The following is a 144,179-nucleotide window of genomic DNA, read 5'->3' on the forward strand; positions in this document are numbered from 1 at the left end:
TGGGAGAATGAATCACAGGATATCTTAGCCTCTGCTGCTTCGATTTGAACCATTCCTTTATAAATCTGTCTCTTGTGGCTTTATGGAAGTGCAATACTTCCATAAAGCCACAAGAGACAGATTTATAACTGCACCTTTATGACTGTTAATAAAAAAAGTTCCTACATTTGACCAAAGAGCAGTCTTTTTCTGGAAATGTCCCAGCATGTATGTGACAACACGGTCTAAACATCTTGTGCATCACATGTGATGTGAAAGGTGGCAAAGTCACTGGAGAGACAGAGGGAGGAAAAGAATGTCTGAGACAAAGGCTGAGAAATACAGAGAGTGAGAAATTGAAGCAGACAGCAGGAGAGGCAGAGCGGAGCGAGGAGCAAAAGAGCGTGTGAGACAAGAGTTTTCTTGGCGCTGCTCCCTGAAGTGCTGCACATTCCCGCAAGATTAATTGAAGCTGTTTCTGTTTTTTGTTTTTTCAGTCTGTGAATTACCTCCAGATTATAGAGAAACAGCTGTTCACCCACTTCCCCTGGACTCAGCCTGTGTGATTATGAATTGAGTGACAACCAAGACAAACAGGCAGGGCTCACTCAAGCTGCTCCGATGAAGCCTCCACGCCTTTTTGATGTTCTTTCCATTTCAGAAACTGTCACTCATTTGCATAGCAGTTAATACAAATCAGACACGATAATTACAACGACAAAGAAATATTTATTAAATCTTTTTTTGTTGTTTGTTTTAGTTAGTCATAGCTGCTCCAACACGTGTATTTACAAACAAATGGCCTTTTTGTAGAAAAATCTAGTGAGGGATTGAGCAGGAAAACAGACATTAGAATAGTTTAGATGAGTACAGGAGAGGATGGGGCTCATATAGGCACAAGGTACAGTTACTACAATGTTAAAAGAAATGTGCAGTTTTGTGGCACATCCATGTCTAGTTTGGGAAAAAAACACAGTTGTGGCTAAAGTAACAAAAACCTTCCCAATGCTAGATGCACTGACAAAAGCACACATCCTTTTTTTCTTTTTCTTTTTTTTTTTTAAGATACAAAGGATGGAGAACAGACACTGCAAACCAGGGACACAGTGGTGTTAGCTTCAGGCTACATGGTACCAAAATCAGGTGAAGAAGAAGAAGAAGACTCCTTAGAACCTGCCCTCCTCGTAGCAGTTTGTTCAAAAGACATGAGAACATCAGAATTCGACATGGAAAACAGACTTTTGTCCGCTGCAACAAACAAACACATCGAGCTTCAACACCGATAAAAGTCAATCGCGTCTCCTGAATCCTGCGACGCCGTCGTCACGGCGATCTTCACCGCAGCTCGGCACGGAAACAGCTGGAGGTGAAGATTAGCGAAGGACCGCTAACTGAAACAAACCGAATACAAGAACATCCTGCACCTTAAAGACACTTTGGATGCAACAATACAATGAGCAAGAGCGTTGTCTTTAAAAATCCATCTGTTCTTCCTTCAGGCCCTTTGATTCATGATTGTAACCCGACCACACTGCATGTTAGATATGTGCCACGTCTGCACAGATTTACAGATAGAGGGTGCAATGTTGATCCTGTTTTTTTCTGTTTCATATAAAAGACATATAAAATGAAATAAAGCATTTTTTTTATATCAAATGTTGACTTTTTTTTTCTTGCTAATCGCCCTTCAAAAGAGGTGTGAAAAAAAGAGAAAGTATCTAACACTGTATGTTACAACAGACTAATTGTTGGATACACAGTATCCACAAAACTAACTGATTGGTTTTTCTCATTGTGGCGTGGCTGGAGGTGATGATTTCAGTGACAGTGGACTGAACTCAAATGTACAGAGGCTGGTACTGTACAGTTGGTGTCAGGAGGAAAAGGTTTTTGATAAGTCCCTCCCTCAGAGTCGTAATTTGTTTGATTTCGCACTGAGATACATGAATGTTCTTAGGATTTTGTCTGTGAAACACAACATGGTGATAACCTGCTGTCCACAATAGAGAAGGGAGGGGAGCAAATGAAGTAATCTGAGATTATGTTATACAAATTTAGTGATTCAAAGGAATTCATTAATGCGACATAAGGAAAAATCCATAGAAGGAATACCGAGGGATTAATAATGCTACTAATTCATTCCCTTTGAATGACATAAGTATCAGTCAAGAATTCTGTCATTTGAAGAAATTATTTGTATATTAACAGCATGAATTACTATTTAAAGGGGCATTGCACAGATTTTACACATGAACTTGTGTTTATTCGCCACAGAGAGAACTACTCAGCCTGTGAGAACAGTTTTATAAAGTCTTCTGCGGCTCTGCAGGCAGCTTTCTAAAGTCTGATGATATTGTCAGAGTTACTGAAGACTACAACTTCATAACAAAAAGTCTGTGTAACAAACTGGAAGGGGGGAGTTTGAAAGATATGGGCATTTACCAGGCTGATACGGTCCTTTAAAAGACATTATTGAGTTGCATTATGGGAATTGTAGGATCCAGGGTTTTCGAAGGTTAAACCTGTACTTCATATAGTCAGGATATCTCAGCCTCTACTGCTTCAATAATGACCATTCTTTTTTTAAATCTGTCTCTTGTGACTCCCCCAACTTTATGAAAGTGCAATACTGAATCACTAGATTGATCCTTTAAGGGGGTCATGTATGAAAAATGGTCCTCTCTGACACGGGCAGTCTCTGTACTATGACGGAGTACTAGGGACAGAGTTAAAGGGAAAATATATATATATACAGAGTACAAGTCAAAGGTTGGACACACCTTCCATTCCCTTGAATGAAAGTGTGTCCATGATGTGTGTTTTGACTAGTATGTATATCTGAGAATTCAAGAGAAACGTTGTAATATTTTGAGAAAACTTTGATTTATAAAATTATTAAATTTTTTCTCATACTGTTAAATTAGAACTTTATTGTCATTATATTTTTGATTTTTTTCTTGTACACTAATATTATGACTTTCTCATTATTGTAACTTTTTTCCCATTACATACTGCCTCTTGTAAAATTATGATTTTACTCCCACAACATCCTGGCTTTTTCTTTTTTCAAAACATGTACAGTTACAGTTTTTTCCTACTATGACTCTTTTCAAAATGATGACTTTATTCTCATGGCATTTACTTTTTTCCTCAAAATAACAACTTGAATCTCAATCTCTGTTTTTTTTTTTTCTTCCCCCAAGTGTGGCCCTAATACTCTATTATACTGGACCAATGAGCAGGTACTACAGGTGTTCATTTTCAGCTGTGGTTTCATTTGGCAGTGAGTGAACGTGAAAGTATCTGTGCTGCTGAGAGTGATGGGTGGAAAGGATATGTTTACCACATGTTCCTGCTTTGCAACAAAAAAAAATGGAGAAGAACACGACTATTGATCTCAGCAGGAGCACTACAAATCCTCACATCTCACTCTCCTTCTCTTTTCCCTCTCAGGTCCACCAGTGGTAGAGTTTCAGTTTGCCCCAAGAGAACAAGACACCTCGTTCTGTTTATTCCATCTCTCCCGGTGGTCGATTTTTCATTCCAGAAATAACTGGTAGGAGGGTGCCCCCGGTGTATTTTCTGTACAGACGCCACTTTACACGGCATCAAAGAGGGCAACTGAATCACACACAAACCCCCGCTTGCCCTACATACACACACTACTACCACCTGCTCTGTAACTCGGTCACTGTCTCACTGAAACATCTTTAGCCACAGAAAACTTGTGCTGCTTTTTCAGGGGAGGAGTAACACCCCCTGATTAAAAAAGAGACTAAAATTAGGCATGGACACATCCCTGAACTTTTGTAGGAAATTTGCCTCTATATACAATAGTTGTGTTATGACAGTGATTCACAAAAGCAATAGTGTAATAGTAAAACTACATTTGTGACATTCGTTAATAACAAATTTGAAACACAAATATTCTATGATTTCTACACCCTGATAGCACATCAGACTTTTTTTTCTTCCTGGACTTTGTTAAAAACAATTAAAAACCATTCACTTAATTCAGCGACAGACAGATACATAAACTGTACTCAGTGTTTTCGTATGATTGTATCAAATGAACTGTGTGTAATATGAGCTAACTGGATGGGTAAGTGTGGGTGTTTTTTTATTGCCTTTCTACCGTACTTACAGACTAAACCAGAACAGAAAAAAACACGAGGACTTCACAATAAATAGGAAAATACATTTTGCCTGGCAAAATACCATATCCACTTCTACGCTCCGTTCAAATATTTTACTGTACACCCGTGTTGGCTGCTACAATTGAATTACGTGATTTATTAAAAAACAAAAACATTAATCGATCATTAAATCGTCCCTATCCCGATACTAAAAGATGAGTGCTTCTTTAAATTTACTTATTTTATTCTCAACGAGGGTCCTCCACAGTCTGAGACCATGCATCCTTTTTAACCTGAGAGAAAGGTTAAGTCATCAAAGTCTCGCCCCTTACCCTCATACCCTTGGCATCAGTCTCCTAGCAACAACATCCTGTTTTTTTTTATTTTTTATGTGTGATGTGTCACTCCCAGATCTTCTTTGAAACCTCTTCTACTTTGACGTGAGATTTAATCATGTTACATGTCGGGGATTACGTGATGTTCCTGAACACAAAAAAATGTTCAAAGTCTGTAAACTTTGAGGGATCCTGCTGTGCTTCTTTGCCTTTCAAGCTAAAGAGTGTGCTGATTGTGTTGTTTGTGTCTTGTGTTTGTATATGTTTAAAAGCATGTATGTGTGCTTGTCTTTAACGCAAATAAATGTTTAACATCTGCATACTGTGAACAGTAGCGAGGCAAACAGGTAAGAGACTCCGCCTCTTTCACCTCAGGGCGCCTCGACCATCAGCACCGGCCGCAAAGTCAAGAATCACACTAGTTTTCGAAAGTCACAAAAATCAACGAAGGCTTCAGTGTCAAAGTCCCTTCCTCTCTCTTTTCGCCAAGAGAAATTGTCAGTGTTTTTCTTTTTTTTTTTTAAAAAGTGCTCCTTGAGGGGAGGGGTTGCAGGGTAGGGCGGCCTGTGGTCCAATCAGGACAGTCCATTCCTGGGGGATTCTTCAGATTGGGCGCTATAAAGACAAGATGGCAGCCAGGAGTATGAGAGCGAAGCTGAGCAGGAGGACTGAAGTCTGGCGCCGACCAGCAGAGTTCACATCCCTTCGTGACGGCTCGGGCGACTCGTGACTGATGTCGTCTGAAGGGAAAGAAATGAAAATAATCAGTAATCACAGGCAAAACGGTGGAAATATATGAAATGAAGTGAAGGTTTTGTTTTCTTTGTGGGGAAATCAGACACTGAACAGTGTTTGTCACAGTCTGGTACTGGTGCATAATGGTGCAGGCAGTAATAAAAGAACACAGGTAAATACAAACATGTAGAACAAGGCTGGATTACCACCCAGGCAAAGCCCTTATTTCAGGAGCTCTAAAGGCCAAATATTAAGTGTTTATCAGGTGGTTTGTGATCATTAGATCAACTGCAAATATACACCCAGTATTAGCATTACACACCCCCTTCACAAACTTAAAAGATGCACCCAAACGTTGTGTCAACTGTAATATGAAGCTATATAGCCAGAAGACCGTTAGCTTAACATAAAGACTGGAAGCAGCAATAAGTTGTTGGGGGTTATGCGACGGAACTATTTCTTAGCAGGGTGCAGTGATGCCCTGGAGCTGTGTTGTCACAATGAGGATGTCAGACAAACACCAGAGACTCCAGGAAGCCACTGTGGTCTGTCAAGAAATAGTCCATCACATTATCCCCCATAAAACCACAAGTTCTCATTTTTACACTTTGGTTTATGTATGTATTAAACAATAAGATACAACATGTTAATTCATTTTTTTTGTGTTTAGATAGTACCAGGCTAGCTGTTTCCCTCTGTTTCCAGTATTTATACTAAGCTAAGCTAACCCATTGCTGGTAGTAGCTGCATACTTAATGAGAGTGGTATCCATTCTCTCATCTAACTCTTGGCAAAAAAAAGTACTTTCACCAAATTACCACTAAAGGGCATCAACAGGAGCCCACAGCTCATTTTCCCCTGGAGCTCCCTAGCATATTAAACTGGCCATGGTGTACATGTAAAATCCTAGACAAAAACACAAACTATGTACAGAAATACAAATCTTCACACACACTAGGGACAGAGGGATTATGGGTTTATCAATATGCTATTTATCAGCTGATAATGTCAAAGCCATTGACTTGTAGAGGTGACTAACCTGCGGAAAGCTACAATGTTAACCTTGACAGTCTGGGACATACAATTGATAAGCGTTTTTATATGTCTGTAAATTTATACCTAAATTACTTAGTGTGCTACTTTTGTTGATAGATAAATATTATATTTTTTGTCACAAAAAATCTTGTTTTGCCAGTATTTACACATTACTGTTCTGTAACAGTGAAAATTTCATGACTACATGATTATATACTCCAGTATGTGCTACATACTAAATGTCATGATATGCAGTTTTCTTGTATAATAATTTCTACAGTGTTCATCCTCAGCCAAATCAAAAATCAAGCTGATTTATCCAACATAATGACATCTAATGTAATCTATTTTTCACTGTGAACAAACTAAATACTTAAAATCTGGTTAGATTGAGTGTGTAGTATGGAATTAAGACAGGAACATTATTTGATTTTTCAACACTTTAACTCTCTGTAATGTACAAAATAAAAGAATTCTGAAGGAAATGAAAAGAAAGTCAATATTATGAGCAGATGAAGCGGTTATGGGAAAGTTAAATTCAGGATAATCTGTATTGAGCCTATCCCTCTGTCTGTAACACACACACACACACACACACACACACACACACACACACAATGTAATGTATATTCCCACCAACCTCTGGGTTCTAGGGAGTTGTGACTGTTCTCGTCAAACTCAACCCCTTCCTGTGAGCTCCCAGAGTTTTTCACACAATTGTCTTCAAAAAACAAAGAGGAGAGAAAGGGATGTGAAGATTAGTGAAGTCAAACGTCACTCGATCACAAGCTGGTGCACAGCAGAATGAAAAACTGGCAGAGTAGACACAACAATCTGCAACTCACTCTGAGGCCTGACGAAGACTTTGAGTCGAAGGCAGCTCCTTCTTCCTTTGTCATCAGTGATGGATGCTGTGAAGACATCACACAGAGTTAAGAACAAAACCTTTTAAACACGTTACTTATACTTCTCCATTTCAAAATACTTTCCTTGATTGGATCTCAGGTTGCATAATTATGGACTAACAAGTATATCACCATCATTACTACACTACTGATTTTTTTAATTGACACATCATATCAGGTTTATTCATTATTGAGACCAATATTGTCATAAAACTTTTTTTGTCTGTGCACTTATACTTTTGATTATGCAGCCATTCTGAGAAACTATAACTGATGGTTATTGAGAACTGTTCTTAAATTTGTACTAGTTTCTGCTGACTGCAGCTCCTGCAGCAGTCAGTGCTACTATCAGTATTTGAAAGTTGTGAAGTCATTCATTTATAACAGAAGAAAGTTTAATTTACACATTGTATAATAACCCTTTTCCCTGTGTGTCTAGCCCAGAGGTCTTCTTTTCCATCCAATTCATAACGGACCAGTAGAAAACCTATACAAACGTATTTTATTTAGGCAAAGTTCTGGTATGCCTGCTTATGTTTTACAGTGTTTAACATTTGAGAACTTTGGCTTCTTTGGTAAATAAAATAAAGGGTTCTGCAGAAAAAGGTATTAATATTCCTCAAGGTAAGGTATTTAAAAAAGCTATCAAGGTATCAAAAAAAATATTGTTTTGGTAATGATACTGACATTCAGATGCTGTATCAGCCTGAGTATCAAAAAATGACACCAGCCCTACTGAACCAAGATGTAGACAACACCATTACATATCCAAAATCTCCCAGTCAAAAAACACCTTTTCAAGTCATGTTTTTGTATCCAACAATAATCTTGAAGAACCCAAATCACAGGTATTGTTAAATCAGTATGTGATCAGATTGTCTATATCAGTATATACTGTGTATCAGTGATACTGGGTGCAACAAGTGGAAGACAAGTATCTGTAATGCCTCACAATGTCCTGACAAAGAGACTAACATGTCAGATTTAGTCTTTTCTCACCTAGTTTGACAGTGACTGTGTTTCCTGACACTTCCGCTTGTTCGCTCTGTGCTCTCATAGTCACCTATGTATGCCACAAGGGGTTAAAGACTTCAAGCTATCATCGGTTGTTGTAGTCTGCCATGTCTCTTGGCCAAGTCACAGCAAGAATTGATGACTCTATGATTGTGTAATCTGGAATACCGGTTAGTCTGATCCCAATGTAACAGTCAACTTTCTGCCCCTAGTTCTGCAAACCTACTTAACATCCTCCATTGCGTCACAGCTTCACGTGCAACCTCTTCATTCTGTAAAATCTACCATCATTCATAGACATCAGCTAAGCAGCAGAAATGAGCAATCTGACAAGGTCGATTGTTTCCTCAGCTGAGGGATTCCACACTTATCTCCTTTAAATAGATTCTGAAGAGCTTTATCTTGCCTTCTGAACTTCCCTCTCATCCTGATGTAATAAACGTTTCTGCTCCATATTTGATGATATGAAATAACTCAATGTCACCCTCATATTTCTAAGTCTAATTTGGCCATAGGCAGTCATTTCTGCAGATGTGTGACATGCTGTTATGCACACCTACAGAATCTAATTTCCTCTGTTTCCTGATTGTGAAAAGCAGAGATTAAAACATTTTTTTTTGGCTACTGTGATTGTTTAGTGGAGCTAACAAAACTAATTAGTTTTCAAGTAGTGCTGGGGACCGAGTTGCTACAAGAGCACTGAGCGTGTCTCCAGCTGTGACGAATGACTTCAACTTCTTCCTGCACTTGTGTCATGAATATTTTGATGTTTTGTCTGGTCTTATCTTCATCCCACAATAGATTTTCTCTTTTCTTTTTCCTCATAGGCCTCAATACGCTGACCTCTGTCATTTCCTGCTGCCTGCCAAACCTCTCAAACTGCTCTCGATCTGACCAACCACACACACACACACACAACCTCGAGTATGTCTAGATTTTCGTGACTGTGTGTTGGCTATATATGCATGCATGTACTGTATGTGGTTGTGGTTTTCCTAGTATGTGCATGTGTGCACAGAAGTGTCCATAGTTTGTCCACAGACACTTCTTTTTCCTTTTACCAAGATGCTCTGTGTGATGGATTCTGGGCCAGCGGTGAGTTCGTGATAAAAGTAAACCATGTCAGTGTTTCCACTGTCGCCCATGACTCAGGCTCTTATTTCAAAAGGCACTTTATCAGATGCTGTGCGGCTGTGAGAAGAGATAAAAATCATCTTTAAAAATTCACCATGAGAGGAATATTGGAAGTGAAGCGGCGGAGGGAGGAAATAAATGAAGAGAGAAGCGGTGTCAATCACGCTGCTTCTGTCTGTGTCAGCGGGTATCAAGTAACTTACCCCACACCCCGACGGTGGCTTGAACAGACAGGAGAACTCACTGTCTCAGTCTCTGTGTCTGAACTCAACTGACCAAAACTCTGTCTTTCTCTTCATCTGTGTCTCTCATGCTCTTCTGTCTGTGTTTCCTCAGTTATCTTGATCTCTCTAACTTTCTTCGACTCCCATAAAAAGTGTGCTTCTGCGCTCTCGCACGAATGTCTTGAGGGACAGATATATCAGGACAGATTGTCGGACAAAAATAAAACAAAAACAAGTGGCCAAAGCTGGACATTCTATTGATCTTTTATTCAGATTAGGGCTGTGACTCACAACAACTAAACAATCTCTTGATTATTTCTTAATTAACAAATTGATTGTTTAATCTATAAAATGCCAGAAAAAAGGAGACTCCAAGGTGACTTCCTCACACTGATTGTTTTGTGTGACCTACAGTCCAAAACCTAAAAAATATTAAAGTTACACTGATATAAAACGGAGGAAATCAGCAAATTCCCACATTTCATAATATGGAACTAGCAAATGTTTGGCAGTTTGGCTTAATAACCGACCTAAAACATCAAAATTATTAAAATTCTGTGGATTGATCGATTTATTGCTGCAGTATTAATCCAGAAATTATTTGTTTTTCACATTTCTTTATTTTCATATAGCTTAAATAATATATTGATATGATTTATTGATTTTTACTGATTTTTCTTTTCCTTTTTTTTTTTTTACCTCAATCCCTAAATCAGTGAACAAGATATGCAGTATTATACTGCATGCAACCATAGCAACAATGCATATGCTTCACACTACATTGCCAATTAACTCACTACTAAAATAGACACAGTTTAAACTGACTACATATGTTAGCTGGCAACATACTGAAATTGCAGGTTGCAAACAAGCTATTCTCATTATTTTTATGAATAATGTAGCACTCCTAACACACTTGAACAAGCAGTGTTTTAAAAAAAATGCAGATGATCTTTCAGTTGATACCAAATCAAATTCTGTAGGGCAAGTAGAGGTGAGAGTTATCTCTAGAATTTGGTAAAAGATCAGAGTTGTGATTTCTTTTTTCTTTTTTTGTCTCTGAAAATATCTGAAGTGTTGTTTCCAGACTTTCTAAGGATGTGCCCACCATATCTGTTGGCCAATCAGCAGTGGATATCCAAAAAAAAGAAAAAGAAGCAGCTGAGTCTGTGCTGCAAAAAGAGAATCATGGTAAAAATGGTTAAAAAAAAGCCAAATTTAAAGTATAAAACCAGTATGAAAATGTGAAAAACATCAGCCTCTGGACGGATAAAACACAGCCGCTCTTGTTTTTCATTGATAAGTGACCATGGTATATGCACAATAATGCACCTTGAGGTGTCATATATCAGGAGACTCTCAACCTCATCTACATTATCACATATATTATAGACAACCTGTTACTGCTTTGATATGGTATCCTTGGAAATGTTTATTTTGAAGACACACAGTAAATAGCCAATTATTTGTTTTGGTACATGGTCGTTATTTTCACTTCTGACACTACAATACAGTATGAGATGTGTTTTAGGAAGATCTTTCGAAATTCAAAATGTTGTCTTGTCTGTTCATAAAATGTTGTAGCTGTCAACAGTGCGCAGATTTTTTCTTTCACTAATTCTCACTCTCATTCTTAATCTTTCTCTGACATGGTGTCACACTGTCTTTCTCTAGTTTCCCTTCATCAGCCTCTTTCTCCCCCCACCATCCCTTCACAGATTCCAACACACACGCAATTACCCAACTGTCTCTCTTCCTTTCTCTCATGTCTGCCACCGAGGTCAGAGTCTGGGTTTTCTATCCTCGAGCAACGCAGCCGTGCTTCACCATGACTGTAACTCCAGCTCTGCCTGCAACTCTAGACCCAGCGTTAGTCAGGTCATCCGGCCGCCGCCTCACCATGACGACGGCAAACCCCCCGGTCACACGCTCACACACAGTTTACACGTTCAGTCATGTGCTGCCGGCCTTGTGACCGCTGCAGTCACATACAGCTCTGGCAACACATATCACAGATCACTAAACAGGCTCAGATGCCATGGAAGGCCAGGCTTTGGTGTGACTGTGAGGTGAATTAGACAGATCCTGATATAAATACTGTGGGATCAGATGTTTTTCTTGTGATGATCGGTTTATCTTGGGGAACAAAGCCCTTTGTCTTTGCTTCAGCCGTGAGAAGCTAAAGGGGAACTGTCGGGGTGCTGTGCTGGCGGGGTTCATGTCATTATCGATGTAGATCTGCACTGGCTGTACAGAGCGGGACCCGGGCGTTTGAAGCGCGAGGGCTTTACAGGGAGACAGTCATCTCTCTCACACAGGGAGAGCCAGACTCTCAACTGTCTCCTCTGAAAATTGGATTTCTATCCCCTGAGATTAGGATCAGGCTTCCCCCGCTCAACTGCAGCTCTATTAGAAAAACATGCCGCTCTCTGAGGCCACGAGAAACTTGCAGAACAGACCTCGTCGTCATCTCGGTGACCTTTGACCTTCTAGGACCAGCCGCAACACTGATCCTACACCAGGGCGGCTTTCCTCCGGGTGTGTGTCTGTCTGCCAAACAGGCAGGCCTGTAGCCAACTGCAGGTGTCATCTATTTGACGTGGCCCCACCCATTCTTCCCCCCTGCCTGGGGCAAATGACGATCACCCCGGACGAGGACAAAGGAGTGTCTGTCTTTACTGAGACAAGCAGACATGAACCCCCTTCAATATGTCATTTACATGACCACTTAACAGATTCCCAAACCATATTATATGTGCAACACTGGTATTATCTATCAGCTATTGTTTGTTAGAAGAAGACACAGCCAACATGCAATTTGACACTGATACCAGCAGCTGATAAAACATAACTTACTGTAACACAACCAGTATTTCTAGATGTGGATGTTTATGCTGGGGCAAAAGCTGCATTCATTGGAAAAAATATGTTTTTCATGTAGAAGGAGAAGATATCTTATTTACTCACTGCCATCAGTTAACAATCCTTTATTCTGTAAAATTAGCCTAAAACGCCTATCAAAGGCATACCTAAAGTAAAATAAGAGCTGATCTTGAACCATTAGGATTAAATGCATGGTTTTGGTCTCTTTTGAATATTTTTTTGCAAACAGATGCCTGCAGATGATCTATAGCTGGGACTTAGTACCTGGAATGGGATCACAGCATGTAGCCTTACCTTGTCCAAATTCAAATTTAATAACAATACCACAGGAAATGAATATTTTACACATTTTTCTAAGGGTGTCTCTTGGCATCTTCCGAAAAAAGACCATTTAGAGATACCAAAAGACCCCTACTTTGGAGTAACTGAAGCATAAACACATTGTACTGCTTTATTCTCCTGCTGAAACTAAACTTTGTGCATATAAAAGAGTCAAAACAAGTGCTATGGTGGATAAGCAGTTTATATAAAAAGCAACACACAGCAAACTATTTAAATTTACATAATTTCCATGTTGTGGCTTTATAGAAACCACTAAAGCTGCATATTGTCATTTTAGAAATTTCATTGGCTATTTGAAGCGCCAGTCATCAGCAGAATTCCTATTGGCTCAGTCTTTACACAAAAGAACAGCAGCAGGCACCTCCTTTCAGCGTGGACTCTCATTGATTGGCTATTGTAGGCTGTGGACAGGACATGGAAGCTCTTATTGAGTCAAGTGAGGCGTCAATCAAAACATCTGAGGGCAGCTGCCATTTTGACACCAAGATGTGGCTAAAATTTACATGCTTACTGAGTTTTGACGGAAAATACGTGGAAGATTAGGACATCTCCCGGTTAATTGGAAATAAGGCAACAGCCATTCATTGATATTTTTCGAAGTAATAATGTTTTTTTGGACTAAATATTTTACTGGATTGGATCAACTAGACCTTTGCCAATGTATCAAAGCTGTTTGTGTCGGAGTTGTATCAGTCAGTGGAGTAATATGAGGCTTCATAGGTGAGTAGCGTGAATTTTGTAATTGTTGTTGACAGAGGTGTTGAATGTATCTTCTGTTGTGATTGTATCTTGAAATGGTTTGCATCAGTCGAAGCACAAGAATCTTAGCTTTGCAAAGATGTGGCACATAAATACCCACTTAAGGATAGGGGTTGTGTACATAGCATAGTTGTGTTCAAACTTCTATTACTCAATGCCAGTAGCCATTTTGGTGATCCTGACTGTTGGAGAAAAAAACTTCAGAGTGTTACCTTTCAAAGGACCATGCATGTACTCCTAATGGTTCAAGAACAGCTTTCAATTTACTTTAGGCATGCCTTGGATACAGGAATTTAAAGGAATGTTAAGAGGTTAAAAGAAAACCTTCAAACATGAATTTAGTGGTATACATACCGCTACACGATTCTATACAATGTTATGTGAAATGTTCTGACTATGAGGCCTTGGTATGTTCCCTGAGGTGTCATTGTGTTTTGTTATTTCATCTTGTGCTCTGATCCCATGTTCTCAGAGGGAAAAAAAGTGTCTTTGGTGAACAAGGATCTGATGGATGAGTCATAAATCTGAGTCAGCGAGAGATAGTCCATATGGCCTGAAACAGCTCAAAGCCATATGGACAGTCTCTCTGCCTTTCTTTCTCTCTCTCTGGATGATCAATCATCATCAGAGTCTCCAAGAACATCATCTTCACTCGGTTTCACATCAACCAAGGCCAACTGAACAAATAAAGGAGGATTAGGCAATTTTTTTTTAATCGATATCCAAGGAATTGCAAAAACAACAATTCTCCACGATTTTGCTAAACAATGGTCACATTTACGCAAGGGAGTCGAGTGGACTAGCCAATGAACACAGAGTTCCAACATCAACATCTAGTGAAGGATAATACATCACAAAACAAAATACTGCAACAATAATATGGATTCAGATTTGGTTTAACTCTCTTGAACACAAACTTGATGATCTTGTAATCCCAGATGCTCGCTTGTAGCACTGTCCAGGGAAAGGTGAAAGTGACACATGAGGAGACAAAATCATCAATTACTGATATTTCCTCATCAGTCTCACCACTTAATGATAAAAAATGCTCCTTGTGCTCTTTAACTGCACTGACCTGCCAGTGTGTCAGTCACTACAAACCCACAGAACTTTGTTTTAGATTCTAGTGGCAAACTTTTCAAAGATACCAAATGTGGCAAGATGGATTTGGGGGAATGTGTATGAAATTATCCACACAGTAAGGATCATAGAGCCTTAATCTGGCATTAGAGCAAGCAGTTTTAGAACATATCTGATATCATACAGCTACCTAAATGGGATTTCAAAGGGGATATCATGGTTCAAAGTGTTAAATCAATGATCAAATAGTTCATATACCAAAGCCTTCTGCAATTTGGCCAATTGTGATTTGCAATTCAACATAAAAAACCTCCTGTTGAGATTAGGCAGATGAGCCAAAGTGTGTGTGTGTGTGTGTGCTTTTAATGAATTCTGATTTTTAGGCAGCTCTCCGAAACACCTGCTCTGGGTCTGGAGACACAGCTGAAAAGCTGTATCAACACAGTCGGGGATGTTTGGGGAAAATACTGATATCTTTACTACTTTGTAATGTCAAAATTATGCTCTCTTTCCACTGACTCTTGTACTCATTATTGGTTTCTGTTAATACTCTGACCAACTAAATACTTAAGATCTACCATCAGGTGCACTGTATCTCATCTCGTCCCTTTCTTCTGCCCCTGTAGGGCACTGACTTTTCTTACAAAAACATGACTTCCCAGCTGTTTGTTTTCCCCAGTCTTCTCACGAGGAGAAGAAAGCTGAGCTCAGCCAGTCAGCTACGAAAGACACTGAAGACAAAACCTCAACAGTAGAGATGTTTTTCTCCCTCTGGCTCGTGTTTTGGCTTGGCCCTCATTCCAAGGACTTGCGAAACAAAACCATTACATTGCCGCTGTGTTTATGAAAGATTCCAGGATGAAACTGATACCTATCTTCTGATGTAACTCACAGTTGGGACTGGATATTGTTTGAAATGATCCCAGTGATGATACAACACCTGAGTTTCCGTACTGATAACAAAATGATGCTTTTAGGTACCTTACTTTGAGAAATATGATTTTTTTTTTTAGATAACCTTTTTTTTTCATTTAACAAATGAAGCTGAAGTTCTCAAATGATAATCAGTGCCAACTTTCAGTGCTGACAGTTTTTGATTCTCAGCGCTACAGACACATTTCAGTCTGTATAAAAAAAAAATTCTGTGAATAATACAGGGTGGTAAGTGCATACTTACAGATATAATAATACTCTCTGCCAGGGCGGAACTCGAAGCCTAAGGAGAAGGGAGTGAAGAGCTGGAACTTCTCAGAGAATTTCAGTGGTCCGTTCGGTGACAGAGGCCTGTTGCACTCCCAGCGTTTGAAGCCCTTGGCGGTGTGGTCACAAGAGCTGTAGCCGTCATAGTTCACCATGTAGAGGATGTAGCGCTCAGCCCGCTCATCAGAGACCGGACCAATGTAATGTGGACAGTAGACGTCAAGGTAGTCGTTTATGCAGACGTCAATGTGGTAATCACCCCGGTAAAACCTGGAGGAGAAAAAGATAGAAAAGAGAGAAATGTGAATACATGTAGAGTAGTTTGTGCAGAAAGACATCAAATCTGTATGACAACACCACTGCAACTTGAATGACTTTATTTTCAAGATTCGGGTCAACTGTTTAAGGAGTCTAAAGTAAGTAAAGTGTCAGAGCAGTCAAGTCTCAAGTTCTCATTTTCGTGACTTAAACCTCACATCTGAAGTTCTGAAAAACACATAATATAAAAACATGTCTGGGCTGAGACAGTGAGTACCCAAGAGGCATGTGACCACTTATTCTCACATGATTGAATTTGTGTTTCTAATCCAAAGCAAGGTCAGTACATGTGTGTGTGTGTGAGCAATAATACTAACATGATTAATCTATTATTGGTTATTATTGATTGTTCTCTGTTTCCCACAGTGGCATCATATGAATCATGTGATCACTCATCTTGATCTTTTTTAATGATTGATTTACCAAACAATGAGGATATATCCGGAGCATGCATGCTCTCTCTGCAGCAGCCTGCTTTGCATTTTGAACACATTTAACAATCAGATTCCTCTGAAGGTGTGCTTTGCTCAAGGGCACATCAGCAGCAGCTGTTTAAGTGGAAGGAAAATTTGTTAGGGGAGTTTCTCGCCATCATGCTCCCCGATGATGTGTTCTCCACAGAGTTCTGAATACTGTCGACAAGAGATGATACTTTAGGTATCTTGTTGAGGCTACAGCTGAAGAAAAGGTTACCATATGTGCTCGGAAACAGAGGATGGACTGTGGAAAGATACATCCAGGCTCCGACTCCTCTGGTTTTGTTTACAGGATCTCATCGTGTCAGTCTTAATCAACCCAAGCCTCTTGCGAGACTCAACCGAATCCCCCTGCTACACACCCACCCCCCGGCAGAAACCTCTTACGACACACGCTAGTCAGTCCTAAGCCATATATCAATGTTAGTGCTCAGCAGAGATGACTTATGCTGGTGCTGAAATTAAAGTCCCCTAGCGTTACAGGGCTAATCCCCTGGTTAGCATGTGCCTTTAGCAGCTTTAAGAGGATCCCTCTGTAGAATGAGATTTTCATTAGCCCAATATGACAGCTTGATGTAGGAGCCCCTCATGGAATCTGTGAGTCTGGGAAAATGAGGCCTGTTCTCAAGCCTTGCCTTGAAACAGCCCCAAGATTTTTCGCCTGGTGTTTACTGTAAACCGAGTGGACAGGAGAAGGGGGGAAAAAAGTGCAGTGGTGAGATATGCCAGGTATTCATTCCCGAGGAGAGTGATTGAAAACACATATTCCCATAGGCGCCGTATAAGGTTGCATTTCTGAGGCTTTTAGCAGAGACAGATTAGGCTTGGACGGCCGGCTGGTTGTGTCTCTGTAGCTGCTAATGGCCCGCAGTTCAGTATCACTGACATGCTGCGGATGTCTTCAATACTCCACCTCTGTTCATTGACACAGTGACAGCCATCAGGGGAGACAGGCCGGAGACCGTGCTGGAGCATGCAGCAGGCTGATGATCTGTTACGGGTCAACTTCCCAGAGCGCCACGGGGGGTTTCTTTACCCTTACGGACCGGGCCTCACTGGCCACGGATCAGATATTACGCCTACTCCTGCTCCTCGCCAAGGGAACAACAGTAACAGTCAGCTGATCCGAGGCCAGGTGAGTCAGGGAGGGAGGGGTTGAGACGCAGCTGTTGCCGCTGACATGTACATGTTCGGGCTTCAGGAGGCGTGAGTAGCATAAAGGGAGGTGTGTACTCGCCGTGGCCTGCTGGGGGTATCAGGTTGTCGTTACACAGATTGTAAATGTGCTGCAGGATTAGTAGCCGTCCTACTGGGTTTGCAGGGGCTGCAGATGAGCGGATGTGTGTGTGGGTGTGTGTGTGATAGCGGGGTGTGTGGGTGTCTTGTGGCATCGTCAGCCATATTCTAATCTTTTTCTCTCTCTAATTATAGTCTGGTCAAATGTGAAACCAAAGCCCTTGTTTTCTCTCCCATTTTCTTTTCCCCCCTGCAGCACCAGCTGAGCTCTTTGGCTCCAGGCAGGCACAGCATGGCCTCCCTTAGCCTCAGTTTCAGAGCTGCTCCCTGATATTATGACTACCGGGGTCAGCTGGCTCCACAGTATCAGGTCCTCAGCCAGAAGCACTGTGGGATAGCCTGCTTTGTCCTCCCGTGTCCTTGCTAAGCCTTGAATGTTAGCTTCAACCTTGCAAGTGTCAGTGGCTGTCAATCAAACCTGACCCAGGAGTAACAACTGAGATAAGCCAAGATTAAGCAGTTTCTAACTAATGCCTTTCGTAGAGAAAAGTGAGAAAAAGTTTTTTGAAAGTGACGATGGCCCTGTTTTGAGCTTGACACTTGCATTAAGATACAGCCAGATTATGCCTGGAGCGGGAACAGCGTTTACTCCTGGCATCAATACGCTTCTGGAAATCAGTCTCCAGTGACCACGTCTGATTGGATTTCACTTCCCAAAAACATTCATCACTATGTAACACTTCAGTGAAGAAAAATCAAAAGTGGCCATCTTTGCCTCTAGCAGGCAAGCATGGACTTTAGCTGTTCTAATCTCTGAGTTTCCTAATTTAGCCGCTTTCACCATTGGAACTACTTTTTACCAAACAAATAGTTCCTATAAGGCAAGTTGCTCTTGAATTTGAGATGTAATCTCAATAATTTGAGATGTCAGTGCTTTGATGCTTGAAAGCTCTAGAGGTAAGTGAGAAAAGGAAAGATATTAATAAATTAAGATCAGGCAACAAGAATGACATGAGGAAGGACTAATAAAGTACTAAGAATAAAATATGATTGGAAACAATGTGCAACTCTTTCTGCCTACAGATGTAGCTTGGGTAATCAGTTTCTTATTCGTGTCTTGAATGCACATTTTTTGCTGTCTCTTTACGATCAGATCACAGGACATTGAGTTTTTAATGGTAGCTCTGAATGGGGTCAAATGTGGCCAACATATGTAGCAAAGAGGATGTATGTGACTAATATCTAAAGTATGGACTGTAGATGTTTATTACAAAAGATGATAAAATGTGTACTGAGAGTAGCACCTGGGGATGTACAGAGAGCCCAGTATTTGTATTTGTATCTGTGTTTGTTGAGGCAGCAAAATTATTTGTATTTGTATTTGAATGAAAGAAAAAAAAATCCAGTTTTTGTTTTATTACATTTCTAATTTTAGGATATTTAAGTGTTCTTTAATAAACTATTCTGAGAGGGAGGGCTCCCTCAGGTCCATAGGTCTCAAATCCCAATCTCCCACACCACAGACATCTGTACTGACCACTCAGCTAAACCTCAACTCCACCAGACAGAGAGATCTGGAGCTATTTATACAGCCATGACACAGAAACAGACAGTGATGTAACTTTGCTACGCTGCGAGTCCCAACCTGTGTTATTTGACATGTTTGTTTTTTTTTTGTTCCTGAAAACAAATCATTTTTAAAATATTTGTATGAAATAAATATTCGTTAAAACCCACTATTTGTCCTTTTCTGAATACCATGTTCGGATTCGGCTCCACCCCTAGTAGCACCAGTACATGACGGTGCTCCAGCTGTTTGCCAGATGGAGGTTATGAGGAGGTTTTTGAGTGGCAGAAATGAAATATTGATAAGACACAGAGCCATAAACACAAAGCCTGACTCAAGATGTAGTTGATTAGATGAGATTTGAGCCTTTACTGTCTTTTGTTTTTTTCCTCGGAGGAAGCTGACCAGAGCTTTTCTCCTGCTGATCTGTACTCTGATCTCTATCCTGAGAGCACATCCATCACCCCCCGCCGAGGGCTGGACTGAGGCGTGAGAAACATTCATTCATTTATCGAGCTGTAAACCTTTGGCTGTATGCATGATCTTTAGCATCAGGGTTTCTTCATTTTCATTACCAGTGAGATTTATTCATCTGTGTTTCTAAATGGCTTTGTTGTTATAGGCTATTTAGTGAGTCATTAAGCCTTCACAGGGCTGATCCAGGCAATTTCAACAGTTGTGTTTTGGTCTCGGTGTTGTTCTGAACAGCAGGAGGTGGTGAGAGCTGATCGAGGGTTCGGGGGGTTTTTTGATGGCGGGAGGCAGAAAGAACGATTGGACCCGGACAAAAAAAACCCTCCAAAAAACCCCCAGCACGGTTCAGCAGTTTAGCGTCAGTTATAAATGTGTCATAATGAGCCATTAGCGAATAAAAGCACCTAAATCCTAAATCCACTTGTCTTGGGGATTAATGATCCCTGATTGGCTGAATGACTCACGGCGTGTTAGAGGGGCTTATCAATGAATCAGTAACCGGAGCTCTTAGCAAAGCACACATCTATGGATAATCCTTCTTTTCAGTTAGCTCCCCCGCTTGTTTGCTTTCTTTATCCCCATCTGTTGTGTTTGTGTCACTCTTTGGTATGGACCAGGTAAGGGAAGGCAGAGCCAGAATGGCAAGAGAGACAGACACACAGAGAGAGTGTAATTAGAGTGAAGGAGAGCTGAAGGGAAAGAGGGAGTGCAGAGGAAGTGAGTAGAAGAAAAGAGAATAAAGAGAAGAGGGAAGGAGAGGAGAAGAGTGAGGAGGAAAACAAGAGGGTGCAAGAAAGTGAAATGGAGAGAAATAGAAAACAATTATTTTTCATGCAGGTCACCTCTGGAAATTAACAAGTACCTTTAAAATCAACCCGACAAACTAAAACATCTGTCTGAGAAGTCTTTATTTTCCCTTTTTTCCGGGAACATTATATGCTCCTTCCAGGAAACTTGTTAGGAAATTGTTGGGAAATTATTGTAAATAAAGCGTCACCGTTCTATCGTCCAACATGAAGGTCTAAAGGCTGTTTTAAAGCCCTGTTCACACTGCCAGGAAATGCTTGTGGAAAAATAATGAATTCTATCCTTTTTTTTTTTCTTCATTTTGTTGGACAAAAAGTTTCAAAAATAAATACTGAGTCTAAAAATGCTGGAATCAGCCTAAAACAATTTGGCAAGTTAATCATGTAAAAACCCACTGCAGTCGAATGCACACCTAAATTCTCAGAAAACATGAGGACATGACCTCAGCATCCTCAGCGCTGGCTGGGTGAAAGTTGAGCAGTGAGACGAGAGTAGAGGTGTTTGTTTGTTATAGTTTTTTTTAGTCCTTTTTGAAAATGTAGCGATAATAAAAAAGAAATATCAAAGTTGTAGGAAGCAAAAAGAGGACAGGAGAGAAAGAGGAGAAGATAGATGGACGAGGAGCAAATAAGTGGGTGGAGGAAGGATGCAAAAATAAGAGACTAAACAGGACAAAGGAGAACAGGAGAGGGTAGAAGAGTAGAGCGGAGAAGTGGGGGAGAAGAGGAGAAAAAGAAAGGAGATGATAGAGATAAGAGAGGAGAAAAGGAGTGGAAGAGGAACTGAAAAGTGGGAGAGGAGGTGAACAAAAAAGAGAAAAAAGGAAAAGGAATGTAGACAAAACAAGAGGGTAAAAGAAAGTAAGAAAGGGGGGAGGAGAGGAGGAGAGGAGAGGAGCTGGGAGAGGATAAAGCCCTCCTGTTGTTTTCCTCATGCACACAGTCGGGTCAGACGAGGGGCAGCTTCCCAGGGTTATACCACAAAGAAAGAAAAGAGGAGATACTTTCAGCCCACAGAAACACATGAAGCTTCTGTCTTCACACACACATACACACACACACACACACACACACACAGTGATAATGTCTGCACTGAAAGACAAGAGGGCGCACTAACCACAGGCTGCAGACCTCACGCTGCTTCTATATCAAGTCCCTCAATTTACTCCTCCGCAAAACCATGTGCACTAACTGGCTTTTTAAACAAAACACGATTGAAATGCCTCCCTGTAGTTCCCAATCGCAGCCTCTAGGGGGAACTCTTCACAAAAAAGGGGTGAAAAAAAGGCTGTGGTCATGTGATGTGATGTCACCAGATGGGGTCTGTCCTGTTGCCCTCGGGGTTGGGAGGTCTCGATCACCCTCCTTCCACCTGTCCCATCATTCATAGCTTCGCCGCTGGGAAGTTAAAGCCATTATTACTTTGTTGGCTAATTATATACACACATCTGTCCATGCGCTCACAAACACACACACACACACACACACACACACGCACACAACATGTATTTAAACACATAATGTGTCTGCCAGGGGGCTCAGTCCGACTGGGCGTCGACAGCAGAAAGATGGGAAAAATGGAGCCTGTAAAGTATAGACAGCGCTCTGTGTTTTTTTTTTTTTTTCTGTGCTGGGAACAAAACCAGGGGAGGTGAATAATTGGCCTCAGATTGAAAACACATTGCTGCTTGTGGGAAGGCACCTCGGATACTTAAAAAATAAAACAGAGGTTGCAGAGAGCGAGAGGAAACAGAGGAAGGAAGAATGAGAGCAGGCTGTCTGTTTATGGATCGCGGTGGTCCTGACTGTGCCAATCACTAACTCGTCTTTCAATACAGCTGCAGCCACACTGTGTGCCAGGCTGCATGAAGCCACACACTCAGTCGGAGAATGTTCTGTGCGAAGCTTCATGTATATTCTAATCGCCGTCTGTTTGCACATTAGGTCCTGTTGTTGTGTGCCAGTGCGCGCTGTGTGACAAACTGGAAACTGACAAAATGACAACAAGCTGTTTATAGAAAAAAACAGCTACATACAAGACTTTTTAGTGTCTGAGGATCATCAGCGCTGATACCAGAGGGATACTTTTTTAATACTTTGTTTTGAGAAACCACAAAACACTTTTTTTTCGTTTAGCCAAAGTCTTGAAATTTTAAACGGTGCTAAACAAAATCACGCTAGGTCCATGATTTCCTAATGATTTAAGGTTGTTTTCTGGAAAAAAAACAATGTAATTTGTCTGCACTTAAAGTTGCATTTAAGGGACTTTCCAGTATTGTACTTCTCTAAAGTTGGAGGATTTACAAGAGACAGAGAGAAAAAAAAAAAAGTTGATTGTTGAAGCAGCAGAGATAGTATTGGTCAAGCTCCAAAAATGTTCTATCCTACATTTCCCATAATGCAACTAAAAGGTGTCTTTCATTAGACCCTCTGATTCTATGGTCCCAATGTGTAATGCTTTCTGGAAAATATGAAGCGTTTCTGAAAAATGTCTCAAATCCAGTTTGAGATTACACTGATGACATCATCAGGGTTATTTTATTAGACGTTAGAGAGTTCCTCAACAGCCACAGAAGACATTATGCAACTGTTTTCACAGGCTGAACAATGCTAACCAAAACAAGTAAACCAATCTTCATATGTAATACTGGTGGAGTGCCTCTTTAAATCCAAATATATATTAATTCAGTATTTATTTATTATGGGAAACATTACTATTTGACATATGTGAATACATGTTTTACATTTTTTCATGCTCAGCTGACCTGTTGTAACTGAATTAAACCGGACACTGTTGAAACATGAGACATTTTTGGGTTGAGCACTAAATGAGTCTCCTGATTCTTCACCTAAATGACATCAAAGCTATGACTGACAATAACTCTCGACCTAAAGTGGAAGGAAAAAAGTGCAACGTAAGCAAATAAAATCTGCAAAAACTTTACTTTCTTTATTTTACAACCACAAAATAAATGAGATGTTTATTCATGCAGGACAAATACTAATCAGCTGACCTGTGTTTATTTCCAGGCACGCGATCTACTGTGGAATGTCATCTTTTGCGCATTATGAATGTTGCAATATTTGCACAACACATGTGACATGTTTCATTATTTTTGCAGTAGAAAGCAGCTCCTTTGTGAAACATTAAGAGACTTCTGTGGATCACCCTGAGTGACTGCTGTGAATTAGGTTATTTGAGTGACCTGACCCTTTAAGATGAATATTTCTGACCGTGTACAAACTGAGAGAGAGGAGTGATTCTCCTCCTGTCTTACATGGACGAGTCCGTCCTGCGGGTTAATTACTGGCTACGCTATTCTGGTGTCAAGGAGGTCAAAGCAGCAGCAGCAGCATGGGGTTAGTGTCAGTCAACACACATGCGCGCACACACACACTCACACACACAGCAGGGCTCCATCAGTCAGTCAGTGTAAAACCCCGAGGGGCCGACAGACCGACTCATAAAACCCCTATGTGCCAAAGATGGTTGCTCAGGTTGTCATGACGGCAGTTTACAACAATCCAATGTTCCAATCACAGAACTGTCTGCTTTTAACAGATAGTGTTCATACCTGATGGTGTATATAGTACATACAGGCACGCACATACATGGGCCCAGACATACGTATCCCCTCTATCACCTCTAATGCCACATAACTCCAGGAGGCCTGTCCTGTTAAAATAACCCCGCTAAAAAAAATGTCCCATCAGCACCTGCCAGGCAAGTGCAGAGAGGAACAATCTGCAAGATGCTTCGGTTCACTATATATAAATCTGACGGTCTGTTGGTTATGTATGAATTTTTGATTTAATTGTGCCTTTGAACTTAAGGCGGACGCTCCTGCAGAGCACACAGACAGCGTAACCTCTGAGAGCGGCTGAACATCCCAGGATGCCTCCCGTCAGACGAGCTGCTCACCGTGCTCGGCTGATATCGATCTGACACCTTAGACTCTGAGCTGAGGTCAGGGGTTAGTGACAGCCCATTATTCAGACTGAGAGCCCGTGTTCGGTCAGTGTCTGAGCCCAGGTGATGGACTGACATTGCTGTCGTTCATCTTGGGAGCTGCTGAGGGACGGAGGGTGAAGTTTAAGAAGTCTGTTGGAAAAACTCAATTCGCCATGAAATGACTTGTGCCTCGTTCACTTCCGTTATTTTCTGCTTGTGAACTTCTGCTCAGATCTCATCGTGCTCTTCTTGAAGTTCCTTGCTGGTTATACTATATCTATATTTCTTTTTTTTTTTTTTTTTTTAATCGTTGAAACTTCCTTATATTGTTTTTGTTGCATATTGATCCCTCTTCTCTCCCCTCTTTTATTTCATCTTCATTGTTTCCTTACATTGTTACTTTTGTGCCTGTTTGGTTGTTGTGTGAAAAACTCAATACATAATTGATCACAAATGTTTTTTTGTTTTTTTTAAACTTCCCAGACTTTCTTTAAAAGCAATAGATTAAATTTCTTTGTGAATCAAGTGAAGAACACTTTATGGATAAAATAAGCAGACAGGAATGTCTGTGTTGAGCTGATTCAGCAAAGTAAATCAAGATGCTTCCTCACATTAATGCAAAAATCTTATAAAAATCCAATACTGCCATAAAGCAAATCTGCTCAATGATTTACAAGATTGCCTACAATGAATTTCTCTTTTTCATCTGTGACTTTTTGAAAAATAACACTTATTTGCTGGAACTACTTCTGTATGCTCCACTTTTTTTGTCTTTTGTATTTTTCCTTGCCTTGATCATGCTCCGTTGGTTCTTGCTGTGCTGATGCACACATTTAATGACCACAACTGCATGTTGCTTTTTTATGACTCAGTTAAGTGTAAATGCCTGAATGGATATGAACGCAGATACATATGAGGCTTTGTTTGTACTATATTGGACGCCTGTGTAGGTGGTCTTATTCACACATGGGCGCATACAGTGTATGTGGACCCTCATGGACATGGGTTTATGATCATTTGCATCTAAGCAAAGACAGAAAGTATCATTTGAACTGAAACATCTAAGTTTGAGTAAACTTAAAGTAGGTCGATAAAGTCAGAAAATGCAAATAGACGCTTCCATGTAACTGTTTTTACTGTAATAGTGTTAAAAGTTTCTATAATTCATATTCTTTATTTTCTTTTATCATTAACAAATGCACATGAACTTATTTATTTATCTGTAGACTACATATAAGTGTAAGTACATATTATCTAGTTATTTATTTGCTGAAACTGGAATTGGAAATATATTAAAAACAATATAGTAAAATTCGGTCAAAAAAGAAATAGAAGGAGGAATACATACATGATCAAGACCACTGCACATCCCTGAACATACACACACATGCACAAAATCCAGATGTGAACATGCCTACGCAGCAGTGAATTCTACAGGAAGGCCCGCACCTGAAGCGTGTTTGACTAGCATGGCCCTGATCCTCGCTCAGCAGAGCTGAGACTCAGACCTCTGACCTCCTTCCCCAGGGGCGATCCAAGCCCCCTGCACTGCCCTATCACTTTACTGCACCCTAGGGAGCCGTGGCCCCGCCAGCCCCGGGCCCGACACACTCTGAATCGACAACCGAGGGGGGGGGGTGGGGGGGGTGGGGTGGGGGGAGAGGGGGAAGGGGACGGCGGTGGAGAGAGGAACCCACAACGTCTGGACTCAATCACCCGCCCATGACAAGCCTGCAAAGCTCTCACACACACACCACCGCACGCACACAAACACACGCACACACGTACGCACACACACACACCGACACCAGCACTTATCCACCAGTGAGGTCTCACACACATCAAAGTGCGGTGGAGCTGACTTGGTTGAGTAATAGGCGTTCTGTGGGGAGATGGTGAAATGCTAAAACTCAGGCTTGGAAAATTTGTTGTGTTCAAGGTTCTGAGAAGAGAGGGGGAGAGAGAAAGGGTGAGAGACTATTATACTTAAGATATGAAGAGAGAGAGAGAGAGAGAGAGAGGTGGGGGGTTGAATTGATAGATTGACTAGTGAGAGAAATGTGAAAGAAGATGCCGAAATGATGTGAGAAAATTTGAGGTCTGTGATAGAGGGGAGTGGGAAAGAGCACATCCTTGATTTAGATCTCCCATAGGTCCTGTATAATAGCTAGGAGGTCTGTGTGTGTGTGTGTGTGTGTGTGTATGTGCTAACACTGAAAGTTTATTTGTATTGCCAGATATCACATACAAAGTCCCAACGGGTTCAACAAGCTCACAAAGTCAACAGTTCCCAACCATAAAATACAGAAATACCAAAATTCCAGAATAAAGAAAAGAAAGACAAGAAATAAAGCATTCCATTGTGTCCATTCATGCAAATATGTGTCACCAACCATATGTGTTTCAATGGAAAAATGCAACTCATAACTCATAACATACCAGCCGGGCAGCGCTGCGACATGGCAGCACAGCGGGGGTCGACAACAGGGAGTCTCTCACGGGGGCCGCGACCGCATGCAAAGCGAAGTTCACGTAACTGACTGAGGCAGCTGAAAGCATCAGCGGGCTACTTGTATTGTATAAAAAGTAAGATGTGGAGAAGTTGACATCCCAACTGTCCTTGAAGTCCAACATTTAATAAAAACACTAACTACGTTTCACAGCGAGGAGAAAATAAGAGAAAGGTTTCATAAATAACCTGTACTTTCACCTCTATAATTTTTCCGTGATTGCAATGATTACTATAATTCGCACAGGACATGGTGGTCCCTCGAGATTTTTAGGTGAAAACAGTTTAATGAAGGGATGAGGGATTGGAGAAAAACCAAACTTCCTCTATATCTCCCTCTTGCAATGATCCTAGCATCTTCAGCACTGTGTTTAAAACAACAGCAAGGAGTTGGGTTAGTGCGGGCGTGTTGTTACCGGTACAACAACTGGATTATAATATGTGCGATACTTGAGTACATACCAATACTAATGTAACAAATGCAATAAAAGAAGTCCATTGAGAAGGACTGCAGTGGGAGAACCACTTAGGAGGTGTAGCTCTGTCCCCTTTACATCCCGCAGCAGGCCCAGGAAAAACAGCACATGTAACATCATGTAAGGGCTAAACATAGAAGCACCCTCTGAGTGCCCCACATGCCAGCGACGAGCCATGCCACCTGGCCCGCTCAATCTGCCCCTGCAGGGCCCCATAACACCCCCCCACCCCCGCCCGCCCCTTCCCTTTGACACAGAATGTCTGTCAAAGTCTCGTCCATCAGCCGGCAAACCAGAGACTATCTCAGATCTGCACATACCGCGTTAAGAGAGACGCGGCTCGGATTTAAAAGTCCTGGGCTCAGATTTGTGCGCTCCACCTTAAGAGACTGTATTTCATATTCACACCCGCTGCAGCATTCCCGTGTCAGTGTCGGTGGAGGCCATGTTCCCCATTCACATATTCAGCACCGTGCAAGGCGTACAGTCAGAGAGGTAATGGCTCGTCTTTCGGGACTTCCAATGGGCAAATTTCAATGCATATAAAACGGTTTCCTATTGCTACAGAGGATAAATGGGCCGGAGAGGTGCTCCGAAATTTCAAGCACATGTGAATATACCTACCTTTACACATACACACACACACACACAGAAAGAAGGAGCTAAAAGTTTAGGAAGGGGGGCTTATGACTGAAAGAATGCTGATTCTCTAACTGGGTGGGACAATATGTGATGTGGGAGGAAGGATGATTATCACACTCCTTAACAACTGGTACAAAACAGCAAAACAGTTCATTTTTCTTCCAAGGAAATCCAGTAATATCAAATCGGAATCCTTCCAAATCCCTTACCCAATTTTTTCAACAACTATAGTAAAAAAAAGTTTTAATAACTAAAACTTAGACAGTCAATGTACTAAAACTTGCCAGATAGACTGTGTTAATATTTTGTATGTTCCTCCTTTGTAAGAGCTTAAAGGATTGTTTCATCCAAATTACAAAAAGTATATATTTCTTCAATTTTCATGTGGACTATTTCTTTGGGAGAAAGTAGTTCCAATGAAAACTGTTCCCAGTGAAGTCTGCAAATTATCCAAAGTAATCAGGCCACAGTTGGAAAGACATGTTTAAATTCCATTTGAGTGCCATAAATTAAATTCCATTCACTCTACTGTATCCGCATGGCTCGATAACACTAAAGGTAAGAAGAAGAGGTCTTTTGTTATTTGGGTGAATTGACACTTGAATTAAGATCATTCTACCAGTTTAGAACCAGATCCAAAATAAAACCAGCTTCCAGAAGCAAACATTATGTGCAACAGTTAAAGCCTGTAGTGTAGGAGGTGGTAATGTGGCTAACGTTGTGAGACTAAATCAGGGCGTTGCAAAATAAAATAAAAAAAACAAAAAAAAAAAACCTCCCTGGATAAATAAAAGTTAAGGAAAAGAACACACATACAAACCCGTCCGCCCACATGCACATGCACTTTGCAGACACAGCGCATATTATTCTGAGCAAAAGGCCACAGAGAGCAGCAGAAATCTGGCCTCTAGGACAAAGCAGACCGGTCCGACAGGGCGGAATGACCGAAAAAAAAATATCACCAGCTGCGATCCAACAGCTGATCAGCATTAAAACAAAACCGAGCCCAGTCACATACAGAAACATGCCTTTCAAATATTTAAATAAACCCGTATCCAAGAAAGAATCATGTTCACGTCCCCATATGTTTTGCAACACCTGAAACATTTCTCTGAACTTCACAAGATCAGCTATCGGCCCGTTCCTCGTTGCGATGAGCGTCACCTCAGATGAATCCAGACTGGTTTTGAAATCGTTATATAGGAACCACATGTCAGCAGCTGCTTGTCAGTTTGAGGAAGGATTTACTGCGTGGATGTGATGATGGAGAGGGCCATAAAGGATAAAGCCGCTGCTGATAGATCACCTCACCACGGGCCGGTTTCCATCTCTCTGAGAACACGAGCAGGCTGCTTCTTCACCTCTAGAACTGGCCGACGGGAAGGAGACATAAGACAGATGTGTATCTCTTTTTCTGACAATCTCAAAGTCCGAAACTTCCCTTTCTTTACGTTTACCATCCACCGCCGTGTGTGTTTTTACATCTACATGTATGTGCCTGGGTTAAATTAAGCATTTCGCGGCAACCGAATCCTCCCCTCCGCCCGTCATTATCGGCGTGTTTTAGGGAGCAGACTGCAGTGATTAGCCCCAGCCGCTGAACCGTGGGCCACCTCATTTAACACACCACTTGATGTAATTGTTATTTGAGTGGAGATACTAGCCTGCTGTTCACACTGCAACACGCCACTCCTCTCCTTTCTGTCTCACTCTGACAGTCGCTTGCGACACTGTCACCGCCTGCCCTTGTGAGTCAGAAAAAACGCAGAAGAAAAAAAAAAAAGGATAGAAATTAAGGTTTGGCAAAAGCGAGTTCTAACAGCGAGAGTGAAATATGTATGCATGGAGGTCAAAAATACAGTCAAATGTTGAGCCAAAAACCTGGAGAGGGATAGATTTTGGTGCAAGCGACTGTGTGGCGACTAGGTTACATATTCCTGTTGTCTCAAAAGCATTTAAATGATTATATTCATCAATGTGAAGCAATCCTTAAGACTTTCATTGTATCAAACCCAAGTTTTTAATTCTATTTATGGCGGGCATTTTTAATGAGCCAATCACTATATTTGTAAACGCTTCTCTAAACTATAATTTTCATTGTTACTGAGTCCATTTTTGTGGAGTCTGGACTCAAGTTGCGTATCCATGTAGCCTGGTTCCATAAAAAAATGTCCAAATCTTCTATTTGTTTAGTGATTTGTGAAGGTTTTTTTTGGTATTATGCTCATTTTTCCCTGTTTTAGAGACATTTGACCAATCAGAGATTTTTAGGCGGGATTAAGAATGAGGACATCATCTTTCTTCATAGCTGGCTAGCTACCTTGCTACATCCAAAGAAAAATGGTGATGGGTGTTTATGAAATTGATGTAGCTTTACAGCAAAGTCAAAGCTAGTTATTGAAGTTGCTATTTTACACATATGAAGAGTTTTGTATGTGATTTTACATATTTTTGCCATATTGTGATACAGTATATCCATATCAGAAAAACACACATATCTATATTGTGATAATCACTTAATTACAGCTAAACATCTTTTGACCTGCATCAAATCAAAGCCTCCTGGTATGGGACATGGGTGGCTTCACAGTGAGAAAGGGAGAAGTGTGAAACAACACAAAAAAAAGAGGGGAGAAAACTGAAATTAAAAGAAATAGGAAACTGAGGAAAGAAAGAGCTCAAACTGAGATAGAAACACGTTCAGCGGGAGTCAGTGGAATGGAGGTTAGGATAAATATACTCCTGTCCACTGAATGACAGACATTCTCGTCTCTCATCTCCCCCTGGGGAGACGGAAAGAGCAAAGCAGGTCTAGCCTTGCCATCTTAAACCTTCCTCTCTGCTCATTTTACACTTCTATCCCTTTCTTCATCTCTCCGCCTGCTCCTCTTCCACTCACACTCAGAGCTGCCATCTTAACCCCTCATCTCTAATCGTTTTAATACAACCCCTAACCCTCTGTCTCTTCCCCTTTCTCTCTCTCTCTCTCTCCCCCCTTTCACTGCCATTACTAACCCCTCTCTCCAGCCCTAAATGGCATGTGACCGCCATTAGCGCCTCGTGGAAATAGCGGCGTCATCGTGTGTGCCATCATTTTCATCCATAACCATTAGGAACATTGTAAAAAGATACGACCACTCTCACAGTGTCTTCAAATAATGGACCGTAGGCACATGTTTGGACTGTAGCTGCCTGCCATCATCAGCAGACGCTGTCATTACTTTTTATGACTTTGAGTACTTTGGCCCTTGATGTACATCCTTCCTGTCCTTCAGTGCTTGAACTCGAAGAGGGAGGGCAGATTAGTGGTGGGAGAGGCCATCTGGTTATCAAAACATCTAAGCACTAATTAGCGGAGCTCTGCTTTTGAGCTGGATCAATGCCGACGTTATTTGACCAGGGAGGGGCAGAAATTAAATTCTACTGGTGATCATGTTTCAAAATGAATGATAGATATACCAAACAAATATTGATTATTGGTGTGTTCAAGAGGAGTTGCGTTTAACTTGTCCGTAAGAATGAACCAATATTTGTTGAGACATTTCACTAAAAACCACAAATGTCAACCTCATGGTGGCGCTAGAGGAAAAGTCAGGGGATCAGTCAGTAGACCATGAATGTCTGCAAAAAATTTCATTGCAATCTCTCTGATTGTTGTCGAGATATTTCAGTCTGGACCAAAGTGGCGGACCAACAGAGCGACAGACCGACTTTGCCATCCATAGACCCATGCTGCTAGCATGGCTAAAAACAATCAACATCTGTCACTGTTTTTGAAAAGTGAGCTGGTGGTTACAGTCATCAGTTGCTTAGCAAAGGTATTCAAATGTGTGATTGATGATTAATGTTAAACCAAAAGAATGCTGAGCATACAAGCTGTCCTGGTACCCAACATCCCATGTCAACATAACTTACAATAAACAACACAAACTTGTGATTTCTATTTGCACACAGCAAAAAAGACTCTTAAGAATAGTTGTATACTCCGTCCTGCTCAGAGCAATAAATGTTGATTTGATTACCTGTCATGACATTTTGCACATTTTGGCAGATTTGGATGACTGACACTATCAAAATTACTTGTGTCAATGGTGACCCGACCCTAGCTATGACCGCCAAAGCCTCTGTGAAGATTAAAACTTTCAGCTTTTGTTAAGACTGGTGCTGAGTCAGCAATAACCCTGGAAAGTCAAAAACACATGTCGCTTTTTCCAAGCAAATACATAAACGCAGCCATATCCCAGAGCCACCGAGAGCAGTGTGAAACACGTTAAATGTTTCCGCTGATTGCTTGACCTTCACCAAAAATCACAGAGCGACTACGACCGCTGACAGAAACCGTCTGTATGTGTGAAAGAGGCAGTTTAGGTAAGAGGGCCGGAGTTTAAAATCACTCTGAACCAGCTTCAGTCAGCACGCACACACACACACACACACAGTCGAACACACAGTACACACACTGCACTCAGCACTCACCATGTTAACACACCCCCGAACACTTCACAGATAGTGTTTACCCTCCTAACAATGACCAATTACATGGACAGGGAGGCTTTCAGCAGCTGAACCAGAGCCAATATAATCACATGGATGCAAACATTTGGACATATTCCATGTTATTCTACATATTGTTGTCTGGGTTAAATTAAATAAAGTGAACAACAAATTTCAGCGTAGAAATAAAAATATTGTTTAATCCATTTTTCAACTCAAGCTGTCATACACATTACTGTTAAACATCCTGAACTCTTGCTATTTACAGTATTGAGCAATCTGGTGAAAACTATCACACAAACAAGGCTGAAAGCTGCTGGGGGGTCCGGGGAAAAAGGTACAGCTAGGCCCCCATTAACCCCCCATTCCTCTAACTATATGCAGTGTGTGTAGTTCTTCTATGCTGAAATACTACCAGGCCCCAGATTTGGTATGAGGTGATTTTACTACATTAATTCCATTAATGTCAACAGACTAAAGTAGTGGCTCATCTATCCAGAAACAAGACAATAAAAATGACTAACTGTCTAAACATTTCTTGATTGACTGGTTAGGTGAGTCTTGACTGAGAGGCAGCTGCACTAAGTTTCAGTTCAAATATTTGCTGAAGTAGGTTTCAAACTAGTGCTTTTACTTTTTCTTAAGCAAAATATTGAAGAAAAAACACTGCGCGCACATAAACTTAAGTGTTACTGCAGGTCATTCACATGGGAGGCCAGTTTTGTGCTGAGAGTGAAGACATCATGTCACACATTCAACTTGTCTGATTGCAGAGCCAGGTCATCACAGTTGAGAAGAGGTCTCAGTTTAACACCTACAGGTCACAGAGTGCACCTTTCCTCTGTCATTAGGCGCTAGCTGAGCCTAACCCTCAGAGTAACCGGAGCCCTGCCCTGCAGGCGGCTAATCCACCTCAACAAAACCTTTCTGCTGCTCTGACAGCCTGAGCGATCATCAGTCAGGTAAAGCAAACTGCTCCGACCTGACCACTATACACACACAGGTGGCTTTACTGACCGCTCTGTGTGTTTGTCTGGGTGTGTATTTGCGTGGGAGTTGGGGGTGCTATGAGGTCAGCGGAAACACATTTGATAAACAGTGTGTCCCCGCCCGACTGCGTGGTTGTATGTGCGTCTGTGTGACATGTCCGGACCCGTTAGGATACGACATGGGATGATCCGACGCTGCAACCGAGCCTTCAGCCGTCACAGGCAAGACAGACTGATGAGGTCTCCTTTTCTCACGGCTGGTAAAGACTCAAATCCCCATAATCCCTCAAATGATTAAGCTCAGGTCAGGAGTGACGGCACACACACACCGGCGAAAAACTCCATTAAAAACAGCTTTTTTAATGAAGCTTGACAGCGCAAGTCATTTGTATAATAAGTAATAGAGATGGGAATTTAATTCGATGATAAATGTTTAATGACTACGCTGTTTCTGATTGGTTGGCAGGTGTCCATTAAATTTGTATAGGTCTGTTGATCAATAGTGGAATGATTATCCTAAATCACAGTGTAAAATAACTGTTGGCATGTCCAGGATAACTACTACCTTATCTGCTTATTGAAAAAATATTGTATCTTACATGTTTGATTCTTGTTGATAAACTAAAAAAGGGAATATTAAATTGCAGACAAGCATAGAAACAATAGTGGTGTGTCATGCTAGAGTACAAGTCACTATAAGCAGTGAGGCTAACTTAACCACACACTTAAAGTATAAGGCTAGCGGCATGCTGTCTTTTTCTTAATGGTAATGGTATCCCATGAAAATACAACTATGTGTTAGTCAGGTTTTTAAATGTAAGTCATTTTCATCTGGTCACTGTTGTTTTTAGAAAAGGTTACTCAAACGAATAAATAATGTAGTTGGCGGGGACTATTTTCAGAAGCAGATTAATACAGAAAGACAGTGTGTGTGGGACTGAGTCAAAATAAACTACAATGTGTGTGTTCATAGCGATGACCCAGTTCAACAGTGTGTCTCACTGATGTGTTTTTAATAGATTTTGGGGCGACAATGGAGCTCTTTGACACAAAGTAATAAGATATATCAGGCTTCGGATACATAGACAATATTTGTTTGTAGATCAATTGATTGTCGGTTTTGGTCTTTTTGTGGAATTAAAAAGTATGGAATATCACTAGAGTTATCCTTTGATATAATTTAAACATCCATATCCTGTCACATTTTCCAGTTTCTCCAGTGGGAAGTGTTCATGGTATATGCTTGACAATGCACTCTGAGGTGTTCTGATATAGAAGATAATGGAGATCTTTGCATCCACCTCAGGAAAACCTTATTCATTCATCTGATTTTTCATTCATTATTCTTAAAAGTAAAAAAAAAGACATTCAGCAGACAGGAAGGCTGTGGACTTTTAAGCAAAGCGTACCCAAAGGCACCAGTTAGTTTAAATGTCTGATGTTTTTGACATAGATGATGGGACACTTGCATTTAAATAACTAGTCAGTAAATATATTTAATTCCTCATAAATAATAATTAAAACACTTAAGGACAAAAAGGCAACGGGGCAACTGGTGTGACATAAAGAGGAAGTGAAAGGCTTTCTATTCAGGAGGCTGGTTAAGATTCTCAGGGTGATGCAGGTTAGCCAGAAGCAAACAAACTAGGAAAACAACAAGAATTGCCCTCAACAAGCTTTTAAGAGTAATTCTTTCATTTGTAACCCATACAGGGAATGAGAGAAACAAACACACATACAGAGAGTGTTGCTGCATTCCTGTGTGCCTTCTGGCTCTCGTCCCTCCACACTTGTCACCGGGCAGCGCAGGGCCCTGCAGTGTGTGCTGGCCGGCCTGAAGAGCCTCTCAGAGGCCTGTTAGCATGCAGATGGTGTCAGGTGACAAGAGCCGGAGCTGCGGGACACAGATGGAGGCGAGTGGCTGCTGCTGCTGCAGTCCTAAGACTCAAGAGTTTGCTTCCAAAATGTTACACCAACATCTTGAGGGGGAAAACTAAAGCCGTTTTCACATATGAACTCCAGACAATGTCCGGAAAATCAGTTCATTTTCCGGAGTTACCCTTTTCATACATGTAGCATGCAGCAGGAGATTGTCTGTGTCAGCCGCGTTCTGACCATAGACTTTAAAAAATATGGACGTAGCCACCATGATGTCACCCACTGGTTTCTGAAGAGTGGTTTTGAAGCTCAAAGTGGGCAGCTCCGGGTGTCACCATCTTGGCAGTGCCTCACTCTGCCTTACTCCCAGCTAATCCAAAATGGGCAAAGAGGTGGAACTGAGGTGGGCCGAATAAAGCCTGGTTGCTGAAACAAGCCACCTAGCGGCTAGCGACCTGTCACTCAAAGCAGCCACGTCCTTAATTATGCATAAATTTATGGCTTAATAAAATTTAAATGGGTGAGTTATAAAAAAAATTCACCTCCCATATAGTTGTCATAAAAGGGGAAATTAGCTTCAGAGACCAAAACCATTTTTTTTGTACCAGGCTGTAAACATGTTTATTTCTGCTGTAAAGTTTAACATGGGAGGTCTGTGGGGAATGACTCGCTATAGAATACTGTACTTTCAGAAAAATAAGAAAAATTCATAACCTTAGAAATTAAAAAAATGAAAGGTCTTACACTGATAATACAGTGACAATACATAGTCACTGGACTAATAAGTCTTAAATTCGGGGTTTAAACAGGATGTTTGACAGTAAAGTGGCAGTAATAAAATGTATTCACAGTTCAATATTTTAACAGACAAACGGTGACAACTGGGCGAGGGTGGACAAATCCAAATTCAGACAGGCAGACATGCAGTGGTCAGAGGCAGTGATGGTGGTGGTGATGTGTGTGTTGGGGGGGGGTCTTAATTGGGAGGAACAGCCTTGCTCTTTTCACCTCAGCAGCAGATGTGAAGCAGGTTTCAGACAGGCAGCACATGAGGGGAATGTAAATGACCTTTCTGACCTTTTTCACCTATCAAACTGGGATGTCTGTCTCCTCTCTCTTTTTTTTTTTTTTCCCGGGGGCTCAGAACCGATACCACCCCTTAGTTTTCTGTAGTTTCTGTGTGGTGGTTCTCTGCGGTATCACAGTTATATCATATATTAAGATATCAAACTTCCTCTTGAAGCCAAAGTCAGAATTCTGGCACCTGAACACGAGTGTCTGCCTTTGTGTCCAAGTGCTGTACTCTCTCTCTCTGAAAGGTTTCCCCCAGCTGAGCCCGGTTACAAAGAGAGGAGGAACCGCGAGGGGTCCGGGGGATTCCAAGAGGAGACAGAGACCCCACTGAAGGGTCACAAACCAGCTGTGCTCACCAGGCTTCATATCACTCAGGAGGAGAACAGAAGGAGGGAGGAGAAGATTAAAGAATATAATGGACTTGTTAGCGGTTTGCACTCACAACCCTTGTCAGCTCCTGTCAACTAAAATGTTTATACAACGTGTGAAGTACAAAATCCACACAATTACAGAATATTGGATATTTATATGTAGCAGTCTATGTATAGTCTACTCTGCATGGCACAGTATGTCTTGTCATGTCCTTGTATATTGTATGTGAGGTCCGGTTTACATTGTACCATATGTTTCTGTATAAGTCCCTTAAAACAAATCTTTGCCTATTTAATGAATCCTTGTGACTAATTGATTCTTGATGATTGCTAGCCATACTGCTTTTATGCATTTCTTTAATAGAAAACGTGACCGAGATCAAATAAGAAGATCAGGACACGGATGATTATGCAGAGAAAACTAGTACATAATAGTAATTGTTAATGAATCTTTGAGACATTCGTTAATTCTGAGATTCTTTCCGGCGTTGTCTCATCCTGTATTTGTCTTCATGAAGAGGAATTTCCCCTGTTTGGAGTAAATATTCACCTCTCTGCTTCCTCTCTTTGCGGCGATGATCTGACACCGGAGATGAGAGCTCATACACACACACACACACACACACACACACACACACACGCACCTCCAGGCTGTTCTGCTTCTCATTAACACTGCAGCGAAGTTCACAGATGTATGCATACAAAGGCGCAAACCTACACAACCCGAGACATTTGCACGTACACACACACGCACACACTGAAATTCTGCAAGTTGCAAATTAGGCTTCTTTCAGCGGAATCAGTCAGCGTGCACATTGCCCAATATTTGACACAATTCTTTGCTCCTGACATACACATCACAGAGGGCTGCGTTTAATCACTCACTAACCTACTCTCACAAACACTCCTCAGCTCTGCCAGCTCCGCCGTCGGGCCTCTCGTCATGACTGAAGCACTCACTGCCACGCTGTAAATGGATGAGAGCTTTGGGGTGGCCCGGCGGTCAGCGGGACCGGCCCGCAAATGACATGTCACAGATTCGGTGCCAGCGACGGCTGATCTGCGCATCTGTGGCCACGTTAAGTGGATGGTGTTGACAGTGAATGTGGCACAATAGGATGATATTACAGTCGATGAGTTTTTAAATGGCCCCAAGTGGATTTCTCAGCACAGACCGTCAGTGTTTGTCTGAAGGTTGCTCTGACACCGCGGACGGTGGTAAGAGAACACACATGTGCCTGAGAGGAAGGAACGAACTGGAAGAATGAAAACCATATGAATTGTGATATCATCGCTGATTTAAAGACATAAAGATGCAATGAAAGAGGAGGTATTATGGAACAAGAAGCATTGTGGCTGTGGTGAATTTTAAGAGTTGAGATATTTGTAGTTAAAATGTTATTGAAGAGTGAAGCTGGTTCTCACTGTTTCTCCAACTTGTTAATGTGACAACATCAATTAATTTGAACAAACCCTTTTGAACTGCCTCCCAGTATGACATCACTTATGGATAAACGGGAGGGGGCGGTTATTTTGTAAATCATTAATTAATTATTTAGTCTATAAAATATCAGAAGTGACTGAAAACTGTCCATCACAAGTTTCAGAGACCAAGGTGACCTTGTGTTGTTTTATTGGAGGAATGGCCCAGAACCCAGTTTAGGTGAGCTAGTAAGTAAAACTTGAGTTGAAATAATTTGATCACACATATTTACTTTTGTTTTGTTAAATTTCTGTACTATCAGACACATTTAAGACATTTTAAAATGCTCTTTTTTTCATTCCAGTATGTTTTTACCATCACATAAAAGTTCATTAAAGTAATTAAAATTGATTTATGAAAGGTTTTCATGGGGAACTCAATTCAATCAATCAGTTTTACAGTTCTTGGGGAGTGCTACTGCGTATGTGAAAAAAGTTGCACAAAGCCTTTTGTGGTTCCAGAGAGAACTGTGCAAAGTCTGATAAATTGCCTCAAATGACGTCACTTGAATCAGATGGGGATAAAGACTACATGTTTCAAAGTTAAAAAAAAAAAATCTGGGGGTGTAGAAAGAAGTGAAGTCACCAGACCTCTGTGGCTTGATCCTCATCTCTGCATGAAGCTACTCAACGGAACTAAAGCCGGTTAAGTTGCACTATGGGCAATGTAGGATGGCAGGTTTTGACAGGGAAGAAGAATGCATGGTATAAAAAAGACAGTCCACTGTGAAAATAAGTGAATGGAAATGCACGTATGGTCTGCAAATGAACCGATCTGTAGTGTAAGTCAATACAAAGTCAAAGACACATTTTTCAGTGGAGAAAGCTATTTGGGGCACTTTTTGACGGCCCCAAGGGGCAGGAAACTTACTGAACCATGTTTAATTTAAGCCATGAAATGCCAGCTTCAGTTTCCATTCAGCTGAAAATCACCAGAATGCCAGGCACAAGGTTTTTTTTTTGTGTGTGACAGCTGCGATAAGTCCTACTGTACCCCTAAGAGTAAGGAACGGTGGCTGGTTTAAGGCAGAGGAAGGGGGGGCTGGCGGGGAATGGTGAGGGATGATAGCTGGCTGGGAGGGCGGGTGTCATGGAGGAGGGGCTTCCTGGCCCTTCACTGAGGCTCTAATCCGACCGGGCTCAGGAGAAGGTGTCGGCGTGGAGAGCGGGCCTGTCAGCACCCACACACTCCGTCCTTTCCCCTTTATCTTTTCCCCTCCCTTGATCCCTCCTTCTCTTTCCCTCCATCCCTCACCTCCCTGCATTCCCACATTCCTCAGATAAAATGGCAGGTAGAGAAGAAGAGGAGGAAGGGAGAAAGTTGAAGGGGGCAGCTGTGGCTCAGGGCAGCGGAGGTGCGTCGGGTAAAGCCCACCACTGAAGCCCTGATAAGCGTATCTCCCTCTCTCATGTGTGCCAGACAAAACCCATTTGTTTCTCATCTGTTCCCCTGATTTGGGCCTGACAGCTAGGGGTGAGCTGTGGAGGACCAGCGACAGAGTGATGGAGGAGAAGATGGGGGAAAAAAAACAAAAACAGGAGGTGGAGAAAAGGAAAGCATGTCTTTCATTTCTCATAGCTCGGCGTTTGGCATGTTGGATTTTAGGTTTGCAATAGTTGTAATAAATATAAGTTTGCTGAATTTGCCCGTCCATGACACATTTTTGAAAGGAACTTTGATACAACATTGCAGTATTTGAACAAGCTGCCCCTCAGTATGACATCACTAACGGAAAGAAAGAGGAGAGATGGAGCCAGCTACTTTTTCATTACTGTTTAATCTGTTGTTAATTTTGCAAAATAATCAGGCCTATAAAATTTTAGAAATTACTGAAAACTGCCCATCACAAGTTTCCAGAAACCTACGCAACGTCTTAAAATGTCTTGTTTTTCCCAACCAATAGTCCAAAACCCAAAGCTTGGAAAAACTGGTGAGTGTACCGTGAGTTGAGGTTACTTTGTCACATATTTACTTAATTTTGTAATAGTGCTAATCTTTTTCCCACCAAACAAACCTTAAAGCTGTCTTTAAACGTATTAAGATGATCTTTAAACACAAGTATGTCTGAAACTCTGCAGGTTAAAAGTTTTCCATCAAACAGCAGGCCTCCACAGCGTGTGCAGTCCACACACACAAAAGACATTTAGTGCAATCGTGACCGAGGCAGCTGTCGTGAAAAGCGGAGCTTTATTGTAATAATTCAAAGAAGTGACTGCGGAGAAGGAGGACTAATGAGGAGGAAAGAAGTGTGTGGTCCTGCATAGCTCAACTGGCAGAGCATGGCACCGCCGCGCCGCCAGGGTGTTGTTGGTGGTGGTGGTGGTGGTGGTAGTTGGGGGTGTAGCGGTGCAATCCCAGTGGAGCCACCTATGCTAAAAATGTATGCAGGCAAGGTACAGTGAAGCACTTTGGATAAAAGCGCTCGCTAAATGGCGCAGGAGAACAAAAGAGAAGAAGAGAAGAGACACGTCTGTTGTTAGTAAATGGACTTTCTCTCTCCGTCTTCTTCCCTTCATCCTGTTTTGTGTGGATGTAGGTCTCTCATCCCTCATAATCCCTTCCCCAAACACCGATGAGTAAGTCCTGACACACAGCCACATTGCCAAGCTCGGCCCTGTCTGCTGGGGATTTACTACCTAAATAAACACTCCACACACACACACACACACACACAGAAACACACACGCACGCATAAACACTAAATTGAAGCAATAAATTCACACCGTCATCTGTTACTAGGACTGGGTGTAGTTTGACATTTTCTAATATTAATGCTTGAGTTTTGGTACTGATAGCAAGACAATTCCTTTTCAATACTTTACTTTGAGGAATATACACATGTTCTTAAATAAAATATAATCAAAAATTGGCAAAATTGGGTTGGCCATTTCTCAGTTAGGGATATACCTGGATTCTCTTAGATCAGACGCTAACAGTACCTTACCAAACATCTCTCCTTGGTTTTTATTATTAGTACGGCAGCTTTTTGACAGTTTTTGATACTCTATGCAACGACCACATCTTTTCAGTACCAAAAAAGTACTAAGGTTAATACTGTCCATTTTTCTTACAGACATAGAAGTTGGCAGAGGTCCTGTATTCACTCCAGCTTCCCTCGATGTTTAGCAGTCTGCACCTGAGATGTCACACCGCCTGCAAGAATTTAATAACACTGGTCTCGGTGGAGACTTTTAGTGGTGCATCAGCTCAATGCTTGTCCAGAGGCCAACATTAATTCTGAGGCAAGACCCAGTCTAAAACAAAGTTAAAATCTCATCTAAGACAATATAAAGTTTTATGTTCCTCCTAATGTGATACACAAAGCTGGAGAGACGAATGGCTCCCAGGAGGTTTAGGTTTCTCTCACAGTCTTACTTCCCTCTTCCTTCCTCGTCTTTTCTCCACACCCTCTTCCCTCTAATGACCGTGCTGCTTGCTGGCACATGGCCCACGTCGATCTATAAACACCCATCTGGCCTGTAAGTGCTGTCTGTGTGGGTTTGTGATGAGCCCATGATGAATCTGAAGATGCACATGAATGAATGAATGTCTGTGTGCGTGTGTTTAATGTTTCCAGCACACCTGCTCCACATAGAACCAGCGCAAGGCCTGTTAGCTCCTCTCAACACTTTGTATTGTGCTATTATCCAGCGTGGCATTGCTAATCCATGGTGTTCGGGGTTAGCTGAAGGCTACCGCGCTGCTGTCTTTACGCTTGTGTGAATGGGACAGGAATGTAGCACAGATGTTCACTGTGTGGACCTGGCTCTTGGACTGCATGTGCACTTGGCTCCGACTTGGACTATCAGTGTACTAACCTGTGTCACCGTGTTTAAGAAATGTGAATTTTTAACATGTAGCATGAGATAGTCCATCGTATTGTTTACGAAGCCATGATTTCCCTCTTATTTGCCTATCAAGATTCACTGTAAAACTCTAAAGTTAGCTACAAGTAGCGCCTGTGTCTTACATCAGCAGGCTTATCAGCGCATAAATGTTTTTCTTGATTCAAGTTTAAAATATTTTTGTTCTAGTTGTGTTTTTATTTGTAGTTATTGAATGCAATGATTTAATTTTTACTGAGGATTACTGTCCAAAATTAACTATCTTATAGTTACTGTTGCAGTATTTTTCATAACATTTTTTATTATAACGTATTAACATATCATAATATATTATTATATTGCAAGTGTTTGAGAAAAGAAATTATTAACTTATAAGATACATTGTTTTACTTCTGAGCCTGATCGGATAAATATCAGACCACCATGGAACACCATGTTTTTCAGCTTAAATCTACTACTGGACAACACCTCCTCATTTCAACTAAGATAAAACAATTATTTCATCCCCATTACATCCCATGACTTGAGGGCAACAAACACTGGCACTGTATAAAGCTCATCAGAACATATGGACCTCTTAATTTCTGTCTGTCACCATGGATTGATGCACAACCAAGCATCAGGATTTGGCACTGTCCCATTTCCCATCCTCAACACAAGTCATTGATCCAAAAAAGCAACCTAGTTACTATACCTTTACTACTTTATTTCTCGTTATGGCAAATCTGATGTGTGCCACAGGCATAAAAATATCATTACGGCACGTGACACAGCTGTGAGTTGCTATGACCCTGGCATGCTGTGAAAGCCTGTAGTTGGTGAATGCTAACAAAATACTTTTTCCTTGGTTAAAATGACACGGTGTTCCTTTTTTTACCCAAAAGAATAGCAGATACCAATTTATCTTATAAATCCAAGAAATATGCTTCAGCTTTTCAGAAAGACTGATGAAAGAATGTGCTTTGAAAAAATACAAATACAGTTGCTAGTTGAGCAACGGCTAGCTTGAGGAGATGGTAGGACTTCAACTCTGTATGCCCAGAAGTGGTATTGGAGTTTTTTTGCATATCCCTCGAAAAGACACACATCAGTTATTTTCACCAGAGGGTCACACAGCCAGTCAGGAGGTTCAGTGTCTTCAGTGTCATGGTCAAGAACAATTACACACAAACTGTCACTGCATTTGTTGCAAATAAAACCCCACAAAACCCAGTGACAGGCCATCTAAACACTCCTAACATAAGCACCAACCCTGCAGCTCTCACTGCTTTCCAAGAAGAAAACATGAATACAACTTCACCAAGAAGACAATGAAGCAATAACTCTTCCCCCATAAAAGGACGGCTATTATGACAGCAGGTCCATTAGCTAAATGGAGAAAGAGCATGTGCAGCATGTAGCTCTGGCTATATAAATCTGCAACCCTCACCCTGACCTCGAGCAGTCACTCCCCTGAGGAGTCAACCTGGTATAATTCCAGACACCCCATGATGGCCTTCGTTGAGTCAGGTCACAGTAAATCTCACACTGATCAAGACCAAGTGACACCCGGGAACGTCCCTTTTCTCTATGGCAACGAGGTGTCAGCGGTCATGAGGTATGTCAAGGACTTTTGTCATGACCAAAAAGTGCTTAGCTGGGCAGCTGGTGGTCAGGAAGCGACCGGAGTCACGTGTCCTCGCTTTTAGTTTTCCACTCAGGATATTTATGTGTCTCTCAGTAGGACCTCAGCAAAGAGAGAGAAAAGAATTAACTCTGGCCAATAACCATGTTAGCTAACGAGTCACACGTGCGTAGGGGTTACAGAATGACTTCCCCTCTGTGCTTTAAAACAGATGAAGGCTACGACCGCACAGACGCACAGTAAAAAACAGGACGTAAATTAAGGCCTTCTCCTCCTCTGGTGGAGAAGTGTTCGGAGAAAATAACGGTCTTAAATCAAACGCTCCAGCAGACTTCATCCAGCTCTGGGAAGCTAAACCTCAAAAATCCTTAAGTAATGGTACAGAGAGTCATACCAAAGACATGAGCTGGTAGTTTATGGACAACACGTCCCGGCAGAGTGATGATAAGTGCCGAATTCTGATCAGTTTCTACAAACCGTGTACATTTAAATGGATTTCAGAGAAAGAAAGGCAGCACTAACAACATGAGCAATACTAATGTACATTACATCCGATGTATTTAATATAATTAGGCAGAAATCTTTAAAACTATGTTTACAAAGCGGATATTTGTTGAGTGCTTTAGGGCACAGACCCCCTTGTTTGCTGAATGAGCAGAGTTATAATTATCCAGTGTAATCATTTAACTGAACAGTTATTCAGTTCTCTCAGCAAATATTATACTCATATTCTGCACACATTCATTTCAATTTGATACAATATTTACATGAGGAAAATGAACTATCTAATGACGACAGCTTAGTTTGTGGTTCTATACATCAGAGATGGAGCTTGAAGAAGAAAAAAGAAACATGTCAAAGTGAGACATTAATATAAAGTAAACATCATACATAACGATGAGCCAATACTTTCTCATTTACAATTAACTTAAAAGTTTTTAAATACTTTATGCACTTCACCAATCATGAGTCATGTCCAAGATCTAAGATCTTACTATCTCATCATCTTGATTTAGCAAGTATAACATTTGAAGTCCTGTAAATGCAATATTACCAGTGTTTTCGCTGCTAAAATTTCACATGATCATTAATATAAATGGGCTATAAATGGTTTTCACTCGCACAGTGTGAGCACGATAACACCCTACATTATCATGAAACTATTTTGAGTCATTGACTAGTGCATCAAATCTCCCTCTCCTCATTCTTCGAAGGACATCTATCTGAAAGGTAATGTTATAAGACTAGCACAGCTCCGTTAAGGGATAGGGCAGTGTGTAATGTGTGTGTAGCGAGTGTGTAGTTGAGGGAGTGTGAGAGAGCGAATGGCAGAAAAGTGATGGTGAATGCGAGCGGAGCAGAGGAAAAAGTTAGCAGTAAGTAGTCAATATGGCAGTCAATGTACAGTACAGGCTACAGTGTGTCAGTTGATAAATGTTGCAGCTTCTCAAGACCAAGAAAAATCTCGTCTGTTGTTTCCCCAACTGCTGGAAAAGTGGAGAGGGTCCGTCCCGAAGCTAGCGACAATGGATTAGCTTAACCTGACCAGGCTCACTTATAGGCCTTTTCCATAGACATGCGCTGCCTTGGCTTGTCTAAGTTTGACTCAGCATGTCAAACCAGCACAGCAGGTATTTGTATTTCTATTGCAACAGGGCTACCCACTTGAAGGTGTGTCTTTAACTGATGATGCGCTTGTCTTGAGTCGAAAAGCAGTGGGCTGTATCATGGCTGTGACTAGTGGTCAAAATCGCAGCTGTAAAAGGGTGGATAGCCAGTCAGTGGAAAGCTTTTAATATGAAGAAGCAGGAAATATGTTTTCATCAGCAGTAACTTAACACGGCTCAGATACGATCAGGAAACAGTAAAATAAAGCAGATATCTGAAAGTACAAACAGAAACATAGGAGAGAAACTCAACTTTAAACCACAAAGATTCAGTTAGAAACTAAAAAAGTACTGAGAGCTGAACACACAGAGGCTTCTAAAAATGTCTTTCTCTTTGGTCTCCAACATAGACAGAGTGGAGTGGAGTCTCAAAATGTTTGAGGGGGAGAAGGAGGAGAATGGGGGTTTTTTCACGGGTGGGCAGCGGGTGGGTCAGGCGCACTTTGGCCCGACTCCAGAGATGGTCAATCTCGGGCATGACTCGGCACGTTTGAACTAGTAATGGAAACGCAAATCAACACGGCATGGTTTGAATTGGTGCAGCCAAAAGTGCCAAAGGAAAAACCCCATTAAGGTGGACTGACTTTAAGGTAGACTAGCTATTCTCATTTTAGTATGAATCTCAGCTGCTTCTTCAAACAGAGAAGTGCTGAATTGCTGAGTCTGCACAGCGCCCCCACTCCCCCCCAAAGCAGTCAACCTAGGGGAAACACTGATTACTATAAATCAGTCCCACTGACAGATGTGCAAGATTGCCTATAATGTCCTGATACCAGGAGAGGTATTAATACCCTGTAATGATCTTCTCACAAGATGTAAAATACATTCAGTAAATGGGATACGACATCAGATGAGGAATTTCTCACCACATTTGCAGCACAGTACTGAAATGTACAGAAGCACAAGACTCCATGCAAACCCACTACCACAGCAGGCTCTTTCCTCAAAGTGACCACAGGTCAATGACGGGACCATCCCTCTCCTTCTATCATGAACACCACTGTTTAGTCGATATCAGCTGTCTGGACAGGTCACCATACACTGGCAGGAATCCTGTCCTTTCAAAGAGCGTCACTGACGGATGTATTGAACTGTTTTGGAGCATTTCCTCTCATCTGCTTTGTTTGGGTGTGTCTGTGTGTTTGTATTGATGATCTCAAGAGCAGAAGGGGAGGTTGGGATGCAAGAGGAGGCAGGGAGACACTGTGATAAGGTCAGGCCCCCTTACATCTCAGTGTGCTGATAATGCAGGATACACACTCACACACACGCAGACGGCCTTACCAAAGCATCAAAGACTGATAACACACCTCAGCTTTATCCTCTTGTGGCTTTGTCCCTGGCTACAGCACCACACATGCTCCTTTATTTTCATTTAAGCAGAGCAGGGCAGTGTGAGACTTCAACAGGGTGAATCCAGCTCAAAGTGTGAGATTTAAGATCAAACACATGCTTCACTCTGATGAAAAGTTTTACTCAAAAACAAGATTTTAATCAATTTTAAAAGCAGAATTATACTGATTACTGATATCACCAGCAGGAAATAAAAGATCGGTGCTTTTCAAAGAATAAATCTCATTTAGCTCTTTTGCTGCTGTCAGATGTATCACCAAAATGTGAAGTGGAGCATCTATATCTTGGGAATTTCTTCCCCCAAATCTGACATTTTGTTTGCAAATGAACTCTTCATTTGCATCCTATTATAGAACTGATACAAGATTTTTTATTTGTAACAAGAAATAAAATAAGGAGATGCAGTTCTTCAGAAATCCAAGAACATTAAGTCAGACTGTCTCCATGGTGGAAACCCAGCAACTGAAACAAAGACAAGGTAAACTGAAAATCCTTGGGCATTTTGACAAAAGCTAAATCCAGACAATAGTCTTATCCCTCATCCAGTACAAAGCCCATTCAGTGAGCTCTTTCATCTGCGCAAACAAGGCAGGGGGGAACAGAAAACATTTGATCAAGTCAAAGTTAATCTTCCAACAGTTTGAACTCGCCGAGCTTTGTTACAGTGGGACCCCACTGGAGGATTTTTGCCTGAAAGAAAATATCTTCTCTGTGTTGTTACTCGGCGTCCCCGGGCGTCGGCTAATGCCAAATATACTGTATGTGCAGAAAAATGCATTTATATAAGATTGTTTTCTCCTCTTTCTAAGTGTGAGTTTCTTTACATCTTCACACTGTGAACTTAAGGGGTGATACAGCCAGCACCTCTCACTGTAAAACCTTGCAGGTCTGTCTTTGAATGTCAAATTAAGTTTCCTATTGTTAAACAACAAACTTCACAAGGAGACGCAAAGAAGTTGATAAATTATATATACAGTATGTATGGAGCCCACAGATTTTCCTGACACTGCACTCAACGTACAGTATGTTAGGCCCTTCAGTCTTCTTATGTTGTCAAGAAGAAAGCAATTCCTATAACGTTGTAACAGCTAATATGATTTTTCATTCTGAAGTTCATACCTGTGAAAAAAACACTTCCCTCAAACTTGTTTTTACAGTTTTTTCTATCATAATTTAAGATATTCTATTATCTTCAGTTTGATAGAAAAAAAGGTCTTTTAGAAATGATCACTGAGAATTGAATTTTTAAAACGTGTGTCTTTTGGGTAATACAAGCGTTATCAGAGTAACACAAGCACTTTGTTGATTTAATTCAAGAGAGACCTTCAAGTACCTTTGGGAAACCCGACCCTGAGCTGCATGATAAAAAATTGGCACTGATAAGGTTGATAAGGGCATAAACTCGAGTTATTAAAAGGCATAAAGTAAACAGCCATGCTGAACTCGACTCCTCGGGCCCCTGGCTGGCACACTGGGCAGCAGTGCCACCCGATCCTGGAGCCGCGGGGCCTCGCCGCCGTAAATCAAGAGGCATCCAAGACGCTGAGCTCGCGGGTGAGAAGAAGATGAGACCGCAAGTAGACAGACAGGAAAACTGACTCTAATAAAACACACACACACACACACACACACACACACACACACACACATATCCCTGCATTTCCCTCAGCGTTCCCACTCAGCTCACAATAGAGCCCCACAAACAGTCGAACAAGAGGAGATCACAGGACAACTGACATAGTTGTGTACACACTAATTAGGCACACTGGCACGACCACAATAGGCTTTTTCATAGCCTGCATGCACGAATCACACACTCTCTCACACACACACACGCACACACACACAGGATGGGTATCAGGGTTGGGATCTCTGCCATGTTTGCTATGATACCCTCTTTGATCTGGGGTGAGAAGTTCTCTGCCCCTGATAGTAAAAAAAAAAAAAAAAAGAAAGGAGACAGCCGGGTTTTTGAGAAGGTGGCAGGGTTTGTTGGAGTGTTTGACAGTCGCAGTGTGAATGGAGGATGCTGTGTTTTGTTCCGGCTCTGTATGAACAGGCGTTTTGTTTGCAGGATGACATTTAGACAATGGCTGCAGGACGGGTGGGAGAAAGAGGGGAGGTGTGTTGTTGGCGGCGATCATATGAGCGACGTCTGAAGCTTTTGTGAATGGCTGAAGAACAGAGGGTCAGCAGGTCAAGACCGGCTGACCTCTGCTGACATCAAGGCACAAAATAACATAAAGAGAGAGGAAACAATAATGCCTCGATGTTGGTTTTCCACCTAATGCCCCCCATTATACAGCAACATTATTCAACATATATTCAGTTGTCACGGCTACTCTGACCCTCACAAGCCTCACTACTTCTGTGTTGTTTGATTTAAGAAAGCTTGTCATTCCTGTCGAACTGACTTTTTCTCTACAATTATTTATTCTGTACAGGAGCATGAGCTAACTGTCTCAAAGCTGAACAAAAGTCTGATTTAAGTTGGAAAAAGAAAAGGAGTGTAATTATACACAACTTTGACCTGACAAAAGTCCAATATGGATTGAAATGCTGTCTATTTCAATAAATAAGTGGTTTGCCATTACTTCCAAATCATTCATTTGATCACGTTTGATAAAGTTCGATTTGACAAACCAGGATGTTTTGGAAATAGAAGCCATCAGTGGCTTAAAAGGGTATCCAGTGCATTAAACCACTTTTGGGGTTTTGCATGTGGTTGGGAAAGTGGGAAATACTCTTATTTGCTTTCTTGTGAAGAGTTAAATGAGAGGATCGATACCAATCTCTGTACTTGAAATATGAAGTTCTTGCCATCATCATGAAGTCGCTGCGCCCAGCCAAAAAACAGTCAAAGTTAGGAACAACAACGTTACCACGAATGGCAAATTGCCATTTTTACACTTTGGCCTTTGTACGGATTAAATAAACAAGATATAATGTGTTAATTGGTGCTTTATCTTAGCTTTTCTCACTTTTGGGCAAAACCAGGCTCACTATTTCTCCCTGTTTCCAGTCTTTGTGCTACGCTAAGCTAACGGCTGCTGGCTGTAGCTTTATATTTATCACATATCAGACATGAAAGTGATCTGTAATTTGAAATAAAGTACATGTAATAGTGAATAGTACATTGAGGCCATTGTCCTTTTATTTGTTGTAATTCAGCAGAGTACTATAAGCAAGCTGAAACCAGTAAGTTCACCCTAAAGAAACTACAAGAGATTGTTACACTACCTGATGTGCACAGACAAAGGTTGCAGAAAAAAAAGAGAAAGAGCAAGAAAGAGGCGGATCAGTAAAACTGTTAACTTATCTGATCTCTAACTTATCTGTTTCTGACATTTTGTCATGGAGATCGTTTTCAGATTCAAAGATGATAAACACATCTTCGCTAACAAGCTTTTACAGCAGCAACAGAGGGTAGCACAACAAAGTGAACGCTACACAACCACCTAAAACATCACAACAAGATACAGTGTGAACAAAGGCGGCAGAAAATCACTGCCACTAACAAGGACGGAAATCAGTGCATCATCAAATCTGATAAACTCTCACAGGCACAAAGATAATACAAAGGAAACATTTATCACAAATGCTTTCTCTTAGTCATACGGCCTTTGTGCACGCACCAGTAAACATGAATGTTCACTACTGATCATGCAAAAACACAGTGTGAACAAAACCACCATCACTCCCAACATCATCCGCTCACACAGAGAGTCTAACACTCATGTATGCAGGAGTCAGTACCCGGCTGTGTGTGTTGAGTGACTTCCTGCTGACTGTTTGTCCTCTTATCTCTGAACCAGAGGCTGATCACTGTGATAAACACACACTGAGTCATTACACACATGCACATGCGCAACATTCAGGTACCTCCAATCAGGCCAGTTTTGTTGTGTCGCTGCTATTAGCCACAGGTGGTGACTCAGGTAGGACCGCTGCTGATGTCAACAAACATCAAAGTATTTTACAGTCAGATCATCCAACAAACACATGCAGAGAGGCTGAGCAGCATGGGTGAAGTGGCGGCAGACGTGAGATTAGGTCGTGATTTGGACTCTCCGCTGAGAACGACTCAGTGTCTCAGTCGAATTGTTGACACAGTTTGAGACAAGAGATGAAGATGAAGATCTGAGTGGGTTCAATCTGCTGTGCTGTCTCCAGGTGCTGCTGTACCTGTGTTCCTCCTCTGTCTTCCTCTCCCCCACTATCTCTTTTCCATCTTCTTGATAAAAAAAATCCAATCAGAAACCTCTCTTTTCCAGTAGAAACACAGCTGTGTGAACCAGGTTTCTCCATGATGCTTCAGAAATTAGCCTTCACTAACCTTGTTCTTTCTCCCTCTCCCTTATAAAAGAAAGTTAAACCCAGGCCATCAAGGGTACAGAGAGGCCATCACTGGCTAGGCTTGGCCTTTATCCCCACTGATTTAAACACTTCATCAAGCTGGCCTTACACCCTCCCCAAAATAGACACTTTCCATAGATAGTAAATAAAATAAACAGTTGCGTCTCTGTCTGCCTCCCCTGCTGCCTGGCCAGAGAGAAGATTTCTGCTTCTATCAGTTGCTCCAGGGCAGCAGTTTAAAGGGAATCACATGTTTGGCGTGACATGAGAAAACTCTGTCAGATGAGTAGAGAGCAAGACGTTGAGGAATAAGTGTGAAACAGGAGGAGTGACTGGTTTTACCGGTTGCTTTCCAGCCTGACTTCAACTCCCAACTCTGTAAGCTCTGACCGGTGACGTGAGGTAAAGAGAAACAGATTTTTATGGGAGGTTTTACTCTGTGTAAAATATTGGGTGTTGATGAGGCAGTGTGCGGTTGCGAGCCTGGAAAAAAAGAGCAGAAAAGCAAAGAGCCTCGGTTTTATTTTTGAGGTTAGTTTTCCCATCAATTTCACTTGAGTCTCTAAAAGGTCCATTAAGGCGAGTCGAGTAGAACGGCGACAGAGGGCAACCTGACATCCATCACCTCTGCTGCTTCAGAGCCCGGCAATGCACACCCCAAAGAAACCTAATGAAAGAAAGTTGGTGAGGTTGTGTGTGTTGGTGCGCGCACAAGCAAAGCGTCCTCTTTTGTGTACAATCCTATCAATGTCACAAAGGTTACGCTCCCTCAAGATAACCCGCAGAGATCGCTGTGGGCTCCGGCTGATTTTTTTTCACCTCTCTCTTTTTGTGATTAGGTGTCAGCAGAATTTCCTTGGTGTGCAGACGACGGCTTTCATGTTGGGGGTTTCTCATGGTCTCATGGCCTATCGAGCCACCCATTCAAACACCATGCAAAGCAGTTGCAAAGCAAAGTACACAATGTCTGTTTGTAGTGTAGTCACACAAGCGTGAATCCATATTTATCTGAGCTCGACAACGTGCACTCCTGCACTTTCTTATGTTGGTTGGCAGCAAGGAATGGCCATTTTCTTTTCTTTCTTTTTTATTTTTTTTTTTTTTTTTTTTTTTTTTTTTTTTTTTACAAATGCCTTAAAGTTTAGACCTTGAGAGTTCTAAAAAGTCAAAACTGCAAAAGTATAAAAGGTATTTTTTCACATAGAGAAGTCACATAATTTGAGCTGATTAATTTTTTTTATCCTAAATATGTTGAGGATAAAATCTCCTCATATAGAGCTGGAGATCCTCTGATTGAAAACGTATCTACATACAGTATGTTGGGGAGAGGAATGTGGCAGAAACACTTTGAGTATGCACAGATGTGGCAGGACTGGCAGAGTGCTATTTGGCAAAGACACAGAGCCTCTGGAAACAGGATTTGTTCCCCTGCCACCACTTGGGTGGACTGTGGTTTGGTTGGTATGTACTTTCTTTTTCACATAAACTTCTCATTTAGTGCAGTAAACATTCTGCAAAGTCCAGTGGCACCGCAGGGCTCACAAAACTCAGATCAGTATCCTTCATACTTCCACCTATACCGGTGATTATAATCGTGGGTGTTGTTTTGAGTGTTTCATTTACCTGTTCATTTCAATGTCTGGCAGAGCATTTTTTTTAATCCTAATCAAATGTTATAATGTTAAGTTATTAGACAAATAGCTCACAAATTCAAGAGTGTGTTGAAAAGCATTATATATAAAGATCAATCAGGACCTTTGCGGGGTCGTTACAACACGTTACAACTCTACACTTCACTTTTAGCAATCTAGAAACATAGGGCCGTTTTCACGTCAGAGAGCTTCCTCAGCTCTCTTGTTCATTTCAATGACACCACTGCGCAGGGTCATTGTCTGCAAGGTTGAACCTGGCACAACTTTTGCTGAAGTGAAGTCCAGTGTCATCTGCAAACACGCAGCATTGGCCTATCAAATCCAATAATTCAAGCACATGTTGTGTCTTCTGTAGGACTGTGTAGCTTTTTTGTTAGTAGATTCTTGATATTTTAATATTTGCTGTTACTTCTTTCTTTATTTAATTGGCTTTTTTTCTTATTTACATTTATTTCTTTGTCGCTTACATTTGGTATTATCTTATTTCTTAGCTGACTGGATTTACAACTGTAATTTCACTGTTGGAGACCATGACAATGAAACTCTATTGAATCTTGAGCTAGTTCTATTTCCCTCAAAGATATTGAGAGAGATGAAGAAATAATTGCTTTTGTAACTTTCCAGAGTTATAAAATTGTGCCTAAAAGGAGTATAAACTGCTGTAAAATGTATTGGTGGCTGATATACCTTCAAACTGTACTTTCTTTGTTTTACATCTTCTCATCCATTCCTATAGAAACACCACTGCAGACCGTTATGGGTTTTTGATGCAGTGCTGTTGTGGGTCTGAACATAGCCTCTCCCATAGTATTCGTTGCATTCTAGTTGAGGCCTAAAATGTAAATGTGAATGTGATTTACCATGGGAACTTCATGGCATTCTTGTTTTTTTGGAGGACTGTGAAAGGAACCGGACTTGAGCCAGCTGAAAAGAACAGTGAGGTCTAACAGCCAAGAAGCGGCTGCAGTGAAGCTAAATTGAGAGCGCCATATAAATCTTGGCTTTTTAGAGCAACATCAACATGCCATCACACACACACACACACACACACACATATGCAGATGCATGCGCGCACAGCAGCACTGCAGCGACAACTGTTTACAGCTGATATGTTAATGGTTCATCCGAGGCCGGTTTGGTGCCAGGGTGCCCAAACCGGCCTCTGAAAAGCTCCAGTTCTAATGAAGAGGAGTTCACAAAACTCATTTACACATTGAGGACAGAGGAGAAACACCGCAGGGTGTCCTGTAACTGAACACTAGCCTGCCAGCTAGTCAGTATGTGTGTGTGAGCATGTGTGAAATGCGTGTGCAGTATGTGCGAAAGAGAGAGCAGAGGGAGATGGTGGTAGACGGTGAGAGACAATGAGTGAGAGAGAGAGAGAGAGAGAGAGAGCAGTACAAGTGTCAGATCCAAACAGCCATCCCAGGGCTAATACGCGGCTTGGGCAGAAATGTCAGCGGCAAATGGGGGAGGAAGGAGTGCAGGGTGAAGAATGTGGGAGAGAGAGCAGCGCACGAGTGAAAATGAACTGAGTGAAGTGAATAGACTTAACTAGCAGTGGAGGAGACAGCGGAGAGGGAGAGCAGCTCATCTCACGGCTGGAGGAGTGTAGAGCAGCGGGTGTCGAGGAGGTGAGAGAGAGTCAGCGGCTGATGTGAGGATGGAGGAAGCCAGGGGGGGAGAAAGAAAGCGGGATTTCCTGGGTTGTGATGTCACGGGGCGGAGGCCTGGACTACAAAGCTAACCTCTGACTGCCCGGGCGTTTTTGATCCTAATCAGACCAGTAGTGAAGCTACACTCTGGTACAGACTCTCATACAGTTCAAGCTGTACTTAAGTAGGTAATAACAGTGGCTTTATTAACATCCTGTATATGGGGAATACGTTTTTTCACCCTACCTGTTATTAACCCACTGTTTGGCTCACATAAATCAAAACTGTGCTAGAAGAACCCAGAACAAGCTCATATTCCTTATATCATGTAGGTAATGTCACAATATTGGAGAGTTTTGTCAATATGAGCGTCGATCAGTTATTTAAATGAAACAATGAGAGGTTTTGAGAAGTAAACTCTTTTTGGTGGAACTGCTAACTACTGAATCTGAGAATCTGAAACATGACAAAAGGCAACAACTATACAGATTGTTTGTAAGGAGTCAATAGCCTAACAGGTTTACTGTTTAACAATGCAGCATAATTTATAAGTTTATTTAATGTAAAAAAAAATAATCTGAAAAGTAACTCAAGCTGTCAAATAGATGAAGTGGAACAAGTACAAAGTAAGAACAATATTTCCCTTTGAATCGTAGTGGCTGCAGATCGCCTGCCCGTGTTCCAGCTTGACGCCAACTGCTGCTGCTATTATTATAAGTCTTTTTTGCCCACTGATTACCACTATTATTATTAGTCATGTTTCTATTATTATTATTGTTGTTATTGTTATTATTATTGTTGTTGTGCTTCTCTGTGTCTCTCTTCTCCCTCTTTCTCTCTCAACCCAACTGGTCAAAGCAGATGCTCTTTGTGAAAAGTGTCCTGAGATAACTTCTGTTGTGATTTGGTGATATAAAGCTGTTGTCACATATGAACTCCGGACAATGTTCGGAGAATCAGGTCCAGACATTGTCCAGAGTTACCCTTTCACACATGTAGCACATTGTAGGAGGTTAAGATGCGTTCTCACCTGCTGGAAATACTCCCTTTGGTTTAGGCGAGGGGTGGCCCCTGGGTAGAGCATGCAGGAGGCAAGACATGATGCAAAAAGTACGCTGCAGTTGTAATTTGGCATGTTTAAGCTTTTCAACAGAAATAAAACGGCTTTTGTTTTATGAGAAATCACAGGAAGTCCTCTCTCCCGTTAGTGCTCGTTTCACAGCGGAGCGTTCAGGCCCAGTCAAAACAATGCAGCTTAGCCGGCCTGCTGCGTTTATCCAGCATGAAAACATTAGCAACATGCCCACTCGTTCGCTGTGAATTCTCCAGAGAATTCACTGTTGTATTCACACGTGGGCTCAATCGGACATTTTACGGACTTGATACTAGGGATCTGGCAGGGTAAAGTCTGTTTAATGTCTGGTCTGACTGATTTGGACATTTGCGTTCACACATATAGCTCCTCTGGGTAAAGCCCAGTTAACTTCAGGGTTGCAGTGCATGTGTGGAAGAGGCTACAAATATCATAAGATAAAATAAAAATAGCTTATTTGGCTGCTTTTCCATCTATTTCATGCTGTGACTGCTGGTCAAGCAGTTGTGGTAACCTCCTAATCTTGGAATAATATGTGAATGCTCCCAGGTCATAACAATGGGACTTTATTTAACCATTTTTCACATTCTTGGTTTAAACCATTAACATATTTGTTTGTTCAGTTCATTGAAACAGCAAAATTTCAAGGCCGAGGTAACGACCAAACACAAACATGTGAAACTCTGCTGCCACTTGTTTATTTATTTCCTTCTCTGGGTTTTCCCTTCATGCTCCGGCTCAGTCAGCACATGTTCACTGAAGGCCAAGGCCAAACACCCGCAGGCAGCGACCCTGTCCTCGACAACGCTGCCTAACACATCATGCGGCTTCTTTCTGCCTCCCACTTAACCCTCACCACATACACAAATATGCATCCCGCTGCCCAAAGACACAAAATATGCCGAGACCAAACAAATATGCCGCGGTGGTGAGGAAATGCTGAATAAATGCTGAAATGTAGAACAAAAATTGTACAGACGCTGAAGCCAGGCAGTCTGAAACGATGCTGGCGATGCACCAACACACACACACACTCACACACACACACACACACACACACACTCAGGTCTGCAGCAGAGCGAGGTGTCAGAGCCCGTTAGAGGCCTTTGGCTGGACGCAGCTCCAGAACAAGCTGGACAAAAGCGTTGCCTGTCTCCCCTCATTAAGTGATTTAAGATCCCGTGTTCCCTCGACTCCTTTCATCGCCGTCCAAAGTGAACACACTTAAAAAGCCCAACAAGAATGCCAGAGCCTGCTGACATGAATGGGGTGAAGAGGGGCAGGAAAGCCAAGTTCATGGCGGAGGACCAGGGTCCAAAGCTGAGCTACGCTAGCCATGCCTATTAGCCTGCATGCAGATGGAGGAAAGGGGGGGGCGGGGGGGGGGAGGTCTAGTTTGAATAAACTGGGGTACGATCGAGGCTTGGCCCCCGGGTGGGAAACAGCAGCCACTTAATCCATTAACAGTTCTTCCTCCACAGAAGAAGCAACGTTTTCCCATGAAGGTTTAGTTTAGCTAAAATGTGCCATTTCCACATTCCTGGCTAACAAGACAGAGCTATCTAGGGAGGTGGGAGACGACGGAAAGACGGTGGAGCTGGATGGAACATCGGAGCTAGTTCCAAAATCAACCTCTTGAGATCTCGGGTTTGGTCGAGTCGTGTCATAATTATGAGTGATTAAAGCAGACTATCATATATCACAGACTTACCAGGATTTGCTATGAAAACTCCATTACTGCCTGTGATACGGGTTGGGTCTGGATTTGTCAGCATGCAGAGGGAGGGTGTATCCAAAGAATTTAGCAACTGTTGCAGAAAAACTTCCATCTCTTCAAACCACTTAGCCACATTATGAGCCCTAAACGTCTTGTAAGGTTAAAACCAAGAAAAATCTTGTTGCTACAGGAATTTTCTAGAAACAGTATTTTAATACAAAAACAAAATAAAGAAAAAGAATGTTTCTCATCACATTTTTGTTGTCTCGACTCGTTCAAACAAGTGAACAAAATGTGTTGATGTTTCAATACTTTTCTGGAATTGAATCACAATCCCAGAACATGGCAGCTGTGGAACATATCAAAAGGTTTTCACAGCTGCTGCCAAAATCCTATGAAGTATTTTTTGTCAATTGTTGAATCCTACAAAGTCCTGTTTTGTTAAAATAAGCAATTTTCTAGAAGTGAGTATGACTATCTCAAGACAAGCTAGTGAAAGACAGAGGGGCGATGAGGCAGTCATTTTTGTCTTATCACGCAACCGTAAAATCTTGTTTTGTTAAAAACAAGTAAAACTTCAATCTCGTAAATCTTGATGTTGTTTCATGAAGTCAGTTTCTTGAAACCAGACAGAGTAAGGCTGTTACAAGACACAATGTACCAAAAGGATTTTGTAGCTGCTGCTGCAAAAAAAATCCCTGTCTCTTGTTGTTTCCAGAATATCAGCATTTCAAAACAAGACAGATTAAGCTACATTACAAAATGAAGTAAAATAATAAAATAAAGCAAAAGTATACTTGTATATAGCACATTCAGTGGATTTGTACAGGAAACCAGTTAAAAAACAAAATAAAAGACTTTCTTTCATACTTCTTGTGTGTGTGTGTGGGTGTGTGTGTGTGTGTGTGTGTGTGTGTGTGTGTGTGTGTGTGTGTGTGTGTGGGTGTAGGGGTGAATCTATGGCAAAAATACACACTCAGATACACACACACACACACACACACACAAACATACCACACACGGCTTCAATTAACACCTGAAAGGCAGCAGGCTCCTCTGGGTCATTATGTCATCTGTTAGCTTTCAGATTGAAGCTTTGAGAGCGCCTTCTCAGATCCACCACCGTACATGATCTGCACTTCAGGAACGTCGTTCTACAGCTGCTTTGATGAACGCAGAAATGTGTTTGATGTTGGTCAACTCTCTGAGAGACGTGACGAGCAGAGGAGAGCCCCTGACTGAGCTGACGTCAAGAAACCTATAATTCAGACTCAGTCTGATACTGTGCAGCCCTGCATGAGAGAGATTGTGGCATGGAAGAAATCTTTAACGCGTCCATTAATAGGAAGGCCCTAATTGGAGAGTGAGTGTGGTCTGAAGTGGACAGTGTACAGAGAATGCAGAAAATGCACTATTTGGATTTGGAGGGGGAAAAAAAAGATCCTCTGAGCAGCCAAGGTCCAATTAGTGTGGTATATGATGTGGGATCCAAACATTTGTTTACAAGAGGCTGTATTTTTTCCTCAGCTCTCTCTCTCTGTCTCCCTCTCTCTCTCAGGGACAGGGGACCCTGGTTGGATTCCACAGCGGCTCCACAACAGAGTGGGTGTGGCTACACCACACAAACCTTGGGGCCTTTTGACATTACACTGCGCAACCATGAGGTCAGAGGAAGACTCTTTCTTCCAAGGCACAAAGGAGTGATTTTTCACTCGCCCCGTGAGAACAGCGGTGAATAATGAACTCTCGGGCCCCTGGTATCACGTTCGGTTTCACACGCGTCAACTCCATTCTGGAGCGGAACAAAAGGGCAGTAGGAGAAACATTTGTGGGGAGGGAACGGCGTGCCCAGGGCATGCTATGGAGGGTGAGTTTGATGCATTTTAAGGCATTTTAATGTAAATGTTACACATTGGTTTTGTAGGGAATTATTTTGTTATATTTTCCTCTCAGACATATACCTCTGACTGCCTGGGAAACATGCACGACAAGGCTACCAGACATATGCAGATACATGTGCAGAGTCTCGTCGAAGGCACGATCTGATACCACCGCAGCTGTTGCTGAAGCTGCAAACTTATGGCAGCAATGTACTATGAATGAAATAAAAGTTGCGTAAAAATTTAACAACCAGCAAATACAGTATCTGGATCCACTGTAACCTGACGCTCCACCAGACAGGGGAGCTTTCAAATCACTGGTTGACTGCAGGATAGAAGCAGACTCACTGCACAGTCTCAAAATGTAAGCAAGTCTAGCCTCAAAGTGATTCATTTGGGAAATTAGGAAAGAAAAAAAACACACAAAAAAATTGTGATTTTGTCAGATTTTCACCAAATAATAACAGATTTTTAAATGAAGCAGATCAAGTTTGACAAATTTTCCCCCCCAGATCTCACTGTGTCCCCACACACCTAAATGTCTTCTGTTTCTTCTTCCACAGTAAGACACTGTTTACCACAGTTTTCAGTAACTTAGGTCTTCTTGCAGCAAGCATAGTTCCAATTATACCTCATGCAGTAGGAATCCAATGTTCAGTGGGATTTTTGTGGGATTGATTTTCACCATTTTCCGGCCCCATTTTTAAAATTACAAGTAAACATCAATAAATCCCCAGATTTTTCTTAAAAAATAAACCCTGAAAATAACAAGCCCTACCTAAAGGAAGGACATGAAGAACACAGAAAAACCGCTGTTGATGGAAAACTGTGAGGCAGTGAACAAAGCAGAGTGACAATTTCAACTGTGCAGACTGCAGTGATTTAAGCCAACACAAGACATTATTTTGATTGAAAACTGACCAGCTTTCTTTAACATACTGTTAGCTGTATGTAAGTGTATTTAGTTCGTGTTGGACTGCTGCGGCATGTCAAAGTTATAGAAGCAAGGTTACTTTCACTGAACAGTGATTCAACATCTTCTAAAAACTGAAGTTGTTACACACAGTTTAGTCCTGTGACATCATCAGTCTCACAGATTCAGTTGTGCAATCAGCTGACACACCTGGTTTCATTAGCTGCTGGTTCCCGAAACCTCTACCTGCTCTTAAGGACAGCTTTTAAGGCAAACTAAAAGCTTGAAACTGCAAATATATACGTTTATGGAGTACCTCTACTATTATATGTTCTAAATATGAGTGGATAATTTGAGACTTTTCCTTTCTCCATCCTCTTAGATTTAATCAGAGGGGCAGGAATTTATTGCGCTCAAACCACAACTGGGACTAAATCTTGCGACATTCCAGTTCTAAGACACCAGCGCCGCCACCCAGCCACCCTGCTCTGTGTCATCTGCTCTGCTCAACTATAAAGCATTTGGGAACGGCCAGACAGATTAGGCTGCAGTTACTTTGACATGAAAAGCTGCACTTAATTCAAAAGCGCTCATGGCTGGTTAATCACAAATTATGATCAAACAGCTGACTTATAGGATAAACATACGACACCCTGCTCGTAAGTCTGCGTCTGCATCTGTGTGTGTTTGCCTCTGTGTGCAGGCATGCATGGCCTGTGTGTGCAAGTGTGTGTGTGTGTGTGTGTGTCATAAGCTACTTTTGGGGACAAATTTCAGACTCAAGACCAGTTAATTGGGGATGACTTGTCCAATTGGGGACAAAAGCCATGTCCCCAAATGGGAAAAAGCTGATTTTTGGGTCAGTGGTTAAGGTTAGGGTTAGGGTAAGGGTTAGGCAAGTAGTGTTTATGGTTAGGGTTAGGGTACGTCTCCAGGAAATGAATGTAAGTCTATGTAATGTCTCCAAAAATGACCTAGGACAACATGTCTGTGTGCATGTGTGTCTTCTCAAAGTCTGCAGACTCATTTTCCACAGCAGATTAAAGGTGTGTCTGTGCCCACAGAGCACACCACCAAATTAAAGTCACCAGTGCACTGTCTTGACATTCATTTGTGCTGCACCTGAACCCTTTCTTTACAAGATCACAGCATGAAAACCAACACATGAAAGATAAAGGAGCTGCAATACACTCAACCTTTTTGTGCGTCAACTGTTTTCAATTAACCAACCAAACCAATTCTCTCAAAAGAGGAACAACCACAATCATAAGACTGATCAGACGCTCAAATTCATAAACAAGCACAGAAAAGCGGCTTTACAATGATCTCAACCAACAGCGAGCGTCCAGTGCTTGTATGTTGAACACATGGAGGAAGTGACTCAGTTGAGCGGTCAGGGGTGAAGATGGGGTTTTTTTTTTGTGTGGGGGGGGGGGGGGGGGGGGGGGGGTAGAACAAAGCAGTGATTTCAGAGAAGCCTTAATCGCTCTTCTCATATCTGATAGCAGAGCCTGCAGGAGACGAGCTTAGAGAGAGTTTAGAGCTCCGTAGCCACCAGGGGGGCCTTGAATGAACTGAAAACCTAAGCTGTTTCTGGGTTAATTGTTTGTCATAAATTAAAAAATTGAAGATAAGAATATTTAGAGATATATAGATATATGCTATAGCATAATAGCATTTGTAAATTGGGGCTCTAAAACATTTTTTTTGGATTACGTCAACAAATTTTAGGACGCTTCATTACATTTTGAAATTTTATGGTGCTATAAAAAATTCTGTTTTATACAAATAACACATTTTTGGGGCCCTAGAACGAATTTCGGCATTGTCACAAATACATTTTGGTCGACTACAGTAATTGGGAGTGTGTGTTGCTATAAGAAATGTTGATTTTATTAAAATTAATACATTTTAAAGGTCCTGCACAAAATGTTTGGAGCTCTATAACAAAATTTCGTACCCTCACAAATACATTTGTGGGATTTGCACACACTCTAGCACATTTTATAATTACAACAAGAAATTGTAATGGGCCCTAATAACAAATTTTGTGATTATAATAAATCCTGGAGCTGCTATACAACATGTTTGGATTCTTTCACCGTAACAAATTTTGGTATTATCATGAATAAATAATGTCAAGGTTACTACATCAGATTTTGGGAGTTATGAGCACAAAAACATATTTTAGATTTATGACATGAAATGTTGGTAACCCTACATCAAATTTAGGGATTATAACAAATACAATTTGGTTACACTACAACAAATTTGGGGATTCTGTGGTTACAAACGTAGCTATTTTCACAAATAACAAATTGTTGGTACACTTCAATAACTTTGGGTGATTTGCATTATGTCAAGAAATTCTTGTCTGCCAACAGCAAACTTTGTATGACAGATTTAGGGCCACTACACCAAATTTGGAAAGTATCATACATTTTTTTTTAAAAATGTGGCAGGTATGGCAGAGTACTATGACATGATATGTCATGACATGTCATAGTACTAGTCATATGACTATGACAGAGAGAGAAATGAGAAGCACTGGGAGAGATAATGAGCCAGCAAGACAGAAAGCAAACTCAGCTCTGTGTAACCTTCTAACATTTATACTGTAGCGGACACTGCAACAGTGTGTGTGTGTGTGTGTGTGTGTGTCCTTGCCAGGATGCACGGACACCATACAGATAGTGATTTATTCACATAGCTGTTGGCATTTTATTTTACATCCCCGAGAAAGCTGCAGCATGAATTCAACATGCTGCATTAAGAGCTTTGCTCCCTTCAGGCGACAGGAATTCTGGGTTATTTCTACCCTGGTGTATCTGGCACAGTTTTGGTTATCTGTGCTCAACAGGCCAATGAAAGCACAGCTGCTCCATGGCTCATTGGCTGCCGCAGGGTTATGGGTTAACCCTGATTGGTGACTTTCTGAGAAGACACACCCCTGTTTTTTTTTTTCTTTTGGGCTTGGAACAAATTTGCATATTTATCCATTTTCACTGTAGTGTGGAGGATTTGTAACCTAATTTTTGAACATTTTGGGCTCCAAATGACAAAGATATGATATCACCAGATGTAGGAAAGACCTCTCAGCTGGTGATTCAGCGTCAAAAGTTGCTCTTCAAACTATTTAATTGAATGAGAATATTAATTAAAACTACTTTAATTATTTCAAAACAAACTTTATGCTCACACAGAGTCTTAAATCTCTTGCCTGTACTTTGAAATAATCACAAAAAAATGTGGTTTCTGATCAGAAATGGTCAAAACTGTGTCAAACTGTGGTGCTGCACCATAGCGCCACATCTCCCACTACACTGCTGGGTTGCTGGGCAAAATTTAGAACGGGCCTGCCTCCATACAGGAGTGGCTTGGTGGATGGTAAATGTGTATGACGTCTTAGCCGGCGTGTTTCTCTAACCCCCCTGTGTATCGCGTGTCTAGACCTCACCAGCACTACTTCTGGAAGAACCATGTGACCCAGAGGAGCAGTCACAGGACTTCAACATCCACACATCAGGCCTTTTTTTTTTTCTTCTTCTTCGATCAATTCTTCGCTTTTATTCCAGCCTATAATCAGACAGACTCAAATAAGTGAAACTGACAGAAGTGGAACCCCGCGCCAACGACACATGGCTGCATCAAAGCGAGGTTCAACCCTGCAAATGCCAGCTCGCCTTTGAGAAGATTATTTTTTACCAGTAATTTAGGTGAAACACCAGTCATAAGACACAATATAAGATTAAATTTCATAACTATGGCTACATCGAGGCAAAAAAATGTTACTGGACATTTTTAAAAATATATAAAATTACAACGAATGTAAAATCAATAAATTTACTTTTCTGATTTTTTATTTTGAAATATTTTTCTTACTATGAAAATGCAGTTTGATTAATTAATTCTGCACATTTTAAGACAATATACAAGATTTTATTCATTTTCGGTTTACAAAGTGTAACTTTAAAGTCATATGACGCTGTAAAAAAGTTGTAGAAAACAATAATAATATTATATATTAATGCAAATGCATATTTGCACATACTATGGATAAACACATAGAAATAATATATCAATATTATTATACTGTATTACATATTTTTAAAAAATACAAACTATGAATTTGGGTGTGGTGTATCTTTATTTCAAATAAAACTTAAATTCTAACTTTTATGCTAAAATTAACAATTAGTTTTCAAGAAATTCTACTTCAAATAAATTTTAAATAATTAGCATTTTAAAAATGTCTAAGTCACTGTGAATAAAACTGTATTTTTAAACATTGTGTATAAGGCGTGACATACGAAAAATAAAATAATATGTATTTAGATGCAGATAAAGATGATTTGACTATACTGATAAAAACATAAGTTTTATATTTACTAACATCGCTGATACAAATAATTCGCTGTAAATTGAAGTTATTTCTATTTACAATGGAATTTTTTCCCTGCCATAAGATCACACTACGTAACAGATATTCATGAAAATGCCTCAGTTTAAGAGAGGAAAAAAAAGAAAAAAACATCCATTAAGAAGAAGAAAAAAATAATTAGTGAACTTTTGGTGACCAGGCTTTTGCTACTTACAAAAGTCCACTAAAACTTAATAGCCACCTGCATCCAGAGACAGAAATATGAGCACTGAGCCATAAAGACTTCTGATGGAAACCTAAGCAGCCGGCACACTCAGGAAACAAATAAAACATCTTTATGAGCGGGATTTTATGATCTTAATAGGCACAGTCCCGGTCCAGTGGCCTCTAAGTGCTCTGCTGGACAGGTCTGCGTTTCAGAGCCGACTTCAGACACCAGCTACTGTCTGCGGAGCCACACACAAAACTCTGCACAACTTACTGTTTGCATTACGCTGGCTGCTGGATAATTACAAGAACACTGTCTCTGTCCGTGAAATTATAGTAAATTCCCATTAGCTGTGTCCAATGCGCATTCTGCACTTTAATACACAAAATATAAAGTAATTGGTACACAGCAAATACTGTATTAAAAACTCACATGGCCTGAATAATAGCAGATAAAATAAAGTAAACAAGTTCTATAAGTTTTTTAGATTTTTTTCAACACTTTATTTTGGAAGTGAGGTGATTACACTGCAAAAACTCAATATTCCGAAATACATTTTCTTAAAATCAAGTGGAACATTTTTCTTAATGAAGTGAAATTATTTACCTTCCATCACGAATGAACATGTTTTACACATTTTCTAGATTGAAAAGTAATTTTTTTTAACCTTTCTTGACTTAATTCTGTCCTTTTCCAAAATAGTGACTCTTATTTCTGGAAAATTCCAAATGATCTCACCACTACGAGAAGATTTTCCTCTTGTTTTTTAGGATTTTGAAGGTTCATGAGAACAACATGAGAACAACATGAGATTAAATGGCTGGTTAAGGTTTTTGTTTGTTTTTTGCAGTGCTCTGTGCCTTAAGTTCTTATCGAAAAGTGATAAATTCAGTACCAGAGTAAAGAGAGTTACTGTAATTTATTTGGTGCATTAAATCATAAATATACACATTAAGTTCTAACTAATGACCTTTTTTTGATTCTTTTAAAATGGTTATAATACGTTTAACTTATCTTCTCATTCTCAGGAAATATAGTTCACATACATACAATGTTTTGCAATTATTCAATATTTTTCTGGTGTCATTTTTCCTGACATTATTATTTTTAAACATATTCTTCTCTTAAAGAAAAAGAACTTAAAACTCTAGAAACTTTGGGGCACAGTGTGAAACCCGTCTCCTCTCCTGGTTTTTATTTGTTCCCTCAGAGTTCATCAGTCTCTTTGAAGCAGGACGGGACAGGTTATCTGTAACCTTGTCTCTTTTGTTAAACAGACAATACAGGCTTGTTGGACCATTAGTTTCTCTTTGTAGGGGTTGGTCTAGGTGTGATATCCACCCTGCCACTGCTGATACCGCAAATACATCCCCAGAATTCACTAAAGGGACAAAGAAAGCTTTCTGTGGCCAAAAATACCCCAAGGTCATTTATAACATTCCTTTCTAGTCCAAGTGCAATCTACACTAAAATGCTAATTATCTCAATTATACTTAAGTTTCAACCTGAAGCTTTAATGCCACAAATAAGAAGGAATATAAGCCGACAAGAGCTCTGAGAAGCACTAGTCTCTCGTCTGATTCATGAGAGCGTAGTACTCCGCTCAAGCGGAGACATCTGATTGGTGGGGAAGAGGGGCGCCGCGATTGGCTGCGGTGGTGACATATTCTGTGTCGACTCAGCGCTGGGACCTGTTACGCCAGATGCCCTCCTCTCGTCCCCTGCAATGTTTGCAGCCCCACGCACGCGATCCCTCGCTCCGCTTGGCTGCACCCTCTCATCGCATTACTTCTGCTATTCTAACTCCTCCATCAATTATGCACTAGAATAACTCCGGGCCCTGATGGAGCCAAGACATAAAAGGAGATCATCAGCACGAGCGCTCGCAGCGTCTGCCTGCGTGTTCCCACCGTGCTGCTGCTGCGACCAGTGATATGAGCGCCAAGGTACCAGCCTGTATAGGGCAGCAGTGATGGCACACACCAAAAACAAACATCAACAGCTACAATCATCATGTTAGTAGGTCAATCAGGCTGACAGACAGACCTCACTGCAACAAAGTCATAAGATCTGATTTCAGGATGATTAAATCTCTTTACTTTTCTAAAATAAATAATCTTGTCAAGAAACATTTGCATTAGATTATTAAACTTGATTCAAGGCACCTGTTTTTGATTTGCAGCTGGAGCTCATAAAAAAACAAGTCTGAAAAATGGATTGCCTAGTCGTCGCCCTCATATCTCCAACATCTGTTAAGAGAGAACTACATGGCTTTACTAGTTTCAAGAATCAGACCTTGAAACTAGACTAAATGAAAAACACAGTGCAGTTACATAAATAACTTCTGAATGGAGCTGAAATACAAAACAATTTTGTGTAAAAAAAAATGATTTTCTTGAATTTCTGAAGTTTTATTGCTTTTATCAAATCTTTTTGACTTCTTTTAAGGTCAGATGGTTTTAAGATATTATAGACAGTGTAGTGGCCTGATTTTCATGATAGTTTCAGAGAATCTTTTGAAGTCATTTTATCTTCATAACTTGCAGACGTTTTGTTTGACATTTCTGTAGATAACAGAAAATTTCGCTTTTTTGTAGAAGAGTATTTTTTGCAGTGCTGCTCCTTGCTTGTCCCTTGTTGCAGTCTTTGATCTACCAGCCAAGGAAAGACTAGTTGATGAAATCTGAAGTTTCCTATAATAATAATAAGCTAGATTTAATTAGCCACAAATGTAGGATGATCATCATAATCTTCAGCAATAAAAAAATCAAATAATTGTCTGCAATACTGAGTGGTAAAAACCTGATTTTCTTCAAACAAGTGAAAAATCTGCCGGCGAAAAAAAACAATATTTCAACTTATTTTCATCAGAAAATAATAGAAATGTGCCTGTTGTCTATCTTAAAACAATAAGGAACAAAGCAGGTCACTGCACTGAACTCAAGAAAGACATGATAGAAGAAAATACTTGAAATATTCTGATCTGAACTGATAACAGAATTTTACTTCCAGTAGTTTCAGAAAAAACAGACTTTAAGGAGTCAATTACACACAAATGACTTCATACAAAGGAGTGGTCTTTTTAAGTAGTTGACTATCAGATCAGAAAAGATCAGAAACTGCTCAAGTGATTTCCCAGGATTCGTAACCTACTTTTATTCCTTGAAACAAAATGGAGTCGAATTTGGAAAATGGCTGCTTGTGCTCCCCGCTCCGCCACACACCACAGAGAAAGGGCGAAGAGGAGAAGTCAGCCATGTCTATGGAAAGTGTACAGATTTTGGCAGTCTGAGATTTCAATTAATGACCCTCGTGCTCGTGTTGCGCTATGATAAAATACCAAAAACAATTTAATCGCAGTCATTCATCACCAAAGAAACACAGGCCAGGAAAGGATTTGTGAAAAAAAAAAAAGAAAGAAAAGCCGACATAATGTCGACCCCTCTATTAAAGTCATGGCGGTCCTGACCTGGATTTCTCCTGGTTGCGTGTGAAGGTTTGTCCGGGCTCTATCGTGAGATCACAAACAGCTTTTTAAATATTTCATGGGTCCCAAAGCTGCAAGTGTGCTGAAATCCAACAGGAGGAAACACTTTGAGTCTCAATGGACCAGATAGCCACACGAAAGGTCCCGCAAAGTCAGACCAAGTTCATGAAACAACAACTGTTTTTCACACGCAGATAAATCACATTTTGTCCTTTTAATATTTTTCACTACGGGAGTCTGAAAATGGCAAATAAGCGAAAAACTTCTTCTGTGTTGTGGTCAGCTCCAAACCACCATCAGATAAACCCTCATACCAAAATGATTGCAAGAGATATTTGAACTTGAGAAACAAAAGCAATTAGGCGGAACTGGTGTCTCCCACAATAGCATATTTCGCTTCATCAAGAGATGTTTTGGTTTGTCTTTGCGGCTAAAAGAAAAACTGGCTGTCAGACGTGCTGTTCAGTCACTGCAGAGAGTCTCAACACTCCGTGAATCACACAATGATTCACAAAACTCTTGACTGGAAAAGTAACACACTCACGTATCAGCTTTGTCTAATTTCTTCCAAAATACACAAAAGCTTGAAAGTCAGCAGCCATTTAAAATCAAGAAATATCACCCTGATGAGGAGGTACACATAGTTTTTGTTTCAGGCCTCCCTCCAAAGCCGCACTGACCCAAATATATTTCCAGAAACATTTACTGGGAGGTTTGGCCCAGCTGTCAAAATGATCACATTTGCTTTTTATCAAGCATATATAGTTCAAGCCAATTTACATTACAGCTGTAATCGCGTATATGATATGAATCCGGTTTCGTGCCAATTTTCTTATTTCATTACTTCCATTTGTCTTAAACCAGAGGAGACAGCGAAGCCGTCCGTGTCAGGATATCCACTTCAGGTATTAAACTACTGACATCGCAGCTAACAAGTCAAAACCAAAAGGCTCTGAGCTGAAAGTTTTTAGTCCAAAATAAAGCTGGGTAATCTCTAAAACAGAGTTATTCACCTCTAAATAATCCAAACATATGAGATAAATCACTGCTGATACTTCTGATTCTGCTCTCTCCCTGTTTTCAATCCTATTAAAACAACTCATCCCACACATTTACTCCACCTTCACTGGTGGAGTCACACTGCAAAAAAACCTCCCTGTTATCAAGTCATTTTATTCTATTATTGACTCCTTAAATGTTATTTCAACCTGTTTCTGAAACAAACCAGTTTTCTAGAAGTGAATCTTCAAACAAAACTCAATAAATGAGGTCGGATGTCGCACAGGAATCAAGAAAAAATCAGTAATACACAAAACTTTCTTACTAGATAGAGATTTTTACAGTGTAGTCTTGCACAGAAAAACACTTTTTTTTTATAGAAAAGCACATAAGAACGAACATCCTTTGCAGCTGACACATTTTCTTTTTCTTTGACTCTGTTTCAGGTCTTGACAAACAATCTAAACTCATGTTTCATTCCTTTTTGGTGTTGAGGAGAATATAAAGGGAGGCGAGGATGACCAAGCATCCACCCTGCCATCTTTGATACTGTGTGATGCCCTGCAAACAGCAGCAGCAGCAGCAGCAGCACTGCTCAGTCTGTTAGCAGCTTAGTGGCTCTTTTTGGACCTTTTTGGAAGCAGTTTTTAGAAGCTTTACTGCAGTCATTAGGAGCTAAGGCTGATTAATGTGAATGGTCAGGCAGGGCTTGGCTTTCTGAGGGAAGAACAGAGAGGGGTGAAGGGTCCCACAGGAAGTGTTTTGTGTCTTCGCACAAAGGGAGGGCTGACCTCTTAAGCCCCTTAGAGCCTCTTTGCTAATACCCTCACCGGTGCCTACAAAGACACAGGGGATGCCATTTCACCACTCACATTTAAACAGCATACACAAAAAAAAGCCCCACTAAGATTAAAACGGCAGAAAAGTGAACCTCTGTGCAGCGGAGTGAGACTGCGAGATTAGGCCCGAAGAGTCCCCCCCCCCCCCCCGCTAATCCATTGACTGTCGCGCATATCAAACAGAAGAAGCCAAACTCACACGCTATCTGATCTGGACACAGAAGGAATGTTATCAGGTCATTTTTGTCAACTGATGAGTCATAAAAGTCTTATCTTCTTAAACAAGTGAAAAAACCTGCTGGTGAAGAAAAACTATTTCATCCTGTTTCTACTTCCTGTTTTTTCTAGATTCATGTGTCAGTTTCCCTCATTCTATTATACCTTCTATCAAAATAATGACTCAGTGGTGGAAAATTGTTGAAATAATCACACTGCTGATGTTCTCTTCTTTCTTCTTTCAACTTACTGAGACTAGAACATTCTTGAAACAGCTCGATTTGAATCAGAAACTGGCTGAAATGATTTCAATTACATATTAAATTAATTTTTTTCACTTATTTTAAACTAAATGTCTTTGTTCAGGAGTCATTTTTATGGACTCTAGTGCTGCCATGTGCCTTATTCTTCCTTTTTTCAACATACTGACACTCAATTCCGCTAAATTCTTGCAACGAATTGACTTCTTTTAGGATCTGGTTGAAGTAATTGTGCCACACTGGTAGATATATTTCTCCTATTTCAGGAAAACAAGAGTTTGGAGCTCAGTAATAGACACAAAATGAGGGGAAATGTTTTATAGTGATGAAAAACAAAACAAAAAGAAAGAAAATGCACCAACTCTTTGTACCCACGTTGAATGTGCTGTGCCAGAACTTGAGAGAAATATTGCTATAAACCAATAATCCTGCCACACTTATTAGTAACCTCTTGTCACTAGCTCCTGTCAATCAAGCGCCGGCAGCCTGAGGGCCTCGCCTTATTAGTCAGAGCGTAAAGAGAGTGCTGGGGCAGCTCCTCTCTGCAGGCAGGGTCGTAGAGAGCATGAGGAATGACGGGCGACTCCACAGGGCGACTGTTCCCCCTTCTGCAGAAGGGCTCAGTATATGAAACTCACAGCTTAATTGACTTGAAGGTTCAGTCTTTTAAAGTACATTCTGTAAGGTACAACTGATTAAAGTACCAGTGAGTGGTAGGAAATTGACACGATACAAGAAATTGAATATGGCAGATTTCCTATCAGAGATGCGATGCTCTTTCATTTCATGCACTGAAAGCCTGAAGTGCTGCGAGGAGGCTTAATGCTCCTGCACTTTGTAATAAAATAGAAGGTAAACCACAGATAAGAAACCTCTCATCTACAGTTTATTGATACTTTCTGCACCCTCCTGGGCAGGAAATCACATTCAGTCAGCTCCCTTTGATGCCTTTTGAGATTGACACTTCCTCAGGGTGGAAACACTGGTTCTGACCCCACCCTGGGACTCGGCGACCTGGACACTCTTCCCCCCCGTCGTAGCCTCTGGCCTCTTCCACGGAAGTTTCTCTCACCCCCAGTGACTGTGTGTAGTCCCTCCCGTTATAATTCCCCTGCCCCACCTCAGATAACATATGCACACTCTCAACCACCACCCCTCTACTCCTTCTCTCTGTCTGTCTCTCTGCATAGCTAAAAGCCGGCTATGGGCCGCTGAGTACGAGCGGAACAATAGCGGCCTTTCAGGCGGTCTGGCCGGCGCTGGGAGAGGGCTGCGGTCCTGAGACCCAGTCAATATTTGGACGTGGTTGCCTTTTTGTGTCCGTTTTTAATCCAAGCGGAACCGAGCGGCAGGGAGCCGGGAAAATGCTGAGAGGGGAAAGCGAGGGTAAACACTAAGAACAATGCAAACGGGGCAACTCACAATGCCATTGGGAAACTATCACAACATCAGCTCGCCACCAAGTGAAAAATGGAGCATTGTTTCTTTAAGTGGAGATTAAAAAGAGGGCAGTGTAAGAAAAGCAAATAGCGGAGGTCATACTGCTATCAGAAGAAATATGCACAAGTGTCAAGTAGAGTAGTTTCCTATCATCTGAGGCTTTCACTCCACACAAAATGATCAAGTATGCACAGAAAATGGAGAGGGAGAAGACGACATGGATCATCAGAGAGGCCTCTTAAATCAATAACAACATTTGTATCAAACATGGAAACAGGCCACTGAAAAGATTCTTTGATTGTGTTATGGAGAAATATGTTGCATCTGCTGTGGAAAGCTTTGGATGGGCATTATCAGGGATTAAGGGAAACCCCTGGGGTGACAGTGCTCTCGCAGAATGTTGGAATCCCTCTCTCCCCAGCTGTCAGGTCGTTAGTCCCACCCAATAAGGTTCTTTGATGACGAGGGGTATCAGTTTCCATGGCGTCTGAGACACAAACAGCTTGGGAGATTAGGGACGGAACTCAGCCCTGATTCTCCGTTGATCCCACCTATCAGCAACAAATAAACACCTTGGGCCACGGCAACGCCTGCATGCGGACCATATGGACCCGGGTGTGTTTTAATGAAGCAGCTAAATAGCTGGTGAGCAGGGAATTCACTAATAGCTCCTTGTCAGAGAAGCAGTAAATACCCCACTCACACATTTTATTCCATCATTTGGTTACTGAAACAGACGGCAAAGCTGGCAATGAACATCTGTGGCTCATTTTTCTTACATGAGCTTTTCCACTACGAAACGCTGCACTTTTTATTTTCAGGGTTTTGATCCCTTGCTGTGATTGGGATATATCTGTCTTGGTGTCACTTTCTAATGACGTATACTTAATATAGATTTAAAGATTACAACTAATGACTTTACTAATGGTTAATACGTGCGCTAATAATGCTTTATAGATCACACAGTAAAAACAGTTCTTGGATTATTTTAATCTTCCTATCTAATCTGTTAAAGCACACTTAATAAAGAGTTTATAAATTATAGCAGATGGCTTTAATGATGTTAATAAATCATTTATTAATACTTTATAGATCATGAATAGGCTATTAATGACTGTGTGTGTTTTAATCTTACTCACAATAACTCATCTGTACCAAAATCCAGTTATTGACAACTTTTCAACATGTACAACAGCATTTATACTTTATAAAGGTTTATATGTCATAATTAATTATAAATAATGATTAATAAGTTAATTATTAATGCTTTGTAAATTACTTCTAGATAATTAGCAAGTAGCTAATGTTACCATAAGCATTTATCATATGTTATTTATTGACTTTTAGTTAGAACTTGTCAACTTAATACTTAATAAAATACTATACTATTCGTATACAAGTACGTTTGTACTTTGCTACAAACTGAATTATCTGTTACATTGTTACATTTTTTAGTTTTTGGTCATGTGTGTCTCACTTTCTGATAAGCCATCAGGTGTGTAATTGTAAATGTTAATGAGTCATTAATAAAGGCTTCTTTCACTACCATAAACCATCAAGTAGTTGAGTGGGTTTTGGTTCAGATATTCTGCAGCCATTGGATGAGTCTACCTTTACACAACCTGGTAAACCAAAAGTTGTTATATAGCTTATTACTGATCTATAAACGTGAACAAATCATTTATTAATATTAATTAAACCATTAGTTACAATTTATAAAAAACAATAAATATGCCTTATGCCTTGTGGAACCAAGTACTTGCGTCTGTATTCTGCTAACAATGGCTTGTAAATGTGGGGAATTATACCACGGCAACGGCGCATTAGTCTTCATTGTTCGTATACCACAGAAACATGTGAAAACAGTGCTTTGCCACATTCTCTTTACAAATTTTTGTAAAATTCCTACATTTTTTCATGATTATACCCAAGTAAGGACCATTCCCAGCCTTTTCAAACCTTAACAGCAATATTATGTGTCCCTGACTAATGGACTGACTCTGACCGAACAATGTGCAAGATTTTACTGCAGCCTCTTCACTGAGGAAATTATGCTTGACTGAGAAATAGCAAAATAGCACAATTATTTGCAGCCTTTTGGGTACTTTTGAGGGTATCTGGCATCAAAAACAACCACGAGTCATCACATCAACTGTGCCTCAGCAGTTTCTTTCTGACAAGGCTCCCCGATACTGGAGTTTCATTTAATTTCATTAAGTAGCTTATACGAGCACAGCTACTCGCTTTCACTATGGAAGCTTTTCAAACTCCAGGCGAGGCTGAACCATCCTCAGGGCTGTCCTGAGGATGAAATCCCTCCTCCAACGCTCCTGAGTCCTGCTCGTCTGAGCCTTATCAGCAGCGAGCATCAGAGCAGAAAGATGTTTCCCTCAGATGAAAGCATAGCAAATATGGACGTACGTTTATCTAAATTACAAAAAGGCTCTTCGCAGCCCCTTTGAAACAACAGAAACATATGAAAATGTCATCGCATTTCCATTTTTCACAACTCACTTCCCCTTTCAATTCCAGAGCTCCTGTAGGGGATTTCATGAATGGCTGAGTATGGACTGCTGCTCCGGATGCCATTTTTTCCCACTTTGGTCAAATATGCAGCAGAGAGAGCAGAAGAGGGGGGTAAGAAAGCTCATCTGGAAGTTGGGACTGTACCGCAGCAGGTTCCCAGGGCTCCAATACTGAGTATGGTTACATTAAACAGCAGGGATCCGGGGCCCGCAAGCTTGTATGGAATACTGTTAGGTTCTGCTGCGGGTCAGGGGGCCCCCAGCTTTAAGCACAGCCCCCCTTACATTATACAGCCAGGGTCAGGTTTAGATTAAAGTCATGAATGAGAAAAGGAGACAGTCATTTAGAGTTACTCATTTATTTAGCCTCCATTCTGCCGAGACAAAGCCCAGGCGGGGTGCCGAGCCGTGGGCCGTCACCGGGCCCCATGGCCAGCGGTACTGCCCCGGTTTTGACCCTGACAACGGTCCCCTCTGTGCTGCTTAACCCGCAGCTCGCCTGGTTACTACAAAGTGTGTGACCTCAGCATGTGTGGATCTCTCACAAGACCCAGCACCACGCTGTGCCTTGGCCGCTGCTGAAATACCCCTGTGTACCCCGTCATTGTCTGCCCCAGCGTGGGCCGGGAGGGAGGCAGAAGGGGTGGAGGGGACACTTGGACGGGGGAAGCATGGCAACCAAGAAACCAGACTTGGGAACTGGGCACTGATTGAAGGCCAAGAAAGAAAAACACAAAAACCTGCAGCCCGTGAGTGGGACAGAAAGCTGTTATCAGACTCAGATATCTGCATGTTAGCGGCCGCCTTTGATGTCACCACGGCATTTGCATTTGTATCATTAACATCCTGTCAGTTCGACTCTGATGTAGCAATCTCTGCACATGCTTTGCCTCAGGGTCACACTAGTCACAAAGACGCACAGCAGCAGCCTTGTTGTGTGGGCTGAAACTGTGGCCCGCTAATACCTGACAAAATTAAAGTGGATTCCTGTTTAACTGAAACAAAGTGACACACACTCATTATATCACTATGCGCTCAAGAGCCAAGAGTGAAGCACTGAGTCACCAGGGGAGGTGCCCCAACATATACACAGGAGGGAGTGAAGATGCTGAAATGTCACTTTAGTATCTCAGGTAGAAGAATCTGGGCTCCTACTGCAATATTTTTAAGGGGCAAACATCTGATAATTAGAACCAGGAAGCAACCTAAAGTTTTTAACTGCAGGGTTTTAGTCACCCAACACAACAAAATACACTTTATCAGCACTAAATGAGCAAAACAGTGAGTCGTTGGAACACTAAAATAAATAATAAACCACACAAACTCTCTCTAGGGAAACAAACTTCCAATGTCTCATTGGATGAGTCGCCATTTGGCACAAAAACGATTGTGTCAATTCTCCACGATGGCAACAGAGTGGAGGCGACTCAGCATTATTTCAACGCAGCAGACTCAGCTCAGCCAAATGTATTTCTCGCAGCGCGTGTAACACAGCTCGTGTATTTCATTTTCGACCTGAATGTGGAGCAAACACTAATGCGTAATGGCGCGTAATGGTGCGTAATAGCGGACAGCCTGTGTGAAAATGCCTTGTTGTTCCAGTGTCAAGTATGATTTATGCTGCTCAGTTCGTACAGTTGATTGCAAAGATGATTCAGATATGGCGGATTATTAAACTGTAATCATCACAACAATCCATCAGTGAGGTCAACAAATAAAAGGTTGTAGTGAAGAGTGAGCCTGACAACACTCAATTTATCAGGCTTGTGTTAGACGGAGAAGCGTTCATAATGGTGTTTTTCACTTTTACCACTTGTAATGCTTTAAATGGAGCTAAGAGTGTACAGATTGGATAACAAAGGGAACAGAAACTGCTGCACACCTGGTTAGAGCAGGGAACAGAAACTGCTGCACACCGGTTAGAGCGCAGCTTCAACCGGGCAACGTCAAGGGTGAAGTCCGCCGCCTCATGCGGGCGGAGACAGCCCTGTATGCCGGTGTGTCCCTGCAGGAGAGCGGGCGGGCGGGATACTTACTTGGGGTTGGTCCGGTTCCAGTAGACGGCGTAGCGGTCGGACACCACCTTGGAAGCCGGGTCCTGGCCGTACACACACATCCCAATGATGAGGATGAGGAAGATGATCATTTCCACCTGCGGCATATTTGCTCTGGAACTCCGATGAGGCCAAATTGATTACAGTCCCTCCTGGTTCGAGTTTAAAGATTCAGATGGATGTGTTGGTGAAATCTTGTGATGAGAAGGGATGAGGAACTCTGAGAGTCCACTCTTTTTTTTTTTTTTATCTCCTCACAGATGCAGCTCTCTCTTCGGTGTTTCTAACAAAATTAAAGCTGGACTTTCTTTCTTTCTTTAAACGAGAGGTTTCTGTTCAGTCCGCGTTTTAAGTCAGATCGTTTAATCTGCGCCGAAAGCTCACTCTTCACTCGCTTGAATGAGAACCAGATCTACTTCAAGTAGTAACGGACAGTGAAAATCCACAATATGTACGCCTGAGCCACGACTCAACTCCGCGCAGCGCAGCGAACAGTTTCTCCAACTCGCACTGAATTTCCCAGAGAGATGGCAACGTTGCGTACGCAGAGGAAAAAATAAAAATCAGAGACTAAATGTTCCTCAAAGCAGAGATCAAGAGAGTAGAGATACAGTCTTTGTAGAGTCGCTTTATCTCCGCTGTCCTCTCAGCTCGGGGTCTCTCCTCCTGTTCGGTTTGAATCACCAAGAAGCCAAAAAGAAGAAGAGGAAGAAGACTCAAACCAGCGGCTTCAGCTCCGACTGAACACGCAGATTTCCAAGCAGCTCCAGCAATGCACGCAGAAAATCGAAGCACTCAGCCTCGCGCAAACGCACAATCTCCGGGTTAAATGTCCCCTGACGAGCGGCTCCGCCACACAACCGAGAGAGCGCGAGAAGCTGTGTTATCAATCTGGATGAACCAATACAAGTCAGCGCTCTGGCTCCTGCGGCCATGCTCTCCCGGACCAACCCCCCTCCTCCAACCCCTCCACTCCCCCCCTCCCCAATCCTATTCTCTCTCTCTCCCTCTCTCTCCCTTCCTCCCTCCTACTGTGCCAGCCGGAGCACACTGCAAAAAATGTCCGTCTTGGCAGTCCAGGCGTCCAGCCACAGGGAGACTGTTGAATCTCCTGGAGCTCGTTTTCTGAAGTAAAATACAAAAAAACAATAATCACTTCCGCTTTGTTTCCACTTTGAGACGCACCTTGTTTTCACAGGTTGCAGAAAGTCTTATCAGATCAGATCAGTCCGCTTTGAAAAAGACAATAAAATATCACCGATGTGTGCAGAAAACAATACATTTGTTCACCACACAGGCAGGCAGTCATCAGGTTTCTCATACGGGATTGTGAGTGCAGCCGCCTGCAGCATTGTTTGTTATTGCGGATATTTCTTGCAGCGTACAGTTTCGCGGGCGCGCACAGTCTCATTGGCTTGGATTTTGAATGACGGCCGTTTCGCTTACAAAAACAACATCCCTCCTCTTAGGGGGTATCTGTGCTTCCCAGGCCAGCAGACATATCCGAGATCATATCTTAAACATACTGCACAACAAGCTCCTTTCACTGGCTGAACTTTATTTTCACTTCACTTTGTACTACAAGTAGTTATGATTTTACTCTTTCATTTTTTATTTGTCCTCATAAAATGCATATAAAGTCGCTATTATTTAAATGTGCCATAACCGAATTTAAGCCGTTTTTAATGCAAATCAACTCAATTTTTTAATTATTCTCATTAATGATCTTGTCAGCAAATGCAGTGTCCTCTCAGTTTTCTGTCCTGCTTCAAAACAAACAGCAACTGGTTTCAAAACAGTCCTTTAACTGGTAACATTGTTTTGTATCTCAAGTGTATCTGCTGGCAGAGTTTCTACTTGTTATGGGGAAAACATTTCCGTTCTGCACTAAATGGCCCAACAGCCACACATTTTATCGTCAGTACAAAAGCAAAACTGGTTTCTTTTTTTACTGGCTACACATTTGTCTCACGGACATTATAAAACTTTGCCTGTTACAGGTTTCATAGCTGTGCATCCCCAGTGTGCTGCACTGTGGTTTGGGTTCACGGCCCAGTGCGCCACGTAGTGGTGGCCATGGGAAAACCATCATGAGTCGTCTGCCTCTTTCAGGAATTCAATACTCTGCTCACTGAAGAAGATCATTTTTAACCATTTCTCTGCTGGATGGAATAATGTTATGAAATATAAAGTACTTAGGCTGCATAAACATCGCCAGGTGTTGTTTAGAGATTGTCCATTAGTGAGTCAGTGCAGAGACAGACAGAGTTCAGCCTGCTAGTTGAGCTAATCCTCATCATAACAACAGTACCACTGAGGCAGCTCATCTGAGGGCTGCTGGGCTCAACGGGAGGATTGTTAAACATTACTGAGACACTGAACAGTTAAACTGTGGCTTCTGTTCACAAACAGCCTGATTTATTCCACCTGAACAGGCCTGTTGCCCTTCATCTCACCGGGTTCAGAGTTCCTCTCCATCTGTTTAGCCACAGTGTGCCACACACAGTGTGTGCACTCATTTCAAAACTATTGGGTTTACTCAGAGGACAAAATGAAATAGCTTCTATAGAAGCAACAGTTAAATGCTGAGTAGAAATACTTCTTCACATGATGAGATTTTTTATTCAGGGGCGAGCACCTGCAAAATGAAATGAAATAGAGAGGGCATTGGCTAGATATCACATCAGATGCTTCATATATCAAATGCTTTATTGCCTGTGACTGAGCAGTACAGTTGTTCACACTGTTGCCTCAGAGCAAGATAACTGTAGTAGGTTTGTAACCAACAATAGTACTTTTGTAGTAAAAATGTTCACACTATCTCAGTGTATATGTGTTTTTTTTTTCTCCAGAAGCTCCAGTTGCATCTTAAAGCCCCAACAAACCAAGCACACTGTTAGCAGGAAAATCCATCCTCTGAGAAGCATAACATTACCCCAGAAGCACCTGAACCCACCTACACCAGGGGTAAAATGACTGTGACATGCACCTGCTGTACATCATGAATCCTCAAATCACTGATGAGCAAGCTGAACCCAAACCCGACGGCACCGTGATCATCTTCCTGTGGGCTTTGTTTACAGTAAATCCCCTTCACACTGTGTTTGTTTGGGTGTCATGGTGAGGTCACTGCGTGTGTGGGTGCATGCACGCACGTGTGTGTCATGTAAATGCGTGAATGTGTATACACAAACCGGCAGGTCCGAGTGTTTACGAGCCGGCGTGCGTGACTCTTTTTGTGCACATTTGTGTGAGTGCGTGCGCGTCAGGCCGATCATCCACCTCACCCAGGCAGACTAATCCATGAGCTATAATCACCTCATCTCCCCAGCTAAAGTGCCTGTCCTACTTCATTTACGCCTGATATACGTCTGTGTTACCCAAGACAATGGAGTCATTATAAATTAGGGTCAGTGGGGCTGCCAGGACAACACACAGCCGTGCATCCTAATGTTTCTCATGGCCTTATGATTCTAGTGTCACACACAGGAGGAGTTGAGATCTCCATATGAAGCATATATCACACTGTTTAACCACAGGACACACAACCACAAGTGTGTGAGCCCAGCCACGAGGCGACGAGAGCTGAAGATTGTTCTTTACAGTCTGATTTCTTTCCCTGTTCTTTGTGAATGCAATCTGTAATAAAGCAGCGCCATCAAAGTGACACTGAGTGTTTATGTTGTGACACAGGCATTACAACCTCCCAGTGCTCAGCCATCAGCAGCTGGTAAACAGACCGTAATCACATTCTGCACTGCAAAGAAAAATCCACTTCATTATTCCTATCTTGTGCTGAGAACTAAACATATTTGTTTGTTTTTTTTCTCAACACAAGTTATATCTGCTGTAACCTCTTGAGTTACAATATTCTTGATGAATTTGTCAAGATTTCACTTTCTGTGCTACATGCAGTAAGTTCCTGGGGAATCAGGAAGTGTCAGATATTTAACAAATCACATTATTTGAATAGTACGAAGGATGATTAGAACCACGTTGGGGGCGGGGGTGGGGGGAATTGCTAAAGAGAGCCATGAATTCAGATTATTTCACTGAATTAAAAAAAAAAGAATATGTTAGTATCATAACATTTGGCTTGTTATGAGTAGTTAACCTTTTGCATTTCCCTGGCACCTTCCCAGGGGTTTGCTTTCTGTTTCTGTTATTGTTTTTTTTTATGGCTGATTGCTTGGTCTGTTGGATTGGTTGCTGTCCTTTAGAGACATATCCCTAATATTTTGTTGACCCCATTAACATACATGAGGGGGGCAAAATATTAAGCACACTTTTTAATATAATGCACTCCACTACACCACCACCCACTATGACCTCAATAATAAACATAAAGTAGAATTATCATCTCTCTGACAATATCAACAAAAACTGAAAATGTATTAGCTTCATAAAAGTAGAATTTATGTGTTTATATATATATATATATATATATATATATATATATATATATATATATATATATATATATATATATATATATAGCATATAGCATTTCTTTTCCTACAAATGTAATTTCTGGATCAGGCTTGGCTGCTATTTTATTTTTTCATGTAAAACAAATCAAAGCTTGCAGTGCTTCCTCCATCTTCCTCAAAGCCCTGTGTTCTGGTAACCTGCCTGAACTGTAGATTAATGTCTGGTTGTGGTTATGGTCACTTAACATTCTCCAAGCCCTGCTCTGCTAGTTTTCAAGAGGGTTTTAGAAAAGAGAAAAAGGTCAGGCATTGTTATTGGAGTAAATTGCGCGTTAGATACGGATTAGTGAGTCATGTACTTCCCTCTCTATCTATCTCTTTTTCTCTCACTGTCCATTTGACTTCCCTTACTTTCTCCTCTCCTCTCTTCCCTTCATTTTCAAATTGAGTGTAATGCTATCGCCAACTACTCATGGAAAAGTAAATGTTTATCTCTCCCCCAAAAGAGCAGTATATTCTTCTGTCTCTCCTTCTTCATTGCTCTGTCCAAAACTCCAGTGTGAACCTTTCCAGCTGGCCTCACATGCAGCTGTGTTCAGGTCGTAGATGTTGAGGTTAGAAGAAGAATAGCCTCTAAGAAAAGATTTGGCTGTGGTAAAAAAATATTAAAATTAAGATGAAATAGGGGTTGAGAGAGAAGAGGTGTGAGGAAGATGCACGATGACAGACCGACTCAGACCCAGAAAGATGTGGGAGGTCTGAGTTATTCCTGTCGAATCCGCACTTGTAGGTCTGTGTGTGGCACCTGGATGAACTCTTTTTGTATACATGACCTCCTGCAAACACAAATACACAAACTCACACTTGCACCCAAAAGCCAGAGAGTGTGTGTAAGCTCACACAAAGACAGGCACACACACACATACACACACACACACACACACACACACATGCACGCACACACACACAAACCCCATGTGTTTTTTATGGAGAAAAAACATCTCTCCATCCATGTTTTCATAGTGATGTTTCCCTGCATGTAGGTAAGTAATGTCTGTGACCCGTGGAGCCTGCCCTGCTTAAAGTCATTCAAACTGAGGACTGCTGACACTGGAATGCTAACTATGTAGGTGGGGGGAGGTTCTCACCAGATTTGTGCATTTATACCAGTGGTGTGCACAGAGGGTGGAAGGACCAAACCACCCTTTTATTGTAATCTTTATAAACCCGGGATATGTTTGTGTCCTGATGGGACAGTTTCATGCTTCATTTTTGCCCTATTTTCACACCAAAAGCTGTAGTTGGGGAGCCCAAATGCAAGTCTGATTAACCAAAGCGCTTCTCTTTTCAACCAAATTACCTCCCAAGAACCCCTCTATTTGGCCGAAGTGCTGTTCTGGTTGAACAAAGTGTCCCTGTGGTCAAGAAAAGTACCCTGAACTGCAGCCTTCTCATTCATTTGAATGATGTCAGTCTGGTGATGCAGTGGCGTGTTGCAAAAAAAAAACTGAACCAGGCTCAACTTTCGTCGCAATGCAACATGACGTCTTCTGGCAAGGCACTGCATTGGTCAGTCACATGCAAGTAGACAGTTCTGGTGGATTACTTTGTAACATGAACACTGTCTACTGTTTACCTCGTGATCATTACAGCAAATCGATGAAATAGTTGCCACTGTGATAAATTTCCAGAGTTGTAAAGCTGTCTCTGAGTATTATTAACTGCTGTGCAGTGTTTTGTCCAAGAAGCCTTCAAATTCAGGGATCTGTTACTCAAACTGGACTTCTTGGATTGTATTTCATGTTTCACCAGTCCCTGAAGCAACTCACCCCTACCAATGCAGCCTCTTGCGTTATTTTAGTGAAGATTTGATTTTGGTCTGAATGTCTGCTAATATCAACCAAAAGCCCTGCTGGTTGACCAACATCCCTCTGAACATTGAAAAATCTCTCCCCTCTAGTTGACCAGTGTGTTCCTGTAGTTAACTAAAGCATCCCCACACGCCCTTGTAGTCGAATCAACTGGTCTGGTCAACCAACATGCCACAAAATCCTCCTCTGATTGAATGAAGTGCCTCTCTGGTCAACCAAGTTGCCCCTTTGCTTGATAAAAATGCCCCAAGTGCTGCTGGGTTTACCTATAATGCCTTTTTTGTGATACCTTAGGATGGAAATAAACCCTAAACCTGCACAAAGAGGAAGAGGTGCCCCCCCCCCCCACCCCCTAAATTTCCCGTGGAGGCGAGCCAGACCAGCCCATCATCAGACCTCTGAAAGCCTCAGTCGAGAGCCAATGAAGAGCCACAGCTGTGAGTGACCGCCCCAAAGACTAAATGAGAGGGTGTCATCCAAATCGAAGCCAAATCTGCCTCGGGGAATGAATAACTGTGGAGATGATGGTCCAGCGTTCATCTGCTCATTGATTGGCCCTTATTGCCCTTTCAATCAATCCACTCTCCCATTCCCATAATACAATTTTGTCAGCCTGAAATTAGCTTATTTCTAAAACCATAGGAGTCGAGATTAGATTTAGGGAAAGTAATAAAGACAGAATGGAAAATTGCTATAGAGATTTACATATATTGAGTCGTATTTTTGTCCCAGTGCTGAGTCTTAGTCTCCTCTTGAAAAACAGAAAAACATCCTGTACATTATGTGGGACCTGTAAACAAAAGCAGAAGGCCTTTAGAAGTAGCTCTTTCTGTTAATCTATATCAAAGTGATTAATTATACACCAAGCACTTATACCTTTCACTTCTTCGAATGAAAAACTCTGGAAATTAGCTTAGCCAGCTTTTCATTCATTAGCCTTTGATCTGAGGCATTTCGAGCTGAAGTGGGTACTTGATCATAACAGGACATCGGGGAGCTGTGAATCAGACTGGTAAAACAAAATAGCTCCAAGCACAGTAAAATTGATCCAAAGCCAATGACCGAAAGGACTCATCAGCTCATGTGTCTCTGGCGGGTCAAGATCTCGACCTGACAGGGTCCTGGAAGGGAGGGGAGGCCGGGGGGGCGGGAGGCCAGGGGGGCGGGAGACAGGGGCTGTGGTGGGGCAGGAGGGAATACATTGTTGGGCTTGGCTTCCGACAGATATCTGATCCCCCTCTGGGAAGGTCTGTGTGAAAATGAAACACACACTGAGGCTGGTGGCCTTTAATATGGGTTTTGAAAATAAATAACTTGTCGGCTTTAGGAAGAACCCCAAAACTCTAAATAGAAACATCTAATAATTTGAGGAGTGATTTCACGTTAGAATATACAAAGAAACTCAATAACACAAATAAACTATTGAGTTACTTAATGTTGATGTAAGTATGTGATACTTCTCATACAATTGACATCAGATTCAAACATAACCAGGCCAGACATTGGCGAACAAACTTATCTACAAGATTTATACTAGGGCTGCAACTTGGACTATTTTCTTTATTCATTCAGCTGATAATTATTTTCTCAATGAATTATGAAGTCTAATTTACAAAAGCCCCAGTTGCAGCTTGTTGTTATAAAAGACTAAAAGAAGCAGCAATATTCACATTTGAGAAGCTGGAACCTGTGAATTTTTATCATTTTTGCTTAAAAGTGACTGAAATGACTATGTGATTATAAAAAACAAATTACTAATTCAATTTAACATCAAAAATGACAATATTTTTAAACCAGTAATTTAGAGTACAGGATTATTTGCCTGTGTTTCATTTAATACATCTTCAGAATAACTTTGCAGAGTCTTTTATTTTTAATATTCTTGGCTGAAATTTGCACTACAAAAAAATAAATAAAATGCAACCTAAATGAGATAATACTTCTCATAGAAATTAGATTTGGGCATCACAGCCTGGCCATTGGAAACAGCTCATAGTGAAACATATCAAAACATACTTTTAAATGTGTTTGTGAACTGCAAGTTTGAGCAAGTCTGATGTTTCAGTATGTTTTATTTAATGAATCCCAAGAAGACTCTTGCAATGACTCCCAATGGGTTTTTTTCTCTATTCCCAACAAAAATTCATAATATGAAACCCACTATATTTCCAAAAATATGTGGTTATACTTTAGTGCTTTCTGATCTGGGGCTATTCTTCACTGTTTGAGTAAGACCAATTAGTTCCAAAGGAAAGGAAGGAAAATCTTAATGCTACACCTCATATGTATATTGTAAGACAATAACAATAGTGTGCTTCCAACTTCACTTCCACAATTGCTTTATGATCTACTTTACGTCTAAAATTACATCTAAAAAGTTTGAGTTCACCTCTTTAGAGCATTTTCCAAACCCATTTATGATGGATGTAGTAGTTGGTGTGTTCACATAGTAAACCAAACATGAAGTCAGTTTTCTATGTACATCATTATGACCAAAAAAATTGATAAACGTTCCTTTAGGGTCAAATTAGGGCAAGTATGTTGAGACAGTATTGTGATGTAAATCAGTTGCTCAGTTGCTAATTGCATCACTGTACTACCTAACATTTAGACCTGACTTCGACCCTTATGGGGATTGTAACACAATTTAATCAAATCTAATGAGCACCAAATATGACTTGTCAGCTTTACCCTTCCTCTCTTGTATATCCGTGGCTTTCAAAGTTTGGCTTGGCACCAAGAATTCTTGCACAGCATCCCGCGAGCAACCAAATTCATGAAACTGTCAGAGCCAACAAGAACCAGCTGCCAGGTGTAGCACCGGTGGCATTTCAGTGATTGGTGGGACATGTGGTAACACCGGTATGTAGGCGATACGGGCAATGTCACTCCAAAGATCACCTGAAAGCAGTCATCAACATTTACTGACATTTCTCTGCTCTGTGGAAAAGAAATAGATTTCTGGCAGGTGGTTTGTTGAGATGCAGCTTGTAGCACACATTATACTGATATGTGTATAAATTTCACAAATATGAAGAGTTGTACACCAATATGAAAAATATATAAAAATGTCTGTCTTATCTCAAAAACTAAACTTTTACATTTCATTTTAATTTTGTGTTTATTTTTCCCAGAGAAAGTTATCTCATTTTCGGACAAAACTTTTGATATAACAGCATATTTCAGCATCACCTCACTGAGCTAAATCTAAAATATCCCTTCTCCATATTGGGTATGCATGCACTTGTAGATGTTATTACACCACTGCTACTTCACAACTCTCTGCTTCTCCTAATTAGCAGACAGCCTGCGGAGAAGTGTAAGGCTGAGGTGACTCTGCATTGGCGGTGGCTGGTAATGATGGATCACAGGCGCCTGTGCCAACCCAGCAGAGCGGCACAGGCAGGACTCCGTGGAGAGAGAGCTGCAAAGAGATCTGCATGTTAGCTACTGATTCCATCTTGTAATGAGTCGAAGAATCTCTGTTACCATTTTAGACTTTATAAATAGTGTTAAAAAAAATCATTAAATACAAGAAACAATACGAGACGAAACCATATGAGATTAAATTGTTTCGAATGCAAACATTTAAATTTAAGAATTGTCTTGAATCCAGCAATTGAAGCTTGATATTATTGAAGATGAGTGATTCAACACTTCTTTGTAGGCTTCTTGAAACAAGTAAACTGTTGCACCACAAGCAGTTTTTACACTACTCCACTGAAAATGGATCTTGTGCTGATTAACACTCACTGATCCATTTGTTCAGTATGTTCCAAAGACTCATAGTTTCTCCAAAACACAGCACATACAACAGTACTTGTGTGTCACACACTCATCTCCTTATAGTTCCTTTTATCTCTGGAGTATATTGAGCCACTTCTTTTCACAGCATCCTTGTTTGGAACATCGTGACTCCTCCAACGATGGAGAAGTCAGTTATGTAGTGGTTTGAGAGGTTTGAGAGAAAGTAGCACAATTTAGTTTATCTGCATATTTGGGTAAAAATGGTGGTTCTAGAAACTTGGTGGTGTGGTGACTATTTGCACTAGTTGGTGAACTACTGTGGTTGGTTAGCTAACCATTACCATACTTGCTGGTGAGGAACATACTAGTGCGTCAGTCACAATAGCTCTCCAAAGCTAGCTAGATTGCTAACTTAGCAAGCTAGCTAGCTTTGGAGCTTTGGCTACTAGCTCAGTAGCATACCAAAATCCTGTACAAGTAGAAACTTTTGAACAGGCACATTATGTATTATGGCTCCTCTGGATTTGGTAATTTTCTCAGTGTTACATTGTATAATAAGCAAGCACTACTTAGTATTCTAATTAGTGCCCTAGTGCTATAAGCACTCATTTTCAATTAACGTCAACAACAGATGAAACCAAAATCATGACATTTTTATGCTTGTAGTCTTTGAATGCCTAATCACCCTGTCATTCCAAACAGAATATTGTTTCATATTGTTTCATATGTTTCATATTGCATCAGCTGGCACAGGCAGACTTTACTACTGGTACATTGGCAATCTCCTGGGGCCCATAACAGCCAAAGCCCTCCAAATGAGCTTAAAAAAAAAAAAAAGAAAAAAAAGGATGTATAAACCAACATGTTAACTCAAAGTTATGCCCCAAAATATTTCACTAACAAAATTGCCCTACTCAGACAAAAGCAGACAATTCCAGCTCACTGTATACCTGGGGACCATTCAAGGCAGACTGATTTGGCAGTTGATGGTGGAGTTTACACAACAAAAATGAAAGACATTCCTCTGAGTGAGGCAGAGAAGAGATGTAAGGAGGAGGAAATCAAGGAGCAAATTGCTAAACTCCCAAAGGGAACATCTTTGTGTCTCTACAGTCGACTCTGCTGGAGGGGAAAAAAAACCCCATAAAAACAACCACTTGTGAAAAGATGTGATACAAGTGGGTGGTGTGATGGTCAAAACAAATAAGGAAAGAAAAGAGGGACAGTAGAAGGTAAGGAAGCCCAGACTGTGTTTGCTTTCAGTCTCTAAAATATGAAGTCGGCTCCTGTCAGATGGATGAAAACAGAGCTGGCTATTGGCAGCTGTCAAATGAGGTCAAAAATGTCTAAAACTTGAAGTTAACGTATGTAGAAATACTCCCTGACAGTCAAAAGCCCAGGCCTCTTTTTAAGATCTATGAAGTCCCTTTAAGACACACACCTTGTTACATGAATGTGATGTCAATTTTACAGTTTTGATCTCATGTTTGTAGATGTGCCACAGGGTCAGGTTTTTATTTTTTGGTGACTTTTAAAAGTTCAGACACGGCAAGTTCTAAACTGAAAGTGAATGCCTTCAGATTGTACACAGAGAACGAAAATCACTTCTTGTTCCACCTTGTTAAAACCAATGTAATAAATATATCATTCAATTATCATTTCTTATGCACAAATAAAATCAGGTTTGTATAATAAACCACAATATGCCATGAATGAGCCACTTTCTGTTGCTGAGGAAATTCTTCTCTTGGGTCAGTTTATAAAAAATATTCTTCCTCTTGCAGTGTGGTGTTATAATTAACCAACAGTATAGGTCTAAAATTCAGCCAGCAAAAAATGACTTATAGTTATGTTTACACCATCTAGCAGCCATAGTAATGCACTCCAGAATGACCCATAGGAGCGTAATTTGCTGCTTTCCAAAACCGTTACAAATCAATGTTAAAAAATAATTATGTTTTATGGTGTGACAATGCTGTGGTTAAGGTCTGGTTAGGTTTAGGCACAAAAACTACTTGGTTTGGCTTAAAATTATCACTTGAAACATAGTTTATAGTTCCTTAAAGTTACTCAACCTTTGTCATCATGGCAACAATAAACACTACAACATTACAGTTTTTAAAAAAATGTCCGGACTCGAGGTTGGAAACATGACACTCATTGTTGGAAACAAGAAGCGAACAGCAGTCTCCTGCAGCAAAGTCCTCATTTTCTAACCACCCAACCCACCTCCTCCTAAGAGGGAAAAATCATCTCATCAAGTCACCTTATATTGACATCATCTGAACTGCATCACTTCCCCAGGTCATAATTACTAGGGCTGTTAGATGGCTGAAACATAACTATAGGTAATTTTTGCTGGCATGAATTTCAGACCTATACTATAGTTTTTCTTGTGAGGACAGCTATATATATATATATATATATATAAAAAAAACTCTCACACAAGCATGGTAATAATTAGACCAACTGATAAATCTAATAAATGATGATTAGTTGATGGTGTGATGATAATGAGAATGTATTAGTGGAAGCAGGGTGAGCTTCCCTCGCGCTCACAGTGGTCATTAATTAAGTCTTCAGCAGCAAAATGATCTTTACTTTTCAGCTTACCAACACTCCAGGGCCTCTTTTATTTTTTCTCTGTATTTATTATCAGAGGTTTTACAGCACTTTACAAAGCAAAATAAAGACTTTATTTCATGTATTATCCTGGAAAGGTCAGACATACCAGAAGAGTGGAGGCCCCTGGCAGCAAATCACAGTTTTTTTTTTAAAGCTTTTGCTCAAGGACACTTCAACAGTGAGTGACACATTGATCGCTGTAAAGATGAAATGTGTTATTTCCACGTCGCATGATGCCCTCAGTAACTATCAGATCTCCCTGCTGTCACAAACGGACACCTTGGTCTCATTCTTTATTCTTCTTTATTTCCCTGCACACAGGCTCATCCCTCACCAGTCTCCTTGAAGACAGATTTAGCCTCCAAAGGTGATATATTTGTTTAGTTAATCTCCTTTACAATCCTGAAAGCCCTCGCTGGTGAATTGTCAGTGAGGATTATTGGGTAAATCTGTGATGGGCTGCTTGGATTGGAAGCAGGGGTCACATTTTTCTAAGAAGGTATAGGAGTTTCTTCACTAGTCTTGGCGATTGTATTTTTCATGCAGAAGTTAAGGAGTTGTTCAGCCCCTTTGGACACAAAAAACATGTCAAAGCAAGTGTCTTTCAAAAACCAGTAATTATTGATCTAAAAATAACAATTTTTCTACTCCTGGAGAAGCCAACACTTTGACATTGACATTTACCTGACTGTAGGAACATACAAAGTGAATAAATTCCTCTCCGTCCCTGGTTTGTGTCACACAATGGATGTGGCTGCAATGATTTATAGAAAGCTTGAATGGGAGCTGGCAGTGATAGCTCAAGGTAATCAGTGTTTCATGGCGCTGAGGTCCCTGGTTATTGTAACCTTGTCATGACAAAAACAAAAGATTCGCATAATGGACTGAGCTGAGCTCATGGAGAACAGAACTCAATCTATCCCATCTACAAAGAAGGGTTTGCAGTGTGAAAACACTGTATCAGCAGCATTTTCAGACTTTCAGACTAGCATGAAAGGTCTTTAGTCGAGCGATGAAGATGAAGTTAAAGCACGATCTTACGATGATGATTGCCACCTCTGTAGGAACAATAGACTAAATTTGTGATCTTTCTTGTTTTCTCCTTTTGAAATTCCCATAAACCACATCTGTATTGACTGTGACACCTTTTTTGTCTGCTAATACCTCTGGAGGGCTCAGCAGCATTTTCACAGTAAAGAAGCTGTTTCAGTGCAGCTGAACAATTATTTGTCCTAATATCCAAATTGCAATGTGAAAAAACACAGCACTGTAATGTTTACTGCACCACAGGGTATCAGTCTGATATCAAAACATTGTCAGACACTACTTACCAGAAATTTGTCATTATAGTGCAGTGCCCATTCAAAACGTACCTGTTCAGAACAGGCTTATTGTTTCTCGAGAAATAATAAGAAATAAGACATAATAAGAAATTATAATAATATTATATCTCGTTTTACTGCCTCCGCCTCTGTTTTTTCTCCTGTGTGCACTCATTCTTCTCTCTTGAGCAGTTTAACAGAGCGGGGCATGTGCCTTTGTCCCACTTAGTCAGAGCCCAGAAGTCGAAGCCCCACCCCACCATGATGTGACGGCATTTACATAAAACAGCCTCCGCCCCACTCAGACACACACATTAATTCAAAGTTATTTAATCATGTTGCGTGTCCAAACAACTTCACACTCAACACTGCACTTCCTTGGGTCCCCGGCAATACATCCACCAGGTATGAAGTAGATCGGATGAACAGTTGTCAAGATATGTGAAAGACAAACATACATACATACATACAGAGATTCCTTGCTTTATATAGAGAGATTACAATAACTGGCCAACTATGCAGCTGTAAGTCAATAAATATAACAATATTTTCAAATGTCATGGTTATATTTGAGTATTATGGAGTAATGTAGGTGTACCACTAATGTAATATCTTATTAAATGTGGGATAAATTGGTAATTTTTATTTTGTTGTTTGACTGTTCTCTAACTAGTTTGTTAAAAAATAACCCTGGGAGGACCTCAACAAAAAGTAACAATGTTATTTTATCTGATTCTACTCATGTAGAAACAAGAAATATTTGTGACAAAAAGTATCAAAGGATTGTTTTTAACATTGAATCTTTTTTCAAATTTTAATTTCATACACAAATGCACGGAAATAGTGAAAAAAAATTCCTCGAACACAAAATGAAGTCTTGAAGTGTCTTGTTTTGTTCAACCAACAGCCTGAAACCCAAAGATATTCAATTTACAGTGATTAAAAAAACATCAAAGTAGAACATCCTCACATGTGAAAAGCTGTGACCAGAATATATCAGGCATTTTTGATGAACAAACGATTTAAAAGATACATTTTCGATAAACAAAATGATTCATTGGCATTGTTTCATAACTAGTCATATTGCTGTGTTCTGTAATTGATCTTTCCATTTTCAATGTATCACAATGAAACATCATGTCTTAAAGCTGTGAACGTTTGAGACTGTCCTTACCAGAAAAATGACAACATCTGTCATTTGTTCAAACACGTAAAATGACCTCTATTTACGTTTTCCTGATAATCAACGGAAGTAGCGTGATGGTGTTTTACTGCTGCAAAACCATTTAGGGAGGTGTGGAGGGAGTGTGAGACCATGTTAACATCACACAGCTGCTACAAAAAGTAAATCCATGGTTTAAAGAATACAACAACAATCTGTCCCTAACCATAACCTTTTGTATCATTCGGCTATGAGAATTTGATGCAACTCTACAGGAGGTAAATAAAATCTAACATAGTAGCAAAGCTATTGTTTTGAATGGGTTTTATGAACTTGTGGTGTTTATCTAGTTCTTATACGACCATGAAAACTTTAAATCCAAGAAAAATGCAAAAATTCCCAAGTTGGAGTTCACAGCATTTCATATATCAGAATAATTATGTGATTTTCTGCAAACATTAAGGCCAATTCTAAACAATAGTTTGTCCTTGAGAGTCTATTACTGTGGTGAAACAATAAGCCCTGCTGCGCTAGCAGAGCCATTAGCTTTGTATTGCCTCTGCCTCTTATTGGCACTTTATGAATATGGTTTGTATTTCATCTGACAATTTAGTCAATGAATAAAATTACAATATCCAGTTTCTTTGTTTCTCTGCCCCCTGACGAACTGTGATGGAACTTGACTATTCTTATCTTCATCAGGCTGGGTGATGGTACATGATCATGTGATCTATTCTCTAACATTATGGCTTCATCATAGTTTGTGTATGGATGTAAATGTGGTCATGAATATATATGTTGATTGTTTTCTCATGATAATGTGACCATTACACTCTCTCATGGCTCCTCGGAGTGTTTACACATCAGTGTGTTATTACAGTTGATGGTGATACTGAAATGATTCTTCACTTCTTGTCCCCATCCACTGGCTGGTCAGCTAGTGGGGAATCATAGCCTTGCTAAACGACACTTCGGCAGGGTGGACTTTTGCAGGGGCTTTAAATACACCTAGTTGTGTAGTATTGCATAACACAAAGAATGAGATCATGAGGATTTATATAGTATATATATATAATATAATATATAGTATATCTATATATAATAGTGTTTTTATCCAAAGCACTTGATAATGTGCCTTTTATTCACCCATTTATACAGTGAGCTACCAAGGCACTGGTCTAACCATTGGGAGCAATTTGATTTCAGTGTCTTTCTCAAGGACACATTAAAATGTGGACAAGAGGAGCCAAGCATCTAACTGCTGGAGTGAAATATGAGACTTGAAAAGAACTAAAGCCACTATACCAATATACTAAACACCATGTTGACTATAGTAGATGTAAAAGTCAGAGCTAAAAGTAGTGATGGTGGTGGTGGTGTTAGTAATATCAATAATTGTTGTATTGTAGTACTAGTAAGAGCAGCAGTAGTAGTTGTAGCAGCAGTAACAGCAATTGACAACTGTAGCAGCAGCAGGAGTATGGGTAACACTTACAATAAGGTACACAAAATTTTGAGTAGTTACCAGGGAACAAATGAGGAACAAATGAGGAACTAACTGCTAGTAAACCATTAGTTAACAGGCAGTTCTTGAGCAACTCCTAATCAAATTTCATAGCTAATCATTAATTAACGATTAGTTAATTGAGAAACGAGTGAGGAACAAATCAGGAATAACCTGATAATTGATGAAATGTTAACAAGTACTTCCCTAATAATTCCTAATTGAGGACTATATAATAGATACTGATGAGTTACTAGAGAACAGACTGGGAGATCCTATATTCATGAATCATTAGGTAATGATTAATTAGTTAGTTCTTCATTCGTAGTAGTCATAGTAATAGTTGTTGTAGCAACAGCAATAGCAGTTGTAGCACCATTAGCAGCTGTAGTTTTTGCAGCAGCAGTACTGTTGTTTTAGCAGTATTAGTTGTATTAACAGCAGAAGCACTCATAGCAGCAGCAGTAGTTGTATGAGCAGCAGTGTTACCAGTTTTAGTAGCAGCAGTAGCAGGTGTTATTGTTGCAGTAGCAGTAGTATCACTAATAGCAGTAGTAGTATTTTTGTTGTATTTGTAACAATTGACATATTGATAACATTTATGATGATTGTTTGATGATGATTATTTTTATTATTATCATAACACTACCATTGCTGGTATTAGTAGTAGTTTTAGTGCTAGTAGTGGTGGTATATACTGCATATAGGTTTTCACTAGTGTCTTGTATGCTGACTGTGTGTGTGTTTGTATTCATGAATGAATGACAGTATGTTTTCACAAGCTGGCATTAGCTTGTCATCCTATTAGCTGTGGCTTTAATCCAACAAAGAGTGTAAAAAATAAGAAGTTATTGGTTCAGAGATGGTGTCAACAGTTCTGTTTTAGCCTCAGTGACACTGCAGCACTCTGTGAAGCTTTTTATATTGCCACCTTCTCTTCAACCATCTTCCTGTGTAAGGGTGGCAGATAAGAGGAGAACAGATGAAAGATGATGATGATTAAAATAATACGCCTCTTATCGTGGCACAGAAAGCCTCTCCGTGCCCACTGAAGAGCCCGTTTCAGGCGGTCGATATTGCCTCTCTGTTAAAAATGAAAAGTATTGATCTCTTTTACCTCAAGCCGCTCAGCTGATTGAGCCTGAGAAAATATGTATCAGCTGCCAAACCTCACAAGCAGGGCCCAAAATGATAAACCAGATGGAATAGCTCAGAGTTCATCTGAGGGGACCACATTTCTTGTCAATATGATTTCAGGGAGGATAGCTAAGTCGCTTGCTCTGTCCAGTCCTGTAAGTCATACTGATAACACCTTTATCTCTGCGACACCCCTGTCCTCCATCACACCTGGACATCCTCCAGGTTTCAGATAGACCTGCATGCTTTTGGGAGTCCAGACGTGACCTCTTGTTTACACACACATGTCTAACCGGAGCCGGTGAGGTGTCTAAATTGAAGCAAAGGCCGCTCACTCCCACAGTAATCAGTCTGGGAAACAGCCGTGGACTATCAGAGTCAGCCCAGACACAGCTTGTCATTGAGCAAAAGGTAACATGGTGACAGACTGAGCTCTGTTTTCACCAGGACTATAGTTCCTTTCATAAACGCCTGCTCTCTGAGCTCACAGCTGGATGATTAGATTAGTGTGACCTGTAATCGAATGACAGGGTCCGGTGACACACAAACAAACAAACACACCGCAGTAGGTGATTTCTTCTCTTGGCTCCATATCACAACATCACATGCACATACCAACACACTCAGATATGTCGGATAAATCCCGAGCATGAGCTATTCACTCAGATCTCCTGAGTGAATAGTTCCAATCACTGTGTCCGTGTGTTTTCTGGAATATGAGATAATGAGAAAAGTGGAGAGCGAGACAGAGAGGCAGAGGTCACCTGTTCCATACTGATGAGGACATTGATCGCAGTGTGCTAGTTTCAGGCTGAGCAACTGGGACTGTTTAGAAACGGCTTTAGTCTTTTTTGTCCACCTTTACTGTATTCTTAAAGATCCCCTCCAGATATGTTAAGATATTTAAAAAAAAGATAATAAATTACTATAATAAATAGTGTCTAGTATGGTTTTTGCACAAAAAGTTCAATTACCTAGTTAGAAATTCTTAAAATGACATCTCAAAATCTATGAAAATTCTAATATTTTTCATTTCAAAAGTTTAAATGCTGGAAAAAAAAATGTTTCCAACTTCACAATTTTCAGTGTATGTGTACTGAAGGCTTCAAGTATTCACATCAAGCTTGTGTAAGTTGCATACTGGACTAGAATTGGCTCCAAACTAGTTGCGATGTCATAGATCACGGTTTTAGGAACACGTCCTAAACTCGGATTTATGTTGAACACAGAGAAACTTTCCACTCTCAGAAGCTGAATGTGAAAACAGCCTTCAGGTTTCAAACTCATCACATACATCATTCTGCACAATGAAGCTCAAATATCACAATGAAGTACCAATTAACACTTTTTTTGAGTTGACGGGACTTTAATTTGGATCCCACTTTGACAGAGTTGCTGTTTTTCCTAGGTGTCCACAAAAATTTAATAAAATACCTGGAAGTGTTGTTCCTCCTGTTTTATCAAGGATCCTTTGGGAGCTGACTTGTGTGAACGTGGGGTAGACAATAATTCCAGTATGGTACGAGCAGCTGCAAAGTGGCTGTAAGTTATCATTTCCCTCCTACAACTATTATATGTGTCACCAAACTTAGCTTTGAATTTGTTTAGGTGAGAAATGAACAGCTTACATTTCAAATATATGGTCAATTAGTGTCGCTGATCATTCCGGGGTAGAAGAGTCTTATGTAGACAAGCCCTTTGATAATTCACTGGTGGTGTCTGTGTTCCATCAGATAGCTATCCATGACCACGTTAAGTAGTATGACGGTCCTGAATCAGGGCTAGATGAGAACAAAATGCAGAACAGACCAAACAGACAACAGAAAATAAGTGCAATGATTTAGCATATTTTGCACAAAAAAAAAACATTAAAAAACAAACTGAAATGACAAATGTGTCAAACAGAGGTGAACGTCATGCTGATTTGTGCTTTTGAAGAAGTCTTAGTGCTGAAAACCTTGATATATGCATGTGTAACAGCAGAAATATTATGACCAGGGTGAAGGGTTCAGCACACAGTAGGCCCAGCCATAATATAATCGCATAAAAGGAGGGGGCTTACACAGCCTTGAAATAGCATCAACTCATGCATACAAAATATATGGGAGTATTGGGATTATTACAATATATAGAATTAAATCTGCTTAAATGAAATGTCTCTGGTCTCTGAAGGTTTAATACATGTGATACTCCAATTAACTTCTATTAGTTCTGACATGGAGTCTTTTACACCTTTTCCTGACACACAGGGTTGTTGGCAACCGAACAATAAACTAAATAGCAGACAGCACTTTCAATGAAGATGCAAGCTGAGCCACCTCGGGCTAAAAAATATGTCAGTTTCCATCTGTTTCAGTGAGTACTAAACCTCTGAACACCTCGATATGCTTCAGATGAACAAGCTTGTGTCGTTCAACTGCATCTAAAGGCAAAAGTCTTTATACCTGAATGTCCACTCTCAGGGCGAGGTTAAAGGCCTGCCATCATAGCCTCCTCCTGCCTTCCTGATCTCTCTCCAAGTGTCTTTATGGTGTATTTATAGGCCAGATGCAATAAATCCTACAAATGGGGCTAACTGCACACACATTTGGACAGTCTCTCCTCAAGGCATTCATGCTGTTGCACTTGTTTGTTAACATGGAAAGTGAGTTTAGTAATTGCGTGAGGAATGAAAACAAGAGCTTGACAGACGTTAAAATCCTGCCTACTTTTACCTCCACACACCTGGTTAAAGGGGACGTAATTGTCAGATTGTCTGTCTTGGAGAGTTACACATATTTTTCAGCAATTGGAAATGGAGTTTCAGACACGGTTTTGAAGCATAGTGAGGCCTTTAAGAGCCGATATTGGTCTTTCATTTTGCATATTTTGTTCACCCTGGGATAAAGGCAGGGTGGCCCGCTTCTGTCACAACCAGAACTATATAGGTTGTAACAAAATCAATATTTTTATAAAATAGGTTAAAACATTTATTAACTTAGTATAAGAAAAATCTAATCAATATAAAAACATATTAATTTGGTTCACCTTTTCTGGGACAATGAATCGGAAGAACACAGAATGATCCTCCTGCCACAAGAAGTGAGACTCTTTAGAGTAGAATTGTCCCTGAAACTAAGGTAAACAAATGAATGAACAACTCTGTCTCTACAAAGTAATGTTCATATGATACTAATTTGCAACAGCAAATGCATTTTGAAAGGAACATAACATTGCCCTGATAACGTTTTTTATCAAACATAATTAGGAAACATTAATTAAAATATCAGGCAATTTGCAATTTATCAGAAAAATGTTCACCAACAACATATTTCATTTGCTTCCGTACAATATTACAATATCTGATTGTGAAAACTAAAGCATCATTCATCTTTTTTATGGTTTCGTTTAGGCCCTCAAAGCCCTTCATTAAGGTTCGTTACCTTATTAGAATTTAACTGAAACTACAATCTTTCACTAATCGTAACCAAAGAACTTTTGTTGCGTAAACCTCATGATGTGAACCTTGGTCTTTAGTGTCAAAGTCCTGCACTTGGTAAATGTTTGCAATACAAATAAGAATGGATTGTGAGTTAATGTATATTGTCTGATTAAGGAGAAAGAGAAGGAAGAAATAACAGACAGCAGTTTTGACTGATGAGAAGATGAGGAATGAAAGGAAAAGGAGCAGCAAGAGGTGAGAGAGAGCCAGAAGAGGAGAGGGTGAGGGAGTAGGGGGGTAAATGGTATTGAAAAAGAATGAAAGGGAAGCAGAGAAGATTTAAAGATGTAAGAGGATAGGGGAGCAGAAGATGCAAGAGAAAGGTTTTGTGAAATCTGAGAGTGAAACTGGAGGAGAAATAAGAGCAGGAGGACAAAGATACGTTAGAGTAAGAGGAGAGCATAAAAAAGCACGAGAACGAGGAGCGAGAGATAGATGGCAAAAGGAAAACACTCAAGCGGGAGCAGGCAAAGGAAGGAAGAAAAGAAGGATGAGCGGGAGATGAGTGACAAGGAGGAGGAGGAGAAGTGCTCGACTGGCACTGAGGCTCCAGGCTGCATCGGCAGCTCTGCCTGCAGGTCATGGAGGCCACAGCTGAATCCACAGATGTTCCTCAGTCAGGAGGATCCGACTGTGACCTCCTCTCTGAAAGAGGAGGTGATTTATCACAGAGGCCATAAATCAGCATGTCTGACCTCCCCTGCACACAGCTCACGCCCCGAACTGTTTACTCTACCGCCCCAGCTATCCATTATGTAGCAACTCTCAGATTCAACAGCAACAGATATACTGTTGATATACTGGTCAGAGTCGCCCTGAGCGTGGAGATGGACTGCTTTATATGCTGCACAAACAGGAAAGTTAAATGTCAAAAAACTGCTTTTTTCTAAAGGTGCTGAATGCATTCACACTCACCTAGGCAGAGACATTAAACAAGATTTTCTTTAGAATGGTGAGAGACCTAAGACGATCGATCTTTGTCTTTGTTTGACCAAAACTAGTTTTTTTAACATCATCACCAGCATTTTAACAGTGATCAACGGACAAAACTTCTACTCTAATGTCAAAGTGTCACTCAACTAAACACAAATGGTTCAACTAAATCATCAGTGGTGCAGCCAGTTGCTTTTGGAAGTTGCATTACAAGCTGATGGAGGTCACCTGTTGGGAATGGCATGAGGAGTAACAGGTGATTTTTGGGTAACACTTGCATAAGACTGACATGACAGCATCATGACCATGACCTGACACCTGTCATGAACATGAATCTTTATGACTGGTGTCATTAAGTGTCATTTGGTCAATTATGTCATTTCAATGCAAAGTTGACATTGTTTGAGATGTTTTTGTTATGACAGACAACATAACCTGTCATAAACATGCCATAGCAGGCCTAACTATCAAACTTAAAGAAACTATTTAGTTTTATGTGTTAACATTACATTAAACTATCATATGTGGCTGGTTTTGACATCAGCTGTCATGAGACCATTATAATTGTGTCATAAATATTTTCCTTGACCTCAACTACAGTGGTACAATTTGGACTAGTCATAAAGATGTCATTAAGTTTTATTACACTGTTAAATGCTTTTTCAACAGTGTAATGAATAATACCGTTGACCTCAATTACAGTAGTATAATTCTGTCATTTCATATTGACATCCTTAAATGTTATAACAGTGTCAACTGCAGTTGTAAGGTCTTCATATACATAACATGATGTGTGTTGGCACCTGTGATGTAGATATTGGAAAATACCTTAACAAAAGAAATAAGGAGTGTTACAACCTCTAATGTCTAGGAGAACACAGGGAGTAACACAACCAGTTTACTGAAAACCCTTTGCAAAAATGGCAAGGCTGCTGAAACACTTTCAAAGTGTAACAAGGAATACCAGTTATTAACAAAAAAAGGATGATTAACAGAGATAAACTGACTGAAATAGCAGAAAAGGAAGCAAATAAGACATCAGGGTCTTCAAGGCCAAAACAACAAACAAAAACCCCACACTAATTAGAAAATAAAGTCTCACTAGATCTACAGAAAAGAAAAACAACGCTAAGCTCCCTGGCTAACCACAAAACAGGAGAAAAAGGAGAGCAAACAAGGAGTTAAGAGTAGTTAAGACATAGTTTTTCCTTTATTGTATATGCACAACCAATGTTCCATAAAAATATATACATATGTCCTCAAGCAGAAGGTTCCAGAAGGTGAGATAATAGATGCTTTCATTGTTTTAGACTTCTTAAAAAATGATAAATAGATGTTAGAGGATGATACTATTCAAATCAGTCTTCAAATAAACAATTAAAAGAAGAAAAGTTTACCTTTATATTCTATCAACATTCACTCTCAGTACCTACAACCCTTTTTCAACAATACTACTTCAAAATCTACACTTCACCAAACATGCTGGCCTCAGGTATCTGCAATGCTGAAGCTACATTACCGTTACATTAAAAATACACAATATGGGCCATAATGGCTGCCAAACAACATTACCAACTTCAACAAACTAAAACCCAAACCCAACAAGTTTTAAACACCTACATTTTGATATTTACTTGACTTGTTTTTTCACATCATGGAAAAGTTGGCCCAAGACACCATTATAATTGCGTACAGCTAACCAGTGGTGGCCACTCTACCATTTTGCCATATTTCCAACTTGTAATTCTGCCATGCATGCTCAACATGCTGAGTATGAGCACCAGTGTCTGGGTCAACAAAGTTCCACTTATGGCAGTCAGAATACTGGCCATTTACTGACCATATCTGTACTGGGAAAGCTGTCCTATGTAGGCATGCCATTCATCAGTGAGGATGGATGTTCTGGGTCTGATATGTCACTGAATTTGGCCTATAAGGGTTTGATGAGTCTCTAAATGGGTGTTCTGTAATTACTATCAACCTCCAGCATCCTGAAAACCCACTAGCGTTCACAGCACCAAGTGTTGCCACATCAACCATGATGGTACTGAAAAGTAGGGGTGTGCAAAAAATCGATTCACATAAGAATCGCGATTCTATCTCTGCCGATTCCGAATTGATTCAGAAATTCCAAGAATCGATTCACATTTTTCAGTCTTGCCACAACGCTGTTTTCCATTTTTTCATGAATTAGCTCGCTATGACGCCACCCTGGACCCAAATCCAGGGGCAAGAAGGAAGTGAAGTGTGCGTCATGGAGAGGCCGCGAGCAATGGAGTACCTGACAGAAAAACAAATACAACCTAGTCCATCAGCTATGAAGGCGATCATTTGAACATATTTTGGATTTTCTTATCTCGAAGGGAAGGAGCTTAATGCCATTATCAGGCGCTGCGACGCACTTCCGCAGGTTTGTGCCATTGTGGGCTTATTTATTTGTAAGTGCTGTGAAACAGTCAGAAAATAATGTTTTATTGATCTGATTCACCAGCTTCCTCACTAACGTTACCAGCACTCCCTCTCCTCATTCACTCACTAGCTCGCTCGACCACTGCCTCTCTCTCTCGTCTTTTTGAAATGAGTCGGGAAGCCGTCAGCAAAGCCTAACTTTACTTTTAACATTATCAAACTAAGAGAAATGTCCTCCCCTCTTCTTAGTAATGTTTTTGTCATATGGCAGGTTGTACAGCGTTACAGGTTGCATTTCTCCAAAAGCTGATTCTGGTTCAACTTTCTCGCTGCGGCCCTGCAGCCCTCCACCCCAACAGCCTAAACGCACAACACACAGCAGGTCTGCTGCCAGCTGGTTATCTGAGGACGGGAATGAGAAATTCATTTTCTCTCAATGAAAAACATAGTCTCCTTGAAGCTTATGACAAACTGCCAAAAATGAGCCAACAAGATGCAGCAGCGAAACAAGCGTTTAAACAGCTGTTCTGTATTTTGAAACAGTCAATAAAATTCAGTAAATAGCGAAGCTGCCCGTTTAATTACTTTATATTCATGTAGCAAATATGCAAATATCAATTAGATGCTAATCTGCATGAGAAATTAAGAAAAAGAAACAAAATTGGTTAGCCTATAATAATCACTCGCTAATAGTGATCAATTTTCTTGTATGCGCTTTGCAGCTAAATGTAGCAGGCAGCTATTGTTTGTTTGATTTTGTGGATTGAAGGAGGAATTTAAGTTATTTGAGGTTTTACACTTAGCAGTTTATCTTTGCAATCATTTTTATTTTTGTATTAAGTGTTCATTTGACCCTTTGTCTCAGGGCCGCTTTGGTTTCCTATTGACTGAATGGACTAAAGGAACATAAATCTTACTCAGGTTGACATTGAGTAGCACATGTTTACATTTGATTCAGTGTGATCTTTATTTGAGACCTATAAAAGTGTCTGCTGCAGTCAAATGGAAAGAGTAACTCAAAACATCAATCTAGAATCAAGTCTATGAATGTATTGAATTGAGAACTGATTTTGAATCGCAAATCGAATCGATTGTGAATCGAATCATGACCCCAAGAAATCAAATCGAATTGTGAGATTTCCGGAATCGTGCACCCCTACTGAAAAGTAAAGAAAAAAGACAATTACTTTAATAAGGGTTGAGCTGTATCAGTTTTTAAACACATTGGTATCCTCTCCACATACACTGTGGTATACAGTATTAAGGCAGTATTTAAAAAAAAAAATGTCAGAGGGTGTGCAGCTGCACAATCCTCATGCAAAGCTTGCATATTGAATAGTTAATATTGACTGACTGATCCTCATCCGGCTTGAAAACAAAGTATTGCATAACAGGTGCACTTGCATTTCCCCTTGACACTAAATCATAGACACTAATGTTAACGTTAGCCATCTTTTTTTAACCCTTTTCTCCACATTAACTCTCCACCATGTCTCTAACCATTCAACGTGCCTTATTTGTACTAGCCTGTAATCATATCCATGAAGTTAAGATCATACTGTATGTGTGACTGTTATGGCTCATTTAGTGTATAATGCCAAATTCAAAAATACACATATTGCATTGCAATCTCAACACAGAGGAGAGATGAGCTTTCATCATGTCTTCTCTATAGGAACATCAGCAAAGTCAACAACTCTCAATTCATCAGGTTATGAGATATTATTTTGGCTTCAGATACTCAGTTTAATAAGTACACAGTTCACCTGTTTACTTATGGTAGGCCTTTTGATCCTGTCTAATTAGTTACTTATGGAGCCTACTAAATAATAGCCTAGCCTAATAGTAAAAAAGCAGGTAGATGTTTTTGTGCTACATGGCTAAGCAGGTTTTTTAATTCAAGCCTGCACTGTAGACCTAAATGTGGTCAGCAATCTGGAAGATCAACATACTTCTCATTTTACACCTACACTGCAGGCTCTGCAAGTAGGAACAATACACCATTCATAACAATGTCAAGCATTCACAGTCACATGGTGAATGGTGTTTGTGTTGTTATGTTAATGTGAGTTCATTAACGCATGAATGAGTGTGCACACAAGGAAACAGCAGTCATCTGAATGTATTCCTTAGTATTAGCAAAACTGATAAATGTGAAGTAAGATTATAGTGCAAATGTAGCCCACTTATCCCTAGTCTAATCAGGGAAGGGCCCTGAGTTCTTTAAATCAACTAACTTAATGTATAATAAATACTACTTAAATGTTTCTCTTTTGTTTATATACACTTTTGTATTTGTCTTGGGTCCCTTTATTCACTGTTCATGAACTGTAACACACTTATCAGGCTCTGTTTTACTGAACCCTTGTATCAAATCTATGCACTGTAATCTACTTGATGAATTAAACTACTGCAATGAAATAGGTGTATCACTCCTTTAAACAAAACTGCCACTGATATCCACTGTTAAATACCTCTAGTGAGAGAAATCACCAAACATCACACTGGAATAAGTTTTAGAAATAATGAACTTCTCTTTTTTACTTTTGCAAATTCCCCATATAAACAATGAAATAATATTTAGTCTCTTTGAATAACTTGAGTTATGGCAATAACTCTCTCCAAATGTAAACAATATACTCCACGCGAAATTTAGATTTCATCTGATTTAAATTTATATCAAAATTTGTGGGCCCACATTCACCAAGCACACACACACAAAAGCCGGTAGGTATTTAAATAAAATCAAATAAAACCCCCGTTGCAGGCCTGATGCGACGCTTGGGAACGGAGAGGCCCAAAAGTATTTGGCTGCTTCACTCAAAGACCATCAAAATAAAATGTGGTACCTTGGTCATGAAGTCTGACTCCAATCAGCAGTTTATACCAGCCTCACTGTGTCCGGTAAGGAACAGGATGCAGTTTACACCAGCCTCGGTCTCCAGGAAGGAACAGGATACACACTGAAGTCCAAAGATGGCGGGTCCGGCCCATGTAGTGAAAAGTCTCTCTGAGTGATGACTTAGTAGCTCATAGCACTGTCCGATAAATCCTCAGGGTTTCCACATCGAAAACGATTAACTAAAGCCTATAGCTTTAGCTGGGTTAGCTACAGAGTGGCTATAAGTCCATACACTGTGCTAATGAATGCTAATGAACACACGTTCGGCTAATGAACTAATAAACAAACAAACAAACGTGAACAACTGTACAACAAACTTGAGTGGAAGTATCTCTAGCTGCTTGCCGAAAATATGTAGCATGAGTATCCTGGCAAAGACTGTCGGGTAGATAATCTCAGACACCAGCTACACATTTGTTTGTAAACACGGCGCATGCGACGCTACTCAGTCCGTCAAGTTACATGATTTCACACACACTCTACTTCCTCTCTTTTTCTCTCTCTCCACACCTGTGTGATCCAACCATGGATGTATTATAAGAGCTGGATACCGGACTAAAAATGGCGCCCATTCAGTCCTATAGGAATTGCTCGCCTGGCGCATACGCCAAAAAAGTTTCTAGCTTCCAGGTTTGCTTCCGCGTTGTGCGGCCTACTGAACATGCGCAGTAGTGTTTACCCCGCTGGCCCCGCTCGCGAGCTCCCCCTCGGCCCATAGACTTTACATTGTGATGACGTCACGGATTTTTAAATCGCTTTTCTAGGCTCGAGGAAAGTTTTACAAACATAAAACCTCCACGGATCAAAAGTTCATTAAAGAAAGAGTCATAATTGATGTTGTTTGCAGTTCAAGGGGTCATGTCAACAGTTTTACAGGTGTCTCTTTTACAATGGTGGTCTATGGGGAAAATCCTTTTTGAGCCGCAGGGGGATTTTTCGCTGCAATACTGCGAGTGGCCACTGGGGAAAATTGGCTGCAAGGCAGAGCGGCGGCGCCCTATCCAGCTCTTATTATACATCCATGGATCCAACCCACTTCAACCAATGAATGACCAGTATTAAACTTACTCTGAAATACTACTTCCTTTAACGACCATGAACTCTTCAGAATAAAACGAAATATTTATAACTATACATCTGTATATTTTTAAAAATTATTTATTACACTGAACCTTTTAATATTTTAGGAAATACCTGTTTTTTGTCTTAACATCAACTTTATTACAATATATGGTATTTGTAACCTGGCAACACAAATATACAGCCTACCTTTTGCTCTCATTGATGACAACATATCGATGATGTCCACCAATTCTCATTCCTCTCTTCCTCAGTCACTTGAGGGCAACAATGCACACCTTCAAATGTAGAAATAAAACATCAGCAAGATGACTTGTAAAAATGCCTTAGTATGGAATTTGATGAATAGCATGTATGAGCAAGTTTAGGAATAAAGTGTGTGTAGGTGTGTTGTCACGCACTAGCCATCAATGTATGTGCATTGCATGTGTTACTGAGCGTACCAAATAAGTGTGTAGCAAAGTTGAATCCAATTGTCTACAGTGGGTTGTGACTTATCAAACATTGAAATCTATTTTTTACCTAATTGATTATACTTACAGGTGACTAGTATGTAATGCAACAACGTTTCTGAGTACTTCTGTCACTCTTGTCAGTGTCTTGGAGCTTGCAGATATCCCCTCAGTGATCACAGGAAGTTGCTTCAACTGCAAACCTTAATATAATGTCCTGTAATTGAATTTGGTGGACATGAAACTAAAAGCAAACAGTACTATGCAAAACAAAACCAATTAGTCACCTCACTATTTTCATTCCAATACTATAATATGATATTTTGATGAAATTGCTGCATGGCCATGAATAAGAAAGAAATACAAGTAGGCGTGAACTAGAATTCACAGTGGCTTTATTTCAATAACACCAAATTATCTCATTTCAGCTCAACCTATTCTCAGTAGGTAAAGCTCCCCTGTGGGCAGAGAAACAGACAAATTCAGACTACTTTTCCTTTGCCTTTTTTTGTTTGTTGTTATGTTTTGTCCATTGTTCAGAACACCTACATACAATCTAAAGCTTCAAGCTTCTAAGCTACAACTTCTAAGTAGCATATGATAACAACATATGAACAAATATTTACCCGACCTGTGTGACAAGTTACTTAAAATGAAGACAGGGGGCTTAATACTTATGCAAGCTAGATTTCTCTGTTATTTTAATTCTTATTTTTTACACATACACATTTATTTACATGTTAAATATTCAAGAATTTAATTTTCACTTTGCATTAAAAACAGAAGGAAAATTCCAAATAAATGAATCTTGAAATAACTTTGTTGTACAACAAAATGTGAAAACAGTCAAGGTGGGTGAGCATGTCTGCAAGCCACTGTATGCATTAAATAAACTCATTTCACAACAAGGTTAAAGGCGAGAACTTTAGTAGACATGAATAGAATATTTGGCCTGCATCGTGGTAAAGCTTATATCTTCTATTCATTGGTACTCAAGTGCCCTTAATCTTGTGAAAATGTGTTCACTTATTGCTTATCTGTGAGAATGAGAACTTATGGAGAGCCATCTCATTTATGCCTGATTCAGAATGTTAAAACAATTGTGTTAACTATGTGTGAATAATATTTAATAATATTTCATATATATGACCATAAAATGTCCCTCAGTTGATCATTGGCATACCTGTTTAGCCAATTCAGTGTGGGGTGGATGAGTATAAAAGACTGAAAGAGTCTGGCTATAAAAGACTAAAAAAGAACACAACCTGTTAGCCCATGAAGAAGGCATCTTGCTGAAACGCCTGTCTTATCAGTCCTATAATGCTAGAATGAATGATTATCAGTCCCTAGTCTGCATTCTGTATTTGTGCCTATGTTCTGAAGCCTGAAGCACCACACTACAATTCTTGACTGAGGCAAGCCTGAGTGCCATTCCCATTTGTATGAGATGAAAGAATGTATCCATTACTTTAGGTGTTATTTTGTAGGTCATATATTAGCTCTAGTGCTAAGATATTAGAGGTGGTAGTGGAACAGAATTCCAAGGAAAGGATCTTACATGATAACTACACATGTATAACTCACACTGTTGAATCTTTTATTTAGGAAAGAAAACTGTTACATTTGATTTATTTAATAAATGAATACTGTTCCTGAGCATGAGCTCAAGCTATTTTGCCAAAGGGGTGTGAGATTGTCCAAGAGCTTTTATACAGTAATGCTAATTTCAGACTTCTGGCTCCTTAATAAAACAAGTATAATACAGCAGTGAAAAGTGAACCAGGTCCAATGATCTACCTCAACATTACTACTTTCTGCTATGTTGTATGCCTTGATAGCCACTAACTTTTCTTAAATAACAAAAGATAGCATATCTAGCTAATTAGAGCTGAGCTTCTGCTTACCAACATAACCCATCATTGTGATCACACTTTACTAGATGCATGCTTCAATGGCATTTTGCACACTTTATCCTCCTCTTCAGGATACCCCATTTCTGCATCTGTCTATCTATTCTTCTTTTGTTCATCTTAGTATCAGAACGCCTGATTCTGTAATAACTGTGTCATTGCATCAATAATTGCCAAATTTCTAAACCAGCCCTGATCTGGACCTCCTTCAATGTCGTGCCCCTTTAAATTTGGACAACTAGTTATCTCTGTGATGCTAGTCTGACTCACAGAATGTAGTGGACTATTTCAATTGGAATTCTCCTCCCATTCTGCTATGTGTGTGTTACCATTTTCAAAATCCTTGTCACCATGTGAAACAACAACCTCCTAGCTAGCAACCTACATGTGTTTTTTTGACTTTTTTATCCGTAAAAGTATCAAATAGTTGACATACGTCTTTTACTGTTTGGTGTGGTGTTTGCTTTTGTGGGGATTTAGCCATTATAATGCCAAGGCTTGCCCCCCACGTGCAAATGTTCCACCAAAACAAATTCCCTCGACACTATTTTGCAAAGGCACCATTGCTTATTGCTGCCCAAGACGATTATGATTGGTTTGAGGAAATACAAACAAGCCAGAGTGTTTTTTTTCCCCTATAGCAGAGAGATAATGGATTCAGCCAGACCTTTCTCTAGCGCTGGCACAGCACTAAAACAGTGTGGAGATAGGTCTGGTTATCTGGCGTAGACTGTATAAAAAACTAAAAGGACAAACCAAGATGGATTGACAGAAGACTGAACACCTTGAGGACAACATTAAATACCTGGAGGAGGCCAACAGGGAGCTGAAAAACGAGGACTTACTTGCCCAAATAAAGGGAGCTCACAGGACGCCTGCATCTACTGGCAAGTCAGGTACAATGGCAATACAATTAATGTTATTCATGCAGTACTCATATTAGATGTTCGGGGATGGACTAGATGTTCAGGGAAGTTGTGGAGGAGAGAGCAGAGTGTTAGGATAGATAATAAGAGCTATTCTTCATTGCATTCTTTAAACACACCTGGGACATCCACTTGATTGGAAATGTGTTTCTACAATGCAGGAAATTGTGGTACTGCGACTGTCGAGTTTTCTTCCTTTTTCCCTTCTCTGTCTGACTGGCTGCCTCTCCTTTCTGTTGGAGATGCAGGCATTCATCACAGCAACCAGCGCAAAAGTTTAGCTAGGTTCAACTTTGGATGCAAGCTTACCGAGGGATGTGCTTCACTCAGCACAGCGAAAAGCCGTCATTGTAAAGCCACTGAAAATAATGGATTTAAGGGTGCAGAGATGGCGTTAAGACCACCTCTCACCAAGATGACGAAAAACTAATCTTAATAAGAAATATCAGATTTAAGTTGTCAATCCCTTTAAGTAGCTGTCAGATAGAATGCGGTAACTACACCTCTGCACCCTGAAACCCATTATTTCCAATGGCATGACTTCCAATGTCGCTCTGCTCTGCTTTCAAAAACAAGGACTTACAGAAAGACTTGTGCATTTTAAAGGGAACTGTTCCTTTAATCATCAACTACAGTGTGAGCATTATAAAACTTATTATCTGTAATAAAACAAAGCCTGTTTTAGGACATGTTCTTTTGTGATACAGTTCTCTGCTTTCAAAAACTCAAGACGGTACCCAAGAGTGAACCTACATTGAAAGAGGCAGCTTTTTAGGTTTTTCAGCTTTGTTTACTTATACACCTCTCTGCTTGTCCAAATTGCTCTGTAATGTCCATGTCCCACACTGATTGTTATATTTTAGTATTCACTTTAAAAATCAGTTATTCAGATCTCTGCAGCACTGTGTAATAGCTACCTTGCTCTACTCAGGTCATGCTGTGCTCTCCTCTGGTTATGTTGGATATATTTAGCCTCTGAAGCAGATAAGAAAGGATTCTACTTACCGTGCTGGTTCACTGTGCATCCTCCTTCCAGGCTGGTAATGGCAGATATTGCTAGTCTCAGAGGCAGATATAAGGCACTAAATCTAATATAACCAGTCTGGAAGGAGAATGCACAGTGCACCAGCAGAATAAGTAGAATCCTTTCTTATCTTCTAGTACTACCTATAGGGTGCCATATCAACAGTGTATGCCTGAAAATAGATGCTGACAAAGTTTTTTTTTGTTTGTTTTTGTTGATTTTTCTGTTAAGTGACCACAATGGATGGAGTCATCCACCACTACAAGAATGCCCTGAGGAGATTCACCAAGTTTGGATCCATGAATCCTTTACCAAGATTAACGCTGACCGCAACACAATTGCAAGAACAGCTGTAATTGCTGAGCTAGCGATCACATTTCTGGACACCTTCAAGGAGCTGCTCCCCAGAGGCAATGATAACGAGAAGATCTGCCAGTTTGCAGAGCATTGCAGGAGGGCTATAACAAAGGAGATGGCTGAAATGATCACAACAAAGAAAAAAAGTACACTTCAGAATGGTTGGGATGACATTGTTTTTTTCTTATTTAAAGAACAAGTAATCCTGTTTTTTCTCCCTCAAGTACAAAATGTATGTACTGAGAATATGTCAGAACCCTTTGTTTGAGAACAAATAATCTAAGGAGTCAACAGTTTTTTTTCTCTGAAGTACGAAATGTATTGTTTAGTAAATACAATAAGTGAAAAACTATCTCTTGACTTGTCTATTGCTTTTATTAAGGTATTTAAAAGCATTTGATGATGTAAAAACATTTAATGACACCCTAATGAAAAGTCCAAATTGTACCACTGTAGTTGAGGTCAAGGGAATTATTCATGACACTGTTAGAAAAGCATTTGACAGTGTAATAACACTTAATGACATTTTAATGACTAGTCCAAATTGTTCCACTGTAGGAAAATATTCATGACACAATTATAATGGTCTAAGCCAATGTCAAAACCAGCCACATACAATTTAATGTAATGTTAACACATAAAGCTAAATAGTTTCTTTAAGTTTGATAATTAGGCCTGTTATGTCATGTTTATGACAGGTTATGTTGTCTTGGTTAATGTCAAGTTGTCATAACAAAGACATCTCAAACAGTGTCAACTTTGCATTAAAAATAAACATTCATAAAGATTCGTGTTCATGACAGGTGTCATGTAATGGTTATGACAGTGCCATGTCAGTCTTATGCAGACCCCTTCAAATAAAGTGTTGCTGATTTTTGTGTTAAATTCTCCTGGTTGGTCAGGTAGGGCAGGGGTAATACATCAAAAGACATAACCCTGTATCCTAAAAATTACACTTCTAAATGGTATTGCCAAAAACCTTATGAAGGAAATGTTAATTGCTCCTTGGACAATGTTGGCTGGCAGTTTTTATTTCTAGTTAAACTTTTTTCTTGTACTTTTATAGAATGAGTTGGTTGGGGTGGATGTCAGCATACAAAGTAAAACAATAATGGCGGCACAACAATAGCACTCACTTGTGTGCCCACTGGTATGCACTGAAAAAGAAAATGAAGCAGAGAGCAGGGGGGTTGCTGACCAAAATTCGGGAGCAACTCACAGCCGCACATTTCTTCATTCTCTGCTTAGGAGCAGCTGAGATTAACACTTAAATGAGAATGGCTGGTCAACGTTAAAGGTGAGTCCACCTTAAGTGAGCCTCGTCAGGTTAGGCTAACCCCTTGTCATTAACTTCAGGGCTAAAACCTTCATTTTTCCAGCAATTGAGAAAGCAACAGGCAAGACTTTTCTTGATCTTGAGAAGCTGCAGCATTTATTAAATGAGACACTGTAGCCTGTACTGTACATTTATTGCAAGATTGACAATTTACTGCTAACCTTTTCCTCTGCTCTGCTCGCATTCACTGTCACTTTTCTGCTGCTTGCTCTCTGTGCTTGCTCAACCACACACTCACTACACACACATTATGCACTGCCCTACTCCTTAAAGCAGCTATGCTACTCTTATAACAGTACCTTTAATGTAGATGTCCTTTGAAGAATAAGGAGAAGGCATGGATGTATTATAAGAGCTGGAAACTGTACCAAAAATGGCACCCATTCAGTCCAATAAGAATTTCTCAGATGGTGCATATGGCAAAAAAGTTTCTAGCTTCCAGGTTTACTTCCGTGTTGTGTGGCCCACTGAATATGCGCAGTAGTGTTTACCCTGCTGGCCCCGCTCGTGAGGTCCTGCTCGGCCCATAGATTTTACATTGTGATGGCATCAAAGATTTTTGAATTGCTTTCTTGGCTCGAGGAAAGTTTTACAAATATAAAACCTCCATGGATCAAAAATTCATAAGAGAGAGAATCATATTTGACCTTGTTTGCAGTTCGAGCTGTCCTGTCAACAGTTTTATAGATGTCTCTGTGGCCACTGGGAAAAATTGGCTGCAAGGCTGAGCAGCAGAGCCCTATCCAGCTCTTATAATACATCCATGGGAGAGGGAGAATGACTCAAAACAATTCCACAGTAAAGTAGGGTGTTATAGTGCTCGCACAGTGTGCAAGTGAAAATCATTAGTAGCCCATAGATACTAATGATTGTGTGAAATTTTAGCAGCAGCACTTGAATATAGGGGAATAGAGGGGTAACACTGGTCTCTCACAGTGTTAACCTCACACCCTTGAGCTAAGCAACCTTAATTATCAGAAAACTGGACAATGTAAACATTCACTTTACCACTCATGGCTGAAGGAAGGCGAGTTTACTTTCAGGTAGTGTCTTTGTGCCCCTGCTGTCTTCAATAAACACGCCTTACCTTTTTACACAACAGAATAATAAAGATGTTGGTAATCATGTTTCAGTGATTTCTCTCAAAGATTATGGAGGGATTAAGATATTCACTTGGTTCCATTCATCAATTTACTGCATATGTTTTGAAAAGCTGCCAGTGTTCATTAAATCTAAGTCATGTGACCCACATACAGAGCCACATTAGTGTATTTGGTGCCATTGCTGATGGCCCTAGGGACACACTGTGGGTTAGTCCAATATTTTGGTCCAGACTGAAATATCGTAACAACTATTGGATGGACTGCCATAAGATTGGGTGCAAATATTAATTTTCCTCTCAAGATGAAATGTAATTAGTGAACTTTCCATGAAGCGAAAACATCAGGTTCAGATTTTAACATGCAATATTTTGGTTTATGGTATGGTATACCACACCATACAATACCATCCGCTTGTTAAGTCGTGATGTAAATCATGACAATGGGTTTCCGGGTCCAAGCCGGTCCAAGCCAGTCTAAGGCTCTCGTCTTTTCGACAGTGTCCCTTTTTGTTTGAATAGATCTGAGTCAAAAAAAAAAAAAAAAAATTATGGTAAGTTCTTCAATACATCAATGTTAGTTCACTAACATAACGTTACAGCTTTTGTAACTTTACTCTTGCCGCTAATGTTGCCCCTTTCAAAGTCCATGTTTATTTTATTAGCAACTTGTTACTCAGAATTACTGACCAATGTTAACTAGCTTAATGTTAGGTTAGCATGCTAACATTTGTGTCTGTATCATTAGCTTACACGTTACTTAGACTAAAATGCTAACTTAGTGATTGTTAACTTTACTAGAGATACCAAGATAAACTACAGCCTGCATGGTTAACTATATTTTAGTAATCTGCACCAGACTTATCCTCTCTGACTGCATGCTGTGAAAATATAACTTTACAGTCAATGAACACATCAGCTGTAACGTTATGACACTGGGAAGAAGATAGTTACATGAATTTTGCTTTTTAGGCTAATAATAAAACATTCAGCTCTTTATACCTACTGCGGTGGGATACCTTAAATTTGCTTATAGCTTTGCGTATTTAGGACCTGAACCTTCTGATCACTAAAGCTTTTTCTGTGCTGTATGCAGAGTGTGGGAGCCAACGTGTTTGTCCACTGTTATCTGATCAACTGGTAGAAGAATTCCAGCTTAACAGTTTCCCTGATCTAGTATATTTAATAGCACGTAATAATGTTGTTCTAACACAGAAGACGTCAGAAAAGCTACAGTCGCAATGTGTAGTCAGTTAGATTGATGGATCACTGCTCCAAAACTTCTGGTGACAAGAAATTCTTGCAATTTCTGTCTACAAGTTAGTATGAGCTAATACTACAAAAATGGTGAGAAGATATTTAAGAGCTTAAGACCTGAATTGTTACTTCATATGATTTTATGCTCAGCTATTTCTGATGTTCATTGTGCTGTCACTACTCACACTGAGTCCGATACACCGAGGGGACTGTGAAGCAACACTTAATGAATCAATCAGTCAATCAACAACTTCATTAATCCTGCTAGGGACAATTAGTTTTGAACAGCTTGTTGACATAAAAAACAGTAACATACAAACAAGCAAATACACCAAGGAGATAAGATGTGGACTAAAATCTATAAATAATGTTGATAAATAAACTTGGCTGTGAACCCCATCAAGAATTAAGTTCCTACAATAATTAAAATAATTACCAGAATATTGAGGTTAACTTAACTTGTGTGGGCAGAGTGTTGCTAAGCAATGTAGTGTATGAGACTAAGAAGTGACTTCTTCTGTTTCCTTTGCAGGTAGAGACGCATTTCCACCACAGCAATGGATGTGTGTCTAGTTAGCATGGTAAATATTACTTGCTGAATATCAGCATGTTAGCATTAGGTTAGTTTGAGATGATCCAGATCACCTGTGATCACTGCACAGTGTATGCCAGATATATTTTCTTGATCCCAACTTGCTGTGATGTCATGCTGACATCAGCAACAATAAACTCACAAGACCAAGGTGACTGCAGTTTCAGAGTCAGACACTCCAGTTGCTCTCCACCAATGACAAGACATTAGGGCATAATGGGAAATGCCAGGCTGTCCCCTGATCTAACATCCCTTTGGCTGGTCACACAACTCGGCGAGTAGTGGTCGGCCTGGAGTAGGTGGACCTATATGACGGCATGCTTTACATGAAATTCATATTTCCATGTAAAGTATTTGACTGAACGCTTTCATGATTATCACAGATATAATATAAAGATACCCCAAAAAATCACTTTGCCGTTATACTAACAGGACATGTTACAATATTTGCAACATTGGAAGACAGTCATAGTGCAACTTCAGAATTTCACTGCCAATTAAACTTCAAAGATGTCTAAATACGATGTGATTTGAGCCTCTCTGAAGCTCTCTTCACCATCTGATATTATGAAAACTTGCATATCAAAATGTTTGGAAAATGACTGCCACATCACTTTAACAGCTGACAAATTCACCTAATTGGCATGTAACTTAATATGACTCATACTAATCTGTTGACACTTTTAAACAAACTCTTAAGACATCTTTTTGCCATTGCTTTCTCTCCTGAAGTGTTCTTCCTTAACAGTTGTTTTATCTTGTCTCATCCTGTCATTTTCATTTAATTTAATTTTATTTCTATTTGTCCTTGTTTTTATTGTTTTTGTTTGTTTTGTTTTTAAATGCTATGATTCTTTGTGTTTATGTTAAGTACTTTGTGTTGCATTTTATTTTATTTTATTTATTTTATTATCTATATGAATTGTGCTATGTAAATAAAGTTTATTATTATTATTGTTGCACTGGAGCATTGTTTGAGGCATTAAAGCAATTCTGTGTAATGAATTTTATGTATTAATTTGTTGAATTAATGAAATAAAGGTTATGACATATTCAGTTTTTGGCCAGTCAATGCTGGTTTGCTGCAGGTGAATATTAAATTTCCTCTAAGGATTTTGTGAATTTGCACTACTTTGTTTTATTGATCAATTTTGGAATCTGTTTTTGTGAGGGGGGGATTCAGTGTAGAGACGGGTTTGCTACAAAAAAAGAGGAAAAGATTATGATCCTGCTGATTGAAGTCTATAAACATGTGGTTGGAGGGTGTGTGAGCCCTGCAGATTCCCTATGAGGACCAGACTTCTGAGTGCTGCATGCAGTCACCGGAGCTAATCTAGCTGTTAATGGTTAGTAAACACCTCCTAATCATCAGCTGACTGCTTGTTAAAGCATGTTGTCTCCTTTTGAATAGAGAGAAAACAACCAGATTAGACTAAAAATAAACTGACTTGGGTCACGGGTCAGGTCTCCGTTGCAGACTTCTGATTTGTATGCACTAGCAGTGTTAGACTGCAACAGCTACATTCAAAACAAGTTTATTTCTGTAATAACAGTGTCACAAGGATGTCTACGTAACACATTCATGCCTCACAGCTCTGTTAAATGCTTGATGAAATCCTCCACTTATGGCACGTGTTATGACATGATAACAGCGGTTAAAAATGGGATTTTTAATCTGCACTGTATTGTGCTAACAGAGGACTGTCCTCACTCTTCTGTCCATTATCTCCCTCTTAGCTATGTGAGCTCTCAAATAACTGTACTTTGAGTACTCTCAAAGTGCTGAGGTTCACTGGCTCAAGGAGCAATGACATCATCACTGTCCTCCTATAGACCTTAAAGGCAGTAACACACCCCCGTATGACCTGCATCGCCTCCTAGTGCCTGAATGTCAGCAGCACAGGGTTCACAGGATGATGAGTTCACAGGATAATGATCTGTAATCAAATATTCACGATCAGATATTTGAAATCCAGTTAGTTCATATCAGCAAAGACAGTAGCCACATTCAGATGGAGAAAATTAAATCATAACCACACGAGGTCTGGAACAGCACATGAGGGTGCATTTAGACACACATGCACTCTCACACAAATAAAAAAATACACACACATTCAAAACACAGACGCATACAGACACAGAGTGCATTGTGGCACCAGATTTATAATGTGGTTTTATGATCACTTATTTTACAAATTAGTTACTGTCAACTTCAGAAGCAAATAATGCTTGTGAAGCTCATGTTCTGATTAGAACAACTAAAAACCTTTAAGTCTGCTACCAGCCCACAGTGATGTGATGCTCACTATATCCTGCATGTGCTAAAGTAAAGTTTATTTAAATCTACTTAGAAGTAAGTGTACTTAAAGGGATCATCCTTTGGGCAACATGAATGTTTTCAGTAAGTTCTACGATAATTTGCCCCTCTTAGAGTATTTTTGGGGCATTTTAGGCCTTTATTAGTGAACTGACAGGAGACAGATCATGGGAAACGAGGGAAGAGAGATGGGGAGTGAAAAACAACAAACGTCTGTTATTGAACTAATGGTGTTGCAATTCATGGCCAAGGCTTTAAAGGCCTCCAGGGTGCCTCAGATTTTGAAATGTCTTGTACACACCAAAGACCACTGACCCACGGAAAACCTTCCCAGATCCAATATATATATATTTATTTATTATTCATTTATTTATTTATATATTTATATAAATAATTTTCAAAACAAAGAGACCATGAAAATCAACAGCAAATGTCATGGAAATCCGGCTATTAGTTTTAGACTTTGTCACAGGCCAAAATGTTCAAATATGTTCAAATGGAAATGTTGATTGGGAATCAATCTGGCCTGGCCTTCCTGCTCTGGGCCAAACTGTTGGGCGTCTTTGACCCTGCAGAAAAACAAACAAACAAGCAAAAACTAATTTGTTCTTTAAAGGGACAAAGACATATTTGTTGTCATTTTTGGCTCAACATTATGTCATTAGTCCTCACACTCCTTACTAATGTTTGCAATTAACTAAATCTGCTACTACATTCATTGCTAGTCCCACAGTGCCCACTAAATCCCTAAAATGCAGCGTATTGTGTAATATGATGTCACCTTATCCCACGTCACAAGAGCTTGGGGTCCACATTCCACAGGCCAGGCTCTCCTCGGACATCCAGACAGGGGTCCTCATTAGGAATGACCTCCCTGTTAATAGCTCTTAATTTCACATGAGCGCAGCGACCTTTAGAACACTGGGGTCAGAGGTTGTGGCCGGGCTCTCGTTAGCTCCGTGAGAGGACACTTGTTACATTTTATATCCTGGTGATGGAACCCAAAGCTGTGGCTCATTCCCATTTCAAGAGTCTTTTCTCCCTGTGAGTTTACCCAACCCTAACACTCAGCTCTGTTTAGAGCCAAAGAGAAGGACATGACCCCACGCCAAAGCTGGGAGCTTTAGAGAAGATGACGTACTGCTTTTTTCCCCCTCTTTTAACTAATTTATTTATTCCCTCTATTAACCCTTTAACACCCACCACCTTGGAGATGCTATACTTTTAGCCATGCTAGCTGTATGGCTGTAGGGATGGAAAAGTTGGTTGGTCAGTACACCATTTTGAACCAAACTGAATTATCTCAATAATTACTGGAAGGATTGCCATGAAATTTTGAACAGACACTCATGATCTCCAGAGGATGAGTCCTACTGACTTTGGTGATCACCTGACTTTTCCTGTAGCGCCACCAGCAGGTTGACATTTTTGATTCAGAATGGAATGTCATCTATTGGATGGATTGGTGTGATATTGATTATAGATATTCATGTTCCCTGCAGGATGAATTGGGATTTTTCATCTAACGCCACCATCAGGTCAGGATTTCAGTTTATTTGATACGTTGGTTTACAGTTTGAAAGTTCTGTGTAGTGCTAGAGTCCTGTGGGTGGAACAGTTGCTAGTAGAATGATAAATTAATGAAATATTGAATTATGAAATGAAAATAGATTAAATAAAAAGCAACTAAATTAAAATTTAAAAAAGGCTTAAAAAAAGATAAATGTAAGAAATAACTATTAAGAGGAAATTAACACTGTATATGCAAAATGGGAGAAAAGTCACAAAATGGTTAAATATTGTACACATGCAAATTACTGGTGGTATAAAACTTCTCCAGACAATACTAAAGTCCATTTATGTTTTAAAGTAGATGCTGCTGTTGAATGAACCCCACATCTCTTCAAAGTACAAAAGTTTTACTGTTATTGCAGCCAACTAGTTATTTGGACCACTGGCTAAGTGTTGATTTTTACAATTTATTCAGAACAGAAGTCAAATATTTGACATAGAGAAGAAATGAAACCAAAAAAACATGTCCTCTGACAAATTGCCAACCTGAACCCAGTGTGAATGACTACAGTCAAGGAGGGATGGCACCATTTAACCCGGAGGTCAACATTTTGTCACCAAGACTGATGAGCCTTCAGATTCAGTGAGGTATCAGATCTGTGCTGTTGCTTGTCTGCTGTTGACTTCAGAGTGTACTCACTGGATGATACGGTTAGTTGGGAAGCTAGTTGGCATTTTTCCACATGATGTCATCACAAGGCTCATGGGTGTAACTGCAGAATCTGCAAAGGTGGAGACCAGGCCAAACAGAGCTTTTCACATCTAAATAGTACAAAGAATGTAAATGCAAAGATTGAGTTTCTGAAAACAAGCAAGCAGCAGGGCACAGGGTTTTGTAAAATAAACCCTCCCTTGGAATTTATTAATGTTTCTGCTGTGATTTGATCAAATAAATGCAGATTAAATTCAGTGGGAAGAGAGAAAAAGAGAATGACGAAAGTCAGGTTGAGTCAAACTTGATTATAATGCTCCTTTAACAAAGTGAGTTTGTCTTTGTGGAGCAAGACAGGACAAGAGACAATATTATGAAAAGCAAGAGGGAAAGAAAAGCACCGGTGGAACAAGTACTGCAGCTTTGAGGTACTCCTCATACTTTACTTGAATATTTATGCTCCTTTATGCTGTTTTACTCAGCCACTTTTATTTTGCAGCTATAGTTGGTAGAGACTTTGCAAAAGAAGATTTTACAAACAAAAAACTTAGTCTATGATCAGCTTGTAAATGCTCAGTTTAGTTTTTATTGCCCCACTTGGGAAAGCTGGCTTGCAGCATGGCAAAAACAGACAAATTAAAACAGACTCATCCATTTGTAAGAAAGAATAAAAAAGAAATACTAGTTATAAAAGGTAAGAGACAATAGCAGTAAAAACAATAAGAGATAACAATACGTAAAAACTAATTAAAACAGGTACAAATAAACAAAACAGGTACAAATAAACAAAAAAGAAAACAATAAAACAATGAGACAAAGACTGTCTTGCTGGTAACTATGGAGGGTACAAATTAATTGCTGAAAAGCAAATAAAGTGATTTTATTGCACATACTAAAAAAGGGATTTTTGTATGTACTGCACCTGGCCCTGATGAGTCTATACCTTGCCTTAAAGGAGCTCAAAGTGTTGAAGAGGGTCGTATCAGTGGCCTTAATGTTTGCTTTTTGCCAAACTCCTCTATTGTATAATACATCATAAAATACATGATGCATAGTTATAGATAGAACTACCCATCTGCATTAGTTAAAATTAGCTACACCTGACCTGCAACCAGTGACATATACACTGCTAATACTTTTGTGATTTTGTGTGCAGGACTTAGTATTTTTATTAATACAACTATCTAGACGCTGTTCCACTAGCTTCTGTAAATCAATACAATCTCTTGTTAAGGGTTTCAGTCATCAGTCTTTGTGAAAAAGATAAACAAGTATCTATTACAGTACTTGCTTGCCTTTAACACTACAGTGCCCAATGAGTTTTACTAAGTCATAGTAATGGTTTCTTCCTCATCCATATCTGCAAAGTTGAAAAATGTTCACATATAAAGAACAAATCTACACAACATTCACTGTCAGTGTTTTTCATAAGTTTTTTTTAAAATATCTGCTCGTGTCAGCCAAAGCATGATTAACGTTTTTATGATTATGTGTAGGAAAGTCAAAGCACTTGGTTACGGGAATAGTTCATAGAATGTAGAATAGTTAATATATTTAATTTGTTTTTAAAAATGACGATTCACCTTTTTATATGTGCCTGTTATATAATAATAAATTATAATAATAAACTCTCTTAAACTACTTAATAATTGGCACAACAGTATTTTTTTTTTTTTAAATGTTATCCTTTTTACTAACTTTAAATAACTTATTCATTTTTATTTCATTTTTTCTTTGTGCTACTTAATGCATTTAGTGTATTTGAATTTTTTATGTATTTACAGCTGGAAAACTAAAAAACTGACTAAATGTTCAAATGTAAAATTGTATTGAAAATGTACTTCGATGTACAAGATCCTGAAATGAAAATAAAAATATGAATTGAAGAAAATAAAGTTTAACCTGCAATGTCTCAGGTTTGTGGAGAACTGTGAGTGGTAAAGTGAACAGTTCATTTTTAAAATATGTGCTGTTTCTGTCTAGACCACTGGAGTGAACCACACAACAAATTGTTGAGCAAGGTTGTTTTGGTTTTTTTTTTACTAATTATTTACAATTGTCAGGTGATAATGAATAAGGTTTTCTTACTTTTGAAACAAAACCCAGAAGTTCCTCTCTTTTGTTAATCGGGAAACTGAGGCTGAAGAAGAGACTGAGGGGGTAAGATAAGACTTTATTGATCCCAACAGGGGGAATTAGGCAGATAATTACTAACTACAAATGCACTAAAACAACATCACATGATTACCTAAGGGCCCCATCAACAAAGATGTCAACTGGAACAAACATATTGAGTTGCCTACCAAGGCCTAATGACAAACAAAGTCTAACACACATACACACACACACAGGCAGAGTGAGACTTCATGGGAATCAGTGCTGACAGTGGATGTGTGTCTCAGCTGGTGGTGTGAGGAGAGACAACACACTGTTCAAAGACTGATAGAGAACATGGTTGTGCATACTCACTGCTGATATTAGCTGGCGCCTGCTAACACCTCAGCACAGCAGGCAAATAACACCACTAATGATTTTTGCAAATGCAAGTGGCAAAATCATTAAATATTGTGACAGATAATGCTTGTTCTATTTAACATGTATGCATCAGATAGCATCATATTGCTTTTTTTTTTTAAGGAATTGTTTTTGCCTCAAACTGTTTTATGGATGAGAGAAATAATGGGATCAGATGATTTCTAATTAATGAGATGGCAACAGCAATTAAATAAATGGGATTGGTGATATTAAGCTGATAATATTGATTAATTTGTAACAGGTAACAAATACATGTGGAAATGTGAGGACAAAGTGTCAAAAATCAAGAATGAGAACACTGAGGCTTTGCTGATGCTGAGTTATTGGATTTAACTAAGTATTCATGTTTATAAAGTCATGTTTGTACTTTTTCCTCAGTGATGTCCAAAATATATGTTTAATCTAAAGAAACTGTGTATTGCCTTGCTAACATGAAGGTCTAAGAATAGTGTCCATCTCTCCATTTGTCCAACACAGCCATGAAATCTGCTGTGGATATTCACGACTGACAGAAGGTGAATTCTATTGAATGATCATTCATCTGGCACTACATCAGGACAAAAGTTAATTTAAAACATTAAATATCTAAATCTAATATTGGTTTTGATATTTGAATGATATCTACTTACATGATAGTAATACATTTTGTATAGTTTACAATTTACTGACCATATTCCCTCTCCCCAGAGGAGGAAACCTTTTGGTTTTGTGGTTTAAGTCCAAATTTAAGCAGCTGTACATCCAAATGGATGAACACTATGTGTGGAATCCCTCACGACTCAATCCATGGCTTCTTTTTTCTTCTTTTTTTTCGTCCATCAGGAAAAATTATGCAGAACAATAAAATCAATTATCAAAATTATGGAGATTATACCAAAATGTACCTAGGTCTGTCACCAAGCAACTACAGTCCCATAGATTTTCTCTTCAAGCTCTGAACAAATCAATAGTTGTGTTCATGAACTCAGACAAAACTGAACTGTCTTTGGTGCAAAAGAAGAGATGATTTATTATTTTAATATGTATGTATGTATGTATAAAGTATGAATTTATAATGCAAATAAACTGGCTTTGGTTTTAAAGAGTCAATGACCTTGTAGTGCCATCCCGAGAACTTTTCTCGTAAGACTATAAGCATATTAAAATCATTACCATGCTGCTTTTATGTCAAAGTCTTATTTGCTCACTTTTTTATATTTATTATGCACTTTATTTGAGGAAACTCAAATGTTTTATTGCAGTCTGTTTTTTGTTGCACCCTTGCAGATATATAGATTTAATAACATAATAATAGCAGGTTATATATTTTGTCTTGACATTTTGTCAATATTTGTACCCTGCATGAGACCAGGGTTTGTTATCTTATAGTTGAAATGACAAACTTAGCTTTATGATAATTGTAAGACATGAAAACAAAAAATCAACAACAATAATAATGGAAATGAAGACATAAGGGCAACAGAGCCGAGTAAGAAAATTATTTCCATTTGAGCCCAATGAGAGCATTCATTTACCCATTGTTGTGTTATAATGATCAAAATTACATAGTGTCTACTGGCAACACAATAAAAACATTTTTTCTCCTCTTTGTAAGTATTTCCAACCATTATGCAAAATAATGTCAGTGTGGTCTTTAGAGGAAGTGGGAACATCATATGACTGATTACAGCTGTGCTGCGGGGAAATACCCCAGCAAAGAAAAGCAGAAAAGCACATGAGCTCAGGAATTCTTTCAGAAGTAGAACAAAGGCTTCGGGACTTACTGTGGACACAAAACACCATGGCAAATGTTTCTTTCTTCATGGGGTATTCAACATAGGTTTGGTTTAAACCATTTTATAAGTAAAATATAAAAATGGTCATGATATTAGATTATTTAATTTCCCTCTACTATAAATCACATAATGTTGTATTTAACTATTCAAAGAAAATTGTAGAGGCTGTAGAAAGACGACAGACCCGGCATGATACACAAACCTCAAGCCAAAGAATAGACATATGAAACACACACACACAAACAGACACACACACACACACACACACAAACAAACTAATTTGTCATTATTGATCTGACAGCTGTGTACAGTCGTGTACAGTATCAAGGTTATAATGGTCAACCAAAACATTAAGGCATTTATTTATATGTCAATTTGTTGTCTATTGTTGTCAATTTAAGGTCAAGTAAATTTTATTTATATAGTGCCAAATCACAACAGGATAACAAGTCTCAATCTCAGGGTACTTTTCATACAGACCAGGTCTAGACTGTTCTCTTTAATTTACAAAGACCCAAAATTCCCCCATGAGCAAGCACTTGGCGACAGCAGCAAAGAAAAACTCCCCTTTAACGGAAAGAAATCTTGAGCAGAAGTGGGCAGAACTGGGCTCTAGGTGGGCGACCATCTGCCTTGACCAGTTATGTAACATATAATATAATATACTAAGTAAGTAAGTAAGTTTTATTTATATAGCACCTTCCACAGACACCAGATACAAAGTGTTTCACAGACACACACAGGAGAAAAACCAGGCATAAAACACAAGTTAAAAAATAAAATACCACATCTGGACATATGGGTTTTAAACTGCTTTTTAAAAGAGTTCACAGCGTCCAGAGACCTCAGACTTTTAGGGAGACTATTCCAGAGTTTAGGTGCTGCTGACTGGAAAGCATGATCTCCCCAGTAACCAAGACTTCAGTTTTATCGACATTTAACTGCAGGATATTATTTGCCATCCAGTTCCTAATTGCATTTAAACAGCTGTTCAATATAGACAGTCTATCAAGCTCATAAGGTTTGAAGGAAAAGTATAACTGGATGTCATCAGCATACAAATGATAGGAGATGTTGCTGAAACAATCCTAATGGAAGCATGTATACGGAGAATAAAATAGGCCCCAGGACCGATCCCTGGGGGATACCACATGACAAAGCAGCAGTGTCTGACACAAGTTCTCCTACAGAGACTGAGAAAGTCCTATCAGTGAGATAGGAGGAGAACTACTCCAATGCAGTCCCAGAAAGTCTCAGCCTGTGGATTAATATGTGGTGGTCAACAGTATCGAATGCTGCACTAAGATCCAATAAAACCAAAATTGAACACTCTCCAGCATCTGCAGCCATTAGGATATCATTTGAAACCTTATGGAGAGCCATTTCAATGGAATGTAATTTATGAAAACCAGATTGAAATTTGTCAAACCCCCTGTGCAAATGCAGTGTTTGAATAAATTGCTTTCAACAACCTTTTCTAAAATTATGGTAGAAGAAAGGGTGTTTTGAAATAGGCCTGTAGTTCTCTGGCAGGGAGGGGTCCAGGTTTGGTTTCTTCAACAAAGGTTGGACAATAGCCTGCTTAAAATAGTAGGGGACACACCCTGATAAAAGACAGTTTTTTATAATATCAACTAAACTGGGACTGATGAATTTAAAAACCTTTAAGAGCAGAGGTTGGTAGGATATCTAGTGGGCTTGAAAAGGGATTCATTTTTCCTGACAAGGCTGTAACATCGTTTATAGAGACCGGACAAAAGGAATCCAAGATAAATGAGTTAAAGGAACCGTTAGTATGTGGGCTGGATGAGGGTGAGGTGTTTGCCCTAATATGTACAACCTTACCTCTAAAATATTTAAGAAAGTTGTTGCAGTCACTGTTAGAGAATACTGGCAAATTTGGAGAGCCCGGAGAGACAGTATTGTTTATTGTATCAAACAGGACTTTAGGATTTCTCTTGCTGGAAGATATTAGATTAGAGAAATAAGAAAATCTCTCAGCTTTCACCATCTCATTGTCGATAGCCATAAGTTCTTTGAAATGCAACCTGTGTACTTAAAGCTTCATGGCTTTCCACAAGCGCTTAGTCATCCGACAATTGCGCCCAAAACTCCAGATAATTTCATTTATCCATGGGGATAAATTTGTGGATGAGATCTTTCTGAGCTAGAGAGGAGCTACTTTATCCTGCAACAAGGAGCAGTGATTGCTAAATAATTGGACTAAAGTCTCCACATTGGCATCCTTTAAAACAATATTACTGTCAGACATCATAGAGAAAGTTACAGTCGCAGCCTCATTTATGAAACAGGTGCATCTCATATTTCAAGGTGGCTGAGACTCTAATTTCAATATCGAATAAAATACATTTGTGGTCAGTGACAAATAAATCCTCAGAGCCGACAAGGTCAGTATCCATTCCTTGTGTAAAGATGAGGTCCAAAGTGTGCCCTCCCATGTGTGTAGAGTCAAATATGTGTTGCATAAAATTGAAGGACTCAGTGAGATTGAGAAATTCGGAGGCAATATTACATGTAGTATCAATGGTATGAAGATTAAAATCCCCAACCATTAGTACTCTGTGCAACTTTATAGTATATATAGACTCTAGACATTTGCAATTCAAAAGAGCAGTAAGACTTGGTGTTTACCATCTGGCATGTAAACTTGTTCCTAAAAACTACAGCAAGTCCACCACCATGACCCGTCAACCAGGGTGTGCTGATAAAAGATCAGTCTGCAGGACAAAGTTCAATTAGATGGGAATAGTCCATATTCCGCTGCCATGTTTCAGTCACGAACATAAAGTCCATACTTTCCCTGCAAAAGAAATTATTAATGACAAATTACTTGTTTGCAATAGACTGAGCATTGATCAGAGCCATCTTGACTGACAAAGTCTGAACAGGAGCAGAGCAAACAGAGGTGTGAGGCAGTGCATTGGGAGGTTCCCAATATTTTATAACAATGCATAATATAAATTGTATGACTATTATATCTGAATTAATCAAATAACACAATTTCTAATATTTGTATAAATATAAGTGATATAATCTGTGTTGTTTTTATATTTTTGTCTTGCTGTTTTTGCTGGATGAGTGACCATGGTGGCAGCAGAGACCTGTTCCAGAAGTGAACCTAGAGACAGGTACATAGGTGCCAAATGTATTTTCTCCCAGGTGTTATTTCTACATAGCAGAAATAACATTCTATATAAGGTTTACAAGCTGTGCAAAAGCTGTCACTTCTTGCACTTTTGAGTAAAAAAAAGACTTCATTCCCAAAGAATGGGTAACCAGTTAAGTGAAATAAATACCAAAGAAAATAATTAGCTCAAAAAATCTATATTGAGTGGATTTCATCAACAGGCACATACACACACACACGCACACCCACTACAAACACACATGCTCTGATCGATACATTTGAAGCTATTTAAACAAGCAACAAAGTAAGGCAATCGACCATGAAGCCCATTTGATCCTGACACTCCAATACAGGTACCTTTATGGGCTGACTCACCACAGGTGTCTGACTGACTGACTGTGTTGTTAGGAGACAGCGTGCTTGATTACTGAGGCAGTAATTCATAACTTAACGGATGTTTACATCATAGGATCTTCATATGGCTCACCACTCTCTAAATTGAATCATCTTAATATCAGTATGTCATATCTTAAGAGTTAAAGGCAACTTATTTTACTTTTTAAGGTAATTTATGCATTTTTAGGATGTGTGCATGTATGGTTTATTACATGATTGTGCACAGTGTGTGCTGTTGTGTGTTCCTTCACAGATTTCATATTTATCTGTATATTTATAAATGCACATGTGTGCACATAATGCATGTATGCATACTGAGCAGGCAGCTGCAAGTACATCACACTCCCCTCCGGCGGCAAAAAGAATGCTGTAAACATACATGTACTTGTGTGTACTTCTGTGCATGTGTAATGAATGACCTCCACCTCACAGCTGTCAGCATATTTTTCCTATTGATAATCCTGTTGCCTCTCCTCAAGCCCCTGTGTGCAGGTGCACAGGGATTTGGAGCAGGCAGTGTTGCTCACACGCCTTGTGCCTGGGAGTATCCTCGGGCTAGCTTGCATGTAAACTAGGGTAGGTACAATATGTGTTTACACCCCATACTCCCTACAGTGTACCTACCATTATGTGCTATACAGCTACATCCAGGAATGTAGATTTTCAAATGATTATCATTCAATCGAATGTCGATGATATTGTTGATCTTTGTCATCTGGATATGTAAATAAACAACAGTTTTTCTAGCCATATCTACTTGAAAGCCAGAGAAGTGGTGCAGGCCAGAGCATGCATGTTCCAGCCTTCAGGAGCTGGTGGAGATCAAAACAGAGCTAAAAGGAATATTGGTTTTATATTTGCGGGTGGCCAGATACACAACTTCAAATTAATTTTAATAATGCTCCTCAGATGTATAAATAGGCAATGTTTGCTAATGTGTTAGCTTTGACAATGTTATAAAGGTCTGTCAGCTTGTTATGGAGTTATTTTGTCCTCTAGTGGCCAAAAATAAATACATGCAGCTTTGGATACAGTTTCCTCTTTCTGCCTACATTATACTGAGGTAGTATTTCACTATCAAGCACTCACCACAACTTCCTCCCCAGCTGCACACCACCTTACACAAACACATAGATACTGTACAAATGTATACATTTAGACTAATATCCACAGTCTGTGGTTCATAAATATATCCTTCACTGTCCTTTTGCACCACGATATCCTGTTGTCCGTCTGCCTTTTGTGTCATTATTATATTCTATGAAGCACGATTAGGTTTCCGCTCTCTGCCAATACAAACTCTTAAAAAGTTATTGGTGGCTGAAGCGATGCTGATCATCATAATATCACGTTTCCTCAGGGAAAACAAAGAGAATTTGATCTTTCATTTTTGGTCTCAGTTTTATTATCAGGGGTTCTATTCATTTTTAGAAGCACTGACTGTTAAAACACACACAGTGTACGGAAAGAGATATGTTGGTTAGGGAATATTACTTTTGTCCTACTTATCCAGAGTCAAACAAATTCCCAGCTGGCCTTCTTATGTCTCTATATGTTGTTTAAAGGTATAATGTTAGCAATGGCTAGATGGATTGTCTAACTAACTTACCGGTATTTACTTAGTTGCTCATTTCAGTGTAACAAGGAAATGTGATTATATCAAAAGTCGGATCCCCTTTTTTTTTTTTTTTTACATGCAACCACTACCAGGGCAGATAAAACAGTAATTCCAGATGATAAGACAATTAGGATTTTGTGTGTTCTCCTAAAAGTGAGAGCCGGTTTTTAGTCTAATGCTGCTACTAATCTGCATGCACAGACATGCCAAGAGGTGTTTATCAATTAATCTAAGTTTGCATTGGTAGGCAAAATCATAAAAAAAAAAATCATCAACAACCAAACACTAGGCCCAGTCACATAAGAGGCCATTTAGTGGGTTAAGACCCACTGGATGCAAACTAATGGCATGATATTACCTCCATCATTTCTTGCTTGTCACTGTGGCAAACACAGCAAACACTGTGTAAAAAACAGAACAAAACAAAAAAAAACCCTGATTTTATGAACCTTGAACCATTTAGCCGAATATCTCAGGGGATCTTTACCCTGAGACTTTAGACTTCTGTATTCCACATTGATCCCTCTAGAAGGTACAGAACACATGTTTCGATCCTGCTCCACAGACATTTATCCACACCCAGTAAGGACAAAACTCCTTCCCTCATCATTGCATCACTTTTCCTTTGTCAGTTTTTCAGCAGTTGAGTATAAAACTTAGAGGCAACTTTGGGCCATATTTGCATAAAATTTCAGATTTTAATTTTTTTTTCAAAATTCCTGGTTGTGTCACCTGCTAGTCCTCCAATTTAAATGTCAAAATACATTGTTGGTCTGCACACTCCTGAATGACACATAGAAGCTGAAGAATCTATCAACAGTAATCAGCAGGACGGCATCATCTGTCTGTGCCTATAACTGTTACAAATCACTGTTGAAAAATAAATATGTTTCATGATATGACAATGCAATGGATGAGGCCTTTTTAGGTTTAGGAAGAGATCATGGTTTTGGTGAAAATAAGTACTTTGTTAAACATCGAGGTTGGGGTTAAAATGACTACTTCCTTAAGGTTAGGAGACATTAGTCATCATGGTTACATTAATAACCATGTGGTTATGGTTAGGGGATAATAGTGGTCAGGTTTTTTTGTTTTTTCAAGTTGATTTGTAGTTGGAAATGAGAAACAAACAGCAGTCTCCTGTGTAATTAGCTAACAAACTTTAGTTGGCTTCAAAACAAAAGCTGCACACAAAACACTTCAGACTCACTAAAAGGCCTGTTCCACTGCCAGAAATATAACAGCCTATTCCTTGCCATACTTCATTCAATAAACACTCTACCTTGTTATACACCAGTGGGGACAGCTCATATGGTTGGTTATTCTGCAAAGCCACAGGTACAGGTCAGGATCAACCTCTTTCTCAAGGACACTGCCAAAGACAGATTCATCACTGTGATTTTGGAACAATGGGATGCTCTCTCAAACTACCAGGACACCCTCGTTCACATTTTCCTCAGGCAAGTCTCGATTCTCTGTTGCTGCCACTGTGTTCTTGACCTCGTGGTCGCTGTCCTTGTTGATGTTCAGTGTGAGCCATGATTGCCGTGGTATTTTGTCTTCGTATTATAATACGGCTGTATTCACATGTGAAATGACCTTCAGAATTATTTATTCTCTTTGGTCCTCATCCAGTGTTCTTTTTTTTTTGCTCTTTATTCTTTTTTGAGTGCCCCTCCCCTGAATTGTGATTCCACTAGCCTCGACGTCCCAGAAGCCTCTGCAAGGAAGGCAATCTAAGCCTGCACAGGAAACCAGTCAGCCTGTTATTGCTGGCAGCCAATGGAGCAGCCGTGTTTTAATATTTATCCACCAAACCCCTTGTACCACATAAATCAGGGGTGCAGAGGGGCAATACTAGACCTTACCAACAGTTACAAAAACCACAAACGTCCTTGGACAGGAAGAAAAGGTAAATAGTTGAGTAGATTGGCAGAGAGAAAGGGATCAGCAGTGCCAATATAGAAACTGAGCTGGTACATCGATAAACGAAGACAGAAAAATTTGGAACTTTCCTTTGTGGGGGAAATGAAAAGACAGACGTTCTGTTCTTGATTTAGACTAATCAAAATCTACAGTAATTTACTTTAAGTCCCATGGATAATATATGACAACAGTTTGCCTTTACAACATTGTCATAAACATACAGACAGCTGGCTATACGTATACTGTATATCACTATTCAACATAAACGCCTGTCAGTATGTGCATATTTCCTGATATGTCGGGCTAAGAAGAAAAATGGTTTTACTTGGAAATTATTCTATGTATTCATTTATTTTGGGGATTTTATAGCATTTCAGCTGTCATATGACATACAGCATAACTAATGTGTTTCTGTGTAAATTCATCTTGTGAGCCTCACATACTGTACATAATCATATTTCAACAGACGAGCCAGAGTGAAAAGGCAGCCAGGAGAAACAATCCCAAGAGAGGTTTGGGGTTCAGCTTTTAGTTCACTGAAACAAACCTGTGAACTTCTGGGTATCACAGCTACACAGAGCAATAGCGGAATAAAGTTGTAGTGGAATAACAGCTTGATTAATGAATCATCTATCATTATCTGTGATGCATCCTCACCCAAATCCACAGCGTCATCAGACTCCTAGGCTGAAACTGACAGCTGGATTCTGTCCGTCACTTCCAAAGCAAAGGCCAAAACCCAGAGCAGAGGCGTAGTTAATCCTTCTGGGCTAACAAATTGGCTCTCATCTCTCCTCTGAGGAATCAACTTGTCAGATCTTGCAGATAGTGCTCGTGCAATGAAATGGTACAGTGCCCGCCATTTAAACACATAAAGCCATTAGTGTGTCATGTTGGAACTTTGCAGGTCCCTGGGTCTTATAAACCCAGTTTGAGCCGGGTGAAGGGATCAGCAGCCTTGGAAGCATAAACCGGCGCCCCGACATGGATCCTGTCACCAGCTAATATGTCAGTCGTCGTTTTTTTAATCCCGCACTTAACACGAGGGAAAACACTCAAGCCATCTACTTCTGACAGACCCTCAAGAAAGTTTTTTTTCTTTTTTGTAGAAACAGCCAGACCTCCAGTTCAGTTTGAGGCCAGCATATCAGAGAATCCCCAGAAGCATACAAATATTGTGTTACAGTGTAATTGATAAAGGGTACAGGCTTTATATGTTTTCACTTGCTCATATATACATCATAATTTTGCTTATGAGTAGGAGCAAAGGTGTGCGGAAACACGGTGCACGTTTCCCTCATAAACTCTCAGCTGGGTGAACACCGGGACATTCATGCATGTCTCAGCCTATAGAAAAGCACAAAGCTGTTTCTAGGTGTCCTTAAGGCCCAGTGTCATGGGGAGTATCTGGTGTCAGGTATGCTGCACATGTTCAGCCCCCCTCCCTTTTATAGAAAGCCCAGATGTATATTAGAAGATTTATAAGCAGCTGAACTGCGGTCTGGAGCTGACGCTGTGTAGCAGACCATAGCTTTTAGCCTGGCACTCTGTTATTGCAGGTTGCTAATTCTTTCAGGAACGAGCAGTTTGAAGAGGAGGTATATGGAGCTGAGAAAAGTAACAGTACCCATGGTGGTGATAATGTCAAAAGCAGCCTTGATCAAACCTGCACTGAGACAGAGTTTTTTTGTTTGTTTTCTCTGAAGTAGGTACATGAGGTACTAAATATGGTGCTATTTTGCCCGCCTGTTCATCTGCATGTGAACAAGCACCCTCTGGAGTACTTTTATCTGTGTATTTTGTTAGCAGAAGGAAGGAGGAGAGCGAAAGATAGAGGGAAAGAGAGAAGGGGAGAAAGACAGATGTAGACAGCGATAGATACAAGGAGAGAAAGGAAGCAGAAAAGATAGATTCGAACCTTGTAAACCTTGTAAACATAAAATATTCAAACATAATGTAATTCATATATATACATATATACATATATATTTTTTTATATATATATATAAATCCGTAAAAATGGATGTATTTGTATAAGATACGAGAAAAGAGAAGACTAGAGGAGAGTGTGTTGTATTTGTCCACAGGGAACACAAGGAACATAACAAAAAAGTAGGCATGGTCAAGCAGAAAAGATTATAAAAAAAATACACAGTAGCAGTCAAAAGTTTGGACACACCTTCCCATTCCCTTGACTGAGAGAGTGTGTCCAAAGTTTTGACTGGACTGTATATAAATAAAATCAAAAGATGTATACAATACAGTGGACAAGTGTATATAACTACACTATGTGCACAAGCAGTGACCAGTTGTGCAGTGGTCAAATATGTCTGAGAAAAATGACACAGTGACTTTCTGTAGTATCTATCTATCTAGAAGAAAGAAAAAGTAATAACGCTCAGACTTAGTTCTGAACAGAAAGGAGATAAGAGATAAAGAAAGAGAGAGCAGAAAAGGCAGAGAAAAAAGGGCAACTGCAGGAAGACAGAAGAGTCATCCTCGCCTAGGGCATATCTGCCCAGATAATGACTAGGTGAGGAGAATCTGTGTCACCAGGTGGTGTGGCTGGCAGTGGTGGTAGTTGACTCTCAATGACCAGCTGGACAGTCAAAAGGACAAACAGACCATTTTATTTCATTACTGCTAATGTTGAATGTATTCCCCCCTCTGTGCCTTGTCATCTTTGCTTCAAAAGAACCACAAAGATTTCTGTGAGTTAGTCATGAAATCTTCAAAAAAATAACACCAAATTGAACTAGCAGACAGAAACACAGAGCATGACTTACATTGTTTGATCCCTTGTGATTCTGAAGTGAGAAAACTGTCGCATAAATGTGACAGAAAAACAAGACACACGCAGACAAACAGACCAAGAGATAGACAGGCAGCCTGATTGATGATGACTTACTCTGTATTCTTCCTCATGTCATAGTTAAATGAGAAAACAGGGCAGGATGAATGTGACTATTATTTTTATCCGTGATAGGATATGATCCTAATCTAATCTCCTCATAGCCAGGGGTAAAAGAACAAGTTGAGTAATGTGACGTATTACATCTCTTGCCCACCACCGCCATAAATGTGAAGATGCACATGTTCTTAAAGCACTGTCAGACACTAGGTCATTCAATATACAACTGTATACAAAGGATCACAACAGTGATGGTTAAATATGCATTTTGAACATGGGCATGAGAGGGATTACAGGGGTAATTTGACCAGTATAGAAACACTATCAGGCGAAGTTGTGAACTTGTGTTTTGAGTTATTCTCCCTGTTGTTCCTTTTGCCTTTGTAAATACTGAAAAAGGTCACAAGTCAAATTAGAATATGAAATGTTAAGATTACATGTCATGTGCCAGGATTTTTTGTCAAGAAAAAGGCTATTAACCAGGATTTTAGGAATTTAGAATTTAGGAAAAATTTAATTTATTTATTGTTTTATCTAACAGGGACATTGCACATTAATTATTTATGCTTTAAATGTTGTAAACTATGCTGTAAATGCTGTAAAATGTTAGTCAAAAGGGTGTTTTTCATCTGTAGTCCCTATTGAGGGCATGAGTCCATGTACTTCCAAAGAGTCTCAATTTTCTTGAATATTTGGATTTTCATATTTTATTTATTCCATTATCCAATTAACTGTTCACCTATTTTCTTTGATAAAGTTCAGTCAATTTTATCCCCCAACGTGATGGTGTAAATACTGTTTCAAAGCCTTCTCCACACTAACAGGAACACAATTCTGGTGGGGAGAGACTGAATCCATTATTTATGTAGGTTTTTATGGCAGAAAAGCACCAGAATATTGACAAACTCAAAAATAACTGGACTGGTGTAATGACAGACACCAACGGCTAAAACTCACAGTCAAATACTCAAAAGAAAATATATCAACATCAGACTCAAAGCTGAGACCAGACTTCAGTACTGCAGTGTTGGTATGTGCTTTTTCAACTGAGCCAACAAGACTTCTCTAATACAATTTTTGATTGCATGAGGGCAGATTTTGCCGCAACATGTAAGATCTCTTTACCTTGTCAGATATTTAAGTCTCTTCACCGGCCACATTAGTTGATTCTTGTCTTATCTATTGGTGATGTATTTGGAGATACAGAGCTGGAAGTTTTCAGTGTCACAGTGGATATCACCAAGGGAGAGCATTTAAAACAGAAGAGGACCAAGCACAGAACCTTGGCGGACACCAGGGGAGAAAAAGGCAGTGGCAGAATTACAGTTGTTAATGTATCAACTTAGGGCGTCTTCACACCTGCGCTTTTTAGTCTGGTTGAATCAGACTCGGGCTTGTTTTCCCTCTTGGAACGGGTTCATTTTCCCCCTTGGCCACATCTGAACACAGTAATCGTATTCAGGTGTGGACCACGTACCAAGACTCTTTAGAGGACGTGGTTTTGATCCGGTCCAAAACCAAACTCGGTTTGTTTGTGGCGAGAACCTGATCCAACCTCGATCTGACCCAACTACTAGGTGTACTCTGCAAATTTGAGCTAAACGGCTCCCATAGCCAGGTGTGCTTTGCATACTGGGCTGAGGATGAGCAAATTCAGTAGTTGCTAGCAGCAACCCAGAGATTCACTTGGATTTTTCTCTGTGTCAAAATAAACCGAACCAATGGGAAAACACATCGAGTTTACCAACCCAACCACTGATTCAGACCAGAGCAAACAAACTTTAGGTTTTTTAAAAACCCTTAGAAAGAGAATTATTTGTTTTGCATGCTTATAAATGTTCTCAATAACTTTGTAATTTTAATCTCATATTCATATTCTGTTTTTAGGGTGACTCTGTAACATCTGTCTAGGGACTACAGATGAAAAATAGCCTCTTGGCTATTCTGGCGTGTTTACAGCAATATAATATGATAAATACAGCGATAAATACAGAATTTGGCGTAGTTACCAAAATATTGCATTGTGAAGCTTTAATAATGAAGTATCCAAGGTGAAACAGAGGTCCTCAAAGACTCTGGATATTTCAATGTCAAGTGGTCATTTATTCTGCTCCATGTCTCCAGTACATAACAATTAAACCCTGTCTTCATGGAAACTTGAACCTTCAAAGGTTCAAGTTTCTCCTGTCCTTGTACTCTTTGTCACCCCTTTGTCACCAAATGAAGCTGCTTTTAACAGCTTTCTTTTTTGTCTGATGATTCACACCCTGGCTCTTTGTCCTCCCTTCCAATCCATTTTCGTATTCCCATTTTACCTCCTCTAGTTCCTCTCCAAAGTTCAGCTGCATTCCCCCTATCCCATTATCAAAACCATTTTACCATGCAGAAGCAGCTTGCTGCTTCCTCCCTGAGACGAGAAGCCTGCCTTTCACAGAAAAGTGCTCTCTTCCCTCTGAATACATGGTATTAATAGTATCTACCTAGCATGCAGCTTTCACCGCAGTCTCACAAATGGAAATGTTTTGTAGGAAGGTATGCATCTCACATTTCTCTCAAAAGGAGTCAGAGGAATAAGTGCCATGCCACTGGCACTATTATGATTTTTTTTTCAGGGTATGGCTGAATTATTGATCACATTAGTCTAAAAGAGTGGCAGCTCACTGATCAATAGCAGCCCCTTAAGGTTCCATTAGCTCTATCGTTCAATAATGACTGCTTCTTTTGCAATGCATCTAACTGGCAGTAATGCCTCTTCAAAAGCCATATTCCCTAATATGAACCCTTGTCCAACATAGAGGCATGACATATGACACAATGGCCTGGCTGGTGCCAACAGCTTCTAACAGTCGATTGCATTTCAGTTTTATTTAATAGGCTTGGTATATTTAGGTTGTTTAAAGCGGCCACAGTTTTTTTCTTTTAGTAGGGGGCAGAACAAAAACAAAACCAGCTGACAGGCATACAGCTATGAAATGTTGCAATATAGAAGTTATATAAAATATAAAAAAATGCTTACTTTCACATCCAGTCAGGGGCGACAGACACCCAATTTAGATAAAACATCCACTATTGATCTGGGTGACGTACGTCCCACATAATATATGAATTTATTCTGTTTGAATTAAGCCTGTCTCAATTAAAAGGAGAGTTATACAGTGGCAGATTGAACAATGTTCATTTTGTTGTTTGCAGTGTTTAAATGGATAATGGATATACAGTAAAACTACATCCTAATTTATTAATGATGACCTTACACTGCCAGCTATAATTACTTTGCCACTGTAGGACACTGTAGGAGATCCTGTGACTCCACCTGCTTCACCTGCTGTCTTTGCTTTACTACACATACCTGGATGCTCATATTAACATGAAATGTGACATTTAAAATCAAGTTCACTATTGACAAAGTCACTACAGTGATGCTATTGTCACTTTTATTATTAAGGGACATTGTTTCTGAACCTCTAACTGCTAGATTGAGTCTAATAAAGTCATGATGTTTTCATGGTGTGGTTTGAAATCGTGCATGCACGCTTCACACTCTGAAATGACCAGAAACAACTATGTTAGCATGATGCCCCTCTCTCCAGAACGGCTGTAAGGAAAGGTAAGACACATTTGGGCCTTGTCTTTAATTTGATGGGATAAACAACCTTTCTTTGATTTCAAATTGAGGAGGTGAGTGAATTCCACAGAGACAGGGAGAGTTGCCTCACCCCTGGACCCCTGAACTTAACTCTTGCCAAGTGGAGATCTGGCAACATGACACTGACCAAAGTTAAACACTGTGACAAAATGGAGATTGAACAGACCCCCTGAGAGACCATTTCTGACCGATAACTAAATTATGGCCTGAACTAAAAGCATAAATGACCTCTGGGGTCATTTGAACCAGGAGAAAGGACCAATAACTCAACACACATGGTCAGAAAACCCCTTTTCTTATCTTCCCAGACTAGTCATAAAACTCTCATATTCCTGAAGGACATTCATTGAATCTCACTGTAAATCTGAGCCAAATCTGAATTTGTGTGAATGAAATGTCTAATAATTATGTTAATCGTGTATTAAAGACATATTAATTTTTGATTTTATTACATTTTTACTACATGTGACAATACTGCCCTCTAGTGATAAGATTAGAACTACAAATGTTAATAGTTAATGAATGTTTATATGGTGACTATGCAATGGTATTTTAAATATAACCTAAATGATTAACTTTTGATCTATTCACCTTATAGACAATCATACTTTAATAGTTAAATTAGATAAGTAGTTGTATTGAAAGTATGAAGTTTATGAAGTAATAGGAATGTAAAGATATAATGTGTGAAGAATTTTAGGTTGAACATTTTCTTTTATTAGGAAACAATAGTAATATTGAATGTTTCTATATTATGAAGTAAGAGTTATGTTGAATTTATATTTGAATATATTTCTGAAAGTTTAATCTAATCACCTGTGTTGTTTAAATTTTATTTTACTACTAGACGTGTAGATGGTTTGAGAAGGTTGAATCCATGAAGGCTAGAAGTGTTAATATGAATGCTAATGTTCAGTAAGTTGATAAGAGGGATTGACTTATTATCAAATGAATGTATAATGCTGAACTGTTTTTCTGAATGGTTTTACAATATATGGCACAAGGTGATATGAAGGAAGTCAGACATAGTGACTCTGAAGTGTGAATTTTGCATTTGAAACTCAAAACTTCTCCAGCGTAGAAAAGTTATTAAGTCTAAATCAGACACATGTTAAGAGTTCCCCAGAACAAAGAAATTAAATATTCATCAATAATTTGGTGCAAAAACATTTAAAACACACCCAAAACTCCAACTGTTCTGTTCAAAATTACAAAGACAACTTCAGAGGGATGTTGTTTGAGCTGGAGTGTATGCATATTTTAATCTTTTATTGAAACAAGTTCAGTTTGTTTTTGTTTTATTTGTAACATTAAGTCTCATGTTTCCACGTATAGTATTTAATTTTTGAAGTTCATGCCACTTCTGAAAAAAAGATTTGACTGTACTCAGGTCAAACTTAATTTGGCATTAAACTAAGATTACAAGAGGCCAGTGAAAGCCTGAATCCTCAACTCAATTGTAATGTCGCTTTGAGGAAGACAGCAACGCTTAAACTGGATCTTGGCCTGCTTGCTGAGAACAATATGGCCCACTGGGAGTTAAGCCAACAGAGACTCTTTCACTGCAGCCTGCAACACGGCTTGACTCCTCTTCACCAGTAGTTCAACACTGCTGCCTCCACAAAGACCTGCCCACAGCCCATGGTTTGATCTGGGCTGTTCAACTATTAAGCATCACTGTATAACTACAGTTCACTACAACTCAAAACAGCACCGGACCTGCTGAGACGACATCAACTATGACAAATCTTCATCAACGGAGGGCATAACATGGCTTTGTGATCAAGGGTTAATATCGAATAATATATATTCCTACAGAAATATAAACTGTAATGCCATCACAGGTATTGTGCATAGTTTCCCATTTTTCAAAAGACCAGATAAAACCATTTTTTGACACATCACACATATAAAATGCACACATAGAACAAAAAATAAAAATAAAATAATTCAAATAAAGACAGCAGTGCCACCCTCTTGTATTCCCATTATGCAAATACATCTTAAATTATTTAACTATTCATTGTTTACTCATATTTTGTGTTCATGTCTGGATTTTGGTTTCTGTTTTAATTAACACTGCGTTATCTGGTCACACTGAACTGACATTGATTTGAGTGGTCTGTTTACAATGCTGCCTTACAGAAGGAAAAAATGAAAATTGAAGACAACAAAAGAAATGTGAAATGGACTGTTTAATAATTTTCTATGTGTATTTAGTTCTGGTCTGGTCTGTTCTCTCCTCATCTCTGTGAAGATTGTCCCAAAATCATTCTCTTTAATTTGTCTATGTTTTGAATAAGTGAGCCTTAAAACCTTAAAGAAAGAATGGACCTTGTTTTTACCACAGAATAAACAAAACATAATTTGCATAGCTGGTAGACAGAAATTATTAGCACTTTCCATATTCCTTTAAGTTATCTTGTTACTTCTGGTTGTTGACTTGTTTAGTAGCTCTCAATGTATTCACACACAGCACAACAATCTTGAGAAAGACAACATATATATATAGACAAAGAATGTCTATATACAGGTGAAATCATTTCTGTGAACTGTAAATAGGATACAAATAGTGCAAAGGACTGCATGGAGTACTGAGATAAATACTGAATGGTTAAAAAAGTGACATGTTATTTTATATACATGTAGTAGGTGGTTATGTACAGTATATACAGCCTGTTCAAATATAAAGTAATGAGTGAAATGTATTGCACATCTGTATCTTTAGACTAAAATAAATATATATAATTTGTAGATACAGTGGGTATTATAGTGTTACAGGGTTATTGTACAGTTCCCAAGTTAATTGTTCATATGTGTGACGGTGAGGAGGAAGAAACTGTTCCTGTGTCTGGTGGTTTTGGTGTACAGTGTTCTGTAGCACCTACCAGAGGGGAGAAGTTGGAACAGGTTATGTTTAGTTTATTGAAGCAACACCTCAGAGTGCTTTGTGTTGTCAGATGGGACAGACAAAAAGTTGTCCCATCAAAGTCTAGAACTCGCCCAATCTACATAAAAATAGCCCAATTTTTGATTATTAATTTCGGAACTTTTTTTTGTATAATTATCAGTCTTATTGCCTCTGGTCTTCTGTTTCATTAGAATAGTTAGTAAAATTCAAAACCACAGTTATAGTAATGAAAAATGTACCACAGAAGTATGACAGAATAATAATTGGTATAGGAAAAACGTTTCAACTTAGTTGTAATTCACAACATGTAATAAACAACAAATGACATTTGGGCTACATTCACATTACAGGCCTTAATGCTCAATGGCGTTTTTTCAGTCAGATGCAATCTTTTTGTTCGGATCTTTTATCTGACATCATAAATTGTATTCACCTATGAGTCCCCTTTAGAACATGTGTAGAAAAAAAAGGAATAAAATATATATTCAATGCTTGCTATATTGTTAGAGTTAAAGGTGCGCTGTAGAGTTGTCTTGTAAATAAAGTTATGTTAACATTCAGTGTCGTCTGTATCCTTGAAGCCTAAGTTGCTGAATTCATTAAAACTTGACAAAACATTGGAAAGCTGATTTTTTTAAAATATTCAAAATCGTATCCATGTTTTCTACCTTTCTGTATTTTTCTTTACTCTTTAACGGTACACATTTCTTTCTGTGATACTGGCACCAAATGCAGATCAGCAGAATAGCGTGAAACCGGCAGGCAGAGTGCTTCTTGCATTGCTCATCTGCCTTCATCTGCCTCCTCATGTGTGTGCATGTTACAAACAAAATTTGTAAAAACATGCTCAACAGCACTACTAGTGGTCAAAGACTCCACAGGGTATCTTTAATGTGGAAATCTAAAACTGGAATGTCATGTGTTTACGGCTTGCAAGCATTCCAGTCATCAGATGATTCAAGATGTTTGTATGAATGCATTTACAATTGGCAATATATCTTGTAAATTTTGGAAATCATTATGAATCACAATCTTTGGCTGATGTGTGGCATCCATGTTTGTTTGTTTTTATAGATATTTCTATATTACTAACTGCCAAGAAAAAAAATTGAAAAAAAAAAAATCAATCTCCAATTCAAATCCTTTAGTTACAGCCATGGTGAGGTCATCTATGGCACAACGGCGGGAAATAGAATCTTAGCAGAGTAGCATTGTTAGAGGAAAAGCCTGAACCTTAAAAAAAAAAAAATTATATTTATTGGTGCGTGTAGCATAATACTTGACCTATTTGTCCCATCATTTATCTTTTTCTTTTCTTTTGGTGAGTAACCCTCTATTTAATTGGAGGAGAATGAAAGGGATTTTAGGGCTCAGGTGCCAAAGCTGCACGATGACTGAAATACAAAGCATCAACCCAACAAGGCATGAGTGCAGAACGCATCTCATCATGCCAGAGTGTCATCTTAATTGCATGGAGAAAGAAAAGAAAATGAAACCCTATTTCTGATACTATTTATGGCTTTTTTCAGCAATGGTAATCCAATGTATAAAGATTCTGTAATTACCTTTTTACATAGCAGTTTTCATTGCTACTGGCAGAGTCCGCCCTTAGCGAGAAATTATGTTCTGACATACAAGGGATTCATTCAGGAAATAATGCGTACACATACTGATAAAATGCATGCATTTCACCTAATGTGCAAGACAACATTCAATCATAAGTTTAGAATTACTTTGTCAGACAACATTGTTGATGTCTTACAGTGTGATTTAACGTAGTACTATGAATCCTCTCAGGCCTTGGTTTGTTTGGCTGCACTATAAATAGATACAGCGATTGTTCTTCTGTTGCATTTCTGACAAAATAGCTGTCCAAGTGTTTGTGGCCATGTCATCTTGAACAGAAATCTGAGTCATTTATTACTAATTCATGGTTACCAACCAGTAACCACAGAGTTCGCCAAATCAACCAGAACTTAAATCTTAAAGTCAAAGTGAAACAGCAGTTAGAGCATTTGTAGTCTCCAATATGTGATTTGTGAGTGGAACTGAATGTGTGGGCAGGGTACATGATCCCTCATGTACATCTGCGTTGTTAGGTCAGGAGAAGGAGGACAGAGAAAAAATAATATATTTACCCCTCAACCACACTCTTTGGAAATGTAAACATATTCTTTGGCCAATGAATATCCAAGCACATTCCTTCTACTATGATGTTACTGTGCTAGCTACTACTGAATCACAAGCAGTTTAATATGATGCATGGGATAAGCTACTCACCCCAAATCCCTAAATCATTAAAAAAACATTTTTATATCCTGTAACATTTTACAGGAAGAGAAAAGGGATGGATTTTGATATAAAATATATAACTGAACACACACAAAAAATATATTCAAATATCTCAACTAGACTTGAATGGAACATGGAAGTTAAATCTTGACCATTACAAGATTCATCTCAACTTGACAGTTTCAGTTCAGGATGAGGAAACACTACAATAAGCCTTTTTCTTAAGACATTTTGACATGTGACAGTAAGAAAAGCAGAGCTGTAAATAATCATATTATTGATTGCCGAATTCCATTGAGCTGCTTCAGTTTCCTCCTGGTATTGTGCATGCTGGCTCACTGTCACTCTGTCATGTCTTACTGGGACACTTGAATAGAATAACACCTGTGCTTTTCCTACTGTATGACCACTCAAAATGTCTGCTTTGAAACAGGCCTACTACAACCTAATATGGGGATAAAAGGAAGAAAACATGATAAGAGTTACACAACACATGAGAAATCCCCTTATCAGGATGCTCAGGTATGCAATAGGTGTTGAAACTGGATAAACAACTCTTGAATACATTATAAACACAATACACAAAAGAACATGCTGGTAGAAACATCCAAATTATGTGGGGTCTGCTGGTTCTAGTCACAGTCGGTTCAACACAAGAACACAAAAACAAAATTGTCCAAGGCTGATTAAACATGGTCACATGCCCTTCCGACACTGGGGGAATATGACTATATTAAATCTCTCTATATAACAGAGACTTCCTGAAATGAAGAAATAGGAGCAATAATTCTAAAAATGTAAGAGCATTAGAACAAGGGAGAGAAAACAGACAGGAAATTAGAGAAAAGTCTCAGAGGAAGGAGAAAAACTGGAGGAGTGAAGGAGAGAAGGGATGAAGGGTAAGGAGAAATTAAAGGAACAAATAAATGAATGAAGGTCGTTTCATCAATTCACTACAAGCCTGGTGGACAAGACTCTCTCTAAAATGTGTGTGTGTGTGTGTGTGTGTGTGTGTGTGTGTGTGTGTGTGTGTGTGTGTGTGTGTGTGTGTGTGTGTGTATGTGGTTCTTCCGGCCAGGCAGCAGGTGCTGGTTTGGTCCCTGCTCCAGTGATCTGTGTCTGGGTGTCTAGGTGGCTCCACTCCCAGCTGGGGCACAACAAGTTGTGGAGAGTGTGTGAGTGTGTGTGTGTGCGTGCGTGTATGATGAGGTGATGGGAGGTGAGCCTTCATGTGGACGAGATGATTAGATTAGCAGCATCTGAGGCCTGGGAGCTTGGCCGGGTGTCTGTCGGAGGGTCAGGGCTCGTCTCGTCACTGTACATTCAGCTGCTCTGTGATTAGCCGCTGATGGGCGAAGTCACCCAAAACTTACACTGGAGCCAACTTTTCTTCTCGGTAAACAAGTAAACAAGGTGACCGTGTTCCACATTTGCCAACATGTCTCTGCTCATCGAAAAATTAATGAGCTCACAGCCGTAGGTTTCTTGGCTGTTGGTGATATGTTGGTTGTGTGCACATACAGAGAAAGACTGGATGGTCAGCTGGCAGTTTCCGCTGATTTCTCTCTTCTGATGTTCAACTCTCAGGGCTTTTTGACATTTGTACTCATTATGAGCATTTTTGACACAATACACGCAGGAACTAAACTCAGGAATTAAATCAAGAACTAAAAGTCCTTTTAGTACATTCATTTTGTATTTCCACTGCATCTGACAACTTGTGATAGGGGAAATTAGGACAAACATAGCACTAAGACTATAGATCAGATGAAAAGATGTGCAGAGGCAACACGAACTTCACATGCTGCTTCACATTAAAAGCTTTCCACCAGTGAGTCAGCGATGGGCTTTTATGTGAAGCTGCTTTGGTAAAGTGTGATTGTCATTGAGTTAGCAGAACTTTGATAGCAGTCCTATTCTTCAATAAAAATTGGTCCGCACAAGAAGTGGACATATGACATGTATGTGCCCATAGGGGAACTGTAATGTCAGCAGGATGTGAGGAATCTTAAATAACAGCTTTTTGTTATTGAGTATTATGTGAATGGTTTGTATCTCTCAGGCTCACCCCATGGCAACCCGAGTAAGTGGCAGGTTCCTGATCTGAAAAGGTCGCAGCTTGCTGTGAGGCTGCATGTTTTGTCTGTTGTTGTTTTTTTCTTGAGCATTTTCTTGAGCTTTTTTTTTTTTTGGTTAAACTTCCCAGGATTAGTTTCTATGTTTGTCCATTTTTCATTAATATTTTTTGTTAATA

The 144,179-nt window shown here is 39.9% G+C and overlaps 1 protein-coding gene across 1 annotated transcript; it reads right to left on the bottom strand.

Annotated features, from left to right (window-relative positions):
* Positions 1–729: 729 nt before the first annotated feature.
* Positions 730–77,616, bottom strand: LOC121885542 (ephrin-A5b-like). Its single transcript, XM_042395098.1, has 5 exons — positions 76,653–77,616; positions 15,739–16,031; positions 7,066–7,131; positions 6,861–6,941; positions 730–5,190 (listed from the first exon to the last, which is right to left on the bottom strand). Exons 1-5 carry the CDS (start codon positions 76,775–76,777, stop codon positions 5,066–5,068), a joined length of 690 nt encoding a protein of 229 aa, XP_042251032.1. The 5' UTR covers positions 76,778–77,616; the 3' UTR covers positions 730–5,065.
* Between the last annotated feature and the right edge of the window lie 66,563 nt (positions 77,617–144,179).

This window comes from Thunnus maccoyii, chromosome 19 (assembly GCF_910596095.1).
Source record: "Thunnus maccoyii chromosome 19, fThuMac1.1, whole genome shotgun sequence".
Classification (NCBI taxonomy): Eukaryota; Metazoa; Chordata; class Actinopteri; order Scombriformes; family Scombridae; genus Thunnus; species Thunnus maccoyii.

Coding starts and splice junctions, on each gene's coding strand:
- LOC121885542 (XM_042395098.1), bottom strand. CDS start 76,777: ATGCCGCAGGTGGAAATGATCATCTTCCTCATCCTCATCATTGGGATG. Junction 16,032..76,652: donor TGGAACCGGACCAACCCCAA/GTAAGTATCCCG, acceptor TTTCTCCTCCAG/GTTTTACCGGGGTGATTACC. Junction 6,942..7,065: donor AGTCTTCGTCAGGCCTCAGA/GTGAGTTGCAGA, acceptor TGTTTTTTGAAG/ACAATTGTGTGAAAAACTCT.